Source organism: Aquarana catesbeiana, linkage group LG09, assembly GCF_042186555.1.
Source record: "Aquarana catesbeiana isolate 2022-GZ linkage group LG09, ASM4218655v1, whole genome shotgun sequence".
NCBI lineage: Eukaryota > Metazoa > Chordata > Amphibia > Anura > Ranidae > Aquarana > Aquarana catesbeiana.
In genome coordinates, this window is record NC_133332.1 from 75,425,189 (window position 1) to 75,541,626 (window position 116,438).

Below are 116,438 nucleotides of genomic sequence, written 5' to 3' on the forward strand. Positions count from 1 at the left end.
TTTTGCTACCTTATGATCATAGGTTTTATAGTATATTTAAAACTGTATGCAAGAGTGTTGATAGAGGAACTGCAGTCTGCTCACATAATTTGTAATAAAAACATATTTGCCATTCTGAAGCTTCCCTCCAACCACTTTAAATATTTTATATATACTGTGATTCTGTACTTGTCAAATATGCTGCAGAAATCTCCGACCACTAAGTCTGGCTGCATCCATTTTAACTGTGGGCAGCTGAAGCTGCTGCCTGTTCACATCCTGGCTTTACACAGACACAACTGCAGCTCTCATTGGCCCTCTTATGACTCGCCCCCTTCCCTTCCTGGCAAACTCTAATGAGAGAGAGAGCTGTGCATGATGTTATAAGCCTAGGCTTTTTACCAAACAGGAAGTGGGCTGTATAAGGTATTTACTGGCAGAAAACAAAAGTTTTACTATCCAAAGTTAAAACAACAAGCGCAGAAGATTTAATAGATGGGAAGTTGAAGTTCCACTTTAAATGCTACATTTTGCATTCGCATGCAGCAGCATTAAACGCATACTGCATTGAATTGTGAAAATAAAACTACCCTTGCAGTGGCCCGAGCCTGCTGAAGAGTAATAATGGTATTATTCTATACACAGGATACACCTAACAATGCAGGGGGGACCTGATTCAAATGAAGTGTTGCTTTTTTTTTTTATTTATTTTTTTTTTATTGTAATTCCTGGAGTTGGGCTTCAACCTGCTTTGCCTTTAGTACAAACGCATCTCAAAAGGCCATGCTGCATTCAGGAAATGCAACGCAAAGCAGGTCAACTGCAGCCTCTGAACTGTCATGCACATTTCATCATTGAGGTAAGTGGGCAGAGGCTCTAGGCTTTGAGAGGCCTTAGGCAAAACTTGGACATGAGGCCCCACTCACGCCCATACTGGGAAAAATACTAAAAATGAACTGGGGCATGGGTAAGGCAATCATTGGGAGCTCAGAAGTGGGGCTAACAATTTAGGTGTGCTGTAACCTGTAGTGTTCAGATCTACAGCTCACGGAACATTGGCATGATCAGCGAGCTGTGATATAAAAACATTTTAAAAAAATAGCATTAAAGGGGTTGTAAACTCCTGTTTAAAAAAAAATAAAAATAACAAACATATACTTGCCTCCACTGTGCAGTTCGTTTTTGAACAAACATCCTCTTCTGGGGTCCCCTAACGCCGTTCGCGGCTCCTCCCCGCATTGGGAAACCACCTAGGAGAAGTGCTCTCCCTGGGGGTTACCTTGCGGGCGCGCTCCCTTTTCCAGCATTTGCGTCCAAAGACACAGAATTCCGGACTCAGCCCCGCCCCCCACGTCATTGGATTTGATTGACAGCAGCAGGAGCCAATGGCTGGGCTATAAAATGTAGGGGCTGCTGAGTGACAGAAGTTTTTTCACACTAATGCATAGGATTCATTAAGGTGAAAAAACATAAGGGTTTACAACCCCTTTAAAAATAGAAACAAATCTTAGAGCTTACCTATTTTATGTGAAACTTGTGCTTTTTTTTCCACAAACGCTCAGTTCTGGGTTTAACTTGAGATAAGCAGTGTACAGGGGACAGCAGGGTAGAGCACAGGAGGTCAGGAGACAATACGGGGGGGGGGCAGCAGGGGACATTATGGGGCACACAGCAGAACATGGGGCACACAGCAGAACATTGGGCACATCATAGGGCACACAGCAGAACATTGGGCACATCATGGGGCACAGAGCAGAACATGGGGCACACAGGAGAACATTGGGCACACAGAACATGGGGCACACAGCAGCACGTTGGGCACATCATGGGGCACACAGCAAAACATGGGGCACACAGCAGAACATGGGGCACATCATGGGGCACACAGCAGAACACTGGGCACATCATGTGGCACACAGCAGAACATGGGGCACACAGCAGAACCTTGAGAACATCATGGGGCACACAGCAGAACATGGGGCACATCATGGGTCTCACAGCAGGGCATAGGACAAACAGCAGGGCATGGGACACATTACAGGGCACACAGCAAAACATGAGGTACATCATGGGGTTCACAGCAGAACATGGGGCACTTTAAGGGGCTCACGGCTGGGCATGGGAAACACCATGGGGCAAGCAGCATAACATGGGGTACACAGCAAGGCTTATCAGAAGGCACACAGCAGGCCATGGGGCGCACAGCAGGGTACAGGGCACACAGCATGGTACAGGGCACAGCAGGGTACATGGTACAGCAGGGTACAGGGCACATAAGGGTAAAGGGCACAGTAGGGTGCATGGTACAGGGCACAGCAGGGTACTGGGAACATCAGGATACAGCGCACAGGGTATGGGGCACAGCAGGGCATGGGCACAGGGTATAGGGCACATCAGGGTACGGGCACAGCAGGGCGCAGGGTATGGGGCACATCAGGGTACTGGACACATCAGGGTACTGGGCACAGGGTATGGGGCACATAAGGGTACTGGACATGGCAGGGCACATCAGGGTACTGGGCACATCGGGGTACTGGGCACAGGGTATAGGGCACATAAGGGTACTGGACATGACAGGGCACATTAGGGTACTGGAAACAGGGTACTGGGCACAGGGTATGGGGCACATAAGGGTACTGAACATGGCAGGGCACAGGGTACTGGACACATCAGGGTACTGGGCACAGGGTATGGGGCACATAAGGGTACTGGACATGGCAGGGCACATCAGGGTACTGGAAACACAGGGTACTGGGCACATCAGGGTACTGGGCACAGGGTATGGGGCACATAAGGGTACTGGACATGGCAGGGTACAGGGCACATCAGGGTACTGGACACATTAGGGTACTGGGCACATCAGGGTACTGGGCACAGGGTATGGGGCACATCAGGGTACTGGACATGGCAGGGCACATCAGGGTACTGGGCACATCGGGGTACTGGACACATCAGGGTACTGGGCACAGGGTATGGGGCACATAAGGGTACTGGACATGACAGGGCACATTAGGGTACTGGAAACAGGGTACTGGGCACAGGGTATGGGGCACATAAGGGTACTGAACATGGCAGGGCACAGGGTACTGGACACATCAGGGTACTGGGCACAGGGTATGGGGCACATAAGGGTACTGGACATGGCAGGGCACATCAGGGTACTGGGCACATCAGGGTACTGGGCACAGGGTATGGGGCACATAAGGGTACTGGACATGGCAGGGTACAGGGCACATCAGGGTACTGGACACATTAGGGTACTGGGCACAGGGTATGGGGCACATCAGGGTACTGGACATGGCAGGGTACAGGGCACATCAAGGTACTGGGCACAGGGTATGGGGCACATCAGGGTACTGGACATGGCAGGGTACAGGGCACATCAAGGTACTGGGCACAGGGTATGGGGCACATCAGGGTACTGGACATGGCAGGGTACAGGGCACATCAAGGTACTGGGCACAGGGTATGGGGCACATCAGGGTACTGGACATGGCAGGGTACAGGGCACATCAAGGTACTGGGCACAGGGTATGGGGCACATCAGGGTACTAGACATGGCAGGGCACAACAGGGTATGGAGCACATCAGGGTACTGGACATGTCAGGGTACAGGGCACATCAGGGTACTGGGCACAGGGCACATCAGGGTACTGGACATGGCAGGGTACAGGGCACATTAGGGTACTGGACATGGCAGGGTACAGGGCACATCAGGGTACTGGGCTTAGGGTATGGTGTACGTCAGAATACTGGGCACAGCAGGGTACACTTTCCTTTCAGTTTCCTTTAAATGCAGAGTAGCACGGGAAGTGGCTGTATTATAATAAGTCCTTTCTGTCCTCTCTCATGTCACGCTGCTCCCCGGCGGCCCCTCCCCTCCTCTCGTTGTATGCTTGTGACATCACCTAGAATGGACGAGAGGAGAGGAGGGGCCGCCGGGGAGCAGCGCGATATGAGAGAGGACAGTAAGGACTACAGCGATCTACCCGTCAGCTGCCTGTGATTGACGGGTAGATCGCCGCAGAGCTGGTGACTTTGCGGCATCCCGAGCTACTCTGCATGTCGGCCGATACTCGATCTACCCGTCAGCTGCCTGTGATTGACAGGTAGATCGCCACAGAGCTGGTGACCTTGCGGCATAACAGACTGGGAAACCACCACTGATAAACACTGCAACAGGCAAATTAGGCGGCCGCGAGGCCCCTGTGAGGGCGAGGCCTTAGGCGACCGCCTAACTTGCCTAATTATAGAGCCGCCTCTGTAAGTGGGAATCCGTTCACCTACATTTTCCTTGCAACTGCATGCAAAACTAGGGGGAAAAAATGTCTGTGTACACAAGCCCCAATTCTGAAGTGGTCTGTGCTCAAACATAAGATACAGGTGGATAAAAAGGCATGTAAGCCTGTTCCCAACTTTCCACCGTGCCGGAAATAGGACATGACATGGAAATTACACGATGGAGAGAATAGATGAAAAATTGCTCTGAAATGCTTTTTATCCACTTGGACATTACATAAATAACTCTTTGGCATCCATTCTCGATATCGCCATTGGAGCAGTACATCAATCAGACATAACATTATAACCACCCACCATAACCCTTTCAGGCACTAGACCTGTGAACGTATGCTGTGGTATCTGGCACCAAGCCATCGGTACCATATCCTTTTATATCTTGTAAGATTACGAGGTGGGGCCTCCATAGGTTGGACTGTTTTTTCAGCACATCCCACAGATGCATGATTGAATTGAAATCTGAAGAATTTAGAGGCTGAGTCAACACCTCCCAACTTGTGTTCATCAAACCATGCTTGAATTCATCAGACCTGGCCACCTTCTTCAATTGCTCCGTGGTCCAGTTCTGATGCTCATGTGCCACTTGAAGGCACTTTTGGCTGTAGACATGTCTGTATGGACACCCTGACTAGTCTGTGGCTACGCAGCCCCATCCACAACAAATTATGATGCACTGTGTGATTAGGCACCTTTCTATTGGAACCAGCATTAACTTTTTTCACCAGTCTGAGCTAAACTAGCTCTTCTATTGGATCAGACTACATGGGCCAGGATTCGCTTCTCATTTGCATCAATGAGCCTTGGCCACCCATGACACTGTTGCCGATTCATTGTTCTCCTTCCTTGGACCACTTCTGGTAGTTCCTGACCACTGCAGACCAGGAACAAGAGCTGCTTGGAGTTGCTCTGACCCAGTCATCTAACCATTACAGTTTGGCTATTGTCAAAGTTGCTCAAATCCTTACGCTTGCAAACTTTTTTTTTCTGCTTTCAACTAGGGATGAGCTCTTAAGTTCGACTCGAACACCAAACATTATGGGGCATTCGTGGGAAATTCGAGTGCTCGCAGAACATGCCATAATAAACGGCGAGTGCATTGACGGCTGCTGATTGGCCAAAGCATGCACCTGATCTGCATGCTTTGGCCAATCACAGTGCGCTCTGCTGTGAGAGCCATGATTGGCCAAAGGCAGGGTGGCTTTGGCCAATCATGGCTCGGGGTCCATGGCCCACATTATGTAAGGCTGCTTACACGGCAGCCGTACATAGTTTTATGAAAGAGCAGCAAAATGACATTTGTAAAGGAAAAAATGTCATTTAAAACTGCTTGTGGCTATAATGTAACGCCGGATCCTGGCAATATACGGTAGTTAAAAATCCATTTTTTAAAAATGGCATGGGTTTCCCCCCCATTACCAGGCCCTTTGAGTCTGGTATGGATATTAAGGGGAACCCGAGCCAAAATATTTTTAAAAAATGGAGTAGGGGTCCTCCCCCCCCCAAAATCCATACCAGGCCCTTATCCGAGCACGCAACCTGGCAGGCCCCAGGAAAAGGGGGGATGAGAGAGAGCGCCCCCCCCCCCCCTCCTGAACCATACCAGGCCACATGCCCTCAACATGGGGAGGATGCTTTGGGGTCCCCCGCAAAACACCTCCCCATGTTGATAGGGACAAGGGCCTGATCCCCACAACCCTTGCCCAGTGGTTGTGGGGGTCTGCGGGCGGGGGGCTTATTGGAATCTGGAAGCCCCCTTTAACAAGGGGACCCCCAGATCCTGGCCCCCCCATGTGAATGGGTATCGGGTACATTGTACCCCTACACTTGCACCAAAAAAAGTGTCAAAATGGTAAAAATGATAATAGACAATTTGGGACAAGTCTTTTATTAAAAAATAAAGTGTCCCGCAATGTCCATTCATCTTCGATCCCAGCGTCCGATGGACCGAGAAAAAACGGAAAAAAACTCCACCTCCATGGGAGGCATCCCACTGACTGCAGGCTTTCTGCATTGACAGTTGTTATATAGCTGAGGGTGGGGCCACCCAGTGATGTAAACTGGTGACCCCACCCCCTCTGATCTCATGTGATGTCACATAACATCTGAGGGGAGGTCACCCGTTTACGTCACCGGGTGGCCCCGCCCTCAGCTATACAACAGCTATTAATGCAGAAAGCCTGCAGGAGTTTTTTCAGTTTTTTTTTTTTCTTGGTCCGTCGGATGCTGTGATCAAAGATGAATGAACTTTGCGGGACACTTTATTTTTTAGTAAAGGACTTGTCCCAAATTGTCTACCATCATTTTTACCATTTTGACACTTTTTTTTGGTGAATGTGTAGGGGTACAATGTACCTGATACCCATTCATATGTGGGGGGTCTAGGGGTCTCCTTGTTAAAGGGGGCTTCCAGATTCCGATAAGCCCCCCCGCTCGCAGTCCCCCACAACCACCGGGCAAGGGTTGTGGGGATGAGGCCCTTGTCCCCATCAACATGGGGACAAGGTGTTTAGGACGAGGACACCAAAGCATCCTCCCCAAGTTGAGGGCATGTGGCCTGGTACTGTTCAGGAGGGGAGGGGTGCCCTCTCATTGTCCCCCTTTTCCTGGGGCCTGCCAGGTTGCGTGCTCAGATAGGGGTCTGGTATAGATTTTGGAGGGGGATTTTTTTTTTTTTTTTTTTAATTTTGGTGCGGGGTTTGCCTTAATATCAATACCAGACCCAAAGGGCCTGGTAATGGACTGGGGGGGGGGGAACCCATGCCTTTTTTTTTTTTTTTCAATGATTTTTATCTGTATTGCCGGGACCCGACAATTGAGCAGTTTTCAATTAAATGTTTTCCTTTAGAAATGTCAATTTGCTGTGGTACTCTTCTAAACACGGGAAAGACGCGCTACTTTTCAGGCATACTATAGACACACCCCCAGGCATGATATTTAAGGGAATATTTCATTTTTATTGTTTCACTTTAAGCATTAATAAAATCAGTGCTCTTGAAAAAACTGCCGTTTTTTTAAACTTTTTTTTTTTTGCATTGATACATGTCCCCTGGGGCAGGACCCAGGTCCTCATACACTTTTTATGGCAATAACTTGCATATAAGCCTTTAAAATGAGCACTTTTGATTTTTCATGTTCGTATCCCATAGACTTTAACAGTGTTCGCAAAAATGTTTTGCCTGTTTGCAAGTTCTGGTGCAAACTGAACCGGGGGGTGTTCGGCTCTTCCCTACTTTCAATAAATCAACTTCAGGGACAACTTAAATTGCCATTGTAATGAGATAATCAACGTTATTCACTTTACCTGCCCTTGATCATAATGTTCTAGGCTGATTGGTGTATGTTGGAAGCATTTCATAAACAGTTGATGGCCACACTTTAGAACTCAAGAGCTTTGTATGGATAGTTTATACAGATCAATGTTGAGGTTTATTTTATTTATTTGTTTATTTTCTTTTATAGTGTTATGAAGTGCTCTAAAGTATGTCTAAAGCAGGGTTATTTGATGATAATCTTCATACACAAAGGCCTAAAAAAATGGATGTTTGGCACACTATTCTTCCTCTCTGCAGCATAATGTTTCTCAACTCCAGTCCTCAAGGCGCCCCAACAGGTCATGTTTTCAGGATTTCCCTCAGATAAAAGGGCTGTGGTAATTACTAAGGCAGTGAAACTGATCAAATCACCAGTGCAAAATAATGGGAAGCCTGAAAACATGACCTGTTGGGGCACCTTGAGGACTAGAGTTGAGAAACACTGCTCCAGCATACTTGTCCCAAATCTACCCCAACATCCAAGGTTGATCTGATCCAATTTAGGGTCTTTTCATACCAGCCGCTGCGTTACAATGCAGCGGCTGGTGTGTGGCGCATTTTTTGTTTGATTGCATTTTTTGTTTGTTTTTTTTTACATATACCTAGTGCAGACTTTTCGGATGGGAAACACATTAACCTTTCAATTTATTGTTTGTTAAGCAGAAAATTTCCAAACTTGTCCTTCATTTTTTCGGCCCAAAAATGTCCCAATGATTATAGATTTTGTGCCCATTAACTGGGCGAAAAATTAACGAACTGTCTAAATGACCGAATGTCGGCCGATTATTCGTATAATATATGGCCAGCATAAGTCTCAGCAGGCAGCCGCTGCCCCATTCGCACATAGTGTCAGAGACGCAGCGGAGAACTTTATCCCGACTCCCGAATGAATGGAAGCAAGCAAACATTCATTGATGGGCTCTGGTAGGCTGCATTTAGTGGGTGCTGGTAGGCTGCATTTGATGGACGCTGGTGAGGCTGCATTTGATGGGCGCTTGTGGGCTGCATTTGATGGGCGCTGGTGAGGCTGCATTTGATGGGCGCTGGTGAGGCTGCATTTGATGGGCGCTGGTGAGGCTGCATTTGATGGGCACTGGTAGGCTGCATTTGATGGGCGCTGGTGAGGCTGCATTTGATGGGCGCTGGTAGGCTGCATTTGATGGGCGCTGGTAGGCTGCATTTGATGGGCGCTGGTGGGCTGCATTTGATGGGCGCTGGTGAGGTTGCATTTGATGGGCACTGGTGAGGTTGCATTTGATGGGCACTGGTACATACAGTGGGAACATTATAAAGTGGTTTATTAAATGAAGTAACCACATTTGTGCAACTTGCTGCACCCACTGTTGATGGGCGCTACCTTTATGGAGTGTGATGCAGACTATTTAAAGCGGTATTAAACCCAAAAGCAAACATATACTGTATTGTATTGCAGTTTATCAATTCGTAGATGTGATGGCTGCATTCGTTTTCTTTTTACACTTTCTTTCCTTTATTTTCATCTAGTGATCCGGTCTGTAGATTTGTTGTTTTTCAAAATCATCAGAAGCAACCAATTGAGCCAAATGCTTAGTACACAAAGCAGTTGCAAAGTGTTTTATTTACACTACAGTTTGTCGAAACAAATTCAGAATTCAGGGCATGTCCAATACTAAGAGTATGGGAAGGCCAGGCAGAAAGAATTCCAAAAGTTCTCTCCATATAAAGCCAAGCTGGTATACGCATGCTGGATATGGAAGGGCATTCGACAAGTCAATTATTTCCCCCACCAGATACAGACTTTCCTCTGGTGTTCATGTGCTTGATGAGCGATGTGCCTTTTAACAGACGGTGTGAGACCGAAGAGCTACAATGTTAAATATTTAGATTCAATGTCTAAAACTGTATAGATTGCAACATATCATATTCATACCAGGATCTGCTTATTTGCTGAATAATATCACCTGAGCAATCTCTGGGTTGCAGTGGTGGCCCGCCCATAGGGAGTGCAGGGGCACCGCCCCCCAAATCCATGCACCCAGCCCCTAATCAACATGCGGGGTGCCGGACTCATGGATTCCAATGGGTTTTTGTTTTTTTTTAAGCACGTGATTAGAGCCTGAGGCTCTAAAAGGCTTAAAAAAAAAAATTGGGCTCGGGGTGCAGAGCACTGAGCCCTGAGCCTATTTAGGTGTCTGACAATGGTGAGTGAATATTCATTATTGTCACACTGATTCTCCTCCCAGCCAATCAGGAAGTGGATCCTGAGACTTGTTTCCCGAAAGGAGAAGCGATCCCATTAGCCTGGGTGGAGGAGGGAGCCCGTGATGCAGAGGAGACGCAGGGGAAGCCCGCCCCGACCGACCCACCAGCTGCCACTGGATCCACCCACAGTTGGGAATGGCAGCCCCTGCTGACAGCTTACCGCACACAACACAATGATCGGTGATAGCCCGTCTCCCTTCCACGGACGGGGGAGCACTGAGGAGATAGAGGGGGGAAGACACGGCTGGCAGGCACCTTCCAACATTTCAGTCCGGGGGCAGCACACGGTAAGTGAGGCGGTGTCTGGGGCGGGGACAAGGTATGGGGCGAGCTGGAGCGACGGGTAGGGGGTTCGTCTGACGCTCCCCCCGACCAAAGGAGCACCAGCTGCCACTGCTGGGTTGAGAGAAAAGTTGCAGTGTCTGCATCCCCTCAGAAGTAGATGGGCCTTACAAAGACAGAAAAATTATACACTTATTGGAGAAGATGCTTGAACTTTGACTTCTAGGAAACAAGAGAACCAGTCTCAAACCCAACAACTGTGTGTGTGTGTGTGCATATACAATATATATATATATATATATATATATATATATATATATACACACACACACACACACACACCAATCAACCATACATTATGATTACTGACAGGTAAAGTGAATAACATTGATTATCTTATTACAATGCCATCTGAAAGTGGGCAGATGGGCAACCAGTGAACATGTTGACCCTGAAGTTGAAGTGGTGAAAGCAGAAAAAAATGGGCAATTGTAAGGATTGGAGTGACCTTGACAAGGGCTAAATTGTAATGGCTAGACAAATAGGTCAGACCAACTCTAAAACTGCAGCTTTTGTGGGATATTCCCACTCTGCAGTGGTCAGGACCTACCAAAAGTGGTATAAGGAGCGAAAACCGCGGACAGGTGACATGGTCCTGGGCAGCCATTGATGTAAACAGCGAGTTCAGGCTGGCCCGTATAGTCAGATCCAAAAGAGCTCCTGTAGCTCAGATAGGTAAAAAAAGTTAAAATGCTGGTTCTGACAGAAAGGTGTCAGATCACCTCGTAGTTTGTTGTGTATGGGGCTGTGTAGATGCAGACTGGTCAGGGTGCCCATCAGTAGTGTATTTAGGTTTTGTGCTGCCCTAGGCCTGACTAAACTCGTACACCCCCTAACTTTCATATGACCCACCCTTTCTTGTCAAGGCCACACCCCTTGCTGTTTAAGACCCGCCCTGAAATTTTTGAGTGGGGACACTAGTTCTGGGGGCCTGTGGGGGAGGGAAATGGATTCCCTTAATTTGCATAGATATCCTCTCACTTCCTGTTTGCTTATGGGGCAGGAAGTGAAGGAAAATCTCTGCAATGGGACAAGGATGGTAAAAAAATAAACTGACAGGGATTATAACCCTCCCTTACTCTATCCAAAATGAAAAAAAAAGTGTTGCCTATAGTTCTACTTTAAGCACAAATTTCTGATAATTTTATGGAGAGGACTAAGAAACTATAACCATGTCAATGGTGCAGCAGAAAACATATAGCACAGTGAGGAAGGTTTGTGGTCCCGGATGATGGAACAGTCAAAATTAGAAGCGGCGACCCCCCCCCCCCCAGTTGCTGAATGCCAGCTGCCCGCATACCGGAAGCAGTGCGGCCGCTTTATGGGGGCGCTAGAGTAATTTGCCTCTCAGCCCAGTCTGCTCCATAAGACTGGTGCTACACTAATGCCCTGTACACACGGTCAGACTTTCCGAATGAAAATGTGTGATCGGAGCTTGTTGTCGGAAATTCCGACTGTGTGTGGGCTCCATCTGACTTTTTCCATCGGAATTTCCAACACAGAAAGTTTGAGAGCTGGATCTTAAATTTTCCGACAACAAAATCTGTTTGCACAAATTCTGATCGTGTGTAGACAATTCCGACATACAAAGTGCCACGCATGCTCAGAATCAAGCAGCAGAGCCGCACTGGCTATTGAACTTCATTTTTCTCAGCTCGTCGTATGTGTTGAACGTGACCGCGTTCTTGATGTTCAGAATTTCCATCCAACTTTGTGTGACCGTGTGTATGCAAGACAAGTTTGAGCCAACATCCGTCAGAAATAATCTGATGGATTTTGTCGGAATGTGCGATCGTGTGTACAGGGCATATCGGTGTAGTGCAAGCCGGCGGGGACTCTTTCTGTGCTGCCCCCCTGCAAAGTTCTGCCCTAGGCCTGGGCCTTGTCGGCCTAGGCCAGGATACAGCGTTGGTGCCCATACTGACCCGTGTACCAAAAGCACCTACAATGGGCATGTGAGTATCAAAACTGGACCACGGAGCAATGGAACAAGGTTTATCTGAGGTGTTGACTTGGTATCCAAAATCTTTAGATCCACTCGGGCATTCCTGGGGGAATTGCTGGAAAAGCAAGTCTTATCCATGGATGTCCCATCTCGCAATTTACAGGACTTAAATGACCTGCTAGTGACAGCTTGGTGCCAGATAACATAGCATACCGTCACAGCTCTAGTGGGGCCCATGCTTTGACGGGTCAGGGCTGTTTTGGTGGCAAAAGGGGGACCTACTCAATATTAGGTGGGTAGTCAAATTATGGCTGATCGGTATTAATTTTAGGATAGGCAGCACCAACATGTAAAAACAGTTACCTCTGCCCATAACTAGGTGTATCCCAACCAAACAGCAATCAACAAGATAATTAAAATATCCTACAAGGTGGTTACAGCACAGGTGGAACCACTTGTTAACCCTTAAATATTCATAGCAAACGCTTGCTTATAAAAAGACAGATTGTTAGCGAGATAGAGTAGGGACTGGCCAGAGAGGGATCACTTTCTTACATGTAAGGGTAATAAGTATTTACGCTTCTTTAAGCTCTCATGTGTTAGAGATAGACAGAAAGTCTAGCCATACACATTAAGATCTCCATCAATGCTAAACAGGAGGAGGAATCTGCAGTGCTGGCTACTGAATTCTGACAGCCGGCACCCACGGCTGTCAGAAGACCCAAACAATGCCTGCATCTTATTGGATGCAAGTGCTATTTAACAGCCAGTTTTCTATCTGGATACCCTCGGAAATTAATTTGCGACACCTTAGCAGGGTCGAAATTTTATTAGTGTATGACCAACTTAACCACTTGCCTACAGGACTCTTTCACCCCCTTCCTGCCCAGGCCATTTTTTAGCTTTAAGTGCTGTCACACTTTGAATGACATTTGCGCAGTCATGCTACACTGTAACCATGTGAATTTTTTCTCATTTTCTTCACACAAATGGAGTTTTCTTTTGGTGGTATTTAATCACTGCTGGGTTTTTGATTTTTTTCAACAAAAAAAAAAAAAAAGACAGAAACTAAGAAAAACTTCTTTTTTTTTTTAATTTTCAGTCAGTAAATTTTGTAAATAAGTAATTTTTCTCCTTCACTGGGCAGCACTGATGGACACTGATGGGCACTGATAGGTGGCACTGATAGGTGCACTGATGGGCATTGATGAGCACTGATAGGTGGCACTGATAGGTGCACTGATGGGCATTGATGAGCACTGATAGGTGGCACTGATAGGTGCACTGATGGGCATTGATGAGCAGCAATGATAAGCAGCACTGACTGGCATCACTAATGGGCACTGATTGGTGGCACTTGTGGGCACTGATTCCTGGCACTGGTGGTGCTGTATTGTAATCAGGACACTGATGATCAGTGCCCTGATTACATGTCTGGATGTCCCCTGCGAGGAGATGCCGCTGATCAGCTCTCCTCTCCTCATACTCTGTCAGTGTGAGGCAATGAGAGCTGGCATCTCCGTGTTTACATGTGACCGGCTGTGATTGGACACAGCCAATCACATGGTAAAAGAGCCGCGGCTCTATACAGAGATTGGGGTCACGCCGTGCCCTAGTAACACGGCGCATGAGAGCGGCCGTTCTGGGACAACGTCATATGACGTCGTCTCAGAACGAGAGCCGCACCGCCCCTCCATCATTTGACGTTGGGCGGGCGGCAAGCAATTAAAGCAGTATTAAATCCAAAATCTCTGTCATCGGGAGCAGTGATCGCTGTCATGTGAGGTGTAGCCCATCCCCCCCAGTTAGAATGACTCCTTAGGACACACTTAACCCCTTGATCGCCCCCTAATGTTTAACCCCTTCCTTGCCAGTGTCATTTACACAGTAATTAATGCATTTTTATAGCACTGATCGCTGTATAAATGACAATGGTCCCAAAATAGTGTCAAATGTGTCCGATGTGTCCGCCATAATGTCGCAGTCACGATAAAAATCGCAGATCGCCGACATTACTAATAAAAAAAAAATAATAATAAAAATGCCATAAAACTACCCCCTCTTTTGTCAACGCTATAACTTTTAATATAATATATTCAATATACGCTTATTGCGATTTTTTTTTACCAAAAATATGTAGAAGAATACATATCGGCCTAAACTGAGGAAAAAAATGTGTTTCTTTATATATTTTTGGGGGATATTTATTATAGCAAAAAGTAAAAAATATTGCTTTTTTTTTAAATTGTCGCTGTTTTTTTGTTTATAGAGCAAAAGATAAAAACCGCAGAGGTGATCAAATACCACCAAAAGAAAGCTCTATTTGTGGGAAAAAAAGGACGTCAGTTTTCTTTGGGTACAACGTCACACGACCGCGCAATTGTCAGTTAAAGCGCCGCAGTGCCGAATCACAAAAAATGCTCTGGTCAGGAATGGGGTAAAATCTTCCGGGGCTGAAGTGGTTAACAATAAATAGGACCTCTGCCTTCCTCACCCGGCTTTCCTCTTTGTATTATTGTGTGTAGGAGAGATAAAGACATTTTATTTAATAAAACAAAATCTTTTTTTTTGTATATAATTAATCCCCTCCTCTTGTGGTTGCATGATGCTGAACATACTTGCACAATTTACGGAAAAAAACGAACGTTTACTTAAAAAAAAAAATGTCAAACTCTTCCCTCCCCTGACATGAAACGGTTGGTGTGCGGATCCTTCTAGCTCCTTCTGCTCCGGCTAATTTATTTAATTTGTCAGAAGAAATAAGGAGAGGTGAAAAGAAAAGCTCCTGAATAGAAGTGGCGAGAAAGCTCTACGTTTATAGGTCTGTGGCCGGAATAAATTTGGGAGTCAGTGGTAACAGCTGTCGTCCTCTATTGATAAAGGGCTGAGGGTCAGTGTGTGCTGACAGCTGGACCTGGCTGCCTCCTTCTCAGGAGTGACACATTGGAGGAGGCCAAGTCCCCGGGGACAGGCAATATGTGGCCAGTTATGGGCTGAGGCTTGGAGGAAGAAAGGTTTGCTACCTATAATAGGCATCTGGACACTGATCAATAGTGGGCCGGATTTACTCAAACTGGAGAGTGTAAAATCTGGTGCAGCTGTGCATGGTGGCCAATCAGCTTCTAACTTCAGCTTGTTCAGTTAAACTTTGACAAATACCTGGAAGCTGATTGGGAGCTGCACCAGATGTTGCACTCTCCAGTTTTAGTATATCACCCCCAGTATGTGCAAACCCAAACCTCCAAAATACAAAAACATCTTAACGACATTTCAGAAGTCACATCTGATCATTTTCAACCTGCAGATTTCATTCAAATAATACTTGGTGATCCTGCCATGAAGGTACTTCTTCAGGAACCTATAAGGTAATAACACTCTGTCCCTGTCTCCCAGCGTTGTCACCCCCTACACACCTGCTTCTGATAAGGAACAAATTGGTCATTTCAACAGTGGCAAGGTCCACCGTTGTCACCAACAGGAAGCCCACCCTGACAAATGCTATGTAGCCATTCATACAGTCCATGCATATAGAGTGAAAGTGGTTGAAAAGAGGCTGCCGGAGAGCAGCAGTAGTGAAATGCAACAAAAGATGAAAACAAAAAAAAAATAATTTTAAAAAGTACATTTAAAAAAAAAAAATATTTATTATCAGAGAAACTCAGATAACAATTGCTCTGGTTTAAGTTTTGTGTATAACATTTTTTTTTTTGCTTTTGTTTTTCTTGTTTTATGCTGTGTGTTGTGGTTTGTTTTAGTAGTCTTAAAGTATTAAAAAATGTCCCTCTTGGATATGTTTTTGTTCCAATAAACTTCAATTGTTTTAAAAAAATATATAGATATATATCTATATAGATATATATATATATATATATATATATATATATATATTTATATGTGTGTGTGTGTGTGTGTATATATATATATATATATTTATGTGTGTGTGTGTGTGTATATATATATATATATGTGTGTGTGTGTATATATATATATATATATATGTGTGTGTGTGTGTATATATATATATATATATATATATATATATATATATATATATATATATTTTTTTTTTTTATAAAATCTGATTAAAAAAAAAAGTTGGTAAAGAAGAAGCCCAGGAATAAGAAAAAGCTATCCTTTCAATGATGGGGATAGGGAATGGGAGGAAATGCAAGGGTTATAAATGCCTCGTACACACAATGAGAATATCGGATGAATAATTGTCCATTTTTCATTTTTCTTTGCATGCTAGTCTCATACCAAAAATGAAAAGGTTACTAAAGTTATAAAAACTCTCCGACAGAATACAAGTTCTGAAATAATGTATTGTATTGTAATGTATTCTTTCATTTCTGAGCATGTGGAAATGAAAGAATATTTTTGATATGAGACTAGCATGCAAAAAAAAAAAAATGGACAATCATTCATCTGATATTCTCATTGTGTGTACCAGGCATTTAACCCTTGCATTTCCTTCCATTCTCCACTACAACGCAAGGTCCATAAAGACACGGATGAGCAAATTTGGGATGGAGGAACTTGAATGGCCTGCACAGAGTCCTGACCTCAACCAGATAGAACATCTTTGGGATGAATTAGAGTGGAGACTGCGGGTCAGGCCTTCTCGTCCAACATCAGTGCCTGATCTCACAAATGCGCTTCTGGACGAATGGTCAAACATTCCCATAGACACACTCTTAAACCTTGTGGACAGCCTACCTAGAAGAGCTGAAGCTGTTAAGGGTTGGCCAACTCAATATTGAACCCTACGGACTGGGATGCCAATAAAGTATATATTGTACATTCACATCAGTCCCTGCCCCCAAGGGGCTTACAATCTAAGGTCCTTAACTCACATTCATACATACACATACTGGGGCCAATTTACCTACCAGCATGTCTTTGAAGTGTGGGGGAAAAAAATCAAAGTACCTGGAGGAAACCCATGCAGGCACATGGAGAATATGAAAATTTCAGGCAGGCATGTCATGGTCGGTATTGCTGGGTGGAAGTGCTAACCACAGCATATAGCCATGAACAGCCATTCACTTGTATGGGTGGCTGTGCATGGTACCTACGGCTCCCTGGGTGGGGAAAAGTATTGGAAATTTTACGCTAGAAGACTTTGAGTATTTAAAAGTCTATGTGCATGAGGCTTTTAGGCAGCAGTACAACAGTCTATAGCAGGGTTTCTCAACCAGGGTTCCTTCAGAGGTTGCTCGGGGTTCCTTGAGCAATGAGCAATTTCTGCCTCTTCCATAAGTTCCCAATGACACCATTGATCTTTTTAGCCATATGTAAAGGGGTAACTCTTCCCAATGACCACAAGTGTAAGCAGCATTCTTCCCACTGACCATCACACTAATTTATCACGAGTTGTAGATATAGTCATTTTTATCAGGGGTTCCTCTGTGTTGAAAAGGTTGAGGAAGCCTGGTCTATAGCATTCCTAGCGACATATGTCTGTATAGGGTGCAGTAATGAGGCTTCTGATGCTCAAAAGTCTTTATTATCGCAAAGAGAGATTATCCAACCTTCTAGAAAGTCTCTTGCAAAGTTCCTTTTTGCTGAAACCACCAAAGAGCAAAATCAGGAGGAAAAGCACCTCAGCTCCTGGTGGTGACAATAAGGGCAGATGTCCAATCCTCAGTTCCTGGGGAAACATCTGCCCACCATTAAACATGACATCAGATTTTAATGACAATAGATAGCCTATAGTTGACAAAATGTCCTTCTTATGAAAATAGCCCTCGTTATCTGCCATCATGTGCCCTTATATAATCCTAAAACAAATACCCAGTTATAATGTCACATATGACATGAGGAGTACACAGCACACCAGTGTAATTTTATGTTCAAAGGATGAATACAGGATATCTGCAATTGTCCCTCCTCCGCCCCAGTCTGCAGTGTGTCCTTGTGTGAAACAGTGTGTCCGGGTGTGAAGTGTGTGGATGGCAGTAAGGGAAGGTGTGAATTATGGCACTAGGCCACAACTCTGCCATACCAATGTCAATATTCCCAGGACAAGCCCTGACACAAGGAGTCACTGACAAATGGGGCCATAGATTGATAGATAGACTGGACCCTTAAGCCATACACAGTACAGTATTCAAAAAAATGTTCGGTCTGTTGGATTTTCTAATGGTTAGTGAGACCAAATGCATGATAGATTCCAACTAGAAAACTCAAACAAATACATTTCTAACCATAAAAGTGATTTTCGTTTGGGAAAAATTATCAAGCATACCTCCCAACTTTTTGAGATGGGAACAAGGGACATCTATTAGCAAAAGTATGTAGTTATAGTACACGCCCCTTTAAACCTCAAAAAATTAGTTAAACCCACAAGTCCTTTTTTTACCACTACTATTCCTTTATATTGGCTTTTGAAATTTACAAATGCAGCCATTTCGAATTGGGATGAAAGGTTTAGCACTGGGAAACACTATTTGAAAGATAAATAGTGCATTTTATATACAACTATATAGATCAGACCAAAATGAGGGACAAATGAGGAGGACAGAGGGACTTTGTTCCAAATCAGGGACAGTCCCTCGAAATCAGGGACAGTTGGGAGCTATGTAAAGTAATGAGCAAACAAATACAAAAAAAAACTAAAACTTTTAAAGATCTTGATGTAATCCCCAAACATAACATGGACAAACTAGTAATCTTATGCCTGAGTGTATATTAAAAATAATGGGATACCTAAACACCCCATGATAGCCTTACAGACCTCAAAGTCTCATAAGGAATAGAACTGAAAACAAAAGGACATAGTTAAGCTTAAAGTCAAAGATCTAGCCAAAAACATAACATTTTAAGGGATTTCAAACAAAATTAGTTGACGATGGCATGATCAAATGCTCTGCCAAAGGATCTTTCAGAATTTCCTGCAAACACTTATGCCCCGTACACACGGTCGGATTTTCCGAAGGAAAATGTCCGATCGGAGCGTGTTGTCGGAAATTCCGACCGTGTGTAGGCTCCATCGGACATTTTGCATCGGATTTTCCGACACACAAAGTTGGAGAGCAGGAGATAAAATTTTCCGACAACAAAATCCGTTGTCGGAATTTCCGATCGTGTGTACACAAATCCGACGGACAAAGTGCCACGCATGCTCAGAATAAATAAAAAGATGAAAGCTATTGGCCACTGCCCCGTTCATAGTCCCGACGTACGTGTTTTACGTCACCGCGTTCAGAACGATCGGATTTTCCGACAACTTTGTGTGACCGTGTGTATGCAAGACAAGTTTGAGCCAACATCCGTCGGAAAAAATCCTAGGATTTTGTTGTCGGAATGTCCGAACAAAGTCCGACCGTGTGTACGGGGCATTAGACCTCTTTCACACTGGGGCTGCCCGTGCGTTAGCAGTAAAGCGCTGCTCGTTATAGCGGCGCTTTACCGCTGTTTAAGCGGCACTTTCTGGCCGCTAGCGGGGAGCTTTTAACCCCAAACAAGGGGTTAAAAACTCTTGTGTTGCGGCGCTTCCAATGGGAAGGGCATTTTGGGAGTGCTAAATACAGCTAAACACACTCCCAAACCACCCCAAAGATGCTGCTTGCAGGACTTTTCAGAACGTCCCGCAAGCGCACCCCCCCAGTGTGAAAAGTCACACTTGAATGACTGGGAGGCAGTTTTCAGGCACTTAGCAGAGGCTATTTCCAGCGCTAAAGCACTTGAAAACTGCCCCAGTGTGAAAGGGGTCTTAGGCTGGGTTCACACATATGTGGCCCCAGGTTTGTGCCTGGTGTCCACTGCATCCCTGCTCATTTTAGCCAAAAGACCCAAAGACGCACAGGACCCTTTTTGAATGTGGACTGTGCCCACCTCGGATCTGTGTGAACTGGCTCCATTGAGAGCTGGTCACACTCGCCTGTCATGCGAATTGGATGCGGAGAAATCCACATCCAATTCTATCTTTGAAAAATGTTTACTTTCTATACATTCATTGGATTTTCTAATGGTTAGTGGGATCAAATTGACAATCTTTTTCAACCATAGCAACAAGAAAACTAAAAGGAGCAGGATGGAAAACCCAGCCGCCTCTGCACCGAGAACTGAGTGATTAGACACCGCTGATAGCTCAGTTTTACCCTCCACTCTGAGTAGAGAGCCGTGATTGTCAGTCAGCGACTCTCTGCTCTCCCCTCCAGCGCTCACTGGAGCATCGGGATGTAGAGGGGGCAGGAGGGGCTGGCTCAGGCTCTCGGCAGATCACTTAGAGGCTGAGCCCGATGCTGGTCCAGGCTTCTGGGCAGATACCGACCATATGGTTGCGATCTTTCCTGACCCTGGGCTGAGTGATGTCAGCTGACAGCAGGCTTTAGCCCGCTGTCCACTGAAAACAGGTCACAGGAGTGCGGAACGAATTGAACGTCTGTGATCCATAGGAGAAGTACAGTCAAAAAAGCTTTGTTTTTAAGTTTGGGGTCTGGGAGAAATTTTAAGTGCGTTCAAACAATTAGTTGACTTAATGATGGCATCATTAAATGCTCTGTTAAATGATTTTTCAGAATTTCCTACAAACATTTGAACCAAATTCTACTGGTGTATGGCCAGCTGGATTTTTTAAACAAAAAATAAAAAGCCCAGCTGTGATCAAATACCACCAAACGAAAACTCTATTTGTGGGTAAAAAATGCTAAAAATTTCAGTTGGCTACAGTGTTGTATGACCGCGCAATTGTCGTTCAAACAGTGACAGCGCTGAAAGCTGAAAATTGGTCTGGGCAGGATGGGGGTTTAAGTGCCCAGTAAGCAAGTGGTTAAACAACGAAAAAAATGTGATGATATTCCCAGTGATGTCCTAATTAAGAAAAAACACAGTAAGGTATCCACCATCGTATTTGTCACATCAGATCCGCTCCCATCGGGTGGAAACTCACCAAATTTATTTGCCTACCATTCTCATGGTTGGGCTAGTAAGCCATAAGAATCGGTTATTCTAAGATTCCTTAATAAGCCAATCCACTTCTCCACAGTTCCTTGTAGAAAAGGTGCATATCCATGGGTACATGAAAAAGAAAGGCTCTACTAGTGTAATATTGTAAAGTTCAAACTTTAATCTAAAAACAATACCCAGTCCACTCACATTTAAAACATCTTGTATCAAACATTGTATAGCTCATGACATAATCGAGCGATCCCCTTCAGTCTCACCACCTCCATGCTGGCTAATAACTATCCAGGGAAACGCCAATCGCTCGCACAATGTTAATGAAATGATTCTGGTTGCTGTCCAGTCACACCCCAACGTACGTTTAGCCCCTTCCAACTTCGTCACAGGGGGTCAATAACCCCCAATACTGATGTCAGTAACAACAGTAGTAACCCCCAAGCATTGGTGTCAGTGACCACAGTAATAAGCCCATCCTTGGTGTCAGTAATAGTTACTTAAAGCACTGATGTCAGTGTTAATCCTCAGTTTTTGTGTCAGTGGATGCAATAATAAACCCCAACACTGATGTAAGTGACCACAGTAGTAACCCCCAGCATTGGTGTCAGTGACCACAGTAAAAACCTTCAGCATTGACCGCTGTAATAATCCTGAGCTGTGGTATCAGTGGATGCAATAATAAACCCCAACACCGATGTCAGTGAGCACAGTAATAATCCCCAGCATTGGTGTCAGTGACCACAGTATTTACTTCTAGCATTAGTGTCAGTGGCTGCTGTCATAACCCCCAGCATTGGAGTCAGTGATCGCAGTAATGACCGCCAGAATCGGAGTCAGTGATCGCAGTAATGACCACCAGAATTGGAGTCAGTGATCGCAGTAATGACCGCCAGAATCGGAGTCAGTGATCGCAGTAATGACCGCCATCATAGGAGTCAGTGATCGCAGTAATGACCGCCATCATAGGAGTCAGTGATCGCAGTAATGACCGCCAGCATTGGAGTCAGTGATCGCAATAATAACCCCCCGCATTGGAGTCAGTGATCGCAGTAATGACCGCCAGCATTGGTGTCAGTGATCGCAGTAATAACCCCCAGCATTGGAGTCAGTGATCACAGTAATGACCGCCAGCATTGGAGTCAGTGATCACAGTAATGACCGCCAGCATTGGAGTCAGTGATCACAGTAATGACCGCCAGCATTGGAGTCAGTGATCACAGTAATGACCGCCAGCATTGGAGTCAGTGATCACAGTAATGACCGCCAGCATTGGAGTCAGTGATTGCAGTAATAACCCCCAGCATTGGCGTCAGTGATCACAGTAATAACCCCCAGCATTGGAGTCAGTGATCACAGTAATGACCGCCAGCATTGGAGTCAGTGATCGCAATAATAACCCCCCGCATTGGAGTCAGTGATCGCAGTAATAACCCCCCGCATTGGAGTCAGTGATCGCAGTAATGACCGCCAGCATTGGTGTCAGTGATCGCAGTAATGACCGCCAGCATTGGTGTCAGTGATCGCAGTAATGACCCCCAGAATTGGAGTCAGTGATCGCAGTAATAACCCCCAGCATTGGAGTCAGCGAGTGCTGTAATAACTCCCAGCATTAATGTCAGTGACCACAATAATATCCTTATGACATTGTGGTTGAGTTTATGCTATTTAAATCCTCCTTCATTGGAAGTCGGTGTCATTGCTGTTCACACTCCTCTCTTTAATCCCCTTACTAAATTGATGGTCGGTGACAGAATTTTTGAAAACACTCATTGGTGGTTAGTAGCAATGTTAGTTAACCCCTTTCCCCCTGGACTAGTGGCCAGTGGCAGTGCTGTTAACCCCCAATCCCCTCCCTTCTTCCCACACACATTGGTTGTCGGACAATATAAGATGGCACTTCACCCCCTTACATCGGTGGTCAGTGTTGAATGTAAAGCCGGTGGGCCGTGTGTTGGACTCCAGGGCCATAAAAAATAAATTCAATTTGTAGCCAGTCAGGCAGGTCTATGCACTAAAAAGATGTTGGTAGATCTAAAAGAGATCATTGAACAATGAAGATGTGACATGTATGCTCAGCTTTAGAATTGCCAACAGCTATATCGTCCATGAGCCTATCTGGCTGGAAACTGAGTGGAATGTTTAGACAGCCCCTTGCTTTACATAGCTGTTGGTAAATTTAAAGGAGATTGTACAATCACATTGTAATGTGGGTGATCATCTTAATAGTTTTTTTTTTAAATCTCAGTATATGGCCCTTCCTGTGATCAGCAGGCTTTACTTTCTCATCTCCTGCAGCCAGAGTTTTCTTTCCCAGGCTGGATTCACACCACAAAGGCACTTTTTCTGCATAAATATTGCACACAAATTGAAATAGTAACATTATGTATATATGAAAAAAAAAAAAAAATTTGCACATATTTTTGCATTTTGCACATAGCACTTTGTGATATATTTTTTCTGATTGCATTAATTGCTGTATTTAGCATTTTTACACATTTAGCACTTTGATATATATTGTGTTTATTAGATACACATATACTTTATAGTGTGTGAGCACAGATTCTCGCAGTGTAACGGTGATAGCGCTGTCCACTTTACTCTGTTGACTTGAATGGCTCAATGCTGGTCAACGCACCCAAACTGCAGCATACAGGACTTTATTACAGTGCACTGCAACACTACCCATTGGGCCTATACGTTTTCTCTAGTGTGTGCATTTCTCTTCGTATAAAAACGCAGCATGCTGCGTGGCAATGCGTCCGGTGTAATCAGGCCCCCACCGCGCCGTGCCACTTCACACCTCTCCTATTGGCCCCGGTGTCAGGCCGCGGCTCAGATGGCCCCACACACGTGGTTGCCGATGAGATTACAGCTTTGCCCTTACAGATGCTCACTGAGCGGCTGCTCTTTGTTGTGCTGTGTGCCGGATGGAGCACATCCAGCTGAGACACGCGTCCCTCTCATTACCATCATAATGGGGGACTTGAGAAAACAGCAGTTTGCTGCACTGCCCCCTCCCCGCCATGTGTCAGAGCTAAAACAGCAGACATGTGGCCCAGGGGAACATCAATACCTTTCCCTCTCACACACACAACCAAGAACAAAAGAGTTTAACTCTGCCACCCCCCAACCTCCTGTCACTGCTGCCCACCACCTCCTCTCCCAGTACAACCCTCTGTCCAGATCAAGTTCACACTCTGAAAATTGTCCCTGTTTACCAACATGTCCCTAGAATTGGCTATTTTTTGAAAATTGTCCCAGGAATCATCTATGTCCCTGGAATTGCCTATGTCCCAAAGATTGTTGATGTCCCTGGAATCGTCTATGTCCCTGAAATTGTTGATGTCCCTAAAATTGTTGATATCCATAGAATTGTTGATGTTCCTGGAATCGTCTATGTCCCTGAAATCGTCAATGTCCCTGAAATTGCTGATATACGTAGAAATATCCATATCCCTGGAATTGTCTATGTCTCTGCAATTGTTGATGTCCCTGGAATTGTTGATATCTGTAGAATTGTCCATATCCCTGGAATTATTAATATCCGAAAAATTGTCCATACCCCAAGATTGTTAATGTCCCTGAAATTGTTAATATCCGTAGAATTGTCCATATCCCTGGAATTGTCTATGTCCCCAAGATTGTTGATGTCCCTGAAATTGTCGATGTCCCTGAAATTGTTGATATCCGTAGAATTGTCCATAACCCTGTAATTGTCTATGTCCCCAAGATTGTTGATGTCCCTGAAATTGTTGATATCCATAGAATTGTCCATAACCCTGGAATTGTCTATTTCCCCAAGATTATTAATGTCCCTGGAATTGTTGATATCCGTAGAATTGTCCATATCCCTGAAATTGTCTATATCCCAAAGATTGTTGATGTCCCTGGAATCATCTATGTCCCTGGAATTGTCTATGTCCCAAAGATTGTTGATGTCCCTGGAATTGTTCATGTCCATGGAGTCGTCTATGTCCGTGAAATTGTTGATATCCGTAGAATTGTCTGTATCCCAAAGATTGTTGATGTCCCTGAAATTGTTGACATCCATAGAATTGTCCATATCCATGGAATAGTGTATGTCCCCAAGATTGTTGATGTCCCAAAATTGTTGATGTCCCTGAAATTGCTGACATCCATAGAATCGTCCATATCCCTGAAATTGTCTATGTTCCTGAAATTGTTGATGTCCCTGGAATCGTCTATGTCCCTGAAATCGTCGATGTCCCTGAAATTGTTGATATACGTAGAATTGTCCAAATCCCTGGAATTGTCTATGTCTCTGCAATTGTTGATGTCCCTGGAATTGTTGATATCTGTAGAATTGTCCATATCCCTGGAATTGTTGATATCTGTAGAATTGTCCATATCCCTGGAATTGTCTATGTCCTCAAGATTGTTAATGTCCCTGAAATTGTTAATATCCGTAGAATTGTCCATATCCCTGGAATTGTCTATGTCCCCGAGATTGTTGATGTCCCTGAAACCGCCAATGTCCCTGAAATTGTTGATATCCGTGAACTGTCCATATCCCTGGAATTGTCTATGTCCCCAAGATTGTTGATGTCCCTGGAATTGTTGATATCCGCATGATTGTCCATATTCCTGGAATTGTTGATATCTGTAGAATTGTCCATATCCCTGGAATTGTTAATGTCCCTGGAATTGTTGATGTTCCTGGAATCGTCGATGTCTTCCAAATAGTTGATGTTTTCGGAATTGTCAATGTCTGTGGAATGGTCCATGAAATTCCCCCCCTTAGCTCAATATGATGGCTGCACACTTGGTCATTTTGAAAGCTTCCCATCGGCCTCACCGGAAAAAAAAAAAAATGTTACAAGAATATTCTGTGAAGGTTCTCAATCATCCAGGTCATGGTATGACTAGTAACTGTTCATCACATTCAACTTTCTTTCTAATGTTGAAAATGTTTCACTAGCTGACAGTGACTAACTACTACCAGCTATGGGAAGGAGTTTATCTGGCCATACCCAATTGATTTATCATAGATTGATCATAGCCTGTGGGTTGCACAAAATATAATCCAAGATTCCTCCATCTACGCTAAACGGTGCAGACAAATGAATCTCCCGCTGAGGCTATGGTATTATGACAGCCAGCACCAGCGGCTGTCAGAATACCTAAACAATCACTGCAGTTCATTGGCTCAGTCACTGTTTAGCTGAGAATTATCCACCTGGCTTCTTTGATTTTCAGAGTGAATGATGTTGGTAGTATGCCAATAGGGCCACTCACTACTCAAATGTTGACCGGTTCATCAGAAACTGGCAGAAATGTGATCACTGCATGCCCAGCTTTAAAGAAATTGCAGTAAATAGTTGGCTGCTCTTTTAATTTTTTCCCATACTAAAAGCTGTAATAAACCCAAAAGCAAACATTTATATTTCAGCTTACAAATTCTTAGATGTGATGGCTGCATTCGTTTCCTTTTTAGGCTTTCTTTTTTCTACTTTCATCTAGTGATCCAGCCAGCAAGTCGGTTGTTTTTCCCAAGCACAAGCTCTCCAGCAGAATGTATTAGTTTACACTGATGAGACAAATCACCTAACAGTGGAGGAGTGAATAAAATGATTGATGATTTTATTTATCCAGGCAAAATCTTTATCACAAAAGGAAAAAAAAAACTGTTGTTGTAACTGCTTATAACGTATTAGCTGGAGTTTGACTATAGTTTGTTAGTGTATCTAGCAGGTGTGTTCAATTTGGTGTTATCGCTCTCACTCTCTCACTGGAACTTCAACATGGCACCTCATGGCAAAGAACTCTCAGGGGATCTGAAAAAAAGAATTGTTGCTCTACATAAAGATGGCCTAGGCTATAAGAAGATTGCCAAGACCCTGAAACTGAGCTGCAGCACGGTGGCCAAGACCATCCAGCGTTTTAACAGGACAGGTTACACTCAGAACAGGCCTCGCCATGGTCGACCAAAGAGCGCATGTGCTCAGCGTCATATCCAGAGGTTGTCTTTGGGAAATAGACGTATTAGTGCTGCCAGCATTGCTGCAAAGGTTAAGGGGTGGGGGGGTCAGCCTGTCAGTGCTCAGACTATACGCCGCACACTGCATCAAATTGGTCTGCATGGCTGTCGTCCCAGAAGGAAGCCTCTTCTAAAGATGATGCACAAGAAAGCCCGCAAACAGTTTTCTGAAGACAAGCAGACTAAGGACATGGATTACTGGAACCATGTCCTGTGGTTTGATGAGACCAAGATAAATGTATTTGGTTCAGATGGTGACAAGCGTGTGTGGCGGCAACCAGGTGAGGAGTACAAAGACAAGTGTGTCTTGCCTACAGTCAAGCATGGTGATGGGATTGTCATGCTCTGGGGCTGCATGAGTGCTGCAGGTACTGGGGAGCTACAGTTCATTGAGGGAACCATGAATGCCAACATGTACTGTGACATACTGAAGCAGAGCAGCAGGGCAGCATTCCAACATATAAGGACCCCAAACACACCTCCAAGATGACCACTGCCTTTCTAAAGAAGCTGAGGGTAAAGTTGATAGACTGGCCAAGCATGTCTCCAGACCTAAACCCTATTGAGCATCTGTGGGGCATCTGTGGGGCATCCTCAAATGGAAGGTGGAGGAGCGCAAGGTCTCTAACATCCACCAGCTCTGTGATGTCATCATGAGTGGAAGAGAACTCCAGTGGTAACCTGTGAAGCTCTGGTGAACTCCATGCCCAAGAGGGTTAAGGCAGTGCTGGAAAATAATGGTGACCACAAAAAATATTGACACTTTTGGGCCAAATTTGGACATTTTCACTTAGAGGTGTACTCACTTTTGTTGCCAGCGGTTTAGACATTAATGACTGTGTGTTGAGTTATTTTGAGGGGACAGCAAATTTACACTGTTATACAAGCTGTACACTCACTACTTTACATTGTAGCAAAGTGTCATTTCTTCAGTGTTGTCACATGAAAAGATATAATAAAATATTTACAAAAATTGTGAGGGGTGTACTTACTTTTGTGAGATACTGTATATACCAATGTGCATTCACATAAACCCCATTCATTTAGAGCTATATACATTCACACCCATCTATATACCTTGGGTATGCAGATATATATACATTCACACCTATAGATAAACCCTGATGATATACTGTAGATCTATATATATTTCCACCCATGGATAGACACCTGATCATATAGATCTATAAAAGTTTACACCAATGGATAAACCCTGGTTGTATAGCTCTATAAATATTCACACACATGGATAAACCCTGATCATACAGATCTATATAAATTTACACTGATGGATAAACTCTGATCATATAGATCTATATACAGTGCCTTGAAAAAGTATTCACACGCCTTGACATTTTCCACATTTTGTCATGTTACAACTAAAAACCTAAATATATTTTATTGGGATTTTATGTGATAGACCAACACAAAGGGGTTTATTTACTAAAGGCAAATCCACTTTGCACTACAAGTGCACTTGAAAGTGCAGTCACTGTAGATCTGAGGGGTAGATCTGAAATGAGGGGAAGCTCTGCTGATTTTATCATCCAATCATGTGCAAGCTAAAATGCTAGTTTTTATTTTCCTTGCATGTCTCCCTCAGATTTACAGCGACTGAACTATCAAGTGCACTTGTAGTGCAAAGTGGATTTGCCTTTAGTAAATAACCCCCAGTGCGTCACATAAATATGAAGTGGAAGGAAAATGATAAATGGTTTTCAACATTTTTTACAAATAAATATCTGAAAAGTGTGGTGTGCATTTTGTATTCAATACTTTGTAGAACCACCTTTCACTGCATACATCTGCAAGTCTTTTTTGGTTATGTCTCTACCAGCTTTGCACATCTAGAGAATGAAATTTCTGCCCATTCTTCTTTGCAAAATAGCTCAAGCTCTGTCAGATTGGATGGAGAACGTCTGTGAACAGCAATTTTCAAGTCTTGCCAGAGATTCTCAATTGGAATTAGGTCTGGACTTTGATTGGGCCATTCTAACACATGAATATGCTTTGACTTAAACATTCCATTGTAGCTCTGGTTGTATGTTTAGGGTCGTTGTCATACTGGAAGGTGAACCTCCGCCCCAGTCTCAAGTCTTTTGCAGACTAACAGGTTTTCTTCTAAGATTGCCCTGTATTTGGCTCCATCTATCTTCCCATCAACTCTGACCAGCTTCCCTGTCCCTGCTGAAGAAAAGCATTTCCACAACATGATTCTGCCACCACCACGTTTCACAGTGGGGATAGTGTGTTCAGGGTTATGTGCAGTGTTAGTTTTCCGCCACACATAGCGTTTTGGTTTTTGGCCAAAAAGTTCAATTTTGGTCTCATCTGACCAGAGCACCTTCTTCCACATGTTTGCTGTGTCCCCCACATGGCTTCTCGCAAACTGCAAACAGGACTTCTTATGGCTTTCTTTCAACAATGGCTTTCTTCTTGCCACTCTCCCATAAAGGTCAGATTTGTGGAGTGCACGACTAACAGTTCTCTTGTGGGCAGATTCTCCCACCTGAGCTGTGGATTCATTTTCGGATGATGGACTGAACAGTGCTCTGTGAGATGTTCAAAGCTTGAGAAACTTCTCCACAACTTTATCCATGTCCTGTCTGATGTGTTCCTTGGCCTTCATGATGCTGTTTGTTCACTAAGGTTCTCTAACAAACCTCTGAGGGCTTCACAAAACAGCTGTATTTATACTGAGCTTAAATTACACACAGGTGGACTCTATTTACTAATTAGGTGACTTCTGAAGGCAATTGGGTCTACTATTTTAGTTAGGGGTATCAGAGTAAAGGGGGCTGAATACAAATGCACGCCACACTTATCAGATATTGATTTGTAAAAAAAATTGAAAACCACTTTGTGTTGGTCTATCACATACATTCCCAATAAAATAAATTTACATTTTTGGTTGTAACGTGACAAAATGTGGAAAATTTCAAGGGGTATGAATAATACATTGATGGATAAACTCTGATCATATAGATCTATATAAAATTACACTGATGGATAAACTCTGATCATATAGATCTATATACATTTCCTCCCCTGGATATGAGGATGTGGAGAAAGTGAGGTGAGGTTGAAGTGTGCTGGGGTCAGATAGACAGGTGCCGGCTATTAGCATACAGCTGACACCCCCTCTCCTATTCATTGGGACACAAAAGACCCCCAGCCAGCCATAACAAGTTCTCTCCATTACAGAGCCCCCACCCCCTCCTCTCCGCACACTTCATTAGCAGACACACGCACCTTCATAATGGGGAGGTGAGCAGGACACATGTCAGTGGAGAGGGGGGGGGGGCTCTGTAGGTGTAACAAGGTATACAGGTAATAGGTATATCAAGTATAGAATACAACCTGGACACAATAAACACATCTGCTGGTAACAAATGCCGCTCTATTGTCTCCAGCATCCTAAATAAACATGGGTGCGAAGGGAATTCATCTCACAGCTTGTATAATACAGCAAAAAGTCGCCAACATTAAATAATTCAAACAATGAAATTATAGAGGGCCAATAGTAAGTTACAAAGTCAACAATATCCTTTACTTATTCACAACTTAATAAAGCCCCATAACATGACATGACATTCCCCATTCCCTTGGCTTTGTATTTACAATATATCCATATACAGAAACCCTGCCTGACACTGAAAACATTGTATGTCTGCAAGTTGTCCATAAAAAAAAATTATATATAATAAATATATATAAAATCAAATAAATATATATATATATATATATATATATACATATCTGGGGGGGTTTTTTCGCCTTCCTCTGGATCAACTGTGGGTATAGGATTGGGTATATGGGATTGTATGATATAATTTATTATTATTACTAGATAGACTTGTGTCTTTTTTCAACCTGACTAACTATATACAGCATGTGTGTATATAAATATATATATATTGTATATAAATATATATATATATATATATATATATATATATATATATATATATATATATATATATATATATATATACACACATGCTGTATATAGTTACATAGTTAGTCAGGTTGAAAAAAGACACAAGTCCATCTAGTAATAATAATAAATTATATCATACAATCCCATATACCCAATCCTATACCCACAGTTGATCCAGAGGAAGGAAGCAGCCGGTTGGAAGAACAGAAGGGGAAGCCAGCGGTGCAAGGGAAGGGGGCACACAGGGGGGCCCCGGGCAAAAGGGGAACCGGATCATGGACAGTAGTGGGTGATCAGTGCTGCAAGGGTGGGGGCAATTACTGGCTCCAATCCCCTGTAGTCAGGGCTGATGATAGAAATCATGGGGCCCCATACAGCCTACCTGACAGGGCCACTCTCCTCTGAAAATACCAAATGATATTTTTGCTAAAATGGCCATGATGCTATTCTTTGCAGCCATGGAAGAAATTATACCCCCATCGAACTAGACCCATTTAACTGAATAGTGGCATAGAGGCATTATTTGCCCCCCCCCCACAGTGAGCGATTGGTACCAATCGCTCACTGTGTTCATACAGGATGGTGTGTTGGGTGCCTGTAGTTCCCTCCTGCAGAAGCCTGACAGGAATAAGAGGAGGGGAAGCTGGCAGCGGTAAGGGGGCACACATGGGAGCTCAGGCAGTAGGGGGAATCAGATTGTCAAAAGGAGGGAGTGATCAGTGCGGGGGGGGGGGCATTACTGGAACTGATCTCCCTGTCTGGTTCTTCCTGCAGCAGCTGAAAGATGGCTTCTCTTCTTCCCCCTGCTGCCAGCTTTTAGCTGCTGCAGGGAGCAACATACAGGGGATCAGTTTCAGTAATTTCCATCTCCACTGCTGCACTGATCACCCCATCCTGTCCACAATCCTATTCCCCTTGGTGCCCGGGCCCCCCCGCTGAAGTGATGAGGTCTGGGCCCAGTTCAGGAGGCCCAGCTGTACCCCATTATCAGCGGCCTTGTTAGCCATACATGTTACAATCTAATTGTACAATCTTTGGATTGGATAATCTCCTCTATATTTACCAAAACTATTTATGCACGTTCTTACTTATACAGTCCACTAGTACTGAATCAGACGAACCCTTGTGCTACATAGTTATTAACAGATCTAAAGCTCACCACGCGTTTCAACATTGTTGCATAATCTTCTTTATGGTGGCTATACACAGTGCAATAATACTGAACAATCGACGTCCGATTCAGCAAAACAATCAAAACACACATCAAACGAGTGAGGCAAAAACAGGGTGGCCGAGCGATAAGCAACAGATAGTGACAATTTCAATCAACCCAAGTGGATCGGTTGTGGTAGAAAAAATTACTGTACAGGGTCAATTGCTGGCGTTTGTCACATCCTTACATGTAGATCGATCGAAAGGGATTCACCAGGGCACAAAAGAACATAGATTGACCTTGCATGATTGTTTTTTCTTTCCTCCACAACCAATGACTTGGGTTGATTAAAGCCATCACTATCTGTTGCCCATTGTTCGACCGTGCCCTTTTTTGTCTCGCTTGCTCCATATCCGATTCAATTTGTTTTTTTTTTAATCAAACAACAATTGCTCAGTTTTATTACATCGGGTATAGCCATCATTAGATCTACCAACAACTATATAATGCAAGGATCTGTCTGATTGGATACAGATTGACTGGACAGTTTAGGAAGGACCTCATATTACATAGTTTTATTAAATCTAAAGTTGATTTTACAAGGATCGTATGGTCAGATTGTAACGTATATGGTGAGCCTAAAGGCGATTGTGATTGGCTTGTAACATATGTGGCCGCCTTGCATAAAATAGCTTTAAAAAAAAATAAATTGTTGTTTTATTATCCATTTACAAAATAGTTTTCATATGTTTAATGTGCATCACAGTAAGGCAGCCAATTAAACTCAATAGGCTTCTGACGCAATAAAACATCCCTAAAATCGAGCATGTTACAAAATGTGACCTCAGCTCCATGCACTATAGTGCTTTTCAAGGCACCGCAGTGCATTGCCTTTGTGCGATGGGGTGCTATTTAAAATGAATGGCACTGTAATGCACCAACACGTGCATTGCCATGTATTGCACCAATGCCCTGTTAATGCAACACACAACAAATTGATCATGCAGTTTCTGTACAGTCTCCTTCAGACCTATCAAACCTATGTAATATGAGTCCCTAAGGCAAGCCATAAAGGATACAATTTTTTTTCCTGCATCCACGGGTTGCAGGAAAGAAAATCAATTTCCCGATCCACACAGTCAGTGTCTATGGGGGGAATCCCTCCCGCTGCGGAATTGTGTTCTGCTGGTGGGGAGCTATAGCCACTGGCAGTAATCACATGTAAAAACTGCATCAGGATGGTTGTACCCAAGTCAATCGATGGATCAACTTGGGTACAACTAGTCTGCCCATAGATGGATTGAATCATGGCTGGTCCCTGCTCAACCAGCCAAGATTTGATTAATCTATGGCCAGCTTTACTAAACTATGCATCCATTTCCAATACAATCAATCTGATTCATCTACTACATACATGGGGCAGCACAGTGGCTAAGTGATTAGCACTTCCACCTAGCAGCACTAGGGTCGTTGGTTCGAATCTAAACCATGGCACTACCTGCCTGGAGTTTGCATGTTCTCCCTGTGCTTGCGTGGGATTCCTCCCACACTCCAAAGACATGCTGGTAGGTTAATTGTCTCCTGTCTAAATTTGCCAAATTGCCCTAGTATGTGTATGTATGAGGCGGGCCATACACGGTGTGAATTTGCATGATTCCCCCATCAACATAGACACTGCTGACAGGGGAATCCTTCCTGTGAAGCAATTCTCAGAAGTCATCCCCGACGGCAGAAGACAGTGCTATAGCCGCTAGCGATAATCGCAAGAGCATCCAGCAGGCAGGGTTTATTAATCAACTTGGTACATTTAGCCTGCCTTTTAATGGTTCGATCGGTTATTGCTAAACCGCCAAGATTCGAACCATGTATGACTGTACTTAGATTGTAAGCTCCTTAACTGCTTTCCACCCACCGGCCGTCAAATGATGGCTGGGTGGACGTCATATGACTGCTCACTTGCGCCCCCGGGGACGCGCATTGCGGCGATCGGTGGTGCGGTGTGTCAGTCACCAGGGAAATGCCAATCAGTGCCCAGGCAGCTGCCAATCAGTGCCCATTCCCAATGCCTGCCAGTGCCAGTAGTGATGCCTATCAATGCCATCTATCAGTTCCACGTATCAGTGCCCATCAGTGCCACCCATAAGTACCCATCAGTGCGGCCTTTCAGTGCCCATCCGTGTCGCCTGTCAGTGCCCACCAGTGCCACCCATGAGTTCCCATCAGTTCCGGCTATCAATGACCATCATTGCTGCATATCAGTGCCACCCATCAGTGCCCATCATGCCACCTCATTGGTGCCACCTCATCGGTGCCGCCGTATCAGTGCCCATCAGTGAAGGAGAAAACTTACTTATTTACTTACTTACAAAATACTTACTTACAAAATTTTTTAACAGAAACAAAAGAAAAACTTTTTTTTTTTTAATTTTCGGTCTTTTTTTATTTGTTTAGCAAAGAATAAAAAACGCAGAGGTGATCAAATACCACCAAAAGAAAGCTCTATTTGTGGGAACAAAATGATAAAAATTCTGTTTGGGTACAGTGTAGCATGACCGCGCAATTGTCATTTAAACAGCGACAGCGCTGAAAGCTGAAAATTGGTTTGGGCAGGAAGGGGGTGTAAGTGCCCTGTATTGAGGTGGTTAAGGGCAGGGACTGAATGTACAATATATATGTAAAGAGCTGCGTCAATGGTTGGCGCTGTATAAGTATTACATACTGTAGTTGTTGATAGATTAGATTGCAAGTTCCTATGAGCAGGGCCCTCTTGTATTGTAACTGTACTGCCTCCCTTTTTAAATCCTGTATAATAAAAATAATTTAAAGACGATTGTACAATCAGATTGTAATGCGTGTAGCCAGCTTAAAACGGCCTGCTATCGATTGTCTGACTTGGACTACGTTGCTTTTGTTACGCTGCTACGTTGTTTCGGGCAATTTTTAGTCTTGCGATTACGCAAACGATCCCCTAAATAAACCCAAAATGACGTTTTTTTTCCATATCCTTTTTGCTGGACACTGACAGCACATATCTATAATCGTGTGATTTGGAATACAGAAAATTATCTGCTAACCCACCCCTGAACCAAAATCATGGAAAAAAAAAAATCGCACATGATCGCACACAGACATACTTCTCAATCTCAATCACACATTTATTTTTTTAATGTCGTAATCAGTGGTTGTCCTTATAACTCTAGCCTTTGCACTAAGCTCATAGACATTCGATTGTTGCCCATTGTGGCTGGCAGACTGTCATCTAATGTATAAGGCTAGTTATTACTATTACTATGACATGGTAATTGTATGGGTAATGCTATTGTTGTCCCAGTTTGGGGCAAAGGCTTTAATTTGTGTTGTTCAAGGTTTAGGTTAGCTGATCAAAGAAAGTGTGACTTGAGGAGGAAGGGATGGACAAGTTGGAGGGGGGGGGGGGAGTACAGAGAGGGAGTCAGGGGAGGGGTGGGGGCCATCTGACACCAGGAGGGTATAGCTCAGTATAAAAGCCTAGCAATGACTTAGAAGAACTTTAGTCACAGTGCAGGCAAGCTACATCTACAGACAAAAGACCACACAGGATTGAGCTTTACAAAGCACCCAAGCCTGTCCGATACCAAATAGACTTCTGCCTGGCTGAAAGGATATTTACTGAGCTCTACAAGTCAACTTTCCTGGACAGAACTTTTCTCTTAACACTCAAGGAAACCAAAAATTGTCTTCGATCACCAGATCTGATATTTATCTCCATCAACCAGTGTTCCCTCTCCTTGGCTTGACATTTGCCCTGCCTGGTGCTGCTTGTACCAAACCCACCTTCTTCTACCTCATCCTACCTGGTCCTGGTGGGTAAATACCCCTGTGGGCTTCATTTATCTCCACTTCTCCAGGAACTGAGACTTTTATTCCATTGCTGGAATCATCCCGGATTTAGTCACTAAGGGGTATAAGAGGACAGCAAGGATGTTTCTAGTTTTGGTCCTGATGGGAATGCTCTGCGTGCCAGAGGTGAGTAACCAAAGAAGTAATATGCAGCAACTTGATGACTCTTTTAGAAAAATGTTCCTTTGTATAAAATTGAGTAAGGGTCCTTTATACAGGGTAGGGGTACTACATTGTACAAGGGACTATTGCTTATACTATACATACAGTAAAGAAAACTTAATAATAATGTTCATTAATTAATTATTTTTTAATTATTTTGTCAATATTGCTAAACAATGCTTAGAGGAATGTATAGCAACATTGCCCTTATGCATAAGACAGATAATATCATGTAAAAGTAGAACCCACAGCAATTAGAGATCATGAGCCATTGTCCTCTTGGCTCCAAAATTATGAACGCTACCTACTATGGGTTACTGTATGCATTTTACTGCTCCACACACACTCCCTCATGATTATCATACTTCACTAAATAATAATATACACACTGCGGTGGGGTATGATTTTATATTATTCTAATTGGTGTACTGTTAGTGTCAGATCTTTAGTATATGTAGATACAATTATATATTATATTGCACTCACTGTGCCATATTATTAAATGAGGCTCTTTGCCCCTGGGGGTATTTATATGATATGCGCACGTTGTCTTTGAACATAGATACACAGTTTTATTAGACTATATTTTACAGGGTAAAAAATATGTCAAGTCTAGTGACAGCCCAACCAAAGCGATCAGTCATATTCCACTGTGCTGGCTACTTTCAGCCAATAAAATCTTACCAGTTGGTTTGGGTTACTGTTATTGGACATTACCAATGTTCAGTGCACTATCCACTTACATAAGCACATGTAAGTTTCATAATAGCCTCTATAGGTTTTCATTGTATTTTATATCTATAATGAGTCCAGTTATTGTCTCCCCAGGTCTACCCAGCTGGTATGTTTGAACTGAAGGTCCACTCATTCAGTAGCCCCCGTGGGGTATGTGTGGCTGGTCGCTCTTGCCGCATCTTCTTCAGGGTTTGTTTGAAGCATGCTCAGCCTGTGGTGTCCCCAGATCCACCCTGCACATTTGGGACCGCTCTCAGTGACCTTATGGCAATGGATCCAGAGGCCATATCTTCAAGCACACCCATACGGGTCCCCTTTCACTTCAAATGGCCGGTAAGTCAGAGTCTTGTTTATTTCATTGATAATGATAGCACTTGTAGGTTCAAGAGTAAAGTAGAATTTAAAATCTGGAACCAGCTTGATACCACACCGGGTAGAGAATGTTTCCTTATTTTGTAGCCAAATTAAAAAAAACACAAATAGCAGTACCAGAACCAACTTATGCCCTAACTGTCTATTGACACCTCTAAATCTCTGCAGACACCCATGACCAATAAATCATATGGGGAACTTCTACTGGCTGGAATAGTGTGACTCCATAGATGTGTGCATGGTCTTGCCTGCCAAGCCTTTTCATTCCCAAGAGATTATTTAATGGTCAGATTTGATGCTGGATCATCATTTAATGTCTATGGATGGCTTAAGCTGCTTTGCTTTTGAAATTCATGATGCAGAGTTAATCATGTTCAGATGGGGCAAAAAGGTACCGAAAAGATATATTAATTTTGGTAGAACATTTGGTCCTATTAGGAATGGTAAAATAAAATATAAGAATATTTAATGCCCAACTACTGTAGATAAGGGGCCTGAACTTCAAATGTAATTGTTCCTGGCTGGTCTCATAGGTATAGTTATTTGACCTGAATCCTAAAAAAATAATCCTGGCAGCATATAGTTGTAGACTTTTGATAATTGTATATCTAAGAGCCTTCTAGGCTCCCCACAGCCTTTGTCTACCTAGAACCATGCACTATTACTTCTTAGGTAAAATGCACATATTTTTTAGAGCACCATTAATTGGTGTGGGCTAAAACCCATTGTCTAGCACCCTCTAGTTGTATCTCAAGTAACAGAACCTTTGTCTGTAAGGAAACCTCAGTTATGGATTTTCTATTGTCCAAAAACCTTTATTGGTGCCCTCTAAAGGTGCCATAGAACCACTCCATAGTATTGATTGCTCTTGTCAAGGGACATTTCTCTGCCAGCACCCTTTTTTGGTTCTACCCTATGCCACATGCTCTTTGTCTGCCAGCATCCTTCTAATTATGGCTTCTCTAGTCATAGAACCTTTGTCTTTCAGTTGCCCCATCTCTGGTCACAAACATCTGTCTACCAGGAACCCTATGGAAGGGATCTCCATGTCAATGTGCCTTTGTCTACCAGCACCCTCTAGTGGTTGCTCATTATTTTACAGAATCAACAGGAATCCTCTAATCTTCATTATCTAGTGTTCTTATGTCATAGCATACTTTTTTGGTGGCTTCACAATGACTTTGTCAAGAGGAATAAACCCTAACAAAGGCATCAGGGGGCCCCTGATTTAAATATTTATTCTGTAACACATGTTATATGGCTTGAAACTATCAACAGCCCTCCTTGTTTTTTTTATCTTGTCCCTTCTCTCATTTCATAAGCAGTTTATCTTGGTAACACAGTTTAATTATATAGTTTTGTTTTTTCAATTCATAAGATTATTTTCAGCTTTTACCTTCTGATAGCAGACTGTATTTATGAGCCATCTGCCAATCAGAATTTAGTTTTTAATGAGTTATGTTTCACTCAATTACCATAGAGCCACACTAGGTAGCAGCCTACAATAACATAGTCTGAGTAAAAGGGGTTTGTGTATACGCTTTTTATAATTGTACGTGTTATTTTCTCTTTCAACTTTTTAGTTTTAGATTGTTTTCCATTCATAAAATTGAACCCGAGTAAAATTGTTCATTACCTTGCAATCCAAATACTGACAAGTTTGGTGGACACATGTTTATCTAAAAAGTAAATTGCTGTATGTCCAAGTACTTTTTCATTAAAATAGATTTCCCTGCAGCAAAAAATATCAATTTGCTATACCTAAATTTAACAAGATAAACACAAATAATTTTTTGATGGCGCACCCTGAGAGATGTTCCAGCACCCGTAAAGTAAGAACCTCATACAATCTACTATGAAGGGGCATCGACCAGTATGAAAAAGTCACAAACTCAAGGCCAAACAGCACAAATTTTTAATTGTTCTGACTAATGAAAGATGAATACTGCAGAAATTAGATTGGTCATCATGGGTAACTACAGAAGATAGGTGGATACCTGTGCTTAGCAACTTCTCTGAATGTTAAAGATCAGTCAACAACATATGGAGCACAGGATTCCATTACTCCTGCTCACACATTTTAGGTTGCATAAGTCCTTAGTGACTGCATTACCTATAAATACATAGGAAAGTCCACCTTGCACTGCCGGATGTGCTTTTACTTATATGAAGACACTAATCATATAAGGGTGGGGGGTGGTGTTAAGTAGAAGTTAGACTTTGGGTTCCAGCTCAAGGTTCTGATTTGCACCTACATCCACTAAGGATGTAGGTGCAAATCTTTACATAATGTAAAGATTCCACTAAGGACACATAATCACTATCAATATTGATAAAGTGGTTCTACATCACTTCTCTTAGTACATATAGTCCAAAAAAGGGAGAGCGGCACGTGTCTTGAGAGGTGAATACATAGTGAAGATATTATTTTGACAAGGCACAAGCTTGTCTTCTTCAGGACAGGACAAAATATAAAGATTCCACTAAGGACACACAATGACTATCAATACATATAAAGTGGCTCTACATCACTAATCATAGAAGATATGCCATGGTGCACAGCAGTTAGAAGTTGAGAGAAGATGATCGGAATTTCTTGCTACTCGCTAGAGAACTGTAAGCTGCCTACGCTTGATCTACACCGTATGTCTAAAGCTACTTGTCTTCATGCTACATTCTGTACATATTAAGTACTTAGTCTACCTTATCACCTATTACTGCATTATTTATTTCCATGTTATACATAATACACAAACACTTCATTCTATACATATTTTATACAATAATTGCTCTTTATTGCCCATCCTCTCCACATCGCATCACTTAAGCAGCCTTTCTCGACCAGAGTTCTGTAGAACCCTAGGGTTCCTTTTAAGGTGCTGGGTGGTCGGTAGAAAATTGCCCCCTTGTATTGGTGGCCAGTAAAAAAAGTGCCCCTTGTATTGGTGGCCAGTAGAAAATTGCCCCCTTGTATTGGTGGCCAGTAGAAAATTGCCCCTTGTATTGGTGGCCAGTAAAAAAAGTGTATCCTTGTATTGGTGGGCAGTAGAAAATTGCCCCCTTGTATTGGTGGCCAGTAGAAAATTGCCCCTTGTATTGGTGGCCAGTAATAAAAGTGTATCCTTGTATTGGTGGGCAGTAGAAAATTGCCCCCTTGAATTGGTGGCCAGTAGAAAATTGCCCCTTGTATTGGTGGCCAGTAGAAAATTGCCCCCTTGTATTGGTGGCCAGTAGAAAATTGCCCCCTTGTATTGGTGATTGTTGCAGGCAGAGCATTACTTAGCATTACTTAAGGTAATGCTAAGTAATGCTCTGCCTGCAACAATCACCAATACAAGGGGGCAATTTTCTACTGGCCACCAATACAAGGGGGCAGTTTTCTACTGGCCACCAATACAAGGGGCAATTTTCTACTGGCCACCAATACAGGGGGGCAATTTTCTACTGCCCACCAATACAAGGATACACTTTTTTTTACTGGCCACCAATACAAGGGGCAATTTTCTACTGGCCACCAATACAAGGGGGCAATTTTCTACTGGCCACCAATACAAGGGGCACTTTTTTACTGGCCACCAATGCAAGGGGGCAATTTTCTACCGACCACCAATACAAGGGGGCAATTATCTACTGGCCATTAATACAAGGTGGCAATTTTCTACTGGCTACCAATACAAGGGGGGAATTTTTTACTGGCCACCAATACAAGGGGGCGATGTTCTACTGGCCACCAATACAAGGGGACGATATTCTACTGGCCAGCAATACAAGGGGCAGTTTTTTACTGGCCACTAACACAAGGAGGCATTTTTCAACTGGCTACCAATACAAGGGGCAATTTTCTACTGGCCACCAATACAACAGGGAATTTTTTACTGGCCACCAATACAAGGGGGCAATTTTCTACTGGCCAGTGGCCACCAAAGTAAGGGTGTCACTTCAACACAAAAAACACTAACTACAATACTACAATGTTCTGATTTTTTTCTGGTATTAATATTATTATATTCAATTCATTTGAAAATAGTTTATTGTTTAGAGCAGGTGAGTGTTAAAAAACTATCTGCCCCTGGTGGCAAATACTCTTAGGGCACCTCATTCCTTATTTTCAACAACTTACTGAGCACCCTTTTTTGTGTAATCTGCTTATATAGTTATTATTAGCAGGGCTTCTCTGAGACCTCAGTTCCTTGAGGGTAAAGGTTGAGAACGATTTGTCTAAAGTAAATACCCTAAGGGGTATACAATCATAATATTCACCCATCTTACTGCTTTCACTTGTTGCTTACTTCTTATGACAGACACCACTTTTTTACACTAGCAGTGCTCTCTGAGAAGCGATCCACATTCAGATTGCTCTTCAGACAGCATTTGATAGGCGGTGAGGAGGCGTTATATCACCCCTGATTGCTGCACTAGTGTGCTGCAACCACTTGGGTTGCATGCAATTGTAGGGGACTTGCCGAGAGGCACATTTACTTGAATAAGCCACGGTCGGTGAAAACTGCGCCCGCCAAAAGCGACAGGGGGTATAATTAGTGTTGCCGCCATGAAGCAAAACATTGCGGCCCGTGGCAAGTGTACACCCCCACCCACTGCCTCTGCAGCTAAAGGGGGTTGCAATTGGGGGCAGTAAAAACACAGCTCAACCGCGGGATCTTTTTTTCATGAAATTGTTTTTCTGCTTCCCTGTTACATCCTCCGTGAGCTCCCGAACCTTTGTTTTTTTTCCCCTCACTTCTATCTCTTTGGGAGGAGCAGTGCACATTAATTGTGGTATTGTACACTGTTCTATGAATACTACGCATCCCATGGTCCCTAGTCCATCTAGGGTGTGAGCAAGAGAGGGTGGCTACATTACTACATACAGTGGGACCATGGAGAATAAACATAGCTGCCTTCTAACAGGAAGTCGGATAAGGAATTTGAAGATTGGCGGAGGAAGAGAGCAGTAGAAGGTACTTTTCTGAGTTAAGAATACATATCTGAATAGATCTTTGTTTGACCAGAGTTTAGTGTTACTTTAACAATTCTGAGAGTGTTGGATATGTGTATTCCCCAACCCGTACCGTAGTTCCACCTTCTTATCTCTACATCACCACCCTGAGTCAGAGGAAGGAACCACAGTACATCGTGGGGGACACAGGCATCAAATTATTACTCCAGTGCCTGTCTTCTAACAAGTTTTGTTTTTATTAAACAAGTCTGTTGATTTTGATGAACATACACCACACATAACACTCATAGTATGTATCTCGTCTTGGCAGAGGTAAAAAAAATAATTTGCACTGGTAGCCGAATATCAATAAACCTTCCTAAAGCAATATTTAACTGGGTAGTGTTTTTGTACATAGGACTTATAGAACTCATTTGGACAATAGCTCATGCTAGCTTTTAGCTAAAGCCAGCCATACATGGATCTCAATAGTTCAGTAGGGACCGGTCAAGATACCATCCATGTATGGGCAGGCTGATTGTACCGAAGTCAATCAACCAGCCTTTTGGATTTTGTACATTCGATTACTGTTGGCGACTGTAGCTGCTAGCAGTAATCATTATGTTCTGCCAGCCAGGAAGGCTCCCCACAACCCCCTGCCGGCAGAACACATTAGCGCTGACTGTGTTGATGGGAGTACTTAGTAGTTTTCTTTTTTTCCACCCATGAAGGAAGGAAAGAAAATCAAGTCACCCATGAGCTGCTTAGGGCTAGCCATACACGCTTAACCTGGCCGAGTCAATTTTTTCAATTCTGCATTAGCAGGAACCAGCCAAAATTCAAGTGGATTATGACTTATGGCTTTGGTCTATTATACTAAACTTGGACATCACAAGACTGAGGACTCAACTCATTTGTACAGAGGGCATACATTTCTTTTCATGCACTGACAACTATGCCTAGATGTCCATCTTAATCCTTATCCTACATTTATTGCTTCTTTACTACTTTTTGCCATACTCTAATTTCTTATGGGGCCCACCCCTCCTTAAGTGACATTCCAGCTACAGGGGGAGTCTACAGGGCTAAAGCATCAACTAGATACTTTGACAATTGTCACCAGGACAGTTGTCCCAATTTGAAGATTTGCCCTTACCTACTATTCCTGGGACTTTAGTAAAATGTTTTGGTTTCTCATCACCTTTTTTCTGGTGACACCAGCTACCAGGATAAAAAGAGGATGAATCTTCCTCCTAGGCAACAAAAAACTATCCATCGTTTTGGATAGAGATGGGAAGGGTTAATACCCCTATCAGAATAATTTTGCTGCCCACTGAGATTTCTCTTCACTTCCTGTCTTGGAAATGCAACAGGGATGAAATCTCCCCAAAGTGAGAGGGATCCTTACTTTAGATAATTGCCAGAAGAACATTTGTCCCCATTGGAAGAGTTTCCCACACTGTTTTCTTCCATGATAACTTTAAAATTGAGAATGTCCCCTACTTTCTGTCTAAGGCCCCTTTCACACATGCGGACCGTATGTCCGTATTTCATCCATCCGTTTTCGGATGAAATACGGACATACATGCATCCCTATGGGATAGCGGGTGTCAGCGGATGTACATCCGCTAACACCCGATGTTGTCCGGCTCCGCTCTCGTCCGATTCTGCGGACGGAAGAAAATCCTATTTTTCTATCCGTCTGCAGAGCGGATCGGAGGAACACGGACAGACGGTCCGTGTTCCTCCGATCCCCCATAGGGGAGAGCGGAGATCTGACAGGGCGGTCCCTGCACAGTGTGCGGGTCCCACCCTGTCATCTGCCTGCTCAGCTGGGGAAAACGGAGCGATCCCCGCTGAGCAGCGGATAAACACGGGGCGGATCAACACGGATCCGTCCCGTGTGAAAGGGGCCTAAGTGGCAATGATCACCAGGACACAATGAAGGGTGAATCTACCCAGTGGGAAGAAAGGCAGCAAAAAAAACTTGACAGAGGGTCCAACACTTCACTACTCTATCCAAAACTAAGGCTGGCCAAAGATTACTCTTTTTTTTCGATCAGCCAGTGGGTCAATTGAAAAAAAAAACAAAAAAACATGTATGATTCCCCCATCCACACAAGATAGGTGGATCGAGGAAGCCCCCCCCCCCCCCCCCTGCTGTGCCATTGTATTCTGACAGCACGACTATCTGCTGTCAAACTACAGTGGCTGCAACATATTAGTTGCAGTGGACTGATTGACAAATGTTTTCAACAGGCCTGTTCGGCAGAAGTTGATCGCTAGATTGATTTCTGTCTAGTGGGAATGGCCATAGATAGATCAAAATTCAGCTGGTCCCTGCTGAACCAGCCAAATTTTGATCCATTTATGAGCAGCATCAGACAAAAAGTTTTACTTTTACATACACTTTAAAGTGATTTTAAACCATAAAATGTTTTCGCTTTAAAATAACAAACATGTTATACTTACCTGCTCTGTGCAATGATTTTGCACAAAGCAGCCCGTATCCTCCTCTTTTCAGGTCCCCTGGCAGTGCTATCAGCTCCTTTCCGCTGCCAGGTGCCCTTATTACAAAGCCACTTGCTATGGGGGCACTGATGCTCGCTCATTCCCAAGCCCTGCTATGTGCTTCTATAAGACACCCAGAGCGCGGTTTGCCCCCCCCCCCCAGCTCCCTCCTCACTGGCTGTGATTAACAGCAGTGGAAGCTAATGACTGCTGCTGCTGTATCTGAGCCACTGAGGAGGGAGAGAGAGCAGACAGAGCCTTTGATCTTGTGCACTTTGCTGGATCAAGATGGGGCTCAGGTACGCATAAGGGGGGCTGGGGGGATCCTGCAGCACAGATGCAGACAGTGTATTAGTTCCGATTCACACTGGTGTGCTGTGCAATATCGCATGTGGTCTGCACCCCAATGCAAATCATATGCGATGTCTGTGCGATGCGATTTCAACCATACAGATTGTATGGCTGAATTTGCATCGCAATCGGACCACGGTTGTGCAGGACCCTTTTTCTGGTCCGCACCAGAATCGAATCGCATGGGTGTTCACACCCATGTGATCCGATTCACGTCTGAACTGACAATTCGCACTGTGATATGCGAACTGATCTAGGGGTGTCATTAACTTTCTATTGACATCCCCCAGCGGTTTGCATATGGCAGTGTGAAAGGTGCGATACACTGGAGTCGCAGGGTTCTTGCATCGCACCAGTGTAAACCGAGCCTTAAGGTAAAAATGCTTAAACCTTTAGAAGCATTTCACCAGCTTCCAACCATAGCAGATTCTCCCTTTCTTTTCGTTTCCCAGTTTCAAACATCAAAACGATTGAAATTGTGGCTAAATGTAACTACAACCACCAGGTGACCAGACTAAACGTCTGTCCACCTCGACTGTAATTAATTTAGTTTCTTAAAACTGAGGAACAGAATTCTGTGTGTCATTCAGTTCTCTGCAAGTGCAGAAAACGGAAATCAGATCAAATTAGAGTGTTAGGTGATCTAGTAGTTAAACAACCAGATCAACTAAATGGATCCAGTACATAACAGTTGGATCTGGCAACTTCCGAGAGCCAAGAGATACACTGTACACTTCTGAAGCAGATACTCCATGGTTTACCAATCCAGGGAGGAATGGAAAATGGGGAGATCAAACAGCAGGAATAGGTAGGGCCTAAAGTGGTTCTAAGGCCACTTTCACACTGAGGCGCTTCTAAACTGCCAGTAAAAACACTGAGCGCTTTTGAAGAGCTTTTCAGGCGCTTTTGAAGAGCTTTCCATTTCTTTCAATGGAGAGGGGACTTTTTCACAGCCCTGCCAGCGCACTGCTCCAGTGTGAAAACATTCATTGATTTTAATGGAAATAAGTTTTTGTGAGCTTTTTAGGCGCTGTTTTTAGCGTGAAAGTGCCTGAAAAGCACCTCAGTGTGAAAGTGGTCTTACACTTGTGTCTTTAACCAGTTGGAGGTTGAATTTCTCTCAATATGCTTTGGAAGCCTGAGCAAGCCAGATAGATGGAGGCTCAGCATCACGTGATTGTTAACTAGGCTGGTCCACATGCAAATGTAGTTTGCCTAGGAACGCCCACTCCTCCAGACTGACACCTGCCTATCAAAGCATTTTGATATTTGCATAACTCCTCCGAAGAACCAATCCACTGCTTGCATCAGGGCTGAGGGACCTTGAGAGGAGTGTTGAGGTAGGGTGCGGTGATGTTTTCAGGAAGATATGTACAGCAACCTGCTGACTCTCCGCACCACCCTTGATCTGCCTGTATTGCATAGTGAAGGACAGAGACCAAGTGATGATATCACTCTAAAATGAAAGCATAAAGGTTTTATTTAACTATTATAATTTATGAGGTATTGCACATTAGAACCTGAAGCACTTTCTCTGCTTCTCTTTTATGTTGTTCATCATGTTGTTTTTTTGCATGTACACAGTTTGGCACTTACTCACTCTAAACTAGTAGGGTGTAGGTCCTCAGGCTTGCCCTGAAAGTCTTTGGGGGAGGGGGCTTTCAGTAAGGTTCTCCCTCTTCCATTGGGGAATCCCTTCGGGGAAGTCCCACCTAGTACTTGGGTAGGCCTCGCTTCAGCAGGCCTCCTGAAGAAAGGGGTCCTCCCGGTTTCAGCTGAGTGGACCACGAGTACCCTAGTCCCTGTCAGGAACCTTGCGTCCCAGGGGATCAGGGCCAGGGTCCTTTTTCTTCACAGGAGGACAATGTGTAAACCCTGTGCACTTTTTTGTGTTCTCAATTTTTTATGCACCTGGTGTTTAGTTTTGAACATGCTCACTACACAGCAGAGCTTAAAAAAAGGAAAGGAAAATTAGCATATTTATGAGAGGGCAAAGTAGGAATCAGGAAAGGCAAAATATAAGCAGATTCAATTTCTGCTTTAACAATAACAATCTAATTCGCCCAAATGATTACTCTATAAAGTACGCATACAAAGTTGTCAAATGTTATCAGAACGATACTTTCAGATACAGGAAATTCTAATGTGTATCACATAGCATAGTTATGGACACATAAAACTTTTAAATTACAGCTGTAAAAATCAATTTTTTGTTTAAATTCAACTGTCATATTAACAATCTTTCCACAATCTATCTTACACAAATGACTGTTCAGCTAAAAATCAAACCTGTTTCTCTGGAATGCTATCTAATAATTTGGTGTATCCTAAAGTAAAAGAGTGAGCTCTTTTAGCACAGCAGTAATATTTGCTGCACAGCACTAGCAGATGCACTAAGATCATTCTTTTTCATTGAAATCAGCAGAATAGTGCAAAAATGAATAGAAGTATTGTTATAATTAATATTTGTTGAGGTATAGTCCCAAATCCTCTTTGTACTAAAAAGCATTTGGCTTGGCTTTGCTAATTAATTCAATGTACAAAGCAAAAATGTACAGCACGTAACAGAGTGGAGGAAAAGATGATTTGTTCAAATTATTTCCAGTTGTGCACGATGAAGAGATTGCTCAATTGTGCCAAAAATTGTTATATTGTGTGATACGCTTGCCCCATTATTAAGTTTGTAGTATAATTATTTTGAAATGTAAAAAATTACTGAACATAGCTTTGAAGAATATAAAACATAAGAGGACAGATGGGGATGTGATAAGAGCATAATTGTGGGTGGTGTTCCATCTACACTGAAACTCAGATGGTACCAGAATAAGGCCAGCCATAGACGCTTTGAATCTCGGACGGTTCAGCAGAAACCGGCCGACATTCTAACTATGAATGGGAAGACTGAATGTACCAAGTTGATTGATCAATCAACTTGGGTACAACCAGCCTGCCTGATTTTGCATACGATTATTGCTAGTGGATGGTATAGCTGCTAACAATATTCACTGTCTTCTCCTGGCGGGGACGGCTTTCCCAGCCCTCCCACCGGGAGAATACATTGACTCAGCGGGAGGGTTGCAGGAAAGATTGTAGGATTATGACAGAGGGGCTTCTTCATGAGACTGTTCTTCTTCACTCCAACCAATGCTGTCAAGTCAGACATATCCAGCTGCTGTCTTTTCTCTGACCCATGTAAAATTCTCATTTACCTGTTCTACCAAAGGCACGTGCATATCATTGACACTAAACTTTTTATTTTATTACAGGGAATTTTCTCGCTTATTATTGAGTCCTGGAGCGCACTTACAGCAGAGAAATCCACTGGTGAGTTTTATTTAAGTTGTTCATTCATAAGTGGTCATCTATAAATCCAGACATTTCTTAAGTCAGACATTGGAATGTATTCTTTAGGTACGCCTAGACATTAGATCTTCCTTTCCCAACCTTTTTTCACCCCAAACCCTTGCAATAATTTTCAGGTCTCAAGGACCCCCTCCTAAGATTAGTCCGTTGGGAAATGTACCTTACATTGGTGGTGGTTAGTGGGGAGAATGCTCACCTTACAGTGGTGCTCAGAATGCCACCCTTATACAGTCATGCCATACACTCTAGCTTTACCAATTGGTGTTGAACTTGGAGCTATGAAGGCACCATCACATGGGAGATCAGTTAGCCACATCTCAAGGAACCTTTAGCCACTTCTGGAGGAACCCTAAGGCTCCATGGAATCCTGTTGAGAATGGCTGCATTAAATGGTCATCATTTCATAATTTTGACATATTCAGAAGCCTTTGGCACCTTTGAACCTTTTTGGCAGATAGATAGACTATAATAGTAATACTAGGGATTCTCCTGTGTACGATTCCATGACTGGTCTATGTGCTAGATTGTTGAAAGAAAAAGTATCCTTCGAGGCCCCACTTTTATTTGATCACATTTAGGGTTCTGAAAACTTGGTATAAGAACTCCAACAAGGTATTAAGATACAATCTATAGTAGGCGGAACTCTGCCTTCATATACAAAAAAATCAGTTTAAGCTATATTAATCCTAAAGACTTACTGAAGTTACAGAAATATACAGACATTTTACTTACTAGCAACCTTTACTGTTATAGTTTTACCTCCAATTTTCTGTTACTGCAGCTGTGCAGGCTGTCTAAATATCACTGTGCGGTTCAATAGGCACCAGGGTTAAGCCGGGTACACATGGGTTGAAAATCAGCCTGTTCAGCAGGAATCGGACAAATTTCAATCTGTGTGTGGTCCTCCTTGCTTGGCAAAAGCCGGTCTGGTAAAACGGAAAAAGAACAAAAACAAATAGTGTGCACCCAGTTGTGGACCCACTGTTTTTAGTAATGTACCAGACCTGGTCAGCAATGCCCCCCCCCTCTCTGCAACTCAGCGTGAAGACGCTTGTACTGGGGGGTGTGGCTATTAGACTATTACTCAGCTCAGCCAGGAAACCTTTCAGTGAAAGCAAAAGTTGCTTTCGTGCATTAATGAAAAAAAAAATCACAAATTATAACATGGCAGAGCAGAGCAAAAGAAATAAAAAGGCGAGAAAGTTCAATTGGGCCATAGGTCATTTACTATTCAGCATATTTTTTCAATCACTTTTTCCAGGGAAAATTGTAATATTGGGACTATAGTACAGAGGATTCAGATTAGTTGGGTTTAGCTTTAACTGTGTGCATGCTCCCATTAGAGCTGTAAGTGCTTCTCCCTAATTTACCACCTTAACTCCAAACACAGTGGCATGGTGGCAAAGAGGTTAGCACATTTACTTGCTGTTGTGAGGTCAAATCCCACTTGGGATACTAAGATCGTGTTGTTTGTTCTTCCCATGCTTCCATGGGTTTCCTGCCAAAAGTGTACTAGTGGGTCTGACCAAATCGTCACTGTGTATGAGTAATGACACTAGATTATAGGCTACTTTAGAGCCAGTGACTGATGAAAATGGTTTTGTGTACTCTAGAACATGCTAATACGTTAGTGCTATATAAGTGAACATTAAACCCCTTATTCCCCATGGGGAATTAGCAACGTATCCACTCCAATCCTAATTCAATCTTACTCTTATAGTAAAACTGAATTGATAATCTCCTGGGGATAGATGAAAAATAAGAACTGCAGAATATAAAGCAAAACGTGGTAGGATTGGGGTCAAAAAAAGATGAACTCTATTTCCAGGCGATATGTTCTCGTGTCTGGCCCCATTTCTAGAGCCATCTTCTAAGTTAATAGGTCAGTTCCAAATGTTAAGGTCATAATGGGATGAAATGATCGGTTCTGTGACCATTTGGCCTTGAAAAGTGGCAAATGACTGGATTACAGATAAGATTGCTTAAAAATCAATAGGAAGCCTTTTTTACCCATTATAGCTGTTATTCTTTACTCAAAATGCTGTTTAATATGCTTGTGGTTCAATAAAATGTTCATGTCTCTAGCATCTGGAAAAACTGAGAGATTAGGAAGACGAAGGGAAACAGTTTTAGCACAATAGTATTCAATTTAAGACTACTGTCTACCTTAACAGCGTATATTAAATACATATTGATCAGTGCTCATATTTTCTCTGTATTTATATACTATATCTCCACTATCGTTCCTTGAGATTTTCCTTCTTTGGTTCATTGCTCAGTAACTTGCCGTCTATCTAAATATTTTTTTTAACTACATCCCTGTTTTAAAATGATTAAAGAGCACCAACTGTAAAATCTGCAACTGATGTTTCTGTTCCTTTCCAAAACCAATAAATTCTTTGAATACTGCCTTCTATAGTAAAAAATGTATATCTTTATGTCCACAGTTCCAACCTTAGCCTCCAGTTCTGTACTCTTCTTAGTTTTTCTCTAAGAGCCACCATAGACTATAGAGGGTAGCTGGATTTGCAAGCACAATCCAAATGTGAGCAGTGGGGAGGCATGCTGCAGACATCTCTAGTGTCGGCTTTTCATGGAAAAACATAGGTAATTGGAAAATATGTCCAACTACTTCTCCCTCTGACAACCCTATGCCCATAGTGTTTTCTGGTGTCCTACGTACATTAGGTCAATTAAACAGGAAACAAGAGTAAATAGAGACACATAGAACATTCATAACCCAACACAGTCTGTAGCCCAAATGTCCTATCCAAAACAAAAAAAGTTTGGAAGGAGTTTCAGTCTGATTAGTTCTTTTTATTTCTGAGGCACAAAAAGAAGAATTGGACAGTCTCAACTATTGATAAATCAGTATATTTTGAATCAATTTTTCTGATTAAATAGCCATTAATATGGATTGGCTACTAACTACTTAAAAGTTTATTAACCTAAACTGCTTAAAGCGGAGTTCCACCCAAAAGTGGAACTTCCGCTTATCTGAATCCTCCTCCCCCTCCAGTGCCACATTTGGCACCTTTCGGGGGGGAGGGGGGAGCGGGTACCTGTTTTTTACAGGTACCCTTTTCCCACTTCTGGGAGACCGGGCCGCTGCGAATTACGTCAGCAGTTCGGTCCCCCTCTTCCTCCCCTTCTGCCGGGCCAGTGAGAGAGTGCAGCGTGCTGACTTTTAATTCTTAAAGGGGTGGGCGGAACTCCGCTTTAATACAGAAAATAAAAAAGTTAGCAGGCTGATTAATAAATAAATACTGAGTTGCATATGATTTAAGGTTATGGCAGTTTGGTTGAGAAGCTGAAGGCAGATGCAAATACAATTATTTAGCTGTCAGTGAAGTGCCTTGTGTGGGCTTCCTTAATGGCCTTGTGTGGGCTTCCCTAGTTTCCTTAATTAAACGTCCTTAACTAATCTTACTCTGTTTAATAGAAGCCGTACTTTTATGAATTCAAGTCTAAAGCTGGCCATAGATTAATCAAAATTTGTCTGGTTTAGCAGGGAGCGGCGGAATTTCGATCCATCTATGGCCATTCACATTCCAGAGAAGTCGATTTAATGATCAATTTCTCTCGAACCGGATTGTTGGAAGATTTTCCATTGATCAACGGTGCAGCCAATCGGCTACAGCTCTGATCAGTGTATCCTGACAACGAAGGAGTCCCTACTATCAATATACAATAACACAGTGGGGAGGATTTCTCCATCCACCTTGCTTGTATGGATAGGGGAAACCATTCAGTTTTTTTTATCAGCTCGCTGGCTGTATGGCTAGCCTAAGCCCCAACAATCAGCCTACACCTTGTTCAATGAGGATCTTGAAGGAGATGTATTAGGTTAATAAAAAAACAAACATACAGTACATATTCACCTCCATGCTGCACCATTGTTCTGATGCTGCAGCTGTCCCTGGTTCTAAGTCCGGGAACTAAGTGATCACATGATCACTGATCACTCAGTTCTTGGTCTGCTGAGAGAGGAGAGCAGCGACTGTCAGTCACCCTTCTGCCCCTCTAGCGCTCACTGGAGTACTAGGCTGAGTAGGGTGTGGGTAGAGCTGACTTTGATTCAGGCGAATGCTGAGACCAGGAACCAGCTGTCAATCGGGCAGCTGGGTGGATCCAGTCAATCTGGCCAGGATCCTTTCAGAGCCTGGAGCAGCTCTATGACATCAGCTGACAACAGGTTTTAGCCCGCTGTCAGCTGATCTTGGGTCACTGGAGTGCAAAAGTAGGTGCACTACTGTGACCCACAAGAGAAGTATGTCCAAAAAAGCTTTGGTCATACTTCTCTTTTAACTTAGAAGTCAGAGTAATATTGTGAGTTAAGTACTTTAGGTGGCTCTAGCCTTTGAGATCAAGAAAGCAGGATTTGAAAGAGAAAAAAACTTATCTTGACTCATTAAATAATCTTTTACTAAAAGTATGGTAATTCTTTACGTTAACCCTGAAACACCACACTTTATCTGACTCTGACACCTAACCCTCACCCTAACACTATTATATCTCTTGAACTCCTAAACTCTAAAACCTAATACTTAACCCCAGAATTCTAACCTTAACCCCATGCTCTGACCCTAACTGTAACCTTAACCTAACCCCTAATACTAACAGCCCCTGAAGAGCTATGCCTTAATGGGTGTCAAAACTCATGGTGCTGCATTATTATATATTCTAGTATCAACCAAGCATGCGTGTTCATTAACAGAGGATGTCTAGTCATTTCATACCATTGACCTTATCTCGGAAGCCATGGGCAATTGGCCAGGGGCATCTTCTGTGACCCATATGCTGAAATGCTAGAGAGGAACAAAGCAGGGGCTATTTGGCTTCTTTAGTCTAGAAAACAGGAGTTGGCCCTGGCCTATGGGTAATGTTTGCTAACAGGTACATTTTTCCTTTAATGGATTATATTTGGATTCCCTCATGGATTTATCTGTAAGGTGTACTTTGCTCTGTGATGGTATTATCAATTTAGATAACATTAGATATCAGAAAAAGGGGGGCTGTGTGACTACAGGTTCCAGCTATTGAAGTCCAGCCTTATTAAAAAGAGGTAAACTTTTGAACCACAGTTAATTCAGAAGCACACATCAGCCTAAAACTAAAAGCTAAACCTTAATGTTTCCACTGGGAGCACAGTCTGCCTGGTCTGCTTTAACTTTTTGCTGTCATTGTCATTGCTGCACCGCATCACTCTTTTTTTCTTAGTCATTTGGTAATCTGGGAACCCCTTCTTATGATTTCCCAAATACACCCATTCAAGCTTCCTGACATTTCTTAAAGCCACCAATCAGATTTAAAGCTGCCTTGAACATCCAATTTATAATGGGTAATACTGGAAACAGAAATGAAGAAATTAAACAGCTCTGGCTACAGGAAGTACACTCCCAGTGACCCTGTAAGGTGCCCTCTTGATTCTGACTGCAGTGAATTACAGAAACTAATGGGAAAAAAGATACTGATTAAGATGCTATATCTAACAGAATCAGCCCAGTCAGTTTGGAAATTTATATTATCTATATTTTTATGGCCTGAAATTAGCAAGTCAGATCAGGTAAACCCAAAACCAGCTGGAACTGCTTTCATCTCATGTTCAAAGCCTGGTAGGCGATAGCTAGTTTAATATTTGCTCATCTCTACTGGTTATCAGTATTTACTGTAGATATAAGCTCAGAAATACAATTTTGGTATATATACTGCAGCTAAATAGATACATATGAACGTTTCCCGAGCTCAGGATATTTGAGATAAAACTGGCTTGTGATAGCGTTATTTGCTATGCACAGCTAAATTCCTGCTTAGAAATCCCCTTGCAGGCAGTTCCCCCTACTAAGAAATTTCTGATGTAGAAATTTAAACACATTTACACCGAAGATAATCATGTAATGTGAAATAGATTTAGGTCTGCCAGGGAATAGCCATATCAGACTCCTAAGATCTACTGCATTTCATTTGCTGTACATTACACATTAGTCTCCTTGTTATAACATTTTTTTTAAACCAGCATATGCACTGCTCAATTGATTCTTTGCAGGTTTTGCAGCCTGGAGGATTCTGCAGGAAATCCAGATTTACCAACCTGCTGTCCAACTGATTTTAGGGAAATAACCAACTGGCTATGTTATATTTTACTGGCAGATCACAGTATTCCACTGCAATAAGTTTGGAACCAGAGGTGTCTTATTAGAGCATAAACATGAATTCTCATGTAGTACTAGCTTGCATATTTATGTCAAAATTGTTTTTTAAAAAATCATATGGTGGTCGGATGGGCACATTATTGCTTAGCGCTGTGATACACAGTCAGTTCTCACATTGTAGTTCTGACTGCTATGCTACTCCCCTAATGTGTCTGCATATTTAGGTGCCATGCAAATGCACTTAAAGGATCTTTCCCCTTTCTACAGAAACAAATGCTCATTGGATGCAGACATTATTATCAGCAGCAGTTTATTCTCTCCAACACTATAAGTGCAGTTTACTGTCTCTGAGGAAATTTATTGTTCAAATAGGAGAGGGGTCTCCAAACTGCGGCCATTTGTTTGCCTTTATCCGGCCCTTGGGGCACTTTTCCTTCCACTGATACAACACACTATTCCTCCTACTGACACCAACAATGGGACAATATTTCTCCTTCTGACATTAACAATTGGGCACTATTCCCCAAACTGACACCAACAATGGAGCACTAATTCTCCCACTGACACCAATGATGGGGAACTATTCCTCCCACTGATACCAATGATGGGGCACTATTCTTCCCACTGACACCAGTGATAGGGCACTATTCCTCCCCCTAATACCAAAGAAGCATTTTTTACTCCCACTGATGCCAGGATAATTTCTACTCCCAATGGCCACAGTCTGGCTCCCCATAAAGTCTAGAGGACAGTAAACTGGCTCTTTGTTTAGAAAGTTTGGAGACCCCTGATATAGGACATCAAATGTATAGATGTGGCATGGGGAGAATAAATTGTAACCCCATCCAAAACGAGTAAAGCCTCCCTAAAAATATTTATAATTCTATCTGCGCCCTTTTATTTTGTTTAAATAAAGTTTGTTGACCCTGACAGTCACTCTGACTTCCTTGTTTTTGGAGACAATGATCTCATTCAGCCTCTGCAGTATGCATTGTTATGGTCTTCTAACATGTAAGCCAAGTCTACTCAAGGCCTACTTTTGGGCTTGGTCCTCCCAATTGGCCACATCGCAAAGAGCAATGCCTACAAGGGTGGACCCAGGGCCTTGACTGAAAGCTCTGCTCCACTTTGCTCTGCCTGGGGAGGAGGGCATATCCTGCTGATGTCACTGCAGCTTAGTCCCACCCACCAGGTCATGTAGCGCAATTAGAAGAAAAAGCAGTCACATGACCTGCAGAAAAGGAATTAACAAAAAGGTAGTTCTGATATTATTCTTACACTTTTTGCTATGTTAGGTAATCACTGACGATATGTCCCTTCTTTGGATCAGTTGTATACATAGGACTCTATAGCCAGCTTGAAATTGTTCAGAATAGCTTGTAATGTTTAATCAGAGACTTAGTATAAAGTGAGAGACAGCATTAACATACAATGTGCCACTCATAGCTTGAGTTCTTTCTTTAACCCTTTGTTAGGACGGACAGTGAGCACATTCAGCTTACAACTGATAATGAGATCTGGAAGCAAAGTATGGGAAGGGTTAAATATGATAAACAAATTCACATCCCCCTCCATTAGAAGGGGAAAGCTAAGTAGGATTTTGAAACAACTAAAAAGGTAAACGGCAAAATGTAATATATTTTAATGTATGCCATGTGAATGGGAATGGCTAAGGCCTCTTTCACACGGACGATCCGTATGTCCGTTTTTCATCCTTCCGTTTTCGGATGAAAAACGGACATACATTCATCCCTATGGAGCGTCGGATGTCAGCGGTGACATGTCCGCTGACATCCGACTAGGGTGACCACATTTCCAAACTGCCATTCAGGGACACTTTTGCCAGGGGACGGGGGGGGGGGGGGGGGGGGTTTGTTGAATGTAGTCTCGGGGTTGACGGGGATTTCAGGAGCGAATAATTTGACAGGTGAATGGCTGGTTTTAGCCCTTATATCATCCCAACACCATGCTTGATATGGTGCCAGGAGGATAAAATCATATTATTTCTATTACTACATTGTAATATATAATGAAATAGTTCAACTCACCATAATGCCGAATCATTGGGAACCCTAAGCTTGTCACTTGCCACAAGATGCAGTGTGTCACTTGCCACGTCTCCTGCCACCAGATGCAGCGTCACTTGCCACCATATCCTGCCACCAGATGCAGGGTGTCACTTGCCACCATCTCCTGCCACCAGATGCAGGGTGTCACTTGCCACCGTCTCCTGCCACCAGATGCAGGGTGTCACTTGCTGCCATATCCTGCCACCAGATGCAGTGGCACTTGCCACCATATCCTGCCACCAGATGCAGTGGCACTTGCCACCATATCCTGCCACCAGATGCAGGGTGTCACTTGCCACCATCTCCTGCCACCAGATGCAGGGTGTCACTTGCCACCATATGCAGAGTGTCACTTGCCACCGTCTCCTGCCACCAGATGCAGGGTGTCACTTGCCACCGTCTCCTGCCACCAGATGCAGCGTCACTTGCCACCGTCTCCTGCCACCAGATGCAGGGTGTCACTTGCCGCCATATCCTGCCGCCAGATGCAGTGGCACTTGCCACCATATCCTGCCACCAGATGCAGTGGCACTTGCCACCATATCCTGCCACCAGATGCAGTGGCACTTGCCACCATCTCCTGCCACCAGATGCAGTGGCACTTGCCACCGTCTCCTGCCACCAGATGCAGTGGCACTTGCCACCGTCTCCTGCCACCAGATGCAGTGCCACTTGCCACCGTCTCCTGCCAACAGATGCAGTGGCACTTGCCACCATAGCCTGCCACCAGATGCAGCGTCACTTGCCACGTCTCCTGCCACCAGATGCAGGGTGTCACTTGCCACCATCTCCTGCCACCAGATGCAGGGTGTCACTTGCCACCATCTCCTGCCACCAGATGCAGGGTGTCACTTGCCACCATCTCCTGCCACCAGATGCAGGGTGTCACTTGCCACCGTCTCCTGCCACCAGATGCAGCGTGGCACTTGCCACCATATCCTGCCACCAGATGCAGTGGCACTTGCCACCATATCCTGCCACCAGATGCAGTGGCACTTGCCACCCTGTGCTCTTGCTGGGTAAGTCCCTTGATCCAAGTGCCTACCTGATTCCTACACTGACCTACCTGACCCCTTAAATGACCTACCTGACCACTATAACCTACCTGACCTCTACCATGACCCACCTGCTCACTACACTGACTTCCCTGTCCCCTGCATTGACCTACCTGACCCCCTTGACCACTACACTCCTTCCTGCACTACTCACACTACTGACTACTCCCCCACACAAACATAAGGTAGATCGGAGGATTTCACTCACCACTCCAGGCCTCCATGAAGATCATCCATAGATGTATATCCCCAGTCGCTCCTCAGACCTCAGTATGCCCCGCAGGCCAGGAACTCTGCCAGCAGCCGCCATACGCTCGTCTGCATCGAGCACCGCCCCTCCCTGTCACACACACGGGCTGCCTGTGGGAGGCATGCACCTGAAGAATCATGGGGGACAGGGCAGGCTGGACCACTGGAGTCCCTGGGCGGGGCTAGACCTGGGTGCTGAAGAGTGTCTGCCTCGTTGCTGGTGTATGGTGATTATAGGGGCTGGAGCCTGGAAGAAGTCACTTGGGCTGCCCACCCCCACGCTACACCACTGGGCTGGCCCGGCCGGATGACATCATTGACATTCGGCAGTCAATTGATAATCGCGAACGGCTGCATCATATTCATTCCGGGACACTGTATGGTCCCGGAATGGAGGTACCCGGGACCCGGGACAGACCTACTGATTGCGGGAATGTCCCGGGCAATCCGGGACACGTGGGCACCCTACATCCGACCTGCTCCGATCCGAAAAGTGTAACGGAGGAAAAACCTACTTTTCCATCCGTTTTCGGATCGGATCGGGTGACGACGGACACTACGGTCCGTCATCATCCGATCCCCCCATAGGGGAGAGCGGCGCTCTGACAGGTCCGCCACTGCACAGCGTGCAGCGATGGACCTGTCATCTTCCTGCTCAGCGGGGATCGGCAGAGCGATCCCCGCTGAGCAAGCGGGTGTTCACGGGGTGGATCATCACTGATCTGCCCTGTGTGAAAGAGCCCTAAGAAATATAAAGCAAGCCTTATCCCAAATTGGTTGCGAAAATGGACATACACTTTAACCGTTAAAGGTATAAGAGAGGTATTTTATAGAGTGAGGAGATATATAATATAGATAATATAATATAGATAATATAGATGTACTAAAAGCACAGTTATCCTTAAACTTGATTTTTCCCTCTAACTTTAACCCTTAAAGGAGAAGCACAACCAAAGCTTGTTTGGCTGTACTTTCCCTGTGGATCACAGGAGAGCAGTGTGTTTTGCATTCCTGTGACCCGTTTTCAGCTGACAGCAGGCTGAAGTCCGTTGTTAGCTGACGTCACAGAGCTGGTCCAGGCTTGGGAAAGATCCGGCCGCTCCTGCCCCCTCCATAGCCCAGCGCTTCGGTGAACCAAGAAGGAGGCAGAGCAGACAGCGCAGCAGTGAACTGACAGTCACCAGCTCTCTGCTCAGGTAGCTCTGAGAACAGAGCGATTGGCGGTGTCTTAGAGGCTCCAGGAGACAGATGCAGCATCAGACTGATGCTGCATACAGCTAGGTAAGTATGATTCTAAAAAAACAAAAACAAAAAAAACCCATATGTCCCTTTTAAATGCTTGCCAACTGCCGCACAAACATTTACGTCGGCAGAATGGCACGGACAGGCAAATGGGCGTACAGGTACGTCCCTTTAAATTTGCCGCCGTGTGGGCGCGTGTGTGACCCTGCCGCAAGCCCTACGAGTGTGCATGCGGGATACCTGCGATCGTCTAATGGAGAGGAAGAATGGGGAAATGCTGATGTAAACAAGCATTTCCCTGTTCTGCCTGGTGACACTGACCACAGCTCCCTGTGATCGGGAGCGGTGATCAGTGTCGTGTCACGCGTAGCCCATCTCCCCTACAGTTAGAATCACTCCCTAGGACACACTTAAACATTGCAGCGCCCCCTCCTGGTTAACCCCTTCACTGCCAGTCACATTTACACAGTAATCAATGCATTTTTAATCGCACTAATGGTCCCAAAATAGTGCCAGAAGTGTCCAATCTGTCTGCCATAATGTCGCAATCGCGATAAAAAACGCTGATCGTCGCCATTACTAGTAAAAAAAAAAATATTAATAAAAATGCCATAAAACTATCCCCTATTTTGTAGACGCTATAACTTTTGCGCAAACCAATCAATAAACGCTTATTGCAATTTTTTTTACCAAAAATATGTAGAAGAATACATATCGGCCTAAACTGAGGAAAAAAAAATTTTATATATATTTTTGGGGGATATTTATTATAGCAAAAAGTAAAAAATAATGCGTTTTTTTTTCAAAATTGTCGCTCTTTTTTTGTTTATAGCGCAAAAAATAAAAAACGCAGAAGTGATCAAATACCACCAAAAGAAAGCTCCATTTGTAGGGGAAAAAGGACGTCAATTTTGTTTGGGAGCCACATCGCACGACCGCGCAACTGTCAGTTAAAGTGATGCAGTGCCGAATCTTAAAAAGTGCTCTGGTCTTTGGCCAGTCATAAGTAATGTAAATTGAAAAGCTGCGCTTACCCTCATTTAAATGATGTAATCCCCTCGTTAATAATAAACTACTTCTTAAATATCAACAATGCAAAAAACAAATTAATACATATAATTCATTTTTAAAGTGCAAATGTCCATAAAGTGCGATCCTCAGTGCTAGATCAAAGTGCAATAGAATATGCAATCCACTTGTGCTGCAATTTTTGTAAATTAAAGTGACTTGTGCTTTGTGTGTTCCACTGCACCTGACTCCACTCTGTATCACCACCAGTATCCCCTCTGGGGACCGCACTCACCAAAGGTTATTGACCCCCTGTGAATATGCCTAGGAAGGTCAATACAGCGTTATGTCACAGAGTTGCTGTGCAGATTATCCCATCAACCTAGGAAGGATGCTTGACTGGTTATTCCCATGCACTGACAGGAAGAAAACCAAAGAACAGCATACATAGCATAAAACCGTTTTTTAAAATTGCCCACAATAAAATAAAACTTTACACTCACAAGTAAGGTGCCCCTCCTGACACTCAGAACAATCTGCCAAAATGTTTGCAGGACAAGGCCGCTCCGATCCTCATGGGAGTCGGCATGCGTTCCAAAGAGCAGAAGTGACACGGCCAGAAGCTCTCACCCCTACACGTTTCGTCATATCCAGGATGTCATCAGGAGGCTGTTAATCTTAACATTATGACCACCTACCATAACCCATTGAGGCATGGAATCCACTAGACCTCTGAAGGTATGCTGTGGTATCTGGAAACAAGCCGTCAGTAGCAGATTCTTTAAGTCCTGTAAGTTGTGAGGTGGGGCCTCCATAGATCAGACTTGTTTTTCCAACACATCGCACAAATGCTCGATTGGATTGAGATCTGGAGAATTTGGAGGTCAAGTCAATACCTTCATGAGCCATCACAATTAGGTCTTTGTCAAAGTCACTCAAATCCTTAGGCTTGCCCATTTTTGACAGGCACCCACTTCCACTTGCAGCTCAGTTTGCCGCCCCCCCCTTCCCCCCTTCCAGAGTGTTCGAAAACAGTAATCCAATAGCCAGGTCCCTCCATTAGCAAACCAAGCAACTTGGCGTTGCACTGCATCCCTGCCAGTGTATCTTCCCCCACGTCACTTCTGGCAAGGCCTGATGTCACTATCTGTTGCCGTGCGGTCTGCCCTGATGTTTCATCTACCAACTCTCTCAAAGGGTTGATATCCATTGACTTGTATACATCCTGTTGGGTTTTTTCCTCAATGATTAGTGCCGCTGTAGCTGACAACACTAATCATTGTGTTCTGCTGGCAGGAAAGGCTCCCCGCTGGCAGAACACAACAGTGTTGTGGCAGGGATCCCCCCCCATCAACACTGACTGTGTGTTGATGTTGGAAACAAGCTATTTTCTTTCCTTCTACAAGTGGTGGAAGGAAAGAAAATGGCATAATCTATGACTTGCCTTCAAATTACAGCGCTAAGGAAATCTTAAGTTAGCTGATCAATACCTTCAGTTTGATCAGAATCAAGCACTACAGGCATCACTGGGCCACCACTGGACTGTGCAAACCAATTACATCCAAACTGATCACATGACATAACCTTGGAGTGAGGTTTATAGGAAAAAAAAACTTTCACAAAAGGTTGGGGACTGTAGAAGGGGAGGATCAGAGAAGACAGGATCAAACAGCCTTTTTACACAATACGCAGGTTTAACACCTTAGGTTCCACAGTGAGAATAACAAGCATGCTTTACTGCATATACATACTGATTTTACCGTTGTGGGTTTAGTAACACTTTAACGACTTTCTGACCAGCCGCTGCAGATATACTGCAGCAGGGCGGCTCTATTGCGCAAATCGCTGTACCAGTATGGCACTCTGTGCAATAGCTATAGCAGGCGCGTGCGCCCCGCCGGACGCTATGCGTGTGGCTGGTGGCCGTGATGTCCACCGGCCACTCATGATCGCTCCAAAGAGAGCTAGAATGGGGACCTGCCAGTGTAAACAAAGCAGATCCCCATTCTTACAGGAGAGTAGAGAGAGATAGTCTGTTCCTAGTGATCAGGAACAGCAATCTCTCTCTACCCCCAGTCAGTCCACTGCCCCCACAATTAGAAACACCTCTGTAGGGAACACTTAACCCCTTGATCGCCCCCTAGTGTTAACCCCTTCCCTGCCAGTATCATTTATACAGTAATCTTTGGCTATTTTTAGCTCTGATCACTGTAATAATGTCACTGGTCCCAAAAAAGTGTCAAAAGTGTCTGATCTGTCCACGTCAATGTCGCGGTCCCGCTAAAAATAGCTGATCACCACCATTACTAGTAACAAAAAAAATAATAAAAATGCCATACATCTATCTATTTTGTAGAAGCTATAACTTTTGCGCAAACGTAATTTTTTTTTTTACCAAAAATATGTAGAATACATATTGGCCTAAACTGATGAAGAATTTTTTTTTTTTTTATTATCTTTTATTTATTTTTATTTATTATAGCAAAAAGTAAAAAATATTGTTTTTTTGTTTAAAGCACAAAAAATAAAAACCGCAGAGGTGATCAAATACCACCAAAAGAAAGCTCTATTTGTGGGAAAAAAATTACATCAATTTTGTTTGGGTACAATATCGAATGCCTGCGCAGTTGTCAGGTAAAGTGACACAGTGCCGTATCGCAAAAAATGGCCTGGTCATTAGGGGGTAAATCCCTCCGGGCTGAAGTGGTTAAACTGGGTTGATTTTTGCTTTCCCATAAACCACCAGGAACCCAGAAGATAGCAGTGATCTCATGAGCGGCTCTTAGATACATAGCAGAATAACATGTTTTAGTAGCAATCCGCTAATTCCCTACCCTACACTTTTCTGTTTGCAGAAAATCCTGACAATCTCATCAGTCGATTGGCCACTCGCCGGCGCCTGTCCGTTGGGGAGGACTGGTCTCAGGACATTCACCTGGGCCAGCAGAGTGAACTGCGCTACTCCTATCATGTCTCCTGTGATGAGCATTATTATGGCGACAGCTGTTCTGATTACTGCCGTCCTCGAGATGACACCTTTGGCCATTACGTCTGTGACAATGAAGGACGGCGCCTCTGCCTGGCTGGCTGGAAGGGCGAGTATTGCGCTGAACGTGAGTATGCAGTTCTCTGCTGGCGCAGTTCATCATTGCATTGTTTATGTTGTTTTCATAATACCTTGCCTTTTTGTCCTTTAAATACAGTATCTCATAAAAGTGAGTACACCCCTTCAATTTTTGTAAATATTTTATTACGTCTTTTCATGTGACAACACTGAAGAAATGACACTTTGCTAAAATGTAAAGTAGTGAGTGTACAGCTTGTATAACAGTGTAAATTTGCTGTCCCCTCAAAATAACTCAACACACAGCCATTAATGTCTAAACCGCTGGCAACAAAAGTGAGTACACCCCTAAGTGAAAATGTCCAAATTGGGCCCAAAGTGTCAATATTTTGTGTGGCCAACATTATTTTCCAGCACTGCCTTAACCCTCTTGGGTATGGAGTTCACCAGAGCTTTACAGGTTGCCACTGGAGTTCTCTTCCACTCCTCCATGACGACATCACGGAGCTGGTGGATGTTAGAGACCTTGCGCTCCTCCACCTTCCATTTGAGGATGCCCCACAGATGCTCAATAGGGTTTAGGTCTGGAGACATGCTTGGCCAGTCCATTACCTTTACCCTCAGCTTCTTTAGCAAGCCAGTGGTCGTCTTGGAGGTGTGTTTGGGGGTCGTTATCATGTTGTAATACTACCCTGCGGCCCATTCTCCAAAGTGAGGGGATCATGCTCTGCCTCAGTATTTCACAGTACATGTTGGCATTCATGGTTCCCTCAATGAACTGCAACTCCCCAGTACTGGCGGCACTCATGCATCCCCAGACCATGACACTCCCAACACCATACTTGACTGTAGGCAAGACACACTTGTCTTTGTTCTCCTCACCTGGTTGCCACCACACACACGCTTGACACCATCTGAACCAAATAAGTTTATCTTATCAGTAATCCATGTCCTTAGTTTGCTTGTCTTCAGCAAACTGTTTGCGGGCTTTCTTGTGCATCATCTTTAGAAGAGGCTATCTTCTGGGACGACAGTCATGCAGACCAATTTGATGCAGTGTTCGGCGTGTGGTCTGAGCACTGACAGACTGACCCCCCACCCCTTCAACCTCTGCAGCAATGCTGGCAGCACTCAAACACCTATTTCTCAAAGGCAACCTCTGGATATGACTCTGAGCACGTGCACTCAACTTTTTTACTCAACCATGGCAAGGCCTGTTCTGAGTGGAACCTGTCCCAGTAAACCGCTGTATGGTCTTGGCCACCATGCTGCAGCTCAGTTTCAGAGTCTTGGCAATCTTTGTATAGCCTAGGCCATCTTTATGTAGAGCAATAATTCTTTTTTTCAGAGCCTCAGAGAGTTCTTTGCCATGAGGTGCCATGTTGAACTTCCAGTGACCAGTATGAGAGAGTGAGAGCGATAACACCAAATTTAACACACCTGCTCCCCATTCACACCTGAGACCTTGTAACACTAACGAGTTACATGACATCGGGGAGGGAAAATGGCCAATTGGGCCCAATTTGGACATTTTCATTTAGGGGTGTACTCACTGTTGTTGCCAGCGGTTTAGACATTAATGGCTGTGTGTTGAGTTATTTTGATGGGACAACAAATTTGCACTGTTATACAAGCTGTACACTTAATACTTTACATTGTAGCAAAGTGTCATTTCTTCAGTGTTGTCACATGAAAAGATATAATAAAATATTTTCAAAATGTGAGGGGTGTACTCACTTTTGTCAGATACTGTAGATGCATAGGCCAATTATAAGCCATGTTAAGGTGTTTCAGACCTAATTTGCCCTGTATTAGGCCAGCCCCTAATTTTCATGCAGGGAGCTGAACGCATGGATTCCAATGGGAAGTTTTTTTTTTTGTAGAAGCACGTGATTAGAGCCTGAGGCTCTAACTGGCTTCAAAAAATGGGTGGGCTCGGGGCACAGATTAATATTCACTATTGTCTTCCTGATTCTCCTCCCAGCCAATCACGGCTCAGGAAGCGGGTCCTGAGATCCGATTGGCCGAGAGGAGAAGCGATCCTATTGGCCGCCAAGGAGAAGGAGAAAGAAGATGCAGGGGAAGCCGCGCCCAGTGAAGCTGAGGAAGGAGTAGACGCAGAGGCCTGCTGTCCGCCGCCTGGAGGAAGCCCATGACCTAGATGGGGTAAGCCGCCCCCCCCCCAAAAAAAAAAAATATAGCTTCCAGGTATTGGGCGTGGGCCCCATTCTGACCCGTGCTGTGATTGCCCAAAACAAGAGTTTGTCAGCAGCTTTCAGCCAATGAGTTCAGCTGAAACCAGTTGATCATTTGTGTCCAATCACAGGACAGAATTTTGTGGTTACAAATACACAAAACTCTGTGTAAATAGAAGAGCGATCTGGCTGTTTCTTCTCCGTTAAAAGCGGGGAGAAAAAACAGCCAGATCTGTGAGTAAAAGCAGCACACATTACACATTGTTAGACACACAACCCCTTGAGTAGCCCTAGATGTTAACCCCTTCCCAGCCAGTGTCATTAGTAAAGTGTACAATATTATATCTGATCAATGTATTAGTGTCACTAGCGACGTCAGTGTGAATCAGTTAGTGTCCCTCCCAGACAGTGTCTGTTAGCACCCTATCACAGTCACACTATAAGTCACCAATCACCACCATTACCAGTATAGCATCTACAGCTGCATAAATTCCATTATATATACCTAAGATTGTAGATCCTATAAATTCCACACAAACCAATTATTATAAACTTATTAGGATTTTTGTTTTTACCAAATGGTGATCAAAAACCACCAAAAGAAAGCTGTATTTGTTGGAAAAAATGCTCTAAATTTCATTTGTATATATCATTGCATGACCGAGCAATTGCCAGTTAATGTAGCGCAGTGCTGAATAGCAAAAAATGCCCCGGTCATGAAGGGGGTTAAACCTTCTGGAGGGCAAGTGGTTAATGGGAAGAATAATGTCCCATTGTTGGTATCAGTAAGAGGAATAGTGCCCCATCACTGGTGTCAGTTGGAGTAATAGTACCCCATTGTTGGTATCAGTAAGAAGAATAGTGCCCCATCACTGGTGTCAGTTGGAGTAATAGTACCCCATTGTGTGTCCCATCACTGGTGTCAGTTGGAGTAATAGTACCCCATTGTTGGTATTATTGGGAGGAATAGTGCCCCATCACTGGTGTCAGTTGGAGGAATAGTACTCCACTGTTGGTATCAGTGGGATGAATAGTGCCCCATCACTGGTTTTAGTTGGAGAAATAGTACTCCACTGTTGGTATCAGTGGGATGAATAGTGCCCCATCACTGGTGTGAGTTGGAGAAATAGTACCCTGATGTTAGTATCAGTGGGAGGAATAGTGCCCCATCACTGGTGTCAGTTGGAGGAATAGTACTCCACTGTTGGTGTCAGTTGGAGGAATAGTACTCCACTGTTGGTATCAGTGGGATGAATAGTGTCCCATCCATGGTGTCAGTTGGAGGAATAGTACCCCATTGTTGGTATCAGTGGGATGAATAGTGTCCCATCCATGGTGTCAGTTGGAGGAATAGTACCCCATTGTTGGTATCAGTGGGATGAATAGTGCCCCATCACTGGTGTGAGTTGGAGAAATAGTACTCCATTGTTGGTATCAGTGGCAGGAATAGTGCCCCATCACTGGTGTGAGTTGGAGAAATAGTACCCCATTGTTGGTATCAGTGGGATGAATAGTGCCCCATCACTGGTGTGAGTTGGAGAAATAGTACCCCATTGTTGGTATCAGTGGGAGGAATAGTGCCCCATCACTGGTGTGAGTTGGAGAAATAGTACTCCATTGTTGGTATCAGTGGGAGGAATAGCGCCCCATCACTGGTGTCAGTTGGAGGAATAGTGCCCCAAGGGCCAGATCCAGGCAAGCAAAGGGCCACATCCAGCCATCAGGCTGCAGTTTGGACATCCCTCGACTAGACTATGAATATATGCAGAATGAAAGTGGTAGTGCAGAAAACAGACGAAAAGAAATTCTAAACAAGACAGCACCATTTTTTATATTAGATACATTTAGCCAACAATTCATACAAGACATTTGCCATTTCATACAATGCACAGTGTGAATATTAATAATACATTTCCTACATGGCTTAATTTCCAGACATGGTATGAAGACAGCTGCAGCTGATTGGTAGACTGATGTTTCCACCAGGTTCCTATTGGTTTTTACACACCACCTTTTTTTTAAGCCTGCTTTTGACAATTTCATAGATTTGGCCAGCTGTCGTTTAAACCTACTATTTCAGATAGGATATTCCTAAAAAATTGGAAGGCATTTCTTTATTGATTAGCACAGCTGATTTTAACCTTTAATGGCCAAATCTATTTACTATTATGCAATCATTTTTGCAACAACACAAACTTCCAATGCTCAGCATTACATGGCATAAATCTTCTTTTAGGTCTCATGCACACAGAGCTTGACAAACGCCACTTATACAGGCACTCAGCGGGTTAATTTTTTGTGCCTGTAAAATAACCTCTATGTTAGCCTAAATGGCCATCCTAACTTAGGCATTTACAGGAATATGTACATGAATGCATCCTGATGCGCAAAAAAAAAATTCATATTCTGAGCAGTAGAATGCATTTCCGCTCAAACGTTATTTGTGTATAAACACGTGTGCAATACGTGACTTTTAGTGCGTTTTTTAATGCCACGATTTCCTGCCAGCAGTTTTGGCATTCAGAGGGACTTTTCAGTTGCCCCCCTGTGCATGAGGTCTTAAACTGTGCAAAATTAGGTTTTTGACAATATGACCTGTAACAATTGTAATGTACAGGCACCAGCCTGCTACATGTGGTCAGCCTTTCACCCAAAATTGTGAGGGGCTGTTATGAATGTAAATCGTGTATTCAGATAATTGCCCCAGATTAGAGCCTTGCCTAGTTCTTTCACAGCGACTCTTCTCCGCGGTACAGATCCTAATTATCCGCAGAGCTCATTATCAAGATGAATAAGCAAGCAGGGAGCAAACAGTCCTGGGGCACTATCCAACAAGCATGGGAATATAATGAGTTCAGGCTCACAAGTTACCGGTTCAAACCTTACAAGGGATGTTAAAGTTAAATAATTTCATATAGCGCAATCTCAAACTAACAGTGTTTAACCTTCCTACACATCAGATATAAAGCTACCTTGACTCTCAGATGATGGCCACACAAAGGAAGGTGTTTTATTACTAGGGATGAGCAAAATTTAGAGTTTTCATTCAGTTTTTGTTGATTAAAGTTAACACGTTTTTTTTTTTTTTTTTAATGTACATAATTGACTTTAATGTTTTTTTGAGGGTTATTGAAGCACCTTTTAACTCTCCTGGGCCCCTCATTAAAGAAATAATTTAACTTCTTTTTCACAGGAAAAAAACAAACAAGAAACAAGTAATTTATAGCAACAAGTTACAATCATAGACATTAAAAAAGGAAAGACACAAATAAATACCCCCCCCCCCCCCAAAAAAAACACCCTCCAAATCAGGGGTCTCCAAACTGCGGCCCTTTGCTAGCCTTTATCCCATTCTTGGGGCACTATTCTTCCAAATGATATGAGGCGCTATTCCTCCCACTGTCACCAACAATGAGTCACTATTTTTTCCACTGATATCAATGATGGGGCACTGCTCCTTCTCCTACTGATCACTAACATAGAGGCCATGTTTACCCTCACTGATGCAACGCCCAGGCCCAGGACATTTTCTACCCCCCCCCAATGGCCACAATCCGGCTCCCCTTAAAGTCTGAAGGACAGCAAACTGGGCCTTTGTTTGAAAAGTTTGGAGACCCCTGCTCTAAATAAAGAAAGCTAATTTTGTTAAGCAGCGCAAAAGTGGTGAATGTTCAAAAAAATCCGCTCATCCCTATCCATAAGTATTGCCTTTATTATTAACTGACTGGCAGTTATGAGCACGGGTCAGCAACCAATGTCATTTTTTTGCTACTACAAATGTATTCAAAACATCAAAAACATTATATTAATACTATTTCTTCCTGGGGACTCAAAAGTAGCCTTGTTGGTATAATCCAGTCCGGTGACTGGAGAGTAATGATGTCTCCTCCTTAGGTGTTATTTGCCAATGAGATAACTCCTGGCCAAGAGGAGAGAGGAGGTCTAAGGGGACATGGTGTCTCGATAACACCAAAGGCGGATACTCCTTGACTCCCCAGTCCCTGGACTGAATCACCCTACCTAGGACTTTACTCTTAAGGGGGATTGCTTGCTATCCAAAATTAAACTGTATTACCATTTAGAATGCCATTTAGCTCTTCTGGAAACTGCATCATTTTTGGACAACAGAATTTGTTTGTCTCTGAAATTTCGCAGGTGGTTATTTCCAAGAATCAGCTATTTGTATTGTATTAGCTTTAAATCATTGTCAAACTTTTTATATACAATGTGTATATGTGTCCTCCAAAACCATCTTATCCTAATACGCTTTTATTTCCTGGAACAGATTTAGAGCTCTGCTAACAGAAACCTTGAACTTTGCAAGACAATAGCCCCACTTTATGTATGCATTCAATTTAGTTTACTCTGATGTCTTCTTTTACACCTTAGGTCTTTAAAGTTAACATTTTCAATGCAAAAAGGGTATTTTATTAAAACATTTAAGAAGGTCTTATAAAAAAAGGAAGCAGGGAGCCTGTGATTGGGCTGTGATACACTGATTCAGTAAAAAAAATTTTAAATGTTGTCAATGTCAATGTGTCCCGTTGTATAGGACCATATAAATGTTTTGCACATAATGGATCCCCAATGAAAGTAAAAGGACCTGGTTCACAATGCAGGCAGCTGTTGTCACAGCATGGTCAATGGCACATAATAAGCGCTCATAAAGATGCATGTTTCCCAACTTTAAATAAAACAAATACATCGCATCCCATTTACTTTAGGGCACACTAAAACTTTTTTTGGCCTTGCTGTAGCTTTTTTGGCCTGGCTCCAGATACAAGATTAGGGCAAAAAACTACAGAATCCAGTGTATTGTTGGTGCTTTGTACAGAACATATCCTGTAACAATGTGCATTTAGTTACTCCACTAAACACATTAGGCCGGGCGGAGGAGAGCAGCGGAGTCAGGGCTGCACACAAAGGCCCCAAAGCAGCATATGGTGACTGGTTATGGGACGTGTGCAGTGGCTGCACCCCACCAGACGCTCTTCAAGGTAAATAGGAGTGTGCAGGGGGTGGGGGGGTGGGGGGGACATGTGGTTTTAACCAGAATTCATTGTGAGCAGTGAAGACAGATTAATAACCCCCCTCCTGGCACTTCCCCGCTCCCCAATTGTTCTGTGCACAATAGAGACAGGCGGCCAGCATTAAGCACCCCCCTCCCCCTCTCTGGCAGGTGCTGTGTGTGGATCAGCCTGATAGCCGCAGTTTTCAGCATGTCATCTGCTTGACACTCAGGGGCTATGCAGGAAAAGTCTGATAAGACAAGGGCTACAGAGAGCCTGGGGAATACAATGATCCCAAGGAAGGTTTGTTAGAACACATAAAGTAAGTATTTACTAGTAGATAAAAGGACCCATAGTGGGTGTATTTGTTTATTTTGCTAAGGCAGGCCATAAATGGTTCAAATCTCCGCCAGTTCAGCAGGAACTGGCTGAGATCTGAATCGTGTATGGGCAGGCTGAATGTACCAAGTTGATCAATCGATCAATTTGGGTACAACCAGAATGCCAGGTTATACCTGCGATTATCGCTAGCATCTGCTATAGCCACAAGCAATAATCATTGTCTTCTCTCAATGGCCCAGCAAGAGGGATTCCCGCATCAACGCTGTCTGTGTTGATGGGGGAATCAAGAAAATTTCTTTCCTGCAACCCATAGTTGCAGGATAGAAATTTGCTCTGTGTATGGCCTGCCTAAGGCTAGAGGTACCTTAGGAGAGCTGACTGCCATATAAAGCCGGCCATACATGAATCGGCCATATTTTGATCCATGAATGGGCAGGGAGGTTGTACAGAAGTCGATCTACCGATTAACTTCAGTACAACCGCCATGTTGGATTTTCCCCGCTCAATCAGCGCTGCAGCTATAGCAATGCTGATGAGTGTATTCTGATGGTAGGGAAATCTCCCTGCTGTCAAAATATATTAATATACCAGGTGTGTGGATGGGGGAATGGAGTCATCTATGGGCTGCTTAAGGCTGAACATACATTATGCAAATTTTTTCTTTCAACCCGGGGTTGAAGGAAGGAAAATAGCTTGATTCCCCCATTAACACAGTCTATTGTATTGTGACAGTGGGATGTTTCCCTGCTGTCAGAATACAATCATCACTGCTGGCAGCTATAGCAGCCTGCCCATAGGTGGATCAAAAATTGCCCGATTCCTGCAGAACCAGCTGGATTTCGATCCATCTATGGCCAGCTTAGCTCTTATTGTTTTCTAACCAATTCTGGTTTTATCATGTACACTTGATAGGGATATTATGATCTTTTCATGATATGACTGCAATCAACCAGATAATAAAAATATTGAGTCAATGACTCGTGTGTTAGTGAAGTCAAATACAGGCTGATATCGAAGAATCCTCACTCAATAAATTGCGTGGATATTGACTTCAATTGTCCAATTATGTGAAAAGCAAATTCCTGTTTACACTCAATACCTAATCATGTAGAGATGAAATAAGTAAACAAGGCCCTTTTCACATAATTGGATATATAAAATGAATATTCTCAACTCCTTTAGTATATAGCAGGTGCATAACATTACTATTCCCGCTATTCAGAATTCTGGGTACTATGGTTTGTAAATATAATTCATCTCCCATAACAGAGAGCTTAGCCCAACCCTAAACCCTATTACTGAGGTTTTGCGTTGCATTTATGGGCCAATAGTGAGGGTAACCATATTTGTCTAAATCAACAGATGTTTGTACCTTTTCTCACTATATATTTATACATCCTTTTCTCGAAAAAACTTGTCAAAGGATCCCCAAAGCACTATAGGTGAGCTAAAGAGAGCACAGCAGTAGCTACTTGCCATTTGGTCCCATTTTGATTAAAGTGATATTAAACCCAAAAGATAATTATTACCGTATTTATCGGCGTATAACACGCACCGGCGTATAACACACACCCCAATTTAGGAGGGAATTTTAAGGAAAAAAAACTTTTAGGAGGGAAGTTGAAGGGAAAAAAAACTTACATTTAAATGCCCATCATTGCAGCCTTCTCAGTGCAGCCTTCCCCAGTGCAGCCTTCCCCAGTGCAGCCTTCCCCAGTGCAGCCTTGCCAGTGCAGCCATGTCAGTGCAGCCATGTCAGTGCAGCCATGTCAGTGCAGCCATGTCAGTGCAGCCATGTCAGTGCAGCCTCGTCAGTGCAGCCATGTCAGTGCAGCCTTCCCCAGTGCAGCCTTCCCCAGTGCAGCCTCCCCCAGTGCAGCCTCGCCCAGTGCAGCCTTCGATCCCCTGTCTTCAAAATCGCCGACCGCGATTTGAAAATGGCGCCGCCGGCGCCGAAATACACAGAGCCGGTCCTCGGCTCTTTCTGGCGGCTCTCGTTCACTTTCGGCTCCACTCGTAGTCCCGAGCGGAGCTATCCGAACCTAGCCGAGTAGGTTCGGATAGCTCCGCTCGGGACTACGAGTGGAGCCGAAAATGAACGAGAGCCGCCGGAAAGAGCCGAGGACCGGCTCTGTGTATTTCGGCGCCGGCGGCGCCATTTTCAAATCGCGGTCGGTGATTTTTGAGTTGTGCAGCTCAGGGAATCGACGTATAACACGTACCTGCGACTTTCCCCTGATTTTAAGGGGAAAAAAGTGCGTGTTATATGCCGATAAATACAGTATATTTCAGCTTACCCATTCTTAGATGTAATGGCAGCATTAGTTCTCTTTTTTAGGCTTTCTTTCTTCATTCATATTCATCTAGTCATCCAGCCAGTAAGTCTGTTGTTTTTTAAAAGAACAAGCTCTCCTGCAGATGTATCCAGTTACAGGGATGAGACAAACCATTTACCACTGACAAGGGTGCTTACAATGATCAGCTTTTATTTATTTATTTATTTTAAACCTTTATCCCCAAAGAAAAAAATACATTTTGCTGTAACTGCCTATAAAAGTTATTATCTGGAATTTGGCTTCAATTAGATAGTGTATTTAAATCTGCTAGTACTAACACTCACAAATACTGTAGCTGCTGACTTTTAACATAAGGACACCGCAATGTCGGCATCCCAAGCCGATTCGTCAATCGGCTTCGTGTGCAGGCGCCGCCACTGTAAGTAAGAGAAACCAGCTGTGAAGCATTCTAGCTTCCCAGCCGATTTCCTATTGCGCATGCGTGAGTCGCGCTGCGCTTTCTGAATGGTCCCGCCGTCTTCTGGGACCTGTGTGTGTCTCAGAAAGCAGCGGGGGGGGGCTGGGGGAGGAGGAAGGTCCAAATATGACGTTGATCGCCGATCTTACCCGGAAGTGGGAACGGGTACTTGTCAAAACCAGGTACCCGCTCCCCCTCAAAAAAGTGCCAAATGTGGCAGTGGAAGAGGGAAGGGTGCAAACAAGCGGAGCTTCCCCTTTTGAGTGGAGCTACGCTTTAAAGTAAAATTTCAGTCTAACAATGCTTAAAAATGTTTCCAGTGTATAAAATATCTGTATACTTACCTAATTTTAGTCTACTTTGGTCTTGTGATCCGCAGCTCCATCTTCTCCGTGTCAGGGAGATGCGGCTGCAGGAGTGAAGAGGGCGTGCCAAAAACGGCTGGGCCATGGGAGCCTATTAGTGCTATCACTGCTCCTGGAATTCTCAGCCATTGTCAAGTGCTCTCTCCTCTCCCTTGCAGCCTCCTCTCACTGCCACGGGGGGATCAAATATCCGTACCATAGCTAACTAACCTTTTTTACCCAGGTTCGGCAGAATAGGTAGCAGGAGGAGGGAGGGGACATTTTTAAGCATAGTTACAGTTAGGCTGGAATTTCACTTTAAAACACGTGAAAAGGAGCCTAGAGCTCCACCTACTGGTTAAAAAAATCAATACATTTGCTATCAATATGCAATTTTATTATTTTAACTTTAAAAAAAATCATTTTAACTTTTTCTTTTTTTTAATCCTGACCATAATAAAGACAATTTTGTACAAAACCTGTATACATTATCCTTTCCTTATTGTTTTTGAGCTTTGTAGATAGTTTGCATACCCTAAACATAAGCGTATTCCATGGAGCGTTTGCCTGTAATCCTACCTATCTACTTTACTTCATAAACATGCTTATTTGGATGACTCAAAGATGCATGTTTATTCCAAAATGGTCCAAAAGTAATTTCCCGGAAGTTGAACCTTGCCTGCTTGTCTGACTATCCTCTGATTTCACACTTAGGCCACTCATTGCATCTGGTTTGACTAAAGCAATATCAGCCTGTTTTTTTCCATAATAACCAACCTACTGCTTGTTCCATTAAAATGATTGCCTTCTGATGTAGAGATTTTCAAGCATGTTTGAAGATCTCACCAACCCTTGCCAGCAGCTGTTGCAGCAGCTAATCACTTATCACACGTTTGTTGGCTTCTATACTGTGCAAACATCAATAGCATATGGCTGGATTTGCCTCATCCGTGATGAAAAGTCATTCTGTCTGTTTGCCAATGGGATAGTTAGAGATAGTAATCTACTGTATATACTGTGTAGCACTACCCCGCAAGGACTGCTGATAACTGGTTCCCCTATTCCTGCACAGCCAGGCAACAAGCATTTTTCACATCCACCCGGACATAAGAAACTGTCCCTGATTTTGGTTTTGTGAATAGGAGCTATGGGATGCCCAGCTTGACTAAAACAATAAACAGGGACAACCTCCTCCCTATGTACAAGACCCTGAACTATCCTCATTCCTGGAAACTAAAGCAAAAGCCCCTTGAGAACTATGAATTCTCAGTCCTTTTTAGAAAACAGCACAGTATGTTGTAAGCTGCATTCAGGAGTATCTCCAAATCCACCATAGAAACTGCTCCCAGCTCTACTGCTTGCAGGAACTACCAACCCTCCTGGCTGCTTGTCCACCAGCCAGAAAATCTCCCAGGGCAATTGATAGGAAGGGTTAAGCACAGTGCTGTCCTCCTGAAAACTTGCTACATGTGGTAGCATCCCCCCTTGTGAATCCCTGGATGTGCTGATGTACCCACGCTGCTCCTTAGGCAAAATTCCTCTCCAAACCGAGACGCTGATAGGACCTTCCCCAGCCAGCCCTAGCCCAGCCTAGAGGCAGGGCCCCCCAGACACAGTTGTCCTCTCCTAGCCCACGGAGAGTTACCTCAGCACTCTATCTTCTGCCCGACCCCCTGCTAGCATGGCTCTTCCATATTTAAGGGCTGACTCAGCCACCCTGCCAGGACATTCTGCCTTGGGATTGGCCAAGCTCCCTCAAGTATGCAGATTAGTCCTCCTGGCCTCCGTCCACTAACTTTTAGAAGTTTCTCCAAACTGCCAGATCCAGCGGGAGGTACCAGAGACCTGCCTCTGTGGAGCTATCCGGCCTGACCTGCAGTAACCCGGACCCAATTTCTGACTCAGAAACTATCCATGAGCCATACGTTAAACATGGCTGCACTAATCTACTAGCACACTAGAAGGTGCTACAACTGTATGGCAGTGGGTGTGCCGTCCTGCTCTAAAAGGGGCTATAATTATTAGCTGGACCTGCCAACCTCCACAAGGAAGCATCTGGTCTTTCCCTGACATGGAGATGGTATACCCTGACAACCACAATGTGTATTCCCAACATATTTCAAACTGACATGTTTTCATATATGTCACTAAACATTAGATATTTCTCTATGTGCTTAAAGATTTTTAATCAATGCTAAACATTTCAGTATTTAGCCATATTGTAAGTAAGTTTTGATTCTCAACTGTGATTCTCTAAAAAGGAGCCTATGAATGGCAGCCTCCTGACAGTCACTTTAGCTGGCCATAGATGAATCGAAGTTCGGCCAGTTCTGCAGGAAGTGGGCGGATTTCAATCCATCTATGGCTGTTCCTTTTCAAGAGGAGTTGACCTAGTGATCGTTTTTTTCTCGAACAGGAATGTTGCAAAATATGTGTTTGATCAGCACATGCAGCCAATCAGTTGCAGTGCTGATCAGTGTATTTGGGCAATGCAGAAGTCCTGCTGTCAGAATACAATAGCATAGCGGGGAGATTTCCTGCATCTACCTGTGTGTGGATAGGGAAATCCATTCGTTTTTTTGGGTTTTTTTTCATTTTTTAGATCATCTATAGCCAGCCTTTGATCACAGCTTTTACTTTGCAGAATGACAAATAAGAGGAAGAATCTGACTGGACATGTTTCCTTTTAGACACTTTTGTTCATTATTATCCTTGTGTTAAATTGATTTTAAGAGTAAACATTTTATATTTTAAAAATAACAAAACATGTCATACTTACCTGCTCTATGCAATGGTTTTGGTTTTGGAACAAAGAGACCGATCCTCCTCTGCTCGGCCCACCTAACCCCACCCACCCACCATGCTGAGTGCTCCCATAGCAAGCCGCTTTCTACGGGGGCACTTGTGCGTGCTCGCTCCTGAGCTGGCTCTGTGTGTTCATAAGACACAAAGAGCATGGCTCGGCCCCACCCCCTGGCTCTCGCCTCACTGGCTGTGATTAATAGTAGCATGAGCCAATGGCTCCCGCTGCTGTTTCTGAGCCAATGAAGAGGAAGAGAGTCCAGAGTGCCTCTGCTCTTGTGCACATTGCTGGATCTAGATTGGGCTCAGGTAAGTATAAGGGGGGGGGCTGGAGGGGAACTGCTTGCAGAAGGTTTTTTACCTTAATGCGGATAAAGCATTAAGGTAAAAAACAAAAAGCTTCTGCTTTTAGAACCACTTTAAGGCCTTGTGAATCGAGTCTATGGCACTGTGTGTTTGGTGGCAGACACAGCATCACCAAAGGGGAGAAATCAGTTTGGTCTCTTGCAATGCTTGTATGTGTTTAGTGCATGAATTTATAATGCCACCTGGCCTGTACAAACTAAGTATGGTAAGTCAATTAACAGAGAAAAGGGCAATCACTCATTAGTACATTAACATGTGAGATGGAGTATATTTAGGTGTTTTGCTTTGCATTGACAAAGATTGAGATTCTGGCCAGTGAGTAAGACAGAAGTGGGAATTTACTAAGGCAGACATGAAGAGGGAATGCAAAAAGTTTGAGCAAAGGCTTTTAGTGTGGAGAGGCTGGGACAGAGAGGTTGGCATGTAAACAGGGTTCGAAAAAAAAATGCTACCAGCATCTATACATTGACTAATCTATTAGAAAACATACACTGAAATTTTATTCAGCTTGCACCGTTTTTGACATTTGAGCAACAAATATTTTATAAATACCTCTTACTCTTAAAGTGGTTATAGACAAAATATTTTTTACCTGATGCATTCTCTGCATTAAGATAAAAAAGCCCCACTACTTTTTATTGCCCCCCCCCACCACCACCTCTAAACACTTACCTGTCTCCTCTCAAGCTACAGTGCTGTCCCCAGCTGCTGCTCTTTCTTCCTGGATTCACAAGATATGGTCAGTCATATCCTGTGAGAAGAGAGCAAGGGGCATGGCCAAGCCATGTTGTATGTGTACGAACGCATACAGCCCGGCTAAGGTGCGAGCCCACACAGGTGCCCACATAGCACACGGTTGGCTATGGGTGAATTCGGTAGAAGAAGGGACCACCAAAGCAGAAGTAAGGGACCACTTAGTGCAATATCTTTGCACAGAGCAGGTAAGTATAAAACCTTTTTATTTTAATAAAAAAAAAAAAAGCCTTTTATATCAATTTAAAACTTGACCTATCACATACAGATTCCAGCTTGAATAGGAGCAGTGTGTACAGCAAGGTTTTACAAAGCATCTGCAAAACTTTCTTGAAGCCTGTAAAGCTCCATAAACTCTAGTTTAAGGATGCTATGTACCGATTTTTTTTTATTTTTATTTTTCACTTTAGGTTGATAGCTGGCCTTAGAAGGCTTTCAAGAAGCTTCAAATACTGCTAAAGGTGGCTGAAGGCCCGTAAGCCACCTGTTTTTAACATCCCCAAATTACAATGGAGGGTCATTTAAAGGCTTCGAAAAAGGAGCATGAAAATTACTAAAAGTTTGTTGTATACACTGCTTCTATGGTAGCTAAAGACTTCCACACACTTTTCCTTTCTTTAACACTTAACCCCTACTGCTCCCAAATTCATCCTTCATCATATCTTTAAAAATAACTCTTAATCTCGTATTAATAGTTAACCCTATATTTAACACCCTATATTAAAGTGATAGTACAGGTAAAATCACCAGTGATCTCTTTTCGGATGCTTGTGTTGAAGCAAGGCAGTATAAAGCACCATCTAGTGGTGAGAAAGTATAATGCTATGGCAATAGCAGTACACTGGAACAAGGCTTCTTCTTCATCTGGAAGCAAGAGTTTTGTGCCTTAAAAGTTTCCATAATTTCCACTACAGTTACAGTGAGGGGAAAAAATATTTGATCCTCTGCTGATTTTGTACGTTTTCCCACTGACAAAGAAATGATCAGTCTATAATTTTAATGGTAGGTTTATTTTAACAGTAAGAGACAGAATAACAACAAAAACAAAATCCAGAAAAACACATTTCAAAAAAGTTCTAAATTGATTTGCATTTTAATAAGTGAAATAAGTATTTGACCCCTTCGCAAAACATGACTTAGTACTTGGTGGCAAAACCCTTGTTGGCAATGACAGAGGTCAGACGTTTCTTGTAGTTGGCCACCAGGTTTGCAAACATCTCAGGAGGGATTTTGTCCCACTCCTCTTTGCAAATCCTCTCCAAGTAAGTAAGGTTTCGAGGCTGACATTTGGTAACTTGAACCTTGAGCTCCCTCCATATATTTTCTTTGGGATTAAGGTCTGGTGACCAGCTAGGCCACTCCAGGACCTTAATCTTGAGCCATTCCTTTGTTACCCTGACTGTGTGTTTTGGGTCATTGTCATGCTGGAATACCCATTCACGACTGATTTTCAATGCCCTGGCTAAAGGAAGGAGGTTCTCACCCAAGATTTGACGGTACATGGCCCCGTTCTTTGTCCCTTTGATGCAGTGAAGTTGTCCTGTCCCCTTAGCAGAAAAACACCCCCAATACATAATGTTTTCACCATCATGTTTGATGGTGGGGATGGTGTTCTTGGGGTCATAGGCAGCATTCCTCCTCCTCCAAACACGGCGATTTGAGTTGATGCCAAAGAGCTGGATTTTGGTCTCATCTGACCACAACACTTTCACCCAGTTCTCCTCTGAATCATTCAGATGTTCATTAGCAAACTGCAGATGGGCCTGTACATGTGCTTTCTTGAGCAGGGGGACCTTGCAGGCGCTGCATGATTTCAGTCCTTCAATTATTTTCTTGGTGACTATGGCCCCAGCTGCCTTGAGATCATTGACAAGATTCTCCTGTGTAGTTCTGGGCTGATTCCTCACCATTCTCCTGATCATTGAAACTCCACAAGGTGAGATCTTGCATGAAGCCCCAGACAGAGGGAGATTGACAGTTAATTTGTGTTTCTTCCATTTGCGAATATTTGCGACAACTGTTGTCACCTTCTCACCAAGCTGCTTGGCGAAGGTCTTGTAGCCCATTCCAGCCTTGTGTAGGTCTAAAATCTTGTCCCTGACATCCTTGGACAGCTCTTTGGTCTTGGGATTGGAGATTGGAATCTGATTGATTGATTGCTTCTGTGGACAGCTGTCTTTTATACAGGTAACAAGCTGAGATTAGGAGCACTCCCTTTAAGAGAATGCTCCTAATCTCAGCTCATTACCTGTATTGAAGACACCTGGGAGCCAGAAATCTTGCTGATTGATATGGGATCAAATACTTATTTCACTCATTAAAATGCAAATCAATTTATAACTTTTTTGAAATGTGTTTTTCTGGATATTTTTGTTGTTATTCTGTCTCTCACTGTTAAAATAAACCTACCATTAAAATTATAGACTGATCATTTCTTTGTCAGTGGGCAAACATACAAAATCATCAGGGGGTCAAATACTTGTTTCCCTCTTTGTATCTTCAGTTATTGTTGTTCAAAGGAATAGTCCAATAGGGTTGAGCAAACCAGACTGGATGCAAATTACAACAGAATTATTCACGTGTACTCATACTCATGCCTGCCTGTCCAGTGAAAATCTAAAGTTCAGAATGTCCTTAGTAGGCCGCTATGAATTTTATGGAGAAACCGTAAGAATTAGGCTAATACAAGAAATTGATTCTATATGTTTAAATGTGCCTATTTATAAAAGATTTGCATTCACCATCCTATTTACTTTGTCTGAGGATGATTTTTGGCGCTGAGTGTCAGAGCAGGGATGCCCCCTGAGGTCTGATGGTTAGTACCCTGTCAATTGCTAACCTCATTGATCAAATAAAGTTTTTGGCAAGCTCATAAATGTAAATAACAGAATCAATTAGCAATGACCTGTACCTAAAAGGAATTTAAACAACTATTGGAAATTATATTATCATGGTCATTTCTGAACCTGAGGGACAGCAAACCTTATGCATGAGACCAGTACAGGATTGAGCCTAACCGTGTCATATAACAGGAGATCTATAATTGTTTATAATCCTTAGGCAATGGTCTCCAAACTGCAGCCTGGGGGCCAGATGCGGCTCTTTGTTTGCCTTTATCTAGCCCTTGGGGCATTTTTCCTCCCACTGATGCAAGACACTATTCCTCCTACTGACACCACCAAGGGGGCCCTATTCCTCCCACTGTCAATTGGGGTACTATTCCTCCCACTGACGCCAACAAGGGGGTATTATTACTCTCACTGACTCCAACGAGGGTGCATTATTCCTCTTCTAATGCCAAAGATACACTGTTAACTCCAACGGACTCCATGACAATTTCTACTCCCAATGGCCAAAGTCTGGCCCCCCTAAGGTCTGAAAGGACAGTAAACTGGCCCTTTGTTTAGACAGTTTGAAGACTCCCTCTAAGGGAATGAGTTCTTTGATACTATTATGCATACCTAAGAGCTGAGAGATAGCATGCTTTAGCATGAGGTTGACTTATTCCGGTTTGGGTTCCCTGGCATCACATTAGTTGCAGGTAAGATGGGGACACTGCTCATAGACTGTGGTGGGTTCCAGACATAAAAGGGCTTAATTATTTGTTATGTCTTGCCTAGCTGTTTAACATCACATGATTCATTGCACATTTTCTTTCAGCAATCTGTCTTCCTGGATGCAGTGAGTCTCACGGTTTCTGTGAAGTGCCCGGAGAATGTAAGTGCCGCATGGGATGGCAAGGTCGCCTTTGCGATGAGTGTGTGCGATATCCAGGTTGTCTGCATGGATCCTGCTCTCAGCCTTTTGAGTGCACCTGTCAAGAGGGCTGGGGTGGCCTCTTCTGCAATCAGGACCTGAACTACTGTACCAACCATAAGCCATGCCGAAACGGCGCCAGCTGCACCAACACTGGACAAGGGAGCTACTCCTGCAACTGTCGGCCAGGATTCACCGGTACCAACTGTGAGATCGAGAGCAATGAGTGCGCCAGCAACCCCTGCAGGAACGGAGGCAGCTGTAATGTAAGTGAACACACGGGAGCCCTGAGGTGGGGTGTAAATTGAAGTAATGTTGTGCAACTGGTTTGACTTATCTATTACCCTGCAGATTTGGGCAATCGGGTGAGCACCGATTCCAAGTACAATAAAGAGTAGTTGCCTGGCCAGTTTAGCAGACTATTAACAAATGTGTAAAAAGTGGTACCCATTTTAATACATATATACAAAAATCATCTCTATATCATCACACATTCAACAAGATAAATATGAATCACCCATTAAAAGATAAAATAACAAAACCAGCTTTTCTGCAAATTTCACCTTCAATTCAGAGATTTTCTCATAGTACTTTTTAATACCACTAGATATCCTTAGTCTGACGATGAACATCATTTAACCACTTGGCGACCAGAAGTTTAACATTTACGGCTGGTGGCTTTGTTGTTCCCCACGACTTCCCCGCTGCTCATGCTTTGGTTGGACACAGCACAAGTGTGTCAGCAGGCATGCAGCCATTGATTTTGAATGTGAACATGCTTATGGCTGTCGCCAACCACAGCAGAGAGATCTGTGTGTGTTAGAAAACACACAACCCAGATCTGGCTGCTTCTTCTTCCTGATCTCACTTATCGTTCAGAGCTAAGATCAGGAAGAAAAGCCAGCCAGTCTGAGTGAAATCAGCACACATACACTTGTTAGGCACACAATTAAAATAATGTCAATAATGTTAAAATAACACAATTAACCTTTTGTTTGCCTTCCTACCTTCACCCCGTCACCCAACCAGTGTCATTAGTACACTGAAAGTGTATAGCAGGGCTTTTTTTCTCAGAGAATTGGTGCCAGAAACTCCCCGCTTCTAAGTCGCTGCTCATCTCCACCCACTACCCACCTCCAAACACTGTCCTGTCCCTTGGTTCCAGCCCCTAATTACCTCTCAGTAATGAACCATTCAGAGAATACAGAACCAAGTATAATTTTGTGTTGCTAAGTAATTTGTATGGAATTTGTTAATGATAACAAGAAAAGCAGTAAAATAGACCCTTGCAGCCAGCAACAACAGACCTTCCCAGCAACAATAGATTCCCCCACAACAATAGACCCGCCCTAGCAACAATGTACCCCCACAACAAAATACTACCCCAGCAACAACAGGTCTCCCAACAGCCAAGAATAACTGACACTGAGCAACAATGGATCCCCACCAGCAACAATAGACCCCCGTGCAAAAATAGATTGCCTCCAGTGACAATGCATTCCCCAGCAGCCAACATCAATAGGCCCACCTACACACTCCAGCACACCTTGCCATTACATACATTTAGTGCTGGAGGTGACAGCACTGCTTTCCCCCCACGTTTCTGCTGAAAAAGAGCCCTGGTGTATTATCACTGTATTACTGTCACTAGGGACATCAGATAGTGTCAGAGTCAGTTAGTGTCCCTCCCAGCTAGTGTCAGTTAGCGCCAGTCCCTTATTGCCCGCCACACTATCACAGTCACACTAAAAACGTGATAGGCAGTCAGAAAGTCAGAGCTGCAGTAGAAGCTGTGTAAATACCAATATATACTATATACCAGAGTTTGTAGACACTATAACTTTCACACAAACGAATCAATTGGATTTTTTATTTTATTTATCTACCAAAGATGTGTAGCAGAATACATTTTGGCCTAAATTTATAAAGAAATGTGATTTGATTGGATATGTTTTATAGCAGAAAGTAGAACATATATATATATATTTTTCATTTTCGGTATTTTTTTGTTTAGATATTTTTAATAAAAAACCAAGTGGTGATCAAATACCCCCCAAAAGAAATCTATATTTGTGTGAAAAAAATAATATAAATTTTATTTTGGTTACAGTGTTGCATGACTGAGCAATTGCTAGTTAAAGTAGTATAGTGCTACATAGCAATAAATGGTCTGGTTTTGAAGGGGGTAAAACCTGGAGGTTACGTGGTTAAAAAATAAGTGTGGATTTAAAAAAACAAAAAACCACACACACATACTTACCTAGATGAATGCAACATCGGTCCTATGGTGCACCTGTCCCCAACCACCTCTAAGACAGAGAAACGGAGCAATCAAAGACTGCTGATCGCTCAGTTCTGTCTTCAGCGGGCAGAGAGCCGGTGACTGACAGTCACCAGCTCTCTGCTCTGCCTCTCCTGTGCTCACTGGAGTGCCGGACTGTGGAGTGGACAGAAGCAGCTGGTTCTGGCTCTTAGCTTTGACCCGGGAGGCTGCAGCAGCTGCCAGTGAGGTGTCTGGGTTGATCCCGACATTAAAGTCAGGATCCCTCCAAAGCCTGGGCCGGCTGAGTTATGTCAGCCAACAGCAGACTTTAGCCCTACTTCTTACTTACCCTGAGTCCAATTCTTCTTGGACACACCCCTAATCTGTGACTGGAGAGTGAAAGGAGAAGCTTCACAGTCGGGAGCTCTTCTCTCTTTCACTCTGCTTTCTCCTTCTTTCAGCATGCTTCTTGTCAGCACATTCATTTTTTGGTGCCTTGTGATACTGCTTCTCACACTCTAGCCCTGCTATACAGGAACTTCAAGAGGCCGATATCAAGTCAAATTCAGGTACTTACAGTGACTGCATTTAAACAATACAATTAAAGTGGTTGTAAACCTAGTTACACCACTTTTACCTACTGGTAAGCCTATAATAAGGCTTACCTGTAGGTACTGGAAATATCTCCTAAACCTGTATGGTTTAGGAGATATTTACCATATATCCTTGCTTCGACGCCATTGGCACATGCGCACTGAAGAGAGGGCACGATCGTGCTATTCCTAAAAGGGCCCATGCCGTGACCGCCAGCGCGGGAGTGACGTCACGCGACTCTGGCCAGTCCACGGAAGGAAGAGGGGTGAAGATGGATGCGGCCACCAGCGGCTTTGTTTGCAGGTAAGTGCAACATAATGGGCTAGTATGTGATGCATACTGGCCCATTATGCTTTTACTTTGCAGGGGACAAAAGAGGAAGTAAAACCCACCAGGTTTCACTTCCTCTTTAATGATGTATTAATGATTACAGAGCTGCATTCATTTGTAACTTTTATATCTGCCTGAAGTTCAAATTTAAAGCAGACCTTGACTTAAAACGGTGGTAAATTCAACCTAAAAAAAAAGGGGTCTCCCCTGCAGGTTTAAGCCATAATGTGCTAGTATGCACTGCATACTGGCACATTATGTTAGACTACCTTTTGAATGGATCCTTCCAGTTGCGCCCTGTCGCTGCTGACAGGGGTTCCACCTTTACCTGGTCTTCCGGGTTTGCGAGCTTTGGCCATCTGATTGGCCGGAGCCCCGATAATGCCTCAGGCATGGCACAGAGCTCTGAAGGCATGCCATTCCTTCTGAGCGCATGCGCCAGTGACGTCACCAGCTGCTGCTCACTGGAATATTTCCTAAACAGTGCACGTTTAGGAGATATTAATTTTACCTACAGGTAAGCCTTATTATAAGGGTTTACTACCACTTTAATCCACCTAACCACCTCCCATCTTTTTTTTTTTTTGGGTGTGGGGGGGAGTGGGTACCTTTTTCTGACAGGTACCTGCTCTCACTTTCACAATTCTTGCCCCCCCCCCAGCAACCTCCTGGGATATGTCACACATCTCAGGAGGCTGCGGGACCAGTCTTGTGTATAGGCAGCAGCCCTCCCTTGAAGCCAAGTTGGTGACACCAGGGATCAGAAGACTTGTGAAAAAACAGCCACGTTGAAGACAGCGCTGGACTCCTGGATTGGTGAGTGTCTGTTCATTTAAAGTCAGCAGCTATTTGCAGCTGCTGACATTTATTTTTTTTAATGACTGGAAAGCTTTAAAGAAAGCTTTCTATTAGAAAATGTGCTGCAGCACTTAATCATAAGTGCATCTGCATGTACTGTTTTCTCCCTCCCACAAATGCCTCTTGATCCTGCCAGTGAAGTCCACCTAGTGCAGCTTCTTGTGATGAGGGGGCAACGATGCTGCACTGCTCCTGAATTTAGAGCAGAGTTGCCACTCTCAATCAGACTGTGCTTTCTCTTGCTGCATTGCGATTAAATATGTTGCAGAGGGAGAGGCTATCAGCATTGCCATTGCTGATTCACAATCCTGCTCATCAGTTAACACCTGTCCACTCCTAGTCCTGCCCACTGCTGTCTGGATGGATAGCACAGCCTCTTTTGCTGGAACTTTCCCACTGTGAGCTGCAGTGTCTGGGAGGGGGTGTGTGAGACACCAATGAAGGAGGATTTGGCTATCAGGGAAGGTAAAGGAAGTTTTTATTCACTTTATGAGGCTTGTGCATTACATATTAACTGGATTTGGGATGTGTTTAGACTATGATACAGGAGCCTTCAGTTGTACTTTATTGTACTGTATATTTAAAAATAATTTGGCATATAGTGTTTTAGAAACTCCATACCTCAATTAAATAGCTACTAAACTTACAAAATATTTTCCTGCCCCCAAAAAACTTTTTAATTTATGATCACTTATTTTACTCTTGTACATCTCAGAAATCTGACATTTAATGATCTTTTAACATTTGTAGGATATTGGATTTAAAGTGGTTGTAAACCCCTGAAATGAAATATTAACAAAGCATATCCTTCTATAGTGTGTACTTGCCTGAATCCAAAGCACCTGCTGTGATTTCTGTCTCCTCTCACATTCTCCTGCTATTACTATGGGTCACTTCTGACAGTCTATGACCGGGGGCGGAAAGCTGTCAATCACAATCTACTCATCAACCGCGGGCAGCCAATGGGCAGATTGTGGACACAGTCCGGCTTTGCTGGTCTTTTCCCCCAGCCTCCACTGCTCTCAATGCAAAGCAGAGAGTGGGAGGCAGCACAGTACCGGATGGAAGACGGGAGCTGCTTCAGTTAACCTTTCAGGTTAACCAGCAGGGGCCTGGATGCTAGGACGCCTGGCAGTCCTAGCAACCAAATACCAGCTTGTTAATGTGAAAAGTTAAGGAGATCCACACTCTATTCAATACTCTGCAGCCTCTTGCTCTCCGCTCTGCTGTACACCTCTGTAAGGTAGGAGAGTGCTAACTACACTGGTGTGTGTTTGTGGAGGGGGTTGATGTGAAGAGGGCAAAAACTCTGCTGGGGGAGCAGAGAACAATGTTTTGGAGGGGCACAGGACACTGCTATGGGGGGCAGGGGGCACTACAGTTGGGGGGGAGGAAGTAATGTGAAGGGGGGCACATGACACTGCTTTGGGGGGGCACATGACACTACAGTGGGGGGGGGGTGATGTGAAGGGGACAGAGGGCACTGCTATGGGGGGGCACAATCCCAATAACCCCCGGTTGCCTATCCCTGGTCTATGTCAACACCACACAATCCCTGAAGACAGTGCCCGCTCCCCTCCAACACACAGCAGGTGATTTTACAGCCTCAGATGTAAATCTGTCCTTACAAGAGACTGTGTAGAGAGGGTATGTTCATTCCCTGCACTCAGGTTTCAGATCACACTCAGCTCTGTGCTCTATTCTGTTCTGTGTGTGACATCAGATCCCTGCCTCTGCCTTCTGAAGCTAAGAAATGCTGTGTATAATATGTGCTTTAGAAGGTGGTAGAGGAAAAAGGGCCACGGATAAACTGGTACAACTTATGTAGGATGATTTATTTTAATCTCTGTGTATCTGTGGTAAAGGTTAGTCACTTCAGTGGGTATATATGAGGGTTTACAACCACTTTAAAAAATGTATTTTGGACAAGCCATTTTAGGCTGAGAAAAATTGACAGGAGACTAGATGTTTGCAACAATCTTCTCTTTCTCCAGTCACAGCTTTGTGAAATCAATAAAAAAATTACATCTCGTTAATATTTCCACCATTCATTATCTTTTTTTTTTTTAAGCAGGTTTGATTTTTCTGCCATGTATCCACGGCTCATGTACCCAACTGCAGGCCTGGATCTCATTGCTATGGAATAGTCACAGTTCTGGTCCTCATATTTAGACAGGGGCAGATAGGTGGCCCAGTAGTAGAACCTTAAAGTGAATCCATCCTCAAGTTTGATACCTCTCTGAGGAGGTTCCAAACCTCTCCAACTTGCTGGATAGTTAGTTACACCTCCCTTTCTGAGGCAGGAAACCACAAATTCGAAAAATACCCCTAAACTGGAGTGCATGCTTGCTATTCGGAGAGGGCTGCTATGTTTAGAGGTTCCTCAGGAAGGTATGAAGGCTCAGAACCTAAGGCTCAATTCAGTAAGCTATAGGACATGTGTTATTTGCCATAATGATCATTAATTTGGGTTATGTAACTTTTGTTTTTATTTTTGACAAAAAAGGATAATTATGGCAAATAATGATCAGTATAGATTAGTGAATTGAGGCTATATTACCTTCTAAAAACCATACATTTTGCTGGTTGAATCTAGAATCAGCTCTTCAGAAAAAATTATTTATGTATGAAAGTCCAGGTCAGATAATGGGGAATTTCCATTCAAACCAATTTAAATGAGGCCTATTGTGCAAGCTTTATATATATATAGAACATATCCACCAGTTTGTCAAGCGCGAGTCCATAATTTTTTTTTTCTTTTGCATTTTTTGTTGTGTTTGTGTCAACATTTAGGACATCGCAGCTTTATGTTATTTATTCTAAAAAATTTTTTGAAGCGCAATTATTTTTGTTTTTTGTTATATATATATATATATATTACAGCATACGGAAAATGCATGCAAATCTTCCTAACAATTTGTCTGAATCTAGCACTGTGCAGAATTACACATAACACCTATTGCCATAATACATACATCTTTCACAGGTACGTATGTACTCTATACATGATTTATTACACATATCATTATATAGGTATATATATATATATACTGTATATATTATCATCATATATCATCTCACCTCTCATCCGTAGATGTAGGACAAACAATTCAATACTAACCCCATAAACGCACACGGAAGATAACCAAGAGTCTGTCATCCAATGCATACATTTCCTGGTCTGTATAGATACCACCTTCATACACCTTGTATGAATCCATACAGTCAAATAACAAGGAATTGCTTGTCTGTAACATATACATGCTTACTCACAATGGGCCTCATTTATCAAAACTAAAGTGTTTCTGTTACCCTTAAGTAACTTAAGATTTTTTATGCTACTTTCTAACCTGCAGTGTATAATGACAAGGAAGAACCTGAATGGTTTGCTAAGGACAACACAGATAATTTGCACTGAGATACTTTGATAAACCTGGCCCAGTGACATTAATTGTAATTTACCTAACTTTATTCATATCTGTTTATACTAGAAACATAAGTGAATGTATATTCCTAATGAGAATTTTTTTTAATTCTCTATTTCATTGTCTCCCCTTTTCCTCTCCTACTCCTTCTTACTTTCCCCACCCTCCTGAACCATCAATCATGTTCCTCATCTCAACCACCAATCTATGTTTGGATCAATACAAATCATTCTGTGTCCTGCTTCTGCCATTTGTCAACCTCTCCACGCTATACAAACCCAACTTGCTTTTCTCTTTTATAATTGTCTTCCTATCATCCCATCCAATCCATTGACCCCACCCCCACCTCTTTAGGACTTGGAAAATGACTACAAGTGTGTATGTCCTCGGGGTTTCTATGGCAAGAACTGCGATATTAGTGCTATGACCTGTGCAGATGGTCCTTGCTTTAACGGGGGCACGTGCGTAGAAAAGAGCATCGTGGGAGGCTATGTTTGTCGCTGCCCTGTGAACTACCACGGCTCCAACTGTGAAAAGAAAATCGATCGTTGCACCAACAATCCCTGTCTGAATGGTAAGGCTGGACCGTACCTGTACAGTATCTTGTTATTCCAACTAACCAAACTATATTTGAATCCCTTGGCAATAGCTGCCACTGGCCCTTTTAAGGGTTTGCTATGCCGAGAGGGGCTTTTGGCCACGTGACCGCCGTGATTGGCTGTCATATGATTGGAAAAGTACAGATCACAAATGGCAATGGGGAACTTTCCAAGAGCCGCCGTTCACTGTTCCAGGAGCGTGCAAGGTGCGCGCTCTCAGCACAGCACTGTCGGCGCTATTGCAAGCAAATATGCGAACGCTCAGTACCAAGGCCCGGCCGCCAAGAGGCCGCAAATTTGTGTGCTCTCAGCAACAAGTGGTTAATATGGATGACTAAAAGTTTAATTTATTTTATGGCAAATTCCCTTTGGAGTATACAACCCCAATTCCAAAAACACTGTGTAATCTAAATAAAAATCATAAACCATTTTTTTATTCACAATAGGAAATAGAAAACATATCAAATGATTAGAGTTAGAAAATGTTTACCACAGTATGGCATCCCCTCTTCTTTTACCAACACTGTAAACGTCTGGGAAACTAGACCAGTTGCTGGAGTTTTGGGAGAGAAATGTTGTCCCATTCTTGCCAGATATAGCATTCTAACTGCTTAACAGTCCTGTTTCTTCTTTGTCGTATTTTTAGTTTCAAGATGCACCAAATATTTTAAAATGATGAAAGATCTGGACTGCAGGCAGGCTACTTAAAGCGGAGTTCCACCCAAAATTGGAACTTCCGCTTCCTCCCCCCCTCCGGTGTCACATTTGGCACCTTACAGTAGGGAACCAGCAGTAAAGATGAAAGGCTTCACTACTGGGTTCCCTTACCAGGAATGGCGACAACAGCACCCGGGAGTCGATCCGAAGATCGGCTGGGGTGCAGACACCATGGGCTCCCTGGACAGGCAAATGCCCTAATATTAAAAGTCAGCAGCAGCAGTATTTGTAGCTGCTGACTTTTAATTTTTTTTCGCCCAGGCTGGACCTCCTCTTTAAACAACTGGACTCTTCTACTATCAAGCCATGTTTGATGTCAAAGATGCAGTATGCAGTTTAGCATTGTGCTGCTGAAATAGGCCTTCACTAAAACTACGTTGTCTGGATGGGAGCATATGTTGCTCTAAAACCTGGAAACATCTTTAAACATTGATGATGCCTTTCCAGATGTGCAAGCTGCCCAATCCATACGCACAAATGCACCCCCTTACCATCAGAGATGCAGGCTTTTGAACTGAGTGCTGATAACAAGCTAGAAGGTCCCTCTCCTTTTTAGTCCATAAAGGTGGAGTCCATGGTTGCCAAAAAGAATGTCAAACTTTGATTTGTCTGACCACAGCTTTGCATAAGATCATTTTAGATGAGCTTTGGCCCAGAGATGACAGCGCCATTTCTGGATCATGTTCAGATATGGCTTCTTCTTTGCATGATAGAGCTAACATGCACTTTTTATACCCAATTATGTTACTGACCTGTTGCCAATTAATTTCATTAGCTACAAAATGTTCCTCAAGCTCTTCCTTGTTAGTACCACATAGACCCCTTTCACACTGAAGTGCTGCTAAAACAGCCGCCAAAGCGCTGGTCGTTTTTGTGGTGCTTTAGTGGCATTTTAGCGGCACTTTTCAGGCGCTAGCGGGGCGCTTTGGAAGCGTTGCCCATTCATTTCAATGGACAGGGGCGTTTTTGAAGCGCTATTTATAGCCCTCCAAACATGCCCCAAAGAGGCTTGCAGGACTTTTTCTACTGTCCAGCAAGTGCACCGCCCGGGTGTGAAAGCACCCACTCAAATGAATGAGAGGCAGTTTTCAGGTGCTATTTTTAGCGCTAAAGCGCCTCAAAATCGCCTCAGGGTCAAAGGGGTCTTAGTTTGGCTGCTTTTTGTTGCCCTGTCTCAACTTTTTTGTAACTCATTGCTTCCATCAATTTCAAAATTACCTTTTTTTTTTTCTTAGAACGATACAATTTTCTTATAGTTTAAACATTTGATATATTTTCTAGTTTCTCTTGTGAATAAATAATTGGTTTATAAGATTTGCAAATCATTGTATTCTGTTTTTTATGTCGATTCTGTTTATTTTGCCATTGCAGTATTTCCTATAGCACTCTTATAATCCAGAATATTTGATAACTGCGCTACCCAAGTTGACACACTGGGATTTATTTACTGAAGCTAGAGAGGGCAAAATTCCTCACATTTACGCATAGAAAGCAATCAGCTTCTAACCGCAGCTTGCTCAATTAAGCTTTGGAAATAAAACATGGAAGCTGATTGGTTTCTTTGCAGAATTATGACTAATTTTGCCCTCTCTAGCTTTAGTAAAAAAAACCCCTCTAAATTGAATGTTGCTAACTGTTATACTGATATAATTATTTTGGCTTTAATTAGGGGGCCACTGCCTGGATGTTGGACGTAATGCAATATGCAAGTGTCGGCAGGGCTTTACCGGAGCCCGGTGTGAGATAAATATTGATGATTGTGCCAGCAATCCATGTGCCAATGGTGGGACCTGCGTGGACAGTATCAACACTTACACTTGTTCTTGCACTCTTGGTTATGGAGGAAAAGACTGCACTCAGCGAGTTGATGCCTGCAGCTCCAGGCCCTGCCTTAATGGAGCCACCTGTTACACTCACTTTAGCGGCCACGTCTGCCAATGTCCTATGGGATATATGGGTTCCAGATGTGAGTTTCGAGTGCAGGAGCCGACCTCAGCTTCCTACTATGCCGATCCCCCTTCCAACGTAGCTCTGGCTGCTTGCTTGGGTGTAATCACTTTTTGTTTGCTAGCCTGTGGGCTGGTGCTGCTGATGAGAAGCATCAAAAAAGGTCTTAAAGATCAGAAGGGGATAGTGACCAATGATCTGGAGCACAAAAACAACTTAAAAGAAAAGGAGCCTTTCCTCATCTCACCGCCTCATTTCAAGATGCCCAATCAGGACTGTCTGAGGGAGAAATCCCGAAGCAAGCAGAAGCTCCTGCCAACATCTGATATGGAGGAGGACAGAGATGGGCGACGGTGAGTGATAACTATCCCATGATTTTTAAAGGAAAACCCTACCTAGTCAGGAGAAAACCTACCAATAAACATATGTAATAGTAGCTTACACCAATCAGCCATAACATTATTACCACCCACCTAATGTTGAGTAGGTCCCCTTTTGCCACCCTAACAGCCCTAACCCATCAAAGCATGGATGCCACTAAACTTCTGAAGGTATGTGGTATCTGGCATTAGGTCCTGTAAGTTGTAAGGTGGGGCCTCCATAGACTAGACTTGTTTTTCTAACACATCCCACAGATGCTCAAGCAGATTGAGATCTCAAGAACTTGGAGGCCAACTCAACATGTCAAACTCGTATTCCTCAAACCATTCTTGAACCATTTTTGCAGTGTGACAGGGTGCATTATCCTGCTGAAAGAGCCCACTGTCATCAGGGAATACCATTTCCATTTAGGGGTGCACTTGGTCAGCAATGTTTAGGTAGGTGGTACATGTCAAAGTAAAATCCACATGAATGGCAGGACCCAAGGTTTCCCAGCAGAGCACTGCCCAAAGCACCACACTGCCTCCGCCAGCTCTGACAAGTACCCAATCCCACTTCCCATGGAAGTTGCCTTACAGGTGGCTTGCCAGTTCCCCCATCACAGGTCCCAGGAGCCTGCAGGACATGCACAGTGGCGAGCTGGCTGTGAAGCAGCAGGAAGTCACAGCCAGCTTCCCACATCCAAGATGGCGACGCTGGGTACAAAGAACCAGCATAGGTGAGGACTGCGCTGGATCCATGGCCTCATAAGTGCGTGCTTATTAAAAGTCAGCAGCTACAGTATTTGTAGCTGCTGACTTAATTTTCTTTCCAGACTGAAGTTTACACCACAATTTCTGCATTTTTGATGCATTCCAGTGCAGTTTTTCCCTCCTTTTTTCCTTCATCTTAAATTAAGACATGTACATTCCGATGCGTTTTACCACGTTCCATACAAATAAAAAATACATTATGTTCTTTCTTTTGTTGACTGCACTGGAACATCCTGCACAGGTGTGAACTAGGGCCATTAGAATACATGGAAAACACTGTGCATGCGTGTTTCATGCAGATTGAAAAAATGCACTGGACTGCATCTGGTTTGAACCAGCCCTAAATTTATGGATCAACCAGTCTGATCTGGGAGCTCAATAAACAGCTCCAACAAACATGTGCATTATATTTGGGTATTATTTGTGAAGTTTATTCTGGTTAAGCAGGAAAACATAAAAGCTAATCAGAACTCCAGCCAATCTGGTTGGTTTTGCACTTTTTACGCTTTTACTTTATTACGCCACCAGTTTTCCCTTCACATCTATATTTCAGGCAAAACTGTGACTGTAAAGCTTTTGGGAGCTGAAGTCATAAACGGTGGTGAAACTTACAGTGTTTCTAAAGCCTAAACATGTTTTACGTTAATGCATTCCTTGCATGAAGGTAAATAAATATTTAGATAGCAGTATGCCACTCTCCCCCACTTATACTTGCCTGAATCCTCACTTGATCGAGTGCTGTGCCTATCTGTAGCAACTGTGTCCCTTCTCCCCGCTCTCACAGGCTTAGTTGAGGGAACGGGGGACAGGTCCAAGCTGTGTGTCTATAAATGCAGGTGGCGCGGCTCGTTAGTGAGCCTTCAGGTGTGCCCCCATAGCAAGCGGCAAAGAGGAGCCAGGAGTGCCGGCGGGGGATCTGAGATTAGTACAAACCCAGGGATGCACAAATCATATTGCCTGATGCCTGGGACATGCAGTTCTGGGCACTGGGCAGGTGTGTTTTTTTTTTTTGTTATATTTAGGCCTGCTGCAAGCAGACAAGCAGCAGGGTTTACTTTATTTTTTTGCCCCTTAGCGGAGCTTGATTTGGCTGCTTAGCACGCTCTTGTACTAAACACCCAAGTGCTTCCGTGTACAAGGGTAACCTGAAGGAATACATTTTTGTTCTTTTCTCATCGAGGCCAGTGCCTTATTAACTCGCTCGGCAGATGCGCTTCTGCTGAATACTAAGAGAGCCCAACACTCCCCTTTCCTGATGAAGACCCAATTGGCATTTGTCACATTGCAAGGTCTCTCCCTTCCCTGCTAGTCCCCGGGTGTAGAGACAGGCAGGGAGGTGAGAAGGAGATAAACAGCGAATTGTTAAAAACATTAAAAGTTTAAGTCGCCATATAAAAACATTAAAAGTTTAAGTCGCCATAAAGCCCCGTTTGTTTTTAAAAACCCCAGACATTCCTTATCAGGACAAGTAGATTATCATGAGGGACAAGTGGATTGGGACCCTGATTTAGTCCCTTGGACAAGTAGTTTAAAAAATAAAAATAAAAACAGAGTTTACAATACTTTTAACAATTACAGCTAAATCTGAAGTACACTTACACTCGTACAGAATATGTACCATTGACTTCTGTTTCATTCTTCTTATTATTAGTTCTTTTTTCAAAACTGTAACCATTTAGAACGTGTTATAAAGATTGGTAAGCAGAAGTGCCACAATATTTTAGTCTGTTATTTGTTATTTAACCTGCCTCTATAATAACTATGTCAATTTCTTCTTTAGAACAAAGACAGATTCTAGAAACTGCAATGCCCTGGGGAAACACCAAGATGCTCTCTGTCACTCTATATACCTGCTTCCTGGCTCCTCCGAACAGTGTGTCTTTGCAACAGAGGTAACAACCCATTCTTCCAAAGTATTATTATACTCAATTGTTATGTGCTACCTGTTTATACATATGGGAAAGATTGTTGAAAAGTACAGGAAAATTGGGGCAGCAGATCATGAAAAGTAATAGAATTTTTGAACTCACCGTAAAATCCTCTTGAGGGGTGCATTGAGGGACACTTGAAGTCCTTAACCTTTGGGTTGTACTACCACCTAAAGGAAGATCATACACTGGAAAACAAAAAATACTGTAGGCCATCCCAGAAAAACCTTCATACTATGTAGCAAAGCAGTGGTGAGAGCATGATTAAAAAAATACAAAGGGGTGGGACCCTTCATGGACTCCGAAAAAAGGGATATGGTGAGTACAAAAATCCTATTTTCTTCTCATCCATTGAGGGACACAGGAAATCTTTCACCTCCGGAGTGTTTAAAAGCCATCCAACTGAGGGGTGGTCTACAAAGCAAACAGGCCCAAAAAAAACAACAAAAAACTGGGGACTGCCTGCAGCTCAAAGAGCTGCAAAGACCTTAGGCATCAGATAAGACCATAATATCCACTTAGTGGAACTTAGAGAAAGTATGAACAGAAGACCAGGTGGCAGCCATGCAATTCTAGGAAACAGTTGCTTGGTGCTGAATTGCCCAAGAAGCACTAACAGATTTAGTAACTTGTGCCTTGACAGGAAAGAGTAGAGCCCGGCCATTGAGACCACAAGCTTGGTTAATGGTCTGTCTGTGCTACCTGGCGATGGTGTAACAAGAAGCTGGCGCACCTTTACAGGGACCATGCAGGATGACAAATAGGTAATCAGTCTTGTTGAAAGAAGCTGTAATTGGATAAAAAATAGACTCTCCTAAGCTGGAACCACATCTAGACAATGGAGGGAAACTTTCTTTTAGTAAAATGAAATAGGTAAGAGGGATGGAAGAACAATGACCTGGTTGAGGTAAAAGACAGAAACAACCTTAGGCAGGAAGGAAGTCCTGGGCCTCAACACAACCTCATTCTTATACAAGACCAGAAATTGTTTCTTCCAGAAGTAGACCGCCAGGTCAGACACCTCACAGAAGTGATGGATACAAGGAATACCTCCTTATGGGTGATGATAGAGAGTAAAGAATGTCAAGTGGCGGTTTCCGAAGTGCAGACAGAATCAGATACAAACTCACTGTAAAAAATTTTAATCAAAGACCGAGAGGCCAGCTGTTTCTGAAACAAAACTGAAATGGCAAAAACAGGACATTAGACAGTACCAAGAAACTAATGCTGGTCCAGACCCAGTTGTAGGATGGAGAGGACTTATCCCATGATGAGACTCCTAGGATGCCTTCCATGTCCAATAAAATACCTTGTGGAAAGTAGACATCCAGTTTCTTACATCATTGGAATCATCAATTCATTAATGCCCTTGTCTCTCAGAACCTGGGTTTCAATGGCTATGCTGTTAAAGCTAGCGACTGTGAAGCAGGGTGGTAAATCGTTCCCTGAGACAGATGGTTCAGATGATCTGGTGGATCCTGCAAAACAAACATTTTAGCTGAGGAAAGCAGTCTAGGAAGTATCCACTGCTTTGGTTAGAGGATCCCTGTACCTGGTGATAAACCTGTTTCCACTTGGGAAACCGATCCTAAAAACACCTCTGGGTGTAGGGACCATTAATCTGTGTCCAGACATTATCTGCTGAGGAAGTCTGGCCGCCAATTGTCCATGCCTTGTATGCACACAATAAACAAGGCTGGAATGTGTAGGTTTGCTCAGGACAAGACAAAATCTGATTCCCTTGCCGTTGCAAAACTTCTGGTTCCTCCTATGGTTGATGTACACCACTGCCATGGCATTATCTGACTGAATCCAGATTGCATGACCCTCCAGCAGAATGGTCCAACACTGCAAAGACAGCCAAATTGCCAGAAGCTCCAGAATGTTGATTGGAAAAAGATATTCTGCCAACAATCAAGTCCCCTGCAATGACAAGATGCCCAGGATGCTTCCCCACCCCAACACACCATAAAGTCTTGCATGACTTGCAGAGCAACCCCCCCCCCCCCCCCCCACACACACACACACTTATGAAACCAAAGAAGAGTTCAAAGACAGAATAGATTCTGGGAAAAAAGGGCAACAACATTCCAGACATCAGCAGCATCAGTAGGCAGAGCTGTTAGCACAGTGTGAGCTGGGGGCACCTGGTACAGCGGGATTGCCCCCCCCCCCCCCGTCTAGAATCAGCCATGTTGTGACTGCATGAAGGTAAGGCAACATATGGCTCATGGTTTACAGCAATTCCAGTCTCTTGCAAACTCTTCCTCCAGCATACCAAGGTACCGGCTTTCAATTAGAGAGCTAGAGGAAGTGTCAACAGATTTCCAATGTGGTAATCACAACGTTTGTATTCCATTAAGAACTGCAAATCTGCCCCAGTGACTGATTTCAAATTTGACAGCTGGTGCTGCAGAGAAGAACCCCTGCATGCTGTTTGGGGGAGGAGTGTTTTCAGGATGAGGGAGCCTGCTTGGCACCACAATACATGTTAAACCCTAAATATGGGTATGGTATGTAACTTGGTCTTACAAGTGGACCTGCCTTCAAAACTATTTTTGAGTTTTGATCTGGATAAAGGATGGCCTGTGGATGTGGTGTATATAGACTTTTCCAAAGCAATTGACACGACACCCATAAACTGTTAATACCCAAATAAGGTCTATTGGTGTTGACAATAGTATATATAGTATAAAACTGGTTACAGGGGCAGGTCCAGAGGGTGGTGATAAACAGTGTATTTTCTGAATGGTCTGGAATTATAAGTGGGGTACACCAGGGCTCTGTCCTGGGACCAATCCTGTTTAACTTGTTCATAAATGATATAGAGATTAGGATAAATAGTTCAATCTCAGTGCTAGGTAGGCCACTAACTTCACAACAGGATATAGCAACTTTACAGGAAGACCTTGATAAAATAGAGGGGTGGGCAAACACATGGCAAATGAGGTTCAATGTAGGGACATGTAAAGTAATGCACTTGGGGGCTAAAAATATGAAGGTATGCTATACACATGGGGGAGAACCTCTGAGGTAATCAAAGGATGGAAACAGATTTGGGAGTCCTATTTGAGAAAGACTCAGCATTAGCATGCAGTGCCAAGCTGCAGCAAGCAAGACCAGTAGAATATTAGCATGCATTAAAAAGGGTATTTACTCAGGAGATAAAACTATAATTCTAGCACTTTACACTTGAGGGCTAAAAATATGAAGGTATGCTATACACATGGGGGAGAACCTCTGAGGTAATCAAAGGATGGAAACAGATTTGGGAGTCCTATTTGAGAAAGACTCAGCATTAGCATGCAGTGCCAAGCTGCAGCAAGCAAGACCAGTAGAATATTAGCATGCATTAAAAAGGGTATTTACTCAGGAGATAAAACTATAATTCTAGCACTTTACAAACTCTGGTTTGGCCATATCTTAGGTATGCCGTCCAGTTCTGGTCACCAGTCCTCAGGAAAGATGTGATGGAATTGGAGAGGGTACAGAGAAGGACAAACAAACTAGTAAGGGGACTGGAGGACCTCAGTTATGAGGAACAATTACAAACAATAAATGAATTTGGAAAAAGAGACGCTTAAGAGGGGATATGATACCAATATACAAATATCCTAATAGTGATCCCAAGAGTGGGAGGAAACTATTTCGTCTCAAGTCACTCAATGGAGTTGGATGAGAAACGTTTCAACCTTAAATGGCGTAGAGGGGTTTTTACTGTTAGAGCAGTAAGGTTATGGAACTTCTTTCAACAATTGGTAGTTTCAGTGGGAAGTGTCACCAATAAAAAACAAAAACTTTAAGATGGACATCTTACTGAACACAAAATACAGGGAGGGATATAGGGAGTGGTAGAAACATACATCCACACACGTTGAACTAGAGGAACTGGAGTCTTTATTCAACCTTAATAACTATGACTATGAGTTTGTCAAACTTTTATTACATATATAACAGCTGTTGCTATGTTTTTTTTTATTAGCCTGCTTATTACTGCACATTACAAAATAAGTTGAACAAAGTCTTGCATTAATTCCTGTTCTCCCCTTCCTCAGGTCTAACACTCCTCTAACACAAGAACCCGACCTCTGTCTGTACAGCTCAAGGAAATACTACCTATCTCTTCACTTCCAGTAAACATTTATTTATTGAAATATTTTGGACATGTACATATTTAAATAGATGTATATATATTTTTATATTTAATATCTGCTCTGCTGCTAAAAATAGAACTGCAGTAAAAAAAGCTAATTTCATGATACCCCAAAGACAAGATTTTTAGTTGCAGACTCCATCTGCTGGACTTTGTAGAATAAAAAAAAGACACTTTTTGTTCTATGTAACGAGACTGTAAAAGAGACCAAAATGTCAAACGGTTCAAAAAATGAACACCACATCGTCTCCAGCTTTGGCAATTTGCATCAAAATAAGACTGATGGACCTTTGCTTTATTTATTCAGGAGGCGTCAAGCACATCAAGGGTGCTGGTTTTGATCCAAAGTGTTTTAATTTATAGACTGTATATATGTTTATAGCCTTCCTACCTTTGTAAAAAAAAAAAATTTAAAAACGGACTTATTAAATGTATATTTATGCTACCCTCAAAATGTTCTTTTTGTTATGTAGTCGTGTGCTTAGGAGGAGCTTGATTTGCTGTAGGTTAGTATGGAAAAAAAACATGTTTTTACTACAACTTAAGACAGAAGTACTCAAAAACAAATATCTACACACCCTTTTTTTCCTTTAAGTGTTTGTTACCCCAACATTTCATATTCCTGATATGTGCCTGCTGTACCATGTAAAAGTATACTGGTCTTTTTGTTGCTTTCTTTGTGTGAAATCCCTGGTGTTCCTGACAGTCCCTCTGCTTTCCTATTAAGAACTGACCACACCACGCAGGAGAGCACACTGTGGTCAGTTCTCTAGCTATGCTGGGTACTCAGTGTACTCTCCTCCAATGATTAGACTTGTCCTGACACCCCCACCCCCCCTGCACAGCCTTTCACTGGGAAGCTCAGTACACTGTTGCTTCTCCTCCCCCAGCTCTTATGCAGCTGTGAACAGAGAGAATGTGATCACTTATAAAAAAAAGGAAAAAAGGTGTTTATAATGTTTTTTGTATCTATACACAAATGTTTTGCCTTTTAAACTGAATGGGTTGTTTTACAAGGTGATCGTTTACAATCACTTTAAGTATTTCTTGTTGTTGTGAAATAATTTGTCAATCTAGACCATCTTTTGTCAACCAAAGTTCCATGGGACCCTAGGGTTCCTCTTGAGGTTGCTAAGGGTTCCTTTAGTTGATTAACCAGGTCCAATGCCACTTGGCAGAGCCAACGGCATCACACAGATGGGTTTTTTTTTAGCTGTCTGTAGGGGCGGCTTTATGACCATCACTGTAAGGGGGCATTCTTCCCACTGACCACCAATGTAAAGGGGAACTCTTCCCACTGACCACCAATGGATTTGTTTTAGCATGGGTTTTTTGAGACATGACAGTTATTTCAAGGGTTCTTCTTGGGTAAAAAGTTATTAAAGGCTGATTCAGACAATATGATTATCTGAAATTCCCTTTATATTTATTTGCCTTGCCTGCTCTGCTTACAATCCAACGGGCAGACGGGGACTTCACCAAAGAGAAAGCAAGAGTGATGCAGTTAGTAGAGTTGCAGACAATTTGGAATCCACCTTATGCTAGGCAGCCATATAGCACTGTATGGGTGAGGGAATCACAAGACTATCTACATTACTTTAAAAAACGGGTTCTTATTCTGGTTTTAGCTTTTTAACTTGTGCTGTCCTATAAAATATATGTCCAGGCTTATGTGAAAAACAATATCACTAAAGTAGAAAGATCTTTATTTTGTTTGACTTTAGATTTTCTCCCTCGCTATAATGGCAAACATTCGCATCGATCCTGTCAGTTTTACTGTGTAGAGATCATTTCCTTTTTCAAGGTGACAATTCTGTATAAATTCTTTTAAATGTCAAAACAGCAGCGTCACCTTTTGCTGAGTGCTGCCTCTACAGGAGTACAAGCCTGCACAGGGCATTGTAATGAAGCAGCCTATACCCAGCTTTGTCACCCCGGAGAAAACAGCTGGTATCTCCTACCAGGTCACACTCCTCCACACTGGTGAATAACAGTACCAGAGAGTACCTTGCCTATAGCAGTGGGAAGGGTGCAAGGGCTGCTGGGATTTAGAGTCCTATGTGATTAATGTCATCTACACCTGTTGTATTTTCCAAAGTGACAAGAAAAAGCATATTATTCGTCAGAAGACCACTAATAAACTTGCTAGAAAAAAGTTATTTGGGGTGCTATTCTGACACTTTTATTAACAGAATTGTCTTGCTTATATCGCTTGCTTTTACTGTGGCTCCTTCTTTTCCAAATACATTACATCTGATTTAAAGAGAACCTATCGCTGGTAAACTAGAGTTTTGTGCTCTGCCCATGCAAGAAACAAACATAACTCAGAAATACCTGACCTGTTTTATTTTTACTACTTTATGACAGTATCTATTTGCCACATACCTCGTTTTATTTATTTTATTCCAAGTGTTCACTAAAGTGTGCTTATTTATTAAAGGTATATTGTAATGTGTGTCTGTTTTTTTATTGCTTATGAACCTGATAATGTAAGTAAATGTTAATACATGCAATCACGAGTTATAGTGGGTCCATGATAACGTCAGGAGCTAGGCAGCCAATGAGCCTATTTTTTACTAGGTGAAAGAAGGGTGAGGGAGGCTTTGGGACTTTAAATATACCCCTAGTGTCACTTATGTATGATTTAATAGAACATACAAGTTAATAAAACACAATTTTATTAAATACAGTTTAAAACCATATCATAATAGACATTAGATACATCACAAAGACAAGCAACCTGTGTCCTTTCGACTGGTTGGGCCAAAGGATTGGACTATCATGTCTAACCTTTCGATATACAACAGAGCCTTTAGATCATTTTGACTGTCATTATCGTTGGGGGGGGGTGTAGATGATGTCCAAGTCTTTAGTATTGCCTTATGAGCAGCTAAAAGGCATAACATAGCCCACTCGGGGATGCAAAAGTTGCAAGGTGTTTCGGATATGTCAGATTTTTCAATGTAGCCAAATAGGCAAGTTTTATGTGTTTTGCAGAAAGGACACATCGAAAGGACACAGATTGCTTGTCTTTGTGATATAGCTAATGTCGATTATGATTTCTATGTGGTTTTAAACTGTATTTAATAAAGTCGTGTTTTATTAACTTATGTGTTCTGTTGAATCATACATAAGAGACACTAGGGGTATATTTAAAGTCCCAAAGCCTCCCTTACCTTTCCTTCACCATAAGGATGATACTCTGAGTAGCTCCATTAGTGTATGTTTAATCTATATTCCATTCCACACTCACCTTTCCCATTCAAATTATTTTTCATTAAGCTTTACAGCTTGTTGAGTTAATTGACACCTTAATCAACACTACATAGGCAGGAGAGTAACACCACTATTTTGCAACTGAAGCAGCACTGTCACTAAGTTAAAGAAATCCAAACAGTGCCAATCTATCAAAAGGTATATACTTACCTGTTCGACAGGTGACAAGTCCATTCTTAGCAGTCTTTCAGAACTATGGGAACTCACTGTTATCCAAAACTTCAGCTGCACAGGTGCCTCCCACTTGCAGTTGCATCACCATTGTGTCCTGTAGAGACAGCAGTTGGCGGAAGCAATGGGGGGACATGCTAACTGATGCACCCAGAAGTGTCGGATAGCAATGGTGCGCTTAGGTCTACAAGGGCGCTAAGAGTAGACCTGCTGCCTGACGGAGGGGCAAATATGCAGTTTCTTCTTTTACTTGTACTGTTCAGGTATTTTTTTTCCCACAATTTTGTTTTTTAATTAAGTTATGCATGTACAGTATCTTACAAAAGTATTTATACCCCTTGAAATTTTCTATATTTTCTCATGTTACATCCAAAAACGTAAATGTATTTTATTGGGGTTTTACACAAAGTGGCACATAATTGTGAAGTGGAAGGAAAATGATAAATGTTTTTCAAATTTTTGTTACAAATAAATATCTAAAAAGTGTGGCGTGCATTTGTATTCAGCCCCCTTTACTCCGATACCGAGACTAAAATCTAGTGGAACCAATTGCCTTCAGAAGTCACCTAATTAGTAAATAGAGTCCACCTGTTTGCAGTTCAATCTCAGTATAAATACAGCTGTTCTTTGAAGCCCTCAGGTTTGAGAACCTTCGTGAACAAACAACATCATGAAGGCCAAGAAACACACCAGACAGGTCAGGGATAAAGTTGTGGAGAAGTTTAAAGCAGGGTTAGGTTATAAAAAAATTTCCCAAGCTTTGAACATCTCACGGAGCACTGTTTAATCCATCATCCAAAAATGTAAAGAGTATGGCACAACTGCAAACCAACCAAGACATGGCCGTCCAATTAAAACTGACAGGCAGGGCAAGGGCAGCATTATTCAGAGAAGCAGCCAATAGGCCCATGGAAACTCTGGAGGAGCTGCAGAGATCCACAGCTCAGGTGGAAGAACCTGTCTACAGGATGAATATTAGTTTTGCACCCCTTAAATCTGGCCTTTATGGAAGAGTTGCAAGAAGAAAGCCATTGTTTAAAAAAGCCATAAGAAGTCCTGTTTGCAGTTCGTGAGAAGTCATGTGAGGGACACAACAAATGTGGAAGAAGGTGCTCTGGTCAGATGAGACCAAAATTGAACTTTTTGGCCTAAAAGGAAAACGCTATGTGTGGCAGAAAACTAACACTGCACATCACCCTGAACACACCATCCCCACCGTGAAACATGGTGGTGGCAGCATCATGTTGTGGAGATGCTTTTCTTCAGCAGGCATAGGGAAGCTGGTCAGAGTTGATGGGATGATGGATGGAGCCAAATATTGGGCAATCTTAGAAGAAAACCTGTTATAGTCTGCAAAAGACCTGAGACTGGGGTGGAAGTTCACCTTCCAGCAGGACAACGACCCAAAAGATACAGCCAGAACTACAATGGAATGGTTTAGATCAAAGCATATTCATGTGTTAGAATAGCCCAGTCAAAGTCCAGACCTAAATCCAATTGAGAATCTGTGGCAAGACTTGAAAATTGCTATTCACAGATGCTCTCAATCTCAATCTGACAGAGCTTGAGCTATTTTGCAAAGAATGGGCAAAACATCACTCTCTAGATGTGTAAAGCTGATAGTCACATACCCAAAAAGCCTTGCAGCTGTAATTTCAGTGAAAGGTGGTTCTACAAAGTATTGACTCAGGAGGCTGAATATAAATGCACGCCACACTTTTCACATATTTGTAAAAGATTTTGAAAAACGTTTATCATTTTCATTCCACTTTACAATGATGTGCAGATTTTATGTGTTGGTCTATCACATAAAATCACAATAAAATACATTCACGTTTTTGGTTGTAACATGACAAAATATGGAAAATGGCAAGGAGTGTGAATACTTTTTCAAGGCACTGGGTATTGGTAAGAAAAAAAGGTTCACAAAACCATACAGTGAGGGTCCAGGGGGGAGGAGGAAAAGGCAGATAACACATGTAGAGCACCAACAGATATTTACAAAGAACAATACATCTGATGCCCACTGTGATGTTCATTAGATACAGGTTATACAAGGTCTAAGTCGAGCAATAATGTGTACCTCAGGAGACCCAAAATGGGTGCAGAAAAGTCCCTCATCTATTTATGTGATGGTATCCTTGTCTCCCCCCAAGATGACAAATGAAGTGAGGTCAGAGCGATAAGGAAAAAACACCAAAAAAAAAAAAAAAAAAAGGGTTAGGAATAGCGAAGTAGAAGAGGGGAAGGGGATGTAGGAAGCCATAGGTCTCTACACAGGGCCTTATAACTTATCAGTCCTTATTTGAAGGTGCCTCCTCACCACCTGCCAAATGCCCTCTGAAAAATGATCTGATGCAGATTGCTTCTCAGAGGAGCAGCAAGGGCCTCACACATAAAGGGACGCGCCTTTATGTGTGATTTGATCTATCTGACCAAAGAGCCATAACTTCCCTTCTAATCAATTTAGATAGGATTCAAACAAACTGAGGCGATCGTCCGGGACGGAAAATCATCAACCGCTTTGCCTTATCCACAGCACTGAGATATTGAATGAGCAGTTTATGAGATTACAAGGTGGAAAACAGAGATGCGATCGATAATTCATGATCAAAAGTTATGACTGTATCTTAACTATTGATAAAAAAATCCACTTCCCCATGTGTGACATATCAGTCGAAAGAGTTGTCAATTATAGATTACATATTGGAAGATATCGATCAGAAAATCAAGCAATCTGATTACTGAAGTGTATGATGCACATCTTCTATGATTCACAATGAATCTGCTGTCTGAATTGGTTGAACGCGCAGAGCTGACAAAGCTGACAAAGGAGGCGTCAAAGCTGAAATAATAAAGAACTAGTGACAAAGAAAAGATGTGTCTTATACAATAATGCATGAACAGAATTGCAAATTCTTCAACATGAAAGAGTATATATGCTGAATATATTTCCACTGTACATTCAGCTGATTCCCTAGGGTTTAGGTTTCAAGGACACAGCTTTAAAAATAAAATATAACCTAAATTGTTCCCCACATCTGCCTAATGCATGTCCAGCTGCTTGCAGTCAATTATTCATTATATTAACATTCTGAACCTTTTGTGGAAAGTGCAGGGGATGGCAGCTGAACCCTTCAAAGAAAAGCAGCCTGGCTGAAGTTTTGTTTTGTGAAGAAAACCATCCCCAGCATCCCTCTGGTAATCCTGCTATTTAGGCAGAAGATTAGGGTCAGTGATGATGTACATCTACTGTAGTGCACATTTTTCAGACATCCTCATATGCCATGGTGTTTAAATTAGTGACTCAGCATTGCAGGCTAGCTACCTGTATCTACAGAACATGACTTGTTGGTGGGCCATAAGAATAGGTTTAGGACACACACAGACATTTTTTCTATGTTCAAAGACAAAGGCTGGAGGTTTTATTATCTTGCACAAACTACAGCCAGCTGTGCAAGCACTATCAGCAAGCTGGTCCAGTGCAATGAAATGCACCCAATGCTGAATAGAGTGCATTTAGGGCCTTTTCATAGGGTCATCTTCCATTCCGATCAGCAGGGGATCTGTCTGCTGATCCGAGCAGAGCGGGGCGGATGAAAGGTCCGTGTCCTCTCAGTTTATGCAGAGCGGACATGGACAGATCCTACCCTGCTCCATGGGCGGCCAAGTGTAAATGGTCTCTGCTGTTCATTTACACCCGGCTGCCTCTGATCCAGTCCACCCAAACACAAGAGGATGCAGTTCTCCTTTATTTTTTTAGCAAGCCTGATCAGACCCAGAGGTAGGCGGATGTAAACGGACACAAGTATGTTTACAACTGCCAGTCCATGCTGCAAAGTCCAGTTATAGGTGGGGCAGTGACCATTTGCTTGTACTGATTAAATTACATAGTGTCTGTAAAAGCAAAATATTTACAAACATTAGGTGGCGCTACACATCATATCCTCTCACAAAATATTTTTAAAGTAAAAAAAGTGACCAAATATCAAAAGCAAATCTAAGTAACATAAATGGTCCCAAAACATAAAGTGTCCGCTAAAATTCAACAATAGTGTCCATATATCTTCAATGATAAATATCAATCTTCATGTAATATCGAGTGTGTTACTCCTGCACCACCTAGTGTAGAAATATAGGGTGCTCTTAGGTGTATTTGTGATCTATATACAGTATCTCAGAAAAGTGAGTACACCCCTCACATTTTTGTAAATATTTTATTATTTTAAAATATTTTATTATATCTTTTCATGTGACAACACTGAAGAAATGACTCTTTGCCACAATGTAAAGTAGTAAGTGTACAGCTTGTATAACAGTGTAAATTTTCTGTCCCCTCAAAATAACTCAACACACAGACACTGATGTCTAAACCACTGGCAACGAAAGTGAGTACACCCCTAAGTGAAAATGTCCAAATTGGGCTCAAAGTGTCAATATTATGTGGCCATTATTTTCCAGCACTGCCTTAACCCTCTTGGGCATGGAGTTCACCAGAGCTTCACAGGTTTCCACTGAAGTCCTCTTCCACTCCCCCCATGACGACATCATGGAGCTGGTGGATGTTAGAGATCTTGCGCTCCGCCACCTTCCTTTTGAGGATGTCCCACAGATGCTCAATAGGGTTTAGGTCTGGAGACATTCTTGGCCAGTCCATCACCTTTACCCTCAGCTTCTTTACCAAGGCAGTGGTCATCTTGGAGGTGAGTTTGGGGGATCATGCTCTGCTTCAGTATGTCACAGTACATGTTGGCATTTATGGTTCCCTCAATGAACTGTAACTCCCCCAGTGCTGCCAGCACTTATGCAGCCCCAGACCATGACAATCCCACCACCATGCTTAACTGTAGACACACTTGTCTTTGTACTAATCACCTGGTTGCCACCACACATGCTTGACACCTCACCTCACCTGAACCAAATAAGTTTATCTTGGTCTCACCAGACCACAGAGCATGGTTCCACTAAGCCATGTCCTGTGGACTGCCTGTCTTCAGTAAACTGTTTGCAGGCTTTCTTGTGCATCATCTTTAGAAGAGGCTTCCTTCTGGGACGACAGCCATGCAGACCAATTTGATGCAGTGTGCGATTTATGGTCTGAGCACTGACAGGCTGACCCCCCACCCCTTCAACCTCTGTAGCAATGCTGGCAGCATTCATACGTCTATTTCCCAAAGTAAACCTCTGGATACGACGCTGAGCATGTGCACTCAACTTCTTTGGTCGACCATGGCAAGGCTTGTTTTGAGTGGAACCTGTCCTTTTAAACCAATGTATGGTCTTGACCACTGTGCACAGCTCAGTTTCAGGGTTTTGGCAATCCTCTTATAGCCTAGACCATCTTTATGTAGAGCAACGGTTCTTTTTTTCAGATCCTCAGAGAGTTCTTTGCCATGAGGTGTCATGTTGAACTTCCAGTGACCAGTATGAGAGTGAGAGTGATAACACCAAATTTAACACACCTGCTCCCCATTTACACCTGACACCTCATAACACTAACGAGTCACTTGACACCAGGGAGGAAAAATGGCTAATTGGGCCCAATTTGGACATTTTCACTTAGGCTCGGTTCACACTAGGGGCGGCACGACTTGCAAGTCGCCTCACCGAGGCGACCTGCACACGACTGCCCTGGCGACTTGCAAAACGACTTCTGTATAGAAGTCTATGCAAGTCGCCTCAAAAGAAGTACAGGAACCTTTTTCTAAGTCGGAGCGACTTGCGTCGCTCCTATTAGAACGGTTCCATTGTACAGAACGGGAGGCGACTTGTCAGGCGACTAGGTCGCCTGACAAGTCACCCCTGTGTGTACCGGGGCTTAGGGGTGTACTCACTTTTGTTGTCAGTTGTTTAGACATTAATGGCTGTGTGTTGAGATATTTTGAGAGGACGGGAAATGTAAACTGTCATAGAAGCTGTACACTCACTACTTTACATTGTAGCAAAGTGTAATTTCTTCAGTGTTGTCACATGAAAAGATATAATAAAATATTTACAAAAATGTGAGGGGTGTACTCACTTTTGTGAGATACTGTACATTCACTAACACCTTTGGGATAAATTCACTATAACAGCTTCAACTCTTCTGCAAAGGCTGTCCCACAAGGTTTAGGAGAGTGTCTATGGGACTGTTTGACCATTCTTCCAGAAGCGAATTTGTGAGGTCAGGCATTGATGTTGGTGAGAAGACCCGGCTCAGTCTCCTCTCTAATTCACCCCAAAGGTATCGGGTTGAGGTCAGGACTCTGTGCAGGCCAGTCAAGTTCCTCCACCCCAAACTTGCTCATCCATGTCTTTATGGACCTTGCTTTATGCACTGGTGCACAGTCATGTTGGAACAGGAAGGGGCCATACCAAGACATTGTCCAAAATGTCTTGGTATGCTGACGCCTTAAGTGTTCCCTTTACTGGAACTAAGGGGCCAAGCCCAACCCCTGAAAAACAACCCCCCACCATAACCCCCCCCCACCAAACAATTTGGACCAGTGCTACAAAGCAAGGTCCATAAAAACATGGATGAGCGAGTTTGGGGTGGAGGAACTTGACTGGCCTGCACAGAGTCCTGACTTCAACCCATTAGAACACCTTTGGGATGAATTTGAGTGGAGACTGCAAGCCAGACTTTCTTGTCCACATCAGTGGCTGACCTCACAAATGTGCTTATGGAAAAATGGTCAAACATTCCCATAGACACACTCCTAAACCTTGTGGACAGCCTTCCCAGAAGAGTTGAAGCTGTTATAGCTGCAAAGGGTGGGCCAACGCAATACTGAACCTTACGGACTAATGCCCCGTACACACGGTCGGATTTTCCGATGGAAAATGTCCGATCGGAGCGTGTTGTCGGAAATTCCGACCGTGTGTGGGCTCCATCGGACATTTTCCATCGGATTTTCCGACACACAAAGTTTGAGAGCAGGATACAAAATTTTCCGACAACAAAATCCGATCGCATCAATTCCGACCGTGTGTGGCCTGTTCCGACACACAAAGTGCCACGCATGCTCAGAAGAAATTCAGAGACGGAACAGCTCTTTCTGGTAAAATTAGCGTTCGCAATGGATACAGCACTTTCGTCACGCTGCAATTTTAAAAATGGTTTAATACAGCGCACTCTCTTCTTCTTTATAATGTGAGAAGAATGAAGTATTTTTGCTGCTCATATTCACACAGACTTCTCACAAACTTATTTCTTTACTATTTATCGGGATTCCCTCAATATATTTTGATTTGTCACATCTGACATCATTATTTTGGAGTTGTTTTTTTTTTTTTGGTTTTTAAGGCCGATTATTTTTTTTTTGGTTTGTATTTTTTTCAAGGCTTATTTTTTGTTTTTGTGATTTTTATTTGTACTCCTGAAAATGTTTGTGTGTTTTTTGTGTCAAGTTACCACAACACCATTGATATGTTGTTCTATTTAATCTGTAGGAGATTGTTTGTTGTTGTTGTCCCTTGTTAATTTCACATTTTATGTTAGAAATGTACCTGAATCGTCACCAACAAACTGTCCTTTTTGGATGAAAACACACATAGGAGAGTATAATTTTCCAAAATAAAAAACTTTTATTAAGGGCTCACAACTAAGCAAAGAGGGAGGCAATGCTGGAGAAACTGCAGAAATTGGCGAAGCCTTGGACCCCCAGGGCAGACATCAATTATTTTCATGCAAAATTGGTGGCCTGAGGAGTCCTTATCTAAGGGTGTGCAGTCTGGTCCAGAAGTCCCAGAGATCCGTAAAGCAGCAGATGACATCTGTGTCCCCAGGCTGTGGTCATACAAGAGACTGCAGCTTTCGTCAGACCAGACTGAACCCAGGGTCATCACTCTCTGGTCTTCCTTCCACGCTTCCTTCCATGCAGTGGCTCTGGTGGTGGAGTTGTGGCAGCAGGAGGAGGAGGAGGATGGTCCAACTCAATCATGTCGGTCTTGGGTGTTAGTTCCCCACTCACCCCCTTAGTTAGGACTTTATAAATAAGTTGCTCACACAGGAGGCGTTGACCCTCCTGCATGCCCTGCAGTTTGGTGGCAGCCATGCAGCCAAAGGCCTCTTCAGGAGTGGGTAAGGCTCGGAGGGACGCCGAAGCCTCCTGAATTAGCCTGAGCGCTGAATCCTGCATGGGAGTCGCCTTCCTCGCTCTTTTATATGGAAGGCGGAGGGGAGGAACCTGCGATTCGGTCAGGCTTTGACTTGTCCCAGGCTTCTCTTGGCTGACACTTAGCCCCACCTCCTCCTGGCTGCCACTAATCCCAGCCTCCTCCTGACTGCCACATTCCACAACCTCTTCCTGGCTGAGGTCTTCCTGTGTATGAAAAAGGGACATAGTTTTAGTTTTTTATTCATCAATCACACACAATTTTCACCTCCTGACTGTTGCAAATTGAATGTTATCAAATATAACAGACTATCCTTCTGAGCCCAGCATTTTTCATTCTTGTCCCAATTATTTTTGCCCACTACTGTCTATTGATGTGTAAACCACTTTTTTCAATCAGCAATTAGTGATCAATAATAACATCTAGGAAACATAATTTCTTTATTGACCAGAAATCTGTAGAACAATGCTATACCTGACTCCAGCTGGGCTCCTCCACTTCTTCCTGGCTGGAAGGCCCAGGTTGGACATCGGAAGCCCCAGCTGGGGTGGAAGGAAGAGTGGAGAGGGATTCCCTGACTTCAGTGTGGTCTGACAGAAATCACAGTCTCTCGTAGTACCACAGCCTGGGGACATAAACGTCATCTGCTGCAGCTCCAGACCTCTGGGAATCTGTGACCTTCTTGCGCTCCCTAAGATAAGTGCTCCTCAGGCCACCAATTTTGGTTTTTAAATAGGGGATGGTTGCTGTGGGAACCACCGGCTTTACCAACTCCAGCAGTTTCTCCAGCGCTGCCTGCCTCTTTTGTTTATTATTATAATGGGGTTGTCTCACCTGCCACAGACAGGGCAGCTCCCTGTATTTGTCTATGAACAGGGGGAGGAAATTGTGGTCATTGAAGCCATCCATTTTCTCTGCAAGACACAACACAAGACAAACCCTAATGTCAGGCAAAACTCTCCTAATCTTGTTACAATATAGGCCTCAATCTAAAAGCAGTATAGGCCCAAGTTTAGATCTTACCTTCGTTCTCACGATCGGTGCCTCCGATACTCCTTCCTCCGCTCACAGATCGTACGTACTACACAAGCGTGTTGCGCTTTATACACACTGCGCATGCGTGTAACTCCGCCCGCCCCTGATGTTCTTTCTAGTCTATTCCCCGCCCCTTTTCGTTCTGCGCAGTGGGGGAAGAGCACATGGCGAATACACAGCAGGTGCGTGCTAATTATAGCAACGAGGAGGAGGAGGTAAGGCCGGAGCCTGAAACGTCACGATCCAGAAGGAGATTTAAGGCATCAAATATGTTCTTTGGGGAGATGTTGGAGATGGTGGACATCCTGAAGAAGGCCGACTATGATGGAAAATATGGACCTTACCCCAACCCCAATGTCAGAAAGGCCAAGATAATTGCGAAAGTGGTCAAGAGTCTGCACCGGCATTTCGGGGTACGACGATCGAAAGATCAGCTCAGGAAACGGTGGTCGGACCTGAAATTACGAGAACATGAGCAGTACAGAAAGATCCGGAGAGTGCTGCAAAAAAGTAAGTAGTTGTCCTGTGTTCCTATTCTTTATGTTTCTTACGTTCGTGCTGCTCCATGTGCTTTTCTTACAAGTGTACATTTTTAAATGGCAAATTTCATGTTCATGGGCACATTATTCGTTCGTATCAAACATTTTTCTTTCGGCCTATAAAACACCATTGTTTAGGCCATATGCATTTGGCCCCAATTTTACGCCCTACTTGTGAGAAACTATTTTGGTGGTGTGGATGGCTTTGTTACTAGAATGAAATGCCAACTAGATTCTGTGTAAGGAGAGGACACTCAGCAGCTGTTTTCACATCTGGACACTGGGACACAAGAACACCATTTTTATTAGGGGGCCACACAGGTGCTCCAGTGTATACTATGGGGGGGGGGGGGCTACATCTGTGAAGCTTGTACCAAACAGGTAAAGTATTGCAGCTTGACAAAGGACACTGAAAATGCTACATTTTGGAACTCTGCCAAAATAGACAATTGTACCCCACTTCAAAGCAATGTTTCCTATTTATAGTTCTGCCATCAAATCCCTGTGTGCCAAGTATACCATTTTTGTTTTACATAGGGGAGAAAAGACTCGGAGGACACCCCTCATCCGAGGAGACCAGAGACCCCCCACCTCTGGAAGAAGGGGAAATACCCCCAACCCAAGAAGTGCAGGAGGAGGAAGAAGACGTGGTGGAACTAGTCACCACAACAGGTGAGTGTCTGCGACCACAGGCTCAGGTAAGAGATGGATGCCGGCATATTTTTGATACTTTTTTTTTTGGGTTTCTCTCTTTTTAGGTGATCGTGATGTTGTGGATCCAGATCCTTTCACATCATAAAGTGCCCAGATCCTGATCGGGGAGATCATGGGGTGTAATTTACAATTGGAAAACCTCAAGAAAAACATCAATGATGTTATTGTAAAAAATAAAAACATCATTGATATTTTGGGGCGAGTTTAAAACCCCTCCAAAACACTTTATTTTTTTGTGTGCTCCAATGTTCAAAATGTTTTAAAGATTTGTAGAAAAGCCAAATTTGGAGGATGCACACAGTGTGCCAACATGTGCTATCTGCCATCACGGGAGATCAATGGACGCGTTTTGGGGGTGCAACCCCTTCCTCAATAAAAAAGTAGCTGAGAGGAAGGGGTTTCTCCCCCAAAACACGTCCCTTGATCCCCTGTGATGACAGCTAGCACATGTTGACATTGGCAAAATTGTGTGCATCTTCCAAATTTGGCTTTTCCTGGGGTGACTTCACCCCATCTGAACGCAATATCAAACACAGTTCCTAAATACTCATGTCTGATATTGCCTTCTAGTTCTACGAAATGTGAACTTTGTAAGTTCAAGATTTGTGTCTTTCTTGTTGTTTTTACACATGCCTGTTTTATCTTAAATGGACATTTATCTGTTTTATAATGCTACACCAAAAATTGTGATACAACAAACATGTTGGTTTGTTAGAAAAACCTTTTCTAAATGCACATGTGATTGTGCAGATATTAAAGAGATTGTTAAGCAAGAATGTGTGGATTATTGGGTCAACGCTAAAACACTTTGTTGGTGATGTAATTGGTGTTTTCTGTGAAAATGGGGGTTATTTCCTAAGGGCAAATCCTCTTTGCACTACAAGTGCAGTTTCACTGCACTTGTAGTGCAAAGTGTCTTTGCCTTTAGTAAATAACACCCAACAGTGCTTTGTATAAAAGGTTACACAATCACGCCATTTTCTGAACTCAACACATTTCTGTCAGGGTCAGCTAAAACAAACACAAGCAGTAAATGTCCACAAAGATTTTCTTTTTTTGTTTTTTTATTTGATAAAGGCTTCACAAATTTGCTGGCATATTGATGGCCCCCCTACCCGCAACGAACTCCAGGTATCGTAACGGGACATCACGGGCACTCAGGGAGGGCAAGCCAGGACGGCCACTATCAAGCGCCGTTAGTGTTGTTTCATGTATCATTCTGGCCTCAGGCCCAACTGAGCCAGCATAGTTGGCTGAATGTTTGCATAAAAAGTTATGGAGAATACAGCATGCGAGGATTATATGATTAAGTTTATACTCCGCCATATGGCTGGGTGTCAGAAATAGGCGGAACCGGCTGGCCAGGATTCCAAATGTGTTCTCCACCACTCTTCTGGCTCTGGCCAGCCGGTAATTAAAAACCCTCTGTTCCGGGGTGAGGGTCCTCATAGGGAATGGCCGCATAAGATGGTCCCCCAGCGCAAACGCTTCATCAGCAACGAAGACGAATGGGAGTCCTTCCACATTGTCCTCTGGAGGTGGCAAGTCCAAGCTGCCATTCTGGAGACGCCTGTAGAACTCCGTCTGGGCGATGACTCCACCATAGGACATCCGGCCATTCTTCCCCACGTCCACATACAAGAAGTCGTAATTAGCCGACACCACCGCCAACATCACAATACTATTGAACCCCTTATAGTTGAAATAGTACGACCCCGAGTTCGGTGGTGGGACGATGTGGACGTGTTTCCCATCAATTGCCCCTCCGCAGTTAGGAAAGTCCCACCGCTGGGCAAAGTGGGAGGCCACAGTCTGCCATTCCTGTGGCGTGGAAGGAAACTGTTGAGGAAAACAAAAATGAATTAAGATTTTTGCACATAAACATGGCAAGCAGATTAGACACAAACATTCTTGGCCAACCTCCAGATAGCATTTATTAAGGGGAATTTAACAACACCAAAGTATAAGGTACACCTATCATATCCCCCCCCCCTCTTATGGGCCATTTCTAACATTATGGGGGGTGGGGAAATCTTGGACAGGTAATCCTCTCCACTTCATTGAGAGATGAATGCCTAAATACAGGGTATTACTTGGAACAGCCCCTCCTTAGTTACAATGACTACTTAAAGTCACGCGGAACTTTCTTGCACGCACTGAAGAGCAGATACAAACCCACAAGCACAAACTGAACCGCAGAAAAAGATCTGAAAGCCATGAGTCTGAAAAAGCGTGAATGGTCTCTCACCAAACTTTTACTAACACGAGATTAGCAAAAGGAGCCCAAAGGGTGCCGTGCTTGGTTCTGAACTGGCCTTTTCTAGTCTCGTCGTACGTGCTTGACCTCACCGCGTTGTTGGCGATCAGAAATTCCGACAACTTTGTGCGACCGTGTGTACGCAAAACAAGTTTGAGCCAACATCCGTCGGAAAAAATCCTAGGATTTTGTTGTCGGAATGTCCGAACAAAGTCCGACCGTGTGTACGGGGCATTAGACTGGGATGCCATTAAAGTTTATGTGCGTGTAAAGGCAGGCGCCCCAATACTTTTGACAATATAGTGTATAGCAACGTGGAGCCGCTGCTTTCATCAATACTTGTTCCCACACAGAGTGCTGATACTATGAAAATGTGGATGTCGCGCTGCTCTGATGATGTGCTCAAATAACCAAATAGAAATCAAAGTTACCAATATATAGTGCAATTGTTTCCACAGCAATACCTTGTTATCTAACTTAATGATACAAACATTTAAAATAAAGTCGATATAGTGAAATTCATGTGCTATGGCTATACATATAAAATAAAATGAAAATATATGTGATCCAATGTGTTAAATTGTGTAAAAAAAGGGGCACAGTGATTACTCCCTCCTTATGCATTTCCCAATGGGTGCCTGAATTCCTCATAAACTTTGTGCCACCCAGGTGCTCTCACCTCAAATTAGGTGTCATATAGCACATATATGATTATCCTCTCCAGTTAGAGTGTTATTAGCTTCCTCCTCCTTCTCTCTACCTCTGGGGGCCCTCCTTTGGTACTTCTTTCTGGATCCAATACTTGGGAAATTGTGCCATTA

At 43.2% G+C, this 116,438-nt stretch overlaps 1 protein-coding gene across 1 annotated transcript; it reads left to right on the top strand.

Moving 5' to 3' along the window:
* Positions 1-35,639: 35,639 nt before the first annotated feature.
* Positions 35,640-101,930, top strand: DLL3 (delta like canonical Notch ligand 3). Its single transcript, XM_073598795.1, has 9 exons — positions 35,640-36,117; positions 36,982-37,221; positions 48,325-48,382; positions 63,052-63,309; positions 81,486-81,847; positions 89,406-89,625; positions 92,037-92,667; positions 95,228-95,339; positions 99,431-101,930. The coding sequence occupies exons 1-9, from the start codon at positions 36,073-36,075 to the stop codon at positions 99,434-99,436; spliced, it is 1,932 nt and encodes a 643-aa protein (XP_073454896.1). The 5' UTR covers positions 35,640-36,072; the 3' UTR covers positions 99,437-101,930.
* Positions 101,931-116,438: the final 14,508 nt, after the last annotated feature.

Bases quoted from the DNA above. Each gene is read 5' to 3' on its own strand.
- DLL3 (XM_073598795.1), top strand. From the start codon at position 36,073: ATGTTTCTAGTTTTGGTCCTGATGGGAATGCTCTGCGTGCCAGAG. The intron at 36,118-36,981 runs GTGAGTAACCAA...TTGTCTCCCCAG, and splicing joins GAATGCTCTGCGTGCCAGAG to GTCTACCCAGCTGGTATGTT. The intron at 63,310-81,485 runs GTGAGTATGCAG...ATTTTCTTTCAG, and splicing joins GGGCGAGTATTGCGCTGAAC to CAATCTGTCTTCCTGGATGC.